This window comes from Triturus cristatus, chromosome 6 (assembly GCF_964204655.1).
Source record: "Triturus cristatus chromosome 6, aTriCri1.1, whole genome shotgun sequence".
In the NCBI taxonomy this organism is placed as follows: Eukaryota; Metazoa; Chordata; class Amphibia; order Caudata; family Salamandridae; genus Triturus; species Triturus cristatus.
In genome coordinates this window covers 1129498879-1129643057 of record NC_140589.1, presented here as the reverse complement: position 1 = coordinate 1129643057, position 144179 = coordinate 1129498879, and the positions used below count along the sequence as shown (strand labels likewise).

Here is a 144179-nt window from a genome sequence, read left to right as displayed (position 1 = left end):
AAAAATAAGTTCAAGCCAATATGATTAACACCCCTTTCAATGGAGAGCACCTTTTTAGGAGCACAGTAGACAATACCCTGCAGCAGCTGAAGAAATATAATGGTACGGCAAAATTGAGGGTAGCCCTGTAGTTCATAGGGCAACAAAAACGAGGAAGTACACCTGCTAGACAACCAGTGGGCAGAGGGGGCTTTCAAAGTGCTACTGCACACCAGAGCTTCCAAAGTACAAGCAAGGTGCAGGCACCAACAATGATAGTACCAAGAACCACAGGGACAAACCTTTTGCGGGTGGGAGAGAGGCAAGACACAGCCACCGATAAGGGCGGCTGCACCACTGAGAAAGTGACTTGAGCCAAGTCCCCTGGTGCTGCTTACAGACCCTGTACAAAGGTTGTGATACTCCAGAAAAAGGGATGTCCTAGGCTTGGCAAACAGCAGGCTAAAGCGACAAATAGCAAGTCGCAATTTGCGAGTCTCAAAATCCAATGTACAACAGTGTCTCAAACACTGCTTGCGATTTCCAATAGGGTCGTAAATTGCATGCCTCATGAATATCAATGAGGCTGTTGCAATTTGCGACCCCCATTGGGAATGGCTGGCAGTCCCAGGAATGGTGGCCTGCCGGGGTCAGCAGACCACCATGTCTGGGACTGCTTCGTCAATAAAGCAGTTTTTCTAAATAAAGTCCATTTTCCTTAAAGGAAAAAGGGATACATTTAAAAAATAAAATGAAACATTTCAGTGTCATTTTTTAGGAGCAGGGAGTCCCTGGGACCACTGCCTGCTCTTAAAAAATATTTGCCAATCCATTCCAGTTTGTGAGTGGTTTACCACCCTTCTGAGAAGTGTGGTAAACAGCGAGTGTTATGCGACCACAATTGCGGTCGCAAAACATACATACATAGACTTTAGAGTCGCTATTAGGAATAGATGCCCTATGGCACGCCCCCTCCTAATAGCAAGTCGCTAACCCTATTTTGCAAGTTGCTAATTGATTAGCGACTCGCAAAATAGGACCCCCAGACATCCCCTTGCAGGCAGATGCAGTCTCTCACTACACCCACCTGCAAGGGGATCGCAAATCCCTTTTAAAAGAGCAGGCAGGTACCCACCGGCACAGAAAAACATGGAGCAGCTTTAAAACAGCTGCTCCGCATTTCTCTTGAATGTGCTGCCCTGGGGGCAGCCCATGTTTGTGGCTGCCCAGAGGGCAGTATGCTTCACATGTTTGCTCCTGGCGCACTTGCTTTAAGGTGCATTGTGGTGAAAACATGGAAATTGTGCCCTATCTGTAATACAGGCCATGGTATTAATTTTAATCTCCCAGAAGAAAACTGGAGCAAATGTTTGGAATATAGTTTTTTCTTTCTTTCTTGAGAACACATGACTTATCCCAGTAACCAACGCACCACTGGATTAACCACTAACCTTTGATCCTGGAGTAGTGTGCTACTTTCCATGAAGCTCTTAAATGCCTCGTCAAGGGTAGTTAGTGCTATAGAAATGCAATTACAATTAAAATCCGCCTGAACTACACCCCTGTGCAAAAGAGGAATCACCACATTGAGATCATGCAGATACAAAACACGTTCTTGAGTTTTTGGTATTACAGAAGGGACCGCACCAACATCTATGGCCCCTTTTTGATATATTGTAGCTCCTCAGAAGCTCCAGCAATACCACTAAGCACACGTCCTACCTTCATGCAACATTCACAACTTGTCCTGTTGTCATGCAGATGAATTATGACGGTCCAGTAATCGACCACTAAATTGAAAAACCAGCAGGGTTGCTGTTCTTGAGGGTTGTGCCACAGCCAGAAGACTATCAATAAAATGGGTCTGTTTATAAAGGTGCACCGCCTAGGAGCACTAGATAGGTATGCAGGACGTTGTCAGTACCTTTATACTCTAATGGTTTTGGGGTAGCTGTTGGCCTCCCAGGTGGGAGGCCAGAGTAGGCTTTCACCGGATTTGGCAGTGGGGACAGGAAAATGCCCTTGGGTAATAAGCTACTTTCCTGGATAGGTGTAAAGAGAGAATAGAAGTGCCAGTCCACTACCTGTGGTAACAATACTACTGGCATGTCTTTCATGGTATTCGATTCTAAGTTGGTAAAAAGGGCTGCATAAATATTTTGTTGCAGATGCAGGAGCAAAGGAATTTTCTATTTCTGTTCTACAGGATCCTGCAGTTGCTGTGTTGCATTTAGGAACTCTGCCATGGTTGTTTACACACCATATTTATTGGGGATCATGTGGTAATAGACTGAAAGGGAATACTGGGTGTATGGCTCATGGCCTATGCCTAAATGAAGACCGAAGAACAGAGGAATGTGCTGTCAGACGTCTTTGAGGACATGAGTTAGCTCTAACCCACCCCAAGGGCTATAAAGAAAAGCAATGTCCCACAATGCCACAGGTGAGAGGAACAGTGCTCTAGGGAAAGAAAATGGCTGGGCCATTCCATTTCAGTTTAATTAGTCTTTAACAGTTAAGTCCTCAATCGTTTTCAGTGACTTAAATCAGGAGGAATTTTCATTATTCGGTTACATGAGATTGTGGTCTGCCTTCCAATCTCTACAGGAGGGCTTTGTTTGCTCAGTTTATCACTCCCCTTATCCCTTTCCCTTGACTTTTGGATACAGTTTATTGCTACACAGGACACACTTATTTTATCCCACTCAAAAGGTATAGATGAGCTGGTTCCACATTTCTGAAACTGCCTCCTGTCAAAAGTGTGTTGAGGATCTCTCTTCCCATGCTAGCCTTCATCATCAACCCAGTAAGCATTGTGTGAAAGTTGGTCAAGTCTTAGGGCCCTGATACAATGCCGGTTGGAAGAGTGTCTGACTAGGCCAGTAGCAGAAGCGGAATCGCCCAACAAGGAATCGGCAGTCCCACTTCCATTATTTGGATGCGACCACCTTTATGGCGGTCAGAAAGTGTATACTTTTTATTGGTGCTTGTGTTGCGACCCACAGCACAAGCCGCAATAGAAAATAAGCACTTAGGAAACATCCATACACTGTGTGGCTGCCACCATGTGGTGCCTAACACACGATGTATGGATGTTTAGGGGGGCACCAGAGGAGCCTCCCAGGGCCCATAGCGGAGGGCTACGAAGGACAGGGGCTCTGCTAGGGACCTCAAAAGACCCTTTCCACCAGCCATATCATGTCGGAAGAACCGACATGAAAAGGCTGGCTGACAAGTGGATCATAATCCCAACAGTGGTGCCTGTGAAGGCACCGCCTCCATTGTGGGGACTGTGATTCAACCAACTGCCTGACGGCTCCAGGAGCCTGCCGGAAGCTTTTGGTCGGTCCCTCCACCAATAAGGTCTGACTGACCGTATCGTAATGCGGTGGTCTGACCACGGCCTCACATGTCAGTGGGACCGACACTGATGTGCTGTCGGTGTCGGTCCTACCGACATTGTAATGAGGCCCTTAGTTTCCTATTTAGAGTTTAGCATACATGATATTCCTCACAAACATGGCAGATGTCCTATCCTCTATGTTACAAGTGCATTATAGCCTATTTAAATTGTGATACGACGGAGGGGTTATCGGTCAAGAGTCCCTTCCACCAAATTCTAAGTAAGCCCCTTAGTTTTGCATACATAAATGAAAGTTTTCTTTTCATTCAGTGGAGTTTGATATTTTTGAGTGTGATGTGCAGTGTGCTGTTTTAGTGAAGGATTACTAGAAGACAGATGGTAGTTTACCTCTTTGCTTATTGTGTTTATCTCTCAGAAACCTGCAATCACTGTTCTGAATAACTCACGATATGAGAGCAATTCCATGTATTTCTGAAATACATGCTTGTTTTTATTCTTTTGCCTTGTGTGTGAGATAACTTCCTTGCCTCTGATGACACTGAGTACATTTTAAAAAATGTACACTCAGAGCAATACAGCCTCCATGCTCTCTGGTGTTCCAGGTAGCTGTCCCTCAAACATCATTGTGGTGTCCATCTTAGAGGTATATAGGCCTTTATGAGTAACTTGGTTTACTTTCCTCCTGTATCGATATGAAGGCTGTCCTCTTGGGTATGCCGACAGCGTCTTCTTAGGCCCTGTTATAGTCTTGTCTAATTTCACTGGCTCTTGGGCATACATCAGAGCCAAGGGCGGCATTTTATTTTACATTGTAGGATGGATCGGTCTGGATGGGTCTGTGAGCAGTGCTCTTGAACGCTCAGCAACAGCGGCTGACTTTACCCTGGCTGTTGTAAAGCGAGGTTCCTTTCCAAGCATCTACCTTATCCCAAAGATTGGTACTTTAAGCAAGGTTGAAGTCCGATTCAAATTGAAAGAAAAATGTAAATATATCTCTTGCCATCAGAGAACTTGGAAACAGGAAGATGTATGTTGTTAGTTTTTGTTGAGGTGAAAGAGGGTGAACATCGGAATCAGGTAGAAGTAGAGAATGAGCTGCACAAACTATTGCCACCTTCCCAGATAAAAATACCGGCCATCGGTCGCTTTTAGACTCTACAAAGGCCTGCACGTGATTCTTAGATAGAAATTTATATGAAATTGTCTGTATTAGTTTTTAACATGCCCATTCTGTCTTTGTTAACTTTAATCATCCGCCAGAGATTATTAGGGCAGCTGTGAAACAGTTTTTAAAGTGTTTTCTTCTAAAATGTACTGTTTAAAATATGTACTGATAAGCAGAAAAAATACAGTCTTAGGTGATTTTTCTAATTTTTATGCCACATAAAGCCAACCTGGTGGCAACCCTAGCTGCACATGCCCATTTGTATGTTCAGATTGTGCTGTCTCAATTGGGGTGACTTATTTATGTATTAGTTATCTGATTTGTAAAGCGCTCAGCTACAGTGTCCCAGCACTAAAAGCTTAAAGCATGATAATGCCGCACCTATATGTTACATTTAGCTGTCATCATCACTAGGCCGTAGTCCACCATCTTTTTACAAATATTTTCTATTGCTCCTTAACGTTTGATCCTTAATCTATATATTTTATGTTTTGCAATGGCTTTCTAACGTTGACCATATGGGTGTGAAGTTATCGGTCAGTTGTAAGCAGTTCATCAACCTGGTGGAATTCACTACTAGCCCAAGTGAATTGGGAAGCAACTGATGAAATGCGAAATACAAGATATCATGAACTAGGTCTCTTGTGAACTCTAAAGTTGCTTTTGTGAACTCCTCCAAAATAAAGAACACCGATTTTGTCTTTTCTGTGTAAAAATTAGGACCCCATAAAACACTATTCTACGAATCCAAATCCACAATTGACGCTACTCATCAGATCAATACATTTAAATAACGTCAAGCACAGTGGGCTCCACAAGAAGACAGAGATTGGTTAAGGTTTCAACCATAAAGAGTATTAAAGGTTAAAAAGATGTACAAACTCAAAATCATCAAATAAGTGTCAATCAATAATCAATACATGAATGTATTTACAAATTATGAAGTTCAAATCAATCAAAGTCATATATGTAAGAGAACAAATTAATATAAAGTTGTCTCAAAGGAAAAAGATTAAGTAAATCAGTTCTCCTATAAAGAGAGTACCACACTGCTTTAAATTGTGTAGAAAAGTGTCCTGCATTCTCGTCTGAATAGCACTAGCTTAAATCACACAATTCTAATATTTGCTACACCTACACATGGTTCCCATAAAACACATGAGATCAAGTTAAAGCTTACGGATACTATCTTTGCTCATTAGTTTCTCGATATACTAAGCAAAACGATTTCTCTAAATGCCCTTCAAACTCACAGTTATCTGCAAAAACACTATATGCATTGGACCAGCCTGTACTCTGCAGGTGTACATAACAACTAATTAAGACATTCCGCAGTTATCATGTAAAAGAAAATTCACATGAGAAAGAAAGTAAAGCCACATCACATTTGTTAATTGTGAATTCAGCTTCTTCTAGAAATTAAAATACCCATGTGATATCAAACCAGATGGCGCCAGTGGCCCCACTGCTTTTAACCCTTGTGCGCTCATGACGGAACCACGCCATCATGAGCCACGGGCGGCGTGTGCTCATGACGGCGTGGTTTCGTCATGCTGCGGCCGTTGGTGGCCGCTCCTCCCACGCGGCTCTAATTCCCCGCCTGTGCGGGCGAATTAGAGAGTGGGCGGAGTCGTGACGGAACCACGCCGCCATGAGCACAGCTCGCCCGTGACTCATGACGGCGTGGTTCCGTCATGAGCATGGCGGCGCCGCGCTCACCCCTCACCCCCCCAGCGCTGCGGCGGAATTCGCGCCGCAGCGAAGGGGTTAAACAGTGTAAAGAAAGGAAACATAAAATGATAATAACTCAATGTTATTATCATTTTAGTGCTTCCAGCTGCTTTGCTGGAGGGCGGGCAGGTGGGGCTGCTCTGCTCTCAGAGCAGGGCAGAGGAGGAGTGGTTTGCCTACTCCAAGTGTGTATGAATGCTTCGCTGGCCCTTTGGGGCCGGTCAAACAGTCATGCGCACTTTGCATGTTCAGCCTGTGTGGAGAACATAACCAGGCCCCCAGTCCCTGTCTGAGTGACGAACTACGGTACTTAGACCAATCACAATACTGCATTGCAGCGTTATGATTGGTCAGGGGAGCCTGGGTGTGCTTCCTGGTTCCTGACCCTGTTCCTGGCCCAAGTACGACGGAGAAGAGATGGCGCAGAGACGCAGGGTGTGGCAATAAGGTATGTGTTTTTTTTTATTTTTACATTCCCCTTCCTCCTACACCCCCCTTTGCCCAGCCACACCTGATCCGTGCCAGTCGCCACTGGTTGGCACAGGCTTTTTGTGCGGCCATGGTGAGGAGAGTCTTGGTGTTGTGTGTTAAGTACAGAGCAGTGTTGTTATTGGGCCACACATAGCTGTGCTTAAGTGTGGATCTGATCGAAAATGAGTAACAGATAAAGTCCCTTACTAATATACGTACCGTAATTTTGTCTCGTTACTAGAGGTTTTATAGCCTGATGTTTTTAGGTAATGTTTCGTTGTTATGTGTAATGACTAGTGGGGTGTTCTTATTTGCTGTGGCAAGTTTTTAGCTGCACGTTGGCATGGTGGCAAGCAAATAGGAGTGAGAGGTGTATTTGCAAATGCTCATACTAGTCGCATGTATTTATTTTGGAGCTTTATATAATTGTAATGTGTCAATTTTCCAGAGTTGGTGACTGATTCTACTTTTTGGAATAGATAGGGTCTGGTACTGTTTTATGGTAGGGGTACCACTTGTTGGGTAATGACCAGGTGTTTATTGTATTCCTAATTCCAGGTGATCTCAGATGTTTCTTATATGTGCCGGAAACGAGATCCAGAATTTCACAGCCTGAACAGAGACATTAGTTCCCCCTCTGAGCACCTTCTTGAAGCCGCCTACACTTGATATGGTCATTCTAATGTTAATTCATTTGCATGTTCACATGTTAATGATAACATGCAATACTTTTAATATTTAAAAAAACGCCATCAATTGCCATGCTAATTTAAAGAGAGTTTACAGCATGGACGTACCAGCATCCACGGATTTAAAACTAGGAATATTTTCTCTTTTTCCTCCTTCTCTAATATCTCTTGTTTTTCTTTAGCATTTCCATTACTTCTTTATTTTTTCACTATGAAGACAGCAAGTCTTGCTATCATTTGAATACTTACTATATTACCAACTGAATGTCCAGTTCCGCAATGCACCCATAGAACTCAGCCATTCTCTCTGCTGGTACTTAAGTGACTTATGCATTTGTTGGATTGGTATGCATGATTGATTGTACAGTAATCCGGAGACTGTGCTTGTATCTTGCTTTCAAGCGCTGTATGTGTGTTTTTAGCTGAAAGACTCATTCACAAGGTTTTTCACAAACGTGTTGTACTCAAGTGTTTGAATAAAATTATCTACTCTTGCAAACTGTCGGTTTCAGACTCACAGAATCAGGATCTGCGATAATTGATGGCTATGGAAGAAGCTTTGGGCCGCATGTATATAACACTCTTGATGTCGCATTTTACACATAGGGCAATGGCAGAAGTGTGTTTCCAGGAAAAGGGGACTCTGACAACATTATGGAAGTACTAGGTAAGGACTTTTCCACCGTAAACAATTAAAGGAAAAAAACCTTTGTGAGTAAATACAAAAATTGATTGAAAATAAGAGGTTTGTTCGAATGGTGAAATATCTGCATGATTAGGTGCAGGGGAGGTAAACTAAGCATACAAATTTACTGTTTGCACGTCTTTCAGACGTTTGAAGTCAATGCAAATCTACAATTCATAAATTTGCACCTTTCTACAAAATGTAAGAGAGTAGGGCTTTCTGCAAAATGTTAGTAAATCGGTCCTGAGTTTCGTAACCTTTTTTTCGCTGTAATACATAGTCCAGCAACGTGATTGTTTAGCAACCTGTTGACGCCAACCACAAAACATTGTGCAAAAAATAACTACGCCCTGTAGAACACCATGTTAGTTTTTTTCTCTTTATGGAGTGTGACTACCTCAACCCGTGCCCTCAATGACCCAAAACCTGGGTTGACGCTATGAGAAAGACAGGCTTGCCATGCAAACACTTCATCTCCTCTCCCCGCCCTCTTTATCTATACAGCATGTTTTCTCTGCTTCTGGTATATATGCTTTTAGGTTCATTCTGTATCACTAACACAGTGTGATTAGAATTAATGCATTAAGCAAATTTTACTGCAGTTATATTAAACAAATGTATTGACACAGCTCCTGTGTAGCGCTTTGTATTCTTGCATAATTCATCCTGTGAATATGGCCCTGTCTGTGACAAAATGAGAACTAAAATGAAACTAGAGAATTTACAGATACATTGATCTATGTCATTGACATTAGAAATGGTTTACTTTTCTTCCAAATCCTTTACGTAATACACCCTGACCAGCACTGGTCTGCTTTGGGTATCGCTACTGACGGAAAGTGTATGTCTGCAATTTTCAGCCACTTTCTCCCAAATATTTCTTTTTAGGTCATATAGCTTTGATTGTCTGCAGTTGCTGCCCTGGTTCTGGGATCCTCTTTTAGCAAATTGGTCACTCATGAATTAAATTCTGCATTGTTGTAACAGGTGCAGTTGTGTAGTTGTTACCCTTTTTTTGGGCAGACCACACCGCACTATGCCTGCCTAGAGATGCTTTTTGCAGTTTCTGCTGGAAACAATGATTGCAAATGTGTGGTTGGACACAAACAATTCTTGCTACTGTTATTTGGTGTGGTGCCAGAAAGTTGTATAATGTAGTTTGACATAAACATTGTATCCTAAATATTGTTTACAAACCATCGCCTCATTAGAGTTAATATTAGAAACTCTACAACCAGTGGGGCAACAATTTATAAAAGTTATTTAGAATACAATATGTTTGACAGATTATATTTTTATTTACTATAGTCTGCTATACAACCCTATTCAGTTGCACTCTATAGAAGGCACTGGCTATTTAAAACAGTTTGATGTCTAAATATAGTTGAGAGTGATTCCAAACGTGAGTCACTAATTCTTTTTATCTTTCACATCTCTACAAAAAGCATATTCCTTACCCCATAATTTGCTTATAATGATCACGTGTAATTTCACTAAAGGTCTAATTTTAACAGAAATTAACTCACAGGGACTTTTAAGCAATGGATGACAACACAGGAAGTAATTTCACTTTCACCATAACCAGGGGTTGCTGCTAACATTTAAGAGTGGTGAGGCAAATATTTTAACCCATTGACAGACAATGTGAGAAACCAGCAATGCCCTTTGGCTTAACTCCAAGGCTCTCAATCTTGGTTGGTTATAAACAGTTTTCATAACGGACAATAACGGAGAGCTCTGGAGTTGAGGCTGAAGGCAGTGTGAGTTTCTCGCAGTGGCTGTCAGTGAGTCAAAAAGCATTTTTAATAAAAAATAAAAAGTTTACTTACCTACTGCCTCAGTGTTCTTACCCAATAATGGCAGTTCATGGCCCCAAGATCGAGGTCCCAGAGTCAACCCCACTAACCAATCCAGACACTGCTCTCATTATGTTAATAATATTAACCATCATGAGAGAAGCACCAGGATTTGTTGGAGCAGGCTGGCTCGGTGCCCAGACACTGAGGGCCTGTGTCTGCTCTACACCCAGCTGTCTAGCACAACTCAGGTGGAAGAGGTTTAAAAGTGTTCATGTCATGCTGGCTGTCGCAGACAGCTGGCTAAACTGACATGCGCACTTGGAGTGGTCACTAATCCTTTACTGCCAGGCCTTTTCCCTGCCCTGTGCTAAACCCTTTTTTTTATGTTTGGGGTATTTTGCGCTTAGGCCCCCATAACTTTATTGTCCACGTAAGGTATCCATACACAATTTGTGTCCATTTTTTCCAACATCCTGGGGATTTGAAAAGTACCCAGGGTTTGTGGATTCCCCCAGAGGGAACCAAGGAATTAGCCAAAAAACAGGTACTTGTGGGTTTTATTTAGGAAACAAGTGCTGCAGAAGAAAGTGTCTGTTTTTTCCCAGTAAATGGCTTCAACAAAGGGTTTGTGGTGCTAAAAGCACCATCTTCCCAGCTTTCAGTTTTGGCATTTTAATGGGACATAGCCCATTTCTCCTAATCTTTTGTGTGTTCAACCTCCTTCCAGTTAGTGGTAGAATTGGGTGTAAAACCCATGGTGGATCCCAAAAAGCTATACATTTCTGAAAAGTAGACAAAATTCAGAATTCAGCAAGGGTTCATATGTGTAGATCCTTCAAGGTATTACCGGGCACTTGGCAGGACGGGGGCTCCCACTCCAGGACCCGCCGTAGTCCTAGCCCCATTACGTGTTTCTGAATCCAGCCAAACAGGAAAAGCCTCCCCGGGCCAGCAGGACCCCAGTCACATGCCCTTTACTACACAGCAGGCTGGACGAGGGAGCCCTGGACTAGGGTGCACCCCTCATGGCCCACCAGGGGGCTGGGGCCCGTCCTGATCATCTAAAACCGGCCACACAGGGGCAGCATCCACTTTACAACTAAGCGGGCTGGAGCTCCTGAGCCCGAATGCGCATGGAAGGCTGGCGTACTGGCGACGACTATGGAGCACTCCTGAACTTGCCATCTTCCAGGAAGAATTGAAATCCATCCTATTGCTACCAAGGGTAGGTGCTATCCCTTGGCTAGCTCATGTTAGGAAATCATTAAGAGATATAGGGAGAGAAGACCTCTGGCTTTCACCTGAGGACACTTGTCCCTCATTGCCAAAAAAAACATTGGCAAAAACACTGCAGGAATTTAAACTAACTCAGATCATTCAATCAGTCAATACTTCGAATCTGACCTTGGCTTTTCTCGAGGCCAAAATTAGTTATAGCTTTGAGTCTGCAATCGACTTGATCCGACCTGTATTGGCTAAAAAATTATACTTACAATTCAGGCATGGGTCTCTCCCCCTGTTTTCAAGAACAAATAAATGGGCTGGCTTACCAAGGCAATCCTGTCCTGGGTGTGGTGCTACTGATGAAACTGAGGTTCATGTTGTAATCTTCTGTTTGGCATATAAAATATCCCGTAGGAAATGGATAATTCAACTTGCTAAGAACATAGGGGTTACGAACCATAGAGATCTCTTCAGGCTGCTGAAATATGATCCTTCCCCCCTTTACGTCACTGTGATTGCTAAATTTCTCTTTTCTATGTGGCTAACCAGAAGACAACTACTACCCCACTAAATCAATCACATTGGCACCAATCCTTGTTATTAATCTGTTTTAATCTGTGAATTGTTCTATTGTATTGTTCTTTTCAATCATGTTTTAAATTTGTAAATATTATACCATGATATTTTATCACTTTTATGGCTTGTAGCCGAAATAAAGTTTTTCTGACTGACTGACTGGCTTACCTGTGCCTGCGGGATCCTGTCCTGGGTGCATTGCCACATGGTAAACTGGAGGACCAAGCGTAGGATGGGGGTACCCACACTGGGGCCCAGGTTGGAGTTCCTGTACCCAGCCTAGCAGGGGAAGCCTTCTGGGCCCGCAGAACCCTGTGCCGGGTGCTCTGGCATGGAAGGTGCCCAAGGACATAGCCCATGAGGGAGGTGGGCCGGTCCTTGGACAGCTGATCACTGGCTGAGAACCAACAGAACCCAAGGAGGTCCAAAGTACCCTGCCCCTCATAATCTGGAGGAAGGCTACCCACCTTTCTTGTAATCCGAAACACACGAAGGGACATAAGGGAACACAGGCACAAACTTCCAGGACAGCTGGGATGGCAGCTTCATGTCCCTGCCTGCTCTCAGGGAAGGCCGGCTCAGTGGAAATACCCATTGGGCATGGTCTGGGAGGTAGGCATCAACCTGGGTCCCTGGGGGCCCCAGAGGCCCAGGCCCGGGTAGCACCGGCTCAAAACCGCATGACCACAAGAGGGTCTGGAGAAACCTGTCCCTAAAAATCCAGACGGAGGCTACGACCCTTACTTGAATTCCAAGCGCACAGAGGGCAGAGGGAACCACCAGCACAAATGCACTCAAACCCCTAGAGCCCTGGCTGGGCCTATGGAAGCAACTGAGCCCTCATCAGGACTTCCAAGGCATCTGGGATGTCCACTTCATGTCCCTGCCTGCTCTCGGGGAAGGCAGGCTTGGAGGAAAGGCCCATCAGGTACTGCTGGGAGGCAGGAGCAGAAGCGGTCCTTTGGGGGCACCGGCAGGTGGGCCCGGTCCCTGGCTTCGCCCAGCTCAGAATTGTTGGAACTCAGGAGGGTCTGAGGTACCCTCTCCCGAGTAATCCGGAGGACAAATAACCCCCTTTCTTGCAATCCATATGCAACGAGTGACAGAGGGGACCAAAGGAGCGAATGCACCTTGCCTCCTGGAGCCCTGGCTGGGATCATGGAAGCAAATGACCACCCATTTGGACTTCCAGGACAGCCAGGCCATCTGGTAGTGCCAATCAAAAACATTGTGTGCAACCAGATGGTGAATGGGCTCCACATAACCAGATGGCCAGGTCGAAGAATAGCCATCTGGTCACGCTGTACCTCAACAAAAGGGCTTCCACTTGTTCCTGGAGGGGACAGGGACTCTGCTGCCTGGGGGCTCAGAGCCCCACCTGGGCCTCAGGCACAGGGCTGTGAGGGGGCCCATGACGGAGCTCCGACCCGGGCCCGCAGGCATCTTAACATGCAGGTGAAGCCAGGGGACATCTCTCCTGACCCAATGGACCCCCATCCCAGGCCCTTGTCAGTGCAGCAGGTGGGAGCTCAGGGCGGGAGCGCCGGTCCAAGGTCCCGGCGGGCCCAGGGGCCCTGTCAGAGCTCCTGAACTCAGCCGAGCAGGGGAAGCCTCCCTGGGCCCAGAGGGTCCTATCCCGGGCACTTTGCCACATGGCGGGCCTGACGACGGAGCCCAGGATGGGGAGCCCCGATCGGAGATTCTGAACCCAGCCAAGCAGAGGAAGGCTCCATATTCCAGATGGACCCACGTCCCGGGCCCTTGGCGGGGCACCAGGCTAGAGGATGGAGCCCAGGTAAAATCTGGGGCACAAGCCCCTCGAGAGAACAGAGGTCTTTAGTTATTTTCATGTCACATTGTCTTTGAATATGCCATGGAAACCCCAAGTGGAAATAATGGCCCTTAAAATCGACAGTTCACTGGTGCCTTAGTTAAGGAGCACAGTAGCTTCTTCTCCAAACCAGTTAGTCCAGTTTTGCAGATTTATGATGCCACGGCCCTGGGCTCAGTCTTATATGGCTCAGAAATCTAGTGGGTTCTCGAATATATCCACCCTCTCTATATCAGAAAGCAAGTTCCTGAGAAATGTGGCACGCACAACATTGAAACCTTTGATGCTTGACTAAGCAGGAAAGCATTAGCCACTAAAGCAAGTCTGTGCCCCATACTATATTGGCAAAGGTTATGGTCTATACCTGTACGGGCTCATTATGCCAAGGCCCTAAGGGATGTCATGGATGGTAAAAGATCCTACAAAATGGAGTGGCTACAGCATGTCAAAAAGATACTGATTGACATAGACATTAGTGACCTATGGGATAACCCAACCTGCTAACCTATACACTCAGCGGTACAACTGAAAAATCATTTTTGGTGATAGATCTCACAATGTGAGTCACGAGTGGTGGAGAGTAAAACCCTCATGAGGTGCTTTCTAGACTTCAAATCCTACAGTCCCTTGGAAGCCTATTGGGATATTATATCTGTGCCACTTGACAAAAAACTCTACTTCCAATTTAGGGTTGACTTTCTCTGTCATTAAAATCTTTTACAACTAAATGGGCCCCTGGAGTGGATGTGATCTGCCCTGTCTCTATTGATTTTGTGGAAACTGATGCCTATGATTTGTTTGCCTGCCCCAGTTGTGTAGACCCACGTATGAAATGGATCAACCCCCTTTGTAAGTCTCTGGGGACATTCAGGCACATGCATCAAGCTAAAATGTGCTCGCAAAATTAGCGAATTGCTATTTGCGAGCACATTTCAGCATTTTCCAATGCATCAACCAAATTTTACAAAATCGCAATTTTACAAAATCGCTAATAACGGGAAACAAGATATAGCGATTCCTTATTAGCGATTTAAGAAAAGCGGGAGCAAATAAAGATGCGCTAAAATAAATCGCAATGCTATGCATGTAAAATCGCAAATAGCAATTTCATGAAAATCGCAAATTAGCATGTGCAGATTAAGGGGAATCAAAAGCAGGTGGTAAAAAAAATTAATAATAATTCCCTACAGCTGCAAACCATCAGAAGGCTATTTAAACTGACCAATGAAGCCATAGAGGCTTTTCACAATGGTGGCGCTCTACGTGTTTGCGAGGAGGATGAGGATCCATGCTGCAGGCCAGGCCAGAAGGAGGATCCAGGAGAGGATATTCCGCCTGCGCATCACTCTGTTGGGACAAACTACTGAGGACATATGTGATAAGTACCGGCTGAACGCTGCTATGATACCTTACCTAATAGCAGCGCCAGACACTTAGGACCCATGCAATCCCTACCCATGTCCAGGTGCTATGTTGCCTGCACCTACTTGCGTCAGGAAGTTTCCAGGGGGAGTAGCTGGAGGGATATCACAAAGCTCCCTTTCACGTTTCTTCAAATCCTTCCTGGCTGCCATGGTTACTATGATCCACAACCACATCACCTTCCCCACAACCCAACAGGAATTGAACCAAACAAAACTTGACTTCTATTGAGTAGTCCAGTTCCCTCATGTGATTGGATGCATAGATTACACCCACGTAGCCATATGTCCCCCAGCAATCAATGAGTATATCTACCGTAACAGGAAATCGTATCACTCAATCAATGTCCAAGCAGTGTGCAATGGGAAAAACATCATAACCGACATTGTAGCACAATACCCTGGGAGCACCCATGATTCATACATCTTCCGACACAGTGGCATTCACACTCGTCTGCTCAGGGGGGAATTTGGCGAAGGACACCTGCTAGGTAAGACAGCATACTCATTCACACGAATAAAGTATGATATGGCAATGCATACCTGACACTAACACCTTGCTTACTACCCTGTAGGTGACAGTGCATATGCCATGAGGAACTATATCATGACTCCATACTTGAACCCAGCCTCCCCACAAGAGCAGAGGTACAACGCAGTACACATCAGGACACGTAATGTGATCGAATGGACATTTGAATTGCTCAAAAGTCGCTTCCGCATCCTGCACAAAACTGGCGGAGCAATGCTGTACCAGCCGGAAACCTGCTGTAGAATAGTGGCGGTACAAAAGGGGGTGGTGATGGACGGAGCATCAGAACCAATCAAACACTCACACCCAGTCAACAGATCTGGGTTTGATCCATCACCGTTCTTTAGCCCACTCTGCCACCCCAGTTCAGACATGGCCATATGCAAATCAGTCTGACCCTGTGCCTCATGGGAACAGCCCAGCCCGAACTGCCAAGCCATGCCTTCCCTGGACCGGAAACAAGCTTTCTAGGACCGGTTTCTGGCATTTCAGCCGTCTTCAGCCAGGCTTGCTTGAATCCAGTGGCAAAGTGAGCAAGGGACTCACGTCTGAGCATACCCTGCCAACTTATGGCGAACAAAGCGGTACAAAAGGGGGTGGTGATGGACGGAGCATCAGAACCAATCAAACACTCACACCCAGTCAACAGATCTGGGTTTGATCCATCACCGTTCTTTAGCCCACTCTGCCACCCCAGTTCAGACATGGTATTCCCAGACGTGGGACCCGTGCTCACTACGCCACTGAAGTCAAGCTATCCTGGCTGATGACGGCTGATAGCCAGAAACCGGTTGTAAGGATGCTTGATTCCAGTCCAGGGAATACATGGCTTGGCAGTTCGGGCTGGACTGTTCCCATGAGGCACAGGGTCAAGACTGATTTGCATATGGCCATGTCTAAACTGGGGTGGTGTAGTGGGCAAAAGAACGATGGATTTAACCCAGATCTCTTGACTGGGGGAGAATGTATGCATTGTCAGCATTCCGTCCATCATTTGTTTGTTGTAACGCTTTTCGCTCTAAGTGGGATGGGTATTCATAGACGTGGGACCCGTGCTCACTACGCCACTGGAGTCAAGCTATCCTGGCTGATGACGGCTGATCGCCAGAAACCGGTCCTAGGATGCTTGATTCCATTCCAGGGAAGACATGGCTTGACAGTTCGGGCTGGACTGTTCCCATGAGGCACAGGGTCAAGACTGATTTGCATATGGCCATGTCCAAACTGGGGTGGTGTAGTGGGCAAAAGAACGATGGATTTAACCCAGATCTCTTGACTGGGGGAGAATGTATGCATTGTCAGCATTCCGTCCATCATTTGTTTGTTGTAACGCTTTTCGCCCTAAGTGGGATGGGTATTCCCAGACGTGGGACCCGTGCTCACTACGCCACTGGAGTCAAGCTATCCTGGCTGATGACGGCTGATAGCCAGAAACCGGTCCTAGGATGCTTGATTCCGGTCCAGGGAAGACATGGCTTGGCAGTTCGGGCTGGACTGTTCCCATGAGGCACAGGGTCAAGACTGATTTGCATATGGCCATGTCTAAACTGGGGTGGTGTAGTGGGCAAAAGAACGATGGATTTAACCCAGATCTCTTGACTGGGGGAGAATGTATGCATTGTCAGCATTCCGTCCATCATTAGTTTGTTGTAACGCTTTTCGCCCTAAGTGGGATGGGTATTCCCAGACGTGGGACCCGTGCTCACTACGCCACTGGAGTCAAGCTATCCTGGCTGATGACGGCTGATAGCCAGAAACCGGTCCTAGTCCTAGAATGCTTGATTCCGGTCCAGGGAAGACATGGCTTGGCAGTTCGGGCTGGACTGTTCCCATGAGGCACAGGGTCAAGACTGATTTGCATATGGCCATGTCTAAACTGGGGTGGTGTAGTGGGCAAAAGAACGATGGATTTAAGCCAGATCTCTTGACTGGGGGAGAATGTATGCATTGTCAGCATTCCGTCCATCATTTGTTTGTTGTAACGCTTTTCGCCCTAAGTGGGATGGGTATTCCCAGACGTGGGACCCGTGCTCACTACGCCACTGGAGTCAAGCTATCCTGGCTGATGACGGCTGATAGCCAGAAACCGGTCCTAGGATGCTTGATTCCGGTCCAGGGAAGACATGGCTTGGCAGTTCGGGCTGGACTGTTCCCATGAGGCACAGGGTCAAGACTGATTTGCATATGGCCATGTCTAAACTGGGGTGGTGTAGTGGGCAAAAGAACGATGGATTTAACCCAGATCTCTTGACTGGGGGAGAATGTATGCATTGTCAGCATTCCGTCCATCATTAGTTTGTTGTAACGCTTTTCGCCCTAAGTGGGATGGGTATTCCCAGACGTGGGACCCGTGCTCACTACGCCACTGGAGTCAAGCTATCCTGGCTGATGACGGCTGATAGCCAGAAACCGGTCCTAGGATGCTTGATTCCATTCCAGGGAAGACATGGCTTGACAGTTCGGGCTGGACTGTTCCCATGAGGCACAGGGTCAAGACTGATTTGCATATGGCCATGTCCAAACTGGGGTGGTGTAGTGGGCAAAAGAACGATGGATTTAACCCAGATCTCTTGACTGGGGGAGAATGTATGCATTGTCAGCATTCCGTCCATCATTTGTTTGTTGTAACGCTTTTCGCCCTAAGTGGGATGGGTATTCCCAGACGTGGGACCCGTGCTCACTACGCCACTGGAGTCAAGCTATCCTGGCTGATGACGGCTGATAGCCAGAAACCGGTCCTAGGATGCTTGATTCCGGTCCAGGGAAGACATGGCTTGGCAGTTCGGGCTGGACTGTTCCCATGAGGCACAGGGTCAAGACTGATTTGCATATGGCCATGTCTAAACTGGGGTGGTGTAGTGGGCAAAAGAACGATGGATTTAACCCAGATCTCTTGACTGGGGGAGAATGTATGCATTGTCAGCATTCCGTCCATCATTAGTTTGTTGTAACGCTTTTCGCCCTAAGTGGGATGGGTATTCCCAGACGTGGGACCCGTGCTCACTACGCCACTGGAGTCAAGCTATCCTGGCTGATGACGGCTGATAGCCAGAAACCGGTCCTAGTCCTAGAATGCTTGATTCCGGTCCAGGGAAGACATGGCTTGGCAGTTCGGGCTGGACTGTTCCCATGAGGCACAGGGTCAAGACTGATTTGCATATGGCCATGTCTAAACTGGGGTGGTGTAGTGGGCAAAAGAACGATGGATTTAAGCCAGATCTCTTGACTGGGGGAGAATGTATGCATTGTCAGCATTCCGTCCATCATTTGTTTGTTGTAACGCTTTTCGCCCTAAGTGGGATGGGTATTCCCAGACGTGGGACCCGTGCTCACTACGCCACTGGAGTCAAGCTATCCTGGCTGATGACGGCTGATAGCCAGAAACCGGTCCTAGGATGCTTGATTCCGGTCCAGGGAAGACATGGCTTGGCAGTTCGGGCTGGACTGTTCCCATGAGGCACAGGGTCAAGACTGATTTGCATATGGCCATGTCTAAACTGGGGTGGTGTAGTGGGCAAAAGAATGATGGATTTAACCCAGATCTCTTGACTGGGGGAGAATGTATGCATTGTCAGCATTCCGTCCATCATTTGTTTGTTGTAACGCTTTTCGCCCTAAGTGGGATGGGTATTCCCAGACATGGGACCCGTGCTCACTACGCCACTGGAGTCAAGCTATCCTGGCTGTTGACGACTGATAGCCAGAAACCGGTCCTAGGATGCTTGATTCCGGTCCAGGGAAGACATGGCTTGGCAGTTCGGGCTGGACTGTTCCCATGAGGCACAGGGTCAAGACTGATTTGCATATGGCCATGTCTAAACTGGGGTGGTGTAGTGGGCAAAAGAACGATGGATTTAACCCAGATCTCTTGACTGGGGGAGAATGTATGCATTGTCAGCATTCCGTCCATCATTTGTTTGTTGTAACGCTTTTCGCCCTAAGTGGGATGGGTATTCCCAGGCGTGGGACCCGTGCTCACTACGCCACTGGAGTCAAGCTATCCTGGCTGATGACGGCTGATAGCCAGAAACCGGTCCTAGGATGCTTGATTCCGGTCCAGGGAAGACATGGCTTGGCAGTTCGGGCTGGACTGTTCCCATGAGGCACAGGGTCAAGACTGATTTGCATATGGCCATGTCTAAACTGGGGTGGTGTAGTGGGCAAAAGAACGATGGATTTGACCCAGATCTCTTGACTGGGGGAGAATGTATGCATTGTCAGCATTCCGTCCATCGTTTGTTTGTTGTAGAATAGTGGCAGCATGTGTAATGTTGCATAATATAGCTACAAGGAGAGGCATACCCATAGAGGTGTCCGACACTGAGGACAACCAGCCCCCTGTACACCCACGACAGCCGCATTTGGCAAGCTCAGCAAAAGGGCAGAGGAAGCGTGCAGACATCACCCAACATTACTTCTGAGGTACGTAATTATGAGACAAAACACTCGCATTCTTGAACTGTAAAGTATTTACTTGCACGTGAACAGGTAGCGGTGTGTAGCTAAACATAGATGGTGCTTAATAGCACATTAACTGCATGCACCAAAGCACAAATTAAATGCATGTTGGACTTCATACTCAGTCACTATGAATGTCTTGGACATGGTTACGCCACCATGGAAGATAGTCCGGAGGTATGTTTGTGTTTAGCGCTTCCTCCCACGCACACCGAGACGTCTTTCGCCTGCATCTGCATCCTCACTCATGGGTGCAACTATAGGTGTTGTTCTATGTGTACTGCACCTCCTGCCTGTGCTGATTGGCGCAGACATGCTGCTAAGGCTGGATGCCCCCTCACTACCCTCATCTCCTGTGACATTGCTGAGCCCACCAGTACCAACCTGGAGCTGTTCAACGGCAGTGGTTACTTGGTCAAGTGCCCTGGCCACATCCCCACAACAATGGCCGATGTCTATTTGCATTGCCACCGACCTCATTGACAGCAGTGCAGTGGCTTTGCATAACTTGTTGTTCGAACTGGTATAGCCAGCCAAGCACACCATAAATTGATGATGCCTCCTCCTCTCTGTGTGTGTCTCTCCAGCATCACACGAGCCAGCTCCTGCATTGTTGCGTTAGTCTGCCTGTTGCCATCCACAACCGCTTGAGTTAGTTCACTCACGCGATCTGCCATGACTGATATGTTCTTATTCATCTTTGTCATTTATAGATTGATGGCTCCCATATGTCGTGCTTGCAGGCGCTGCACCCTCATCATCTGGGACTCCACGCTGCCCCACACATTTGGAGTCGATGCCGCCTGTGCTTCTATGAGGGCCCTTGACCTGCGTCTTCGTCTCATCCGGACCTGTGCCTGAGGTGAGTGGTGTGCCTCACACTAGGCTGGCTTGCCGCAGGAGCTCTTTCAGGATCCTGATCGGTCGCCATTGTCTGAAGAGTAGTGACTGTGGCCCTGCATCTTGGGGGTGCCTGGGATGTGCTCGGTGACAGGTGTCGCAACGGCAGTCTCTGCAGTAGCCTGTGTGCTCTCTCCACATTCACTGTCATCAGTGTCTACTTCTTCAGCATCTGTGGTGTGAAACAGTGCAATATTAATTTGTGTTGGTGCTAATGTTTTGCCACATTAAAATTACTTTACTCTTAAGATCTCACTGTCTGTGATCACTGACTGCAATGCAGTTTTGGAACTATGGGCTCACAATGTGGAATTTGACTACCAAATTGGCTCAGAAGCCTACAACTCCCATAATGCATTTGGATCTCTATGTGAAATGTGGACTGGAGTTGATTACAGAAAATTGGGTTTTAATTACAGAATGTGCACAATTAGTATGTACATTGATGTGTATATTTTTGTGCCTCCTACCTTGTGTACTACTGGCCGCCCCGGATGTATCCAACTGCGTTACTCCCACAGCAGCTTCTGGCAGGATTGTGCCCTCAACCAGGTCCTCCAGGGCTGTGTTGTCTGGGACTGTTGAGGTTCCTCCTCCAGTACTCTTCGCCTCCTTCAGCCTCTGTGCTATTCTCTCCTTGGCTCGGCGACGCAGGTCATGCCACCTTTTCTTTAAATCTTCTATACTGCGGTGTGTCACCCCCACAGCATTAACTTTGTTTTTAATCCTGTTCCAGATTATTCTTTTTTCTGCCTCGGTACTTTAAGTGAGAGCTTCCCAAAGAGCTTATCATGGCTCTTTACCACCTCTTCAATGAAGTACTCTAGTTCCCTTCCACTGAATTTTAACTTTCGCTTCCTGGCCACTGCCCCCTCTTCTGCTGATGTTTGGGCCATTTTTGGTCTCTGCAGGTGTCAGCAAAACACTGATTTTCTTTTCACAGCTCTCACTTCCTCTGGGCACAGACTGCAGCATGGGCTGAGTGACTTCCTGGTTGTGAGGTCATCAGCCTGCTCCCAATGCGACTCGGTAAAATTGCGATCTCGCTATTTGCGATCTTGCAATTTGCAATCTCGCTAATAGCGATCTCGCAAATTAGCGATTAGCGATTCTTTATGGTGTTATCGCTAATATATTTAGCGATTTTTAGCGATTCTTTATTTTATCACTAGTTGCATCGTGCATAGGTAATAGCGATTCCTTATTTGCGAGTCCCTAAAAATCGCAAATAAGGAATCTCTATTTTTCTGCTTGATGCATGTGCCTGTAAAAGTAGCATCACAGCAGTGAATATACCAAGGTTGGATTCCCGGCCATTGTTTACATGTTCTGTTTCAAAGTTCCTGGCCTGGACGTGGGAATTAAGATCAAGGAAGCTACGTGTGCCCAACAGAAACTGCTGAAACATAACCCTTTTCTGGTTGATTTACTGTTGGTCATAATTAGTTTTTATCTCTTTTTACTATCAAAAGCTTTTATAAATATCAATTTTATCATGTAAGCTGTAAATACTGATTTTTTGTATCAGTAAATCTTTTGATGAAAATAAATGATGGATTAAGTTGAATTAACTTGCTAATAAGTTATGTATGCAGTGATGCCTAGGCTCTCCCACAAAGAAGAATTCCATGTTTACTGTATATTTATAACAATCTATATTTTTATATCGAATGTATTTATTGTAAACACTTTTATGACGAGATTCTCGAAATAAAGTTTAGCAAAACGAAATATTTGATTTGGAACCCACCATCACTAAATCAACCAAGAGTATCATGCGAAAGAGTTCTTTGTAGGGAGGAAGGAGAAAAAAGAATTTTAAAATAGGGTGAAATATAGTCTAAAAGTTGGCACTGAGAACATTGGAGTACAGCCAGTGTGATAAAACATCAAAGCTATAGGAAAGTCTGCCACTGCTTGTGCTGCGAAAGGCGAAATATTTATTCATGAGGTATTCTTTCATCTGTATTCTTTCTGACCAAGTCATAGGAACAGGATGCTCTTTCATTTACCATGCATCAAAAAACAGAGATCCTCTGGGTGCTAGAAATGCAGAAAACGTATTTCCTGGCAAGAAATAGAAAAATAAACCGAATTGGGAAAACAATAAAAGAGTTCTGATGGATTCTGGGGAGCACCCAACATCTTCTTATCATGCTAACTGGAAGATTAAAATATAGGTTATTTTAGAAAGATACTAATTTTCATCCAAGAACTTTATTTTGTTCTCCACGTCTACCAAGATTTCTGCATGTAACGAGCTGAAATTCTTGCATGTTAGACTTATGTAAAAACATAAATTATCACAGCTTTTATTATAAATATTGCTATTAATAATAATATTTCATTATCATCATCTTCACCTCATGTATTGCATTTTCAAAAGGCAAACTGATTTGAGAAATATTGTCTGCACGAACTGGAATATTCTGAGATCACATCTGAAATACATCTCTTTTGTAATATAGTAATAAGTCTTCTCACTGACCAAGTCAAAGCTTCATGTGTGGGTTTGTGTTTGAGATGTAACACCCCCCTAATAAATGCTTTCTTAGCCCGGTAGTTGGGTCTGGGGTCCCTGAACGGAGTCTTCCCTACTCTGTTGGTTTTTCTCATGATCCTAATTTCACTAAAAGGTTTTAATGTTTTTATTTTTGTATCATGAACTTAAATATATAAAGCCACTGCTTACCACAAAAAGTAGCAAACCTGTACAAATATAAATACTTCTTGAATGGTTGCAAGTTTACTACTTTTTAGAATTCACAAACATTGGCAGTAGTTGTTTTGGAAAGGTGCACCAGTCTCAGATTTCCCGGCTTTTGGTGATGCCAAAACGAATGATGGAACGAACGCTTGAAAATAGTATAACAACTGACAATCCCTGGGGTAGCATTCCAAACCATTGTTTTTGCCCACTGTACCACTCTAGGCAGAGGGCCTGTTAGGGTTTGGCAGACGGAGTTAAGGCAGACAGATGGTTGAGGACGTTACGTCTGCCACCCTGCCTTTGCTCCACCCACCAAAGTAGAGATGTTTGCCAGCCCTGCGGACATCTCTATAAATTTGAAGTAACAGCTGTCATGATGGCTCTTTTCAATATAGGAAAGGATGGGTGGCTGCCTAAAATACGAATGCTGACCATTAAACTTTTCCAAAGTATTTTATTTTTCAAAACCAAATACCCAAAGTGGGAGTTTGTTTTTGAAAAACAAAAACAAAGGAACACACAAAGTATGAGAGGCTACTCTCAGAGTGCGGGAGTAATTTTTCTTTTTTCCTGTCCCTCACTAACAGGTTATACCTCGCAGTAAGGGACTGTAAAATTTAGGCCATCTAACCATCCACCCTACTTTGAGTGGACGGTAAGGTGGTTTACCGCCAACAGTGCCCCCTCCATCAGGCCATCAGAGGATGATTTCCACCAGTGGAGTAAATTTTACTCATTCTGCGTAAAACCTGGGGTCCACCCAACTCTAAATTGGGTGCGTATCCCTTCAATCAATCAATGAATCAGGGATTTGTAAATCACACAACTACTCCAATAGTGTCCCGGCACTTGGCAGAACAGTTGACCACAAGAACAAAAGCCAGCCTACTGATAAGCAGATTGAAAACAACCAGGTTTTAAGGTTGCATTTGAAACAGTGTTCATCCTTCATTGCCCATAAAGTCAAGGGGAGGGCATTCCAAGTTGTGGCAGCAAAAAAAGAGAAAGAAGTGCCACCCCATCTTTTTCTCTTGAAACGTGGGACCCTGCCAACACAGCACCAGAGGAGTGGAGCATTCTAAGAGGACGATATGGAGTAAGCCTATTGGCCAAATACAGAGGGCCAGCCTGATAGAAAGCTCTATGAGCCAGTGTTAGACCATTAAAGCGTATCCTCTCTTTGATCAGCAGCGAACAAAGCTTCTTAAGGTGTTGGCAGATGTAAGCCCCTCTGGGGACTTTTAATAAAAGTCATGCAGCAGCATTCTGCACCAACTGAAGTCTCTTCAGCTGGTATGCGGGAAGACCCAAGTACAGAGTATTGGCATAATCAAGCCGCCAAGCAATCAGGTTATGAATAACCATCTTCTGACACTGCATCAGAAGTAGATACAGAAATTTCTTTAGTCGCTTTAAAAGTCCAAAGCATGAACCCAGCACTCCCACCACCTGGGGGCCAAAGGTAGTTTGATTATCAAACTTAACCCCTAAATTTCGCACTATAGTAGCCTGAGCCGATGGGGGCGGAACATATCTGGGCCAACATTCGCCATCTCATGTAGGGGCAGGAGAGCCAAATTAAAGGATCTCTGTTTTGCTAGCATTACACTGTAAATTACTGTACTGCAACCAATTGAAAATGGCAGTCAAACATGTCTTAAACCTGCTGAGAGCATTGGGCGATTTCCTATCGAGAGTAAGAAGGATCTGAGTATCATCAGCATAAGACACAATCTGGATGCTGAAAGACTCCACCAACGAGGCCAATGGAGTTATATGTAGATTAAACAGCATCAAGGTCAGGGTGGATCTGTGAGGAACACCGAACTTCAGTGGTTTAGGACTGAAACCAATTGGCTTCTATAAGACCGAAAATAATTAATCCAAGCCAAAGCAGACCCACCCACGCCTATATGTTCCATACATTGCAAGTGAATGGGGTAATCCACTGTATTGAAAGCTGTGGATAAGTCAAGGAGTATCAATGCAACCTGTTTCCCTAGCTCTACAGCCAGGTTAATGGTGTCGGTAATGTCCACTAGGGTGGACTCCGTACTGAAACTAGGTGGAACCTGACTGAGACTGGTGCAACAGCTGGCCTTATTCTAGGTAATTAGACAATTGGCAATTGTTAAGTGTCTTAAATATCTTAGAGATGGCACGCAGTAAAGAGATAGGCCTAAAGTTAGTCAAAAGGGATCTATCTGCTTTTTGATTTTTTAGTAAAGGTATCAGTTTAGCTTGTTTCCAGCAACTTGGTACATTAGCCAACTGAATGGGATTATTTAGGAGAAGGTATAAGAAAGGATTGATGGCCATCTGACAGGCAGTGAGAAAACGAGGTGGACAAGGATCATCTGGTGAGCCCAACTTACATGCTATCAAGGTTTGTTTAGACTCCTCCATCGAAGTAGGAGCAATCTCAAGAAGAGGTCATTCAGAACTTTTTTATAGTGATGTTTGTCTGGAAACAGACAATTCTTTCTCCAGACTCTTTCAGGTGTTTTACACTGCTTACACAAAGCCCTAAGTTCCTCATTCAACCAAGGGGCATAAAAGAGTATTCTAGTGAAATTTGCAGACGTGTACTCCTTGATAGGAACTACGGTGTTCGCAATGTGCCACAAGCAAGAGTTGCCGGCATTAGAGCCAGCCTGGGTATCTCCACTCATGTTCGGGGTAGTGTTAGCCAAGTTATACACGAAATAAGAGCTAGAGGCTTTCGAGCAGTCCCTATAAGGTAAAGAAGGTGTACCCCTTTTACCTAAAGAAACCAGGGCAACCAGCTAGGTAATCTGAATCAAAACGAGGTCAGACAACTCAATCTTTTTCATATCAGTAACAGTCACCTAACAATATGACAAAAACAGGAGCCTTGTTGGTCAGAAACATTATCCAGGTGTAAATTCATGTCACCTAAGACTGCAAAATTTGAGATTTTCTGAAGGTATTTAGATAAACACGAATCCAGTGAGGAGAACAACTTTCCAGCATAGCCTGGGGATGATAAATGAAAGCTCCTGCCAAGGATTTATCAGCAGATAAAGAAAAACAGAAGCCAAGAGATTCTGCCCCATCTACATCCATCAACTCAACTGCAACACATGTGAAAATCTGTTTAAAAGCAATGGCTGCACCCCCACCTCTTTTTCCTACTCTGGTGTGATGAAGCATGGTGTATCCCCTTGGTACAGCAAATGCTACACCTGGGGCCGAGCTATCTGACATCCATGTCTCAGTAAGGAAGAGAATGTCAATCTCTTCCTCTCTAAGTAGGTCGAAAATATTCAGAGCATTTTTGTGAAGAGAGCGCACATTGACCAGGGCTGCTTGAATTTCTAAAGACCCCCTTATTGTCTAATATGAGGAGAAGAAATATAAAAGGGACCGTCTGCCATTTCCGGCCTCTGCAGGGAACCAGCATAATAAGCACACACAGAAGACATACATTTGCAAGGTGTTGAGCATATACCTCTACAGTGGTATTCTGAGTGTAAAAAAAATAAGTTCAGTGGAATAGTAAGAAGCATGCGAAACGCTAGTTGAATTAAACGGGCAGCATTGCTGGGCCGGGCGCAGACGGGTGCAGATTGGCAGGCCTTAGGCATGCCTTTGGCGTGTCAACCTGGGTGTCCGTGCATTTGATCGCCTTATATGAGGTAGGGACATCCCCTAGCCAACAACCAGACCACTGGCTGTCTCCAAAAGTGGTGGCTAGATTGGCACCTTGGAAAGTCTCCGACTAGCTCACAGGGAGTAGCTGAACAGAGCAGAACTGGTGTTTAAACACCGCCCACCCCCTCAAATGAAATAAAGTGTCAAGTGCAAACCTTAAAAAGAGACCCCCACCACATCAAACTAATACAACAACAACAAAAAGAAAACGAAAAATGTGCACATTCGGGAACAACAAAACGCTTAGAAATTCATAACTCGGTTCATTCAAAAAATACAATATGGTGTATACAACTTTAAAACAGGTCAAGTTACAGTAATCAGCAATTTTAGAACAAAGTCAGATTCACGTATACAGCCTAGCCGCAAACAGAGTTAGCATAAGTAGGCAGCTAATCTAAGCCTTGAGTATAGCGGACAGGGTACTTTGTTTCATTGCTAGGGAGTAGCTGTCAGCCAAACTCTAGATAAGCCCCAGAGGTTCACCTAATGCTAATCGGTATTAACCCTGCTCCTCAGGAGAACAGTCCATCCCAAACCTTGGTCGATCAAACGCATTCACCCTGCGGCACACTGCTTTTTTAGTTGCAAACTTTGAGATTCAGATACTCCAAATGTCAATGACTAAGCTACGCCTGTCACTGATGCTGGAAGTATATAAGGCATAATCAATTCAATTTAAATGGGCTATGGAATAATAAAAAAAAAAGTAGCACAACCGGAGCCTCTTCTATGCTAAAATAGATGAAATCCAAGCTATGCATTGAGCTTATTTTTCAGTGTTCAGTGCAAACCATGAGAGAAGTAGGATCTCCAGTCCATACTTTTCTGGCAGTTGCGGACACCATTTTGGTGGAATACTGTTCCATAAATGGCCATCTGAGCTTTGATGAGACCTTTGAAGGAAAACTATCTGGTGATAGGTAGACACTGTGATGCTTGTAAAGCTGGTAAGATGTGTGCTCACGAGGTGCAAATGCAGGAGCAACCTTGTGGCTTCATTACATTCATTGTGGTTCGTTTAAGTAACATGCAGGTGTCCGTTGTTAGAATCCATTGTCAAAGTTCAGTGTAGAAGGAGTGATGGTCACCTGTGCACATCCTAGAAATCCAAGGAAATTGAATATCAACTTAACAGTCTCAACATGTGGCAAGAGGAATTGGCAACTGCTCTTAAATTTGCTAAGGAAAGGTGTTGTCATATACAATTCCAGATTTCTTACAGGGCTGCCTGGTCCCTGTGCATTGAAATTTCCTGAGGCCAACAGAAAGATTTCAGTATTGAGGTCCATTCTCACTTCTCACAATTTATGCTTTACAATGGTTAACTTTTAGGCGGTTTTATCTCATGCAGTTTTCAGTTATCAAGAGGCAAGGCCCGAGCATGTTGCTGGTAGCATGTGCCTGTTTTTCCAGTTTCAGTACGACTTGGATGTCAATCAACGTATTTGCAGCAATTAACATTTAAAGAGTTGAAAATGTCCTCAGTTGATATGAAGTTGTATTATTTAGCTTCCCAAGCTCAAACCTTTGCATGGCTGTTCCTGAGATCCCACAATGTGTCCCTTGAAATAGAGATGGATAAGTAGAAACTTGTAGATAAACTATGCAAAAAAATTATTTTATAAGTCCCTCCTGTTTAAATCCTGTTGGAAAAATTTTAAGTAGCAGCAATATAATTACAATGACATAGGGCCCTTTTTAAAGAAAATGTATTAAAGATTTATTTGGCAACAATTATAGGAGCACAGGAAACTACCAAACATGCTACATTAGCAAAGTATTTTTCAGTGATTACCTCTCTTGAGGTATAGTGTAGAAGCCAAAATATATAAAAGGCCCACCTAGTATTAATTTCCACTAAGGTGCTATTTAGCACCAAGGACAGATGTACAAAGCCTTTTGCCGTTGCGCACCCTGTGATTCACATAATCATGGGGTTTGGGGCCTCAGAAGGCCTTCTTACAATCTCCAAAAGCCATTTACGAGTTGGATGTCTTTTAAACTCATTAAAGGGTTTTTGAGTCCCTTTCCAACTTGCAAATATGAGTGTGAGGGAAAAAGTCATAACCCGCCTTTTTAGGTCGAGCCTAGCAGCACTCGTGCGTTGCTCTGTGAGGCATGCTGTATCCAGTCTGGGGGCATACAACACACCCACCGCTTTCCATTTGTTCCTTCCTGTGCCTGTCAAAATTGCTTTTTTTACATTTGTGAAACACTGTTCATTGTCCCGCCTTTGGGTGTGTTTTGATTTTCAGGGAGACTGCCCCTGCCACAAGTCCCCTTACTCCTGGCTTTATTTATTGTGTGTTTGGCGCACTCTTTTTTTTCCATTGAATGGTCCCGGGCCTTTTCTTTCTTGCCCATGAACGCTCATGGCTTCAGCTTAGCCGGTCACTTTTTTTTTCTTTCTGTGCTTTATCTTTAAAAATGGCAGCCGCAAGCCTTTCTTTTGATCTGAGCGGCTCGCCCAACTCAACTTTTAAAACAATCTATTTATTTTTTTGCAGCATGTAGCACTTTATCTTAAAGTATGCTAGCTGAGCCTTTCTTTTGCTTAGCATGGTGTGGCACGCACACCTCTGCTTAAAAACGCACGTACACTTTGCTGTTCCTGTCAACTAATAGTCATAGGTGTAGCTGGCTTGCTCTGCAGCACTCCACCTGTGTCGCTTTCTAAATCCAGCACCCTGTCCTTCACATGCCTTGAGCTCAAGCACTCACCTCAGCGCCACAATTGCCCACGTCGGCACAGTCTATATGATAAATATGGGACCTGGGGGTTTAGGAGAAACAAAAACGTATATGCTGGGGCGGAGATATGCTGTTGACCACAATGCGGTATTTACACAATCAAATGATACATTTCTTTTCCCACTGCAGGGTGGTTTTATGTTTCTCAAAGGAAAACCAATCAAAGCAGCTAGTGCCTTAGCAGTTACAGCTCTGGACAGAAGTGTAGATTCAGAGATCTCTCATAAGACCTTTCAGGCAAGCACGAGCCATGAAACAGTATATCTGGTCTGCCCTAGAGATGAATTTTTATTTCCTCATGTTATCCCAAATCTGAGCTTTCGCTTAGTTGCCCTGCTGGCATTCCGCACTCCAAGACATCATTTTAACAAGGCATAACAATTTCTGCAATCACACCTAACGCATCTTTTTTACCACACATGCTATAGCCCCGCTCCCAAACGTCTTGTATGCTTTTGCACCTAATAACAGAGGGGAGAAGGGGGAGGTTTTCCGCATTCGTTGTTTAAAACAGGCAGAAAGTTCATTATTAAGTGCAGCTTTGTTTTTAGAAGACTGTAACACCTCACACACTTAACTGTTAGAGCCACCCCGCCCATTCCATAATTTCACATCCTTTCCCCAGCGGCCTAAAAACACGGCAGAGTAAAAGCAGTTAGGGGCATATTATCAAGGGGTAGCGATATTTTTATAGCTGCGTTTGTGACCATTTTCGGACGAAATGCGACGATAAAAATATCGCTTTATTTACAAGAGCACGATAACGCGTGTTTAATGGGATTAGCTCTGGCTTCAACATCGCATCGCCTTGCATCGCTAATGAGATGCAGGGGAGGCGTGTCCCGTGAAACAACATGGGATATTATCGCTAACCCAGCTTCTCTCTATTTACAAGTGTATCGCTAACACGCAAAGCGATATTAAAATCAGCGCTAACCGGGTATTTCGCCGGTTTGTAACGCCTGCTATTTTTCTTACTAAGCTATATCTATAATGGGAGGTGGATTGTTATGCTGAGTCCACGTCACCCTATCTACAAGGTTTTCCCTAACGCGGTTTTCTATCGCTGGAATTCTGGCGATTTTGACTCTTTCCGCCGCTTTTGCCTGGATTTCTATCGCCTCGGTGATGTGCGTTGGTAATAGTGCGCTAACCGGGCGAAAGATTTCGGCGATAGTCGGCGTTAAAATTTTACACGCTAATTGCGGGCAGCGATAAATATCGCTGCCGCTTGATGATATGCCCCTTAGTTTTGGAAGCAATGGTAAATGAAGCCTTGCTCCCTCATTGGTCCCAGCGTTGTGACATGACCAGTATTATGGTCAGCATGCCGCACACTGTGGCGCTGAGCCTCAGCTCTGGTTCCCTCACCAGGTTGTTTTTGTTAGCAATTGTTCTTCCCCAACTGTGCTTAGCTCCGTCAACTGTTCGTTACGAGATTTCCCTCGGAACAAAGTTGGGCTTCATAAATCACAGAGTGAGCGGGCTTGCCACACTCTGCTTGGCAGGTCGGGGAATACCAGGGAACATACCAGGTGTTATCATTTGTACTAATAAGCTACTTTTAAAGCACCTCTGGTATCCTGGAGTGCCTATATCCTTGCTGCTTTTGCCAGTCGGGGACGAATTAAGCAATTTTTGGTGACACACTTTGAGGAACTAGAGTCAATTACGCTTCAGTGTTGTTCCCTGGAGTAGTAACCAAGGAATAACACTGGCGTGAAATTGGCTCAAGGTTCTCAAAGTGTGCCGCTAAAAATTGCTTCGTTCGTCCCCCGACTGTCAGAAGCAGCAAGAACATATTTCACATCCAGGCTGACTTAACCCCTTCGCTGCGGCGGAAATTCCGCCGCAGCGCTGGGGGGTGCGGGGGGGCAGCGCGGTGGCGCGGTGCTCATGACGGAGCCACTCCGTCATGAGCCACGGTTGGGCTGTGCTCATGACGGAGTGGTTCCGTCATGACTCCGCCCACAGCGCTAATCGCCCGCACAGGCGGGGAATTAGCGCCACGTGGGCAGCGCGGCCGCCAACGGCCGCAGCATGACGGAACCACTCCGTCATGAGCACACGGCAACCGTGGCTCATGACGGCGTGGTTCCGTCATGAGCACGGAACGAGTTAATCACTGCATTAAGGGTTTGTGGGAGAGCCGGGGTCTTATTACCAAAGTTAAACTGTCTGCTAGGTAGTCTCCACTGCTTTTGAAGATGAAGAGTGCTGACAGTTCTCTTAAAGACAATCGTGCGACTCCAGTGATATTAATTACATATCTTTCTGTCTTTTTGAAAGAATGTCTGCCGCACTCTTCAACATTTAAAGCCACTCCACAGAAAACAATAAGAGCCTGAATCTGTACGATGGCTCACTACTGCAAAAATTTGAATTTCTCTGCATTGATCCAAGATTAACAATTTGTTTTGTGTTTATCTTGCTTATAGGGTAGGAAGGTACAAACAGCTCAGTTTACCTTGTTAGCTCCATCTATGACCACTGCATAAAACAGCACCGGTAATTTTGCAGTTCACTAGGTGCACATTCATCATAATGGAGGGCCAAGGATGGCAATAGGAATGTTTCCTTTCATCAGGCAGCTAAGCGAGCATACATTGTAGTTGAATGAAAGACTAAAAGCACTCATACATTGATGCTTCAAAGCCTGATCTCCGTTTTACCTTTTCACAAATATAAAACATGTATAAAACTTTTTTTTCCTAAATATTAATTGCAGTTGTAAGTCACACTGCGTCACCCAGTGTGTACTAATTGTATAGCTATTCAATCCCTGGTGGCACAACACCCAGGATAATGTGCTGAATGTCTAAATACTTATAAGGTCCCAAAGGCGAGACCGATTGTTTTACAAATGCTTCTTAAAAGTTGCAAAGGTATATATCAATGATTTGCGACCACAACTATGATCGCAAACGTTGATCAGTTACCGACCTCCAAGATGAGGTTGTAACTGGTTCATAAAGAAAGAGGAAGCTGGCAGCAGGGGACATCTTTCCCTTTGGGAATCATGTCAGGATAGAATTCCATTGGCTCCCTTGTTGGCCCACACGACCTTCAAAACCAACTGAATAATTTATAAAACAAGTCACAACCAACACTCACACATTTCTTGCAGGCAAGCTCACTGTTTCTGGTGGTTCTTGGAACACCTGCATCCAGGAAACTATCAAACTGTAGGAATAAGATGTGTAAAAAAGAAAAAACAAGGCAGCAGTCCTTTTCCATTTATGCATCCAGGATCTGGAACAACATAAGTATCCATAAGTGTCACCTCAATGCTGCTTCAATTTAGGAAAGAGTTCCCTTTAAAGGCCACTACCTCACTATGCATTAACCGTCCCCAACCAAGCTACCTCATTTAACACTTATTGTCCCCGATTCACAAAAGTAATCTGAGACAAAATCCTAACTTTACGACTTTCGGTATTCACAGAAGGCATTTAGGAGTACTAAAGTTAGGATTTTGTCTCAGTCAATATTAAGTTTTGGTCTTAAGTTAAACTTAAGACAAACTTAAGTTTAACTGAGACAAAATCCTAACTTTACAACTAGGATTTTGTCTCAGTTAAACTTAAGTTTGTCTTAAGTTTAACTTAAGACCAAAACTTAAGATTGACTGAGACAAAATGCTAATTTAACTACTCCTAAATGTCTTCTGTGAATACCAAAAGTCATAAAGTTAGAATTTTGTCTCAGATTACTTTTGTGAATCAGACCCATTGACTTTATGCTTGTGTTTGACTTTGGCCAGTGCTCTGCTCACTTTTAGCTAGCTTCACGCTATAAATACTATTTACATGTATACATATATTAATATATCATCTGGCCTCAAAGAGAACAGGGTAACAATAGGGAACATTGCATGCTCCCACATATGTGCTATTATTAAAAACAAAACTGTTCCTGTTTGGGAATGCAAATCCAGGATGGAGGTTTGATCTCCCTTGATCTGTAGCCAATTAATGTGGGCCACAAAAACATCCCCCTAATTCATATAAATTAGGTCATTCTGCGACTAATTGTAAATGGGCATTATGTTATGCAACCTTCAAGTGTACCAACCCAGGAAATGCCTCAAACCTGTACCTAGAGGTAAACTGCAAATCTGTAAATGTCACCAATCTGTCAGAGTTATGGACTTGCAAATACAGATCGCGCATGGAAAATTCCACCAATACTAATACTGGGATACAGGATTGGAAAATGCTGCTCGCAAATTTAGGATTTTGTACAGCTACCTGAATTTGGGTGCCCACGATTGTTATTGAATAAGCCCAAATGTTTTAACACTACAACTTTTGATTAGCAGGGGTTTCTACGTTGAACAAGACATACTAAGAAATGCACTAAAAAGATATTATGAGAACCAACACTTTACCCGTTGTGGAGGCATAAGAAAAACATGCCACTATAAAATCTTTCATTCTCTCATTTGGACCAAATATAGACTCCAAAACCCTGGTCTAATGGACAAAGGTAGGTTCAGAAAATGCATGTAGAGTACAGGGAATACAAATGATATAAATCCTTATTCTATATTGTGTACAAGACTACATTAAAACCTCCCCGGTTAATAATTATAAACATTTTACAGTTTTTCCGTGGAATGATAATACTGCGCACTTCCAAGTTGAAGAGGTCAAAATAAGGGCAAATGTGACGATTTAGAATTACAGTACTCTCGTTCTCCACAATTTTCCCTCGTTCTAACCTCTGGTTCTTGTGAATATTTCACCAGAATTTATCTGATGGAATGCGCACAATGAAATTCTGCAAAGTTTGAAGTTAGTGCACATCTCTCAGTACTGGGATGATGCAGAGTCATTCCCCACAACTTAGAATTATATTATATTATGGTACTAGTGAAAAGACAGTATTTTCTGGTACTAAGCACCGTGATTACTCAAAAGACTGATTAGATACTTCACACAAAATATTTAAGGTAGTTCTTCATACCATGCTTCTGACCTTTATTACTGTCCTTCATACCAGATGTGACTATGTTCAACTTTATTGTAATCATGTAGTGACCTCAGAAGGATGGAAGGCTGGGTTGGCATTGATACAGCGTGGAATTTCAAATCCTCCCTTCGTCACAGAGCAGATATCACGCTAACACTTTCACTCCATACATTCATTGGTGGGGCCCATAACACCAACACTCACACTTCATTGGTCTGCTCTTACGAGAGAGATAAGTGTTCCAAATGCTGACGTAAAAAGAATACCTTATAACCTAAAGGAAATTTATTTACATAAACATATACAATATCCTTAATCCAGCACATCTTAATCCTAAACCTCGAGATATTCCTTCCACTTAGCCGATGGATCAAATTAGCTGAGTTGGAAAAAGTGATTTTAATCCTCTTTCATTTATATTCAAATCTTAATCTATTCCTTCTCAATAATAATCCATGCAATTTTTAATAAAACGTTAATCAAACCACAGAACACCATATTTACCTAATCTGTCTATTAGTCGTCCTCTAAGTCAATCAAGTCGTCATGCAGCATGCTACAGTCCCAAAGATTGGGTCTGGACCATAAGCGTGTACGCATCAATCAATGCCCATCAGTTTGAGAGTCCTCAGTTCAGCAGGAAAATGGGCAGCAATTTAGTCTGTCAAAGATTCAGGAAAACAGCTGTCCTGCAGTGTCACCGTCCTCTCTGTCAGCATAACATCAGGAAATAGAAAAAGGTCAGCGCAACTCACTATTCTACCATCTTTTTATAATGAAAGTAATGACAAAATGTAACGAAAGTCAGTTTTGGGCACTTCTGATTGGTTGGTTAAGATCATCCGTTTCGGTCTCTCAAAGTCTATAATGTCACTCCGTCAGATATGATCCATCCGGTTGTCAAAAGTTGTCCATTGTTAAAGCTCTTGGCAAAAGTCCAGTCGTGACCTTGTTTGGGTACAGGCTGTGTAGGTCATCTTGAGGCCACTTGTTCAGGAGCCGGTGACATGCGCACTTGGTCTGAAACCTCGTGGAATGGTAGCTGTCTCGTTGCGTACGTTGGTCGGCCATTTTGTCATAGGCCCAATCGGTCAACTTAAGTGAAACAAACACAAAATAGTAATTAAAACATGGAAATAACGAATAAAATGTTTAACCCTTACTTATTCCCCTAAGTGTGTGTAATCTAGCATAATGGCGACATTTAAAGCATTTATATTCACCCAATGATGTCATCTGGTGCAACTTACATTTAAGTCACAAAAGCAACATATATCATGCAATATTCTATCTTTCTAGTATTAGTATGCGTTCGTATATTAGTTTACAAATTATTTTAGCCATGCAAAATGCAAATCCCACGTGTAATTCATACATTAGTAAGGTTAGTTAGGTACCACTCAAAACACATTAATATTATTACAATTAATAGATTATTCTAATTAGTATGAACATGCAGAAATGGGGGAGGTATACAAAATGTTGTACTACCCGCTCCATCAGCATTACCAGGATTCAAACTTGCAATATGCAGGTCATAGCCCTGAGTTCTTAACTCACTGATGCATCTCACTGAGTTAAGTCAAGATTTTGAGAAAACGCCTAAAACAAATGGATGGTACACTAGTTGACAGATGTATCATTCTGCATGTGGTGGGACAAGAGTGTACACGTGGAAAGTGGAAATCAAATCCGGCGAACTTTAAAAAGCCCCCAGCTCATATTAATGTCTTCCCTGGATTTTGGAGATGTTTTTCAAGAGTTCGGCTAACTTTTCGAATCAGTGTTTATCAGTGTTTATCAGTGCCTATACGACTTCGGCCAGAAACAAAAAACAAGAAAACTGTACTTTTCTAGAACTTGCAAAACAATTTTCCTTTCTTTATTTGCAGAAACAACATACACATTGCATTTAAAGGAAGAACATTGCAGAATGTGTACTGTAACCTATTGGCACATTCTTTCTGTGTTTTGCATTAATCTACCTACTTCACTCACTCATACTCTGTTGTTCTTCGTCATGGCTCCTGCCTGTCATTCTTTATTGCATCCTATCTCTCACTCTGTCATGGGTGTCTATTAGGTTTAGATAGCTTTCAGTGGCTCAAGATTTTGCTACATTCTAATATTGTGTTTTTACCCAATGCCTGTGCACAGTAGGGACTAATTGCACCTAGCCCTGTGCCTCCAAACCCACTGACAACAGCCATTAACAATACAACATTGCTGTTCGCTACAAGCTTGTTAGTTTTTCTCCTCCACTTACTACTAACAGTAGCCCGTTCCAGTGTACTGTTAGTCATAGGCATAGTAAAAAGACCTGTGAGTCAACCACAACAGGCATATAGTAGTCTTTCTATTATGTCGAATGTTAACAGAGCACCAAGACAAATGAGAGCTGCCCACTTCTCCCTATCTCGCCAAATGAAATTGGAAAATGAGTGTCAGTGCATTTGGCCCCTTCGGCTGTGTTCCATTTCACTGGAGCAGCTCACGACTTTGCATTCTCGAGACTGGAGTTGCTGCCATGGTCCAGTCTCCAGAAGACTGGGGCAGCTGATAGCTTGTCTGGTTTCTCAAGGCCATGGCTGTCATGCTCTGGACTTGAGGGTCCTGTGGGTGGGGGTTTGGAAGAGAGGTACGTTTTGCTACCCAGCCAAAGAGCAAAGCAGGGTGTGTGGGGTTTCCTCACCCTCGTCACCTCTTTCAACAAGGCTGCAGAGAGGAAGTTGTGGCTGATCATACAACCCTCTTTGACCCATGAGCAAGGCTAGAAATTATGTCTGAATGTTTCTCTGTGGCCAAATGGATTAGGGTGGTGAGATGTCCATCCCATCCCTGAGATAGGCATGGTTGTGGTTTTTTTTTATCTCTTCTTCCCCACCTCTACCCGTTAGTTACCAGGCAAGCTACAAGGTTTAGGAGTAAATCTCTTTCTTGACATAGTCTACAACTGCCACTCAAAGCCTGGGAGGGTTGCTGTAAAAGTGGGCATGCTTTTCCTGACAACGTTTTCGCAATGCAACAGTGGTGCATTATATGTTGCGCACGTTTATTCCCCTCCTGAGTTCTGCACTTATAGCGATGATTTTTTAATACAAGGTGTCCTTTCATTAAAAAAACACAAACGTTGCCCCATGTGCAGCATTTTTGAATGTGTGTCTTATTGTGTTAGATCAAATGCAAGGGAAAGAAAACAGCGATCCCAAAATGGTTTCTGATGCACCCAGACAGTCATTTTGCTTTGCTCAAATTCAGCCCAAAGTGCTTTTTAAATTTTCAGGATCTTGATGCGTTCCAGTCATCCATACATATGTAACTGCTCGTGCGCATTGGACAGATAAATGTTGCGTTTCTCTAAAAAAACATGCCTGGACCAAAATCCCTACAACTGAAAGAGGAAACAAGACCAAGAAAATCGGTTGCATTTTCATTCAGCAATTTTCATGGAGAAAGTTTCCTATGGTGAGTTTCTATGCACAATGGTCCTTTTGGGACCTAAATAAAAATCCCCTCTTCTGACTTTTCTGCACCAAATTTGACTAAATCAAAGTGAGGGTATTGTATGATTTTTTTCACAGCTTGGTGTTGATTAGCCATAGAGGCAAAATTATTAGGGATGTGTAATGAGTTTTCCTATCTAGTGTTGTGTTAACCTTATTAACTACACACATATCTATACAGAAGATGAAGAGTCACATAAAATGAAATAGATAACTTCTTAAAGTGCAGACTTGGTCAACATTTGTGTAGTAAAACATGTTTATGTAACATATTGTACAGCATATTCAATTCGATACGAAGTCATAACAAATATGGTTTAACTTTTTCAAAAGTAGTACAACAGTAAAGGTTAAAGAAAGTAACCTTAGAAAAGTAAAAGAGAGACAGCAAAGATGCCTTGACTTATGAGGGTTTATATGTCCATAGGATTTTGCCACTTTACTGAAGCTATGTTCAGAATTAAGTCTTTGTTGAGTTCATAAATGTTGAGATCAAAAGGATAATACATATTTTTATTGTTGATGTCGTACAAGATGTTACTAGCATAGGAAAAAAATTAAGGGGTATTTTTTTTTAAGCTACGTTTATTAAGTGTGGTCCGGTATCAGAAAACAATATACAACCAAATACCTCTGTCCGTCCCCGGTTGCCTTCATTGGGCAGACAGGTCCACGCCGCATTGCTCTTTGCTTCTTTCTCCCTGGCCCACCGTGGTTACTCCTGTGTCCCCAGTGTATTGAGTGTTCTACCCTTCAGCCCCTTGACTCACTCTGATACTTCTTACACATACCTGCAGGGGCTCCATATCGACGTGTCTTCTTCAACCAAATAATTTTTTTCTAGCTGGTTTTGGCTTTCTTGATCGGGAAACACCACTGAAAAATAAATAAAAAGGAAGCGAAATAAAGAAAGTTGATAAATTACTTTACATGACTGTTTTAATTCAATATTCAAAATGGAGAAGTTGGAGTTGTTATATTCGAGCAATTACATTTACATTAATCATTTTGGAGTGCCTTGCCACCGACTTTTAGGAAGAGTGGGTGGAACATCTCGTTGCAAATATAAACATTTTCTCCCTGCCTGTTAATTAATTCTTCTACCTCGCATTTTAGCTGTATTATATCATATGAAGATATTTTCAAACGTCGAAACTTTTGAGTCAAAACTCAGCACTACTTCAGTATTAGATATTAATGCTATGTGTTTGGTGTCTCTGTGTTGTGGTTGTGGTAGTAGTTTAAAGAAAAAAATACACATATTGGCTGGAATGTTGTAAACACATTTGTAAGGCGCATGTGTTTGGAAAAGCCTCATGGCACATAGAATGGCCGCAAAGCAGATTGGGGAGAGTCAACCAAAGCTTTCTATCCCTGAGATAGAAACGCCTCCAATTGTTGTAGGGGTGGAAGTAGTTTTTTTTCCCCTCCAATATCTCAAAGAGCCTCATTTAGAGGTAGGTGGATGTGGGTAGTTGCCAAAAAATGGCAGATACCGGTCCACCAACCTTGCATTACCACATCGAATTAAAAGGTGGTGGAAACACAGGGTGGCTGGTGGTGGAGCCTCAGCGTGGATCTGCCATCGGAACTCTTGACCTGACAGCCTGTCAAGCACAGGGCCATCAAGATAAAAATTACGACGTGCCTGTGCAGGCACTGAGGCCCTTGACGGTTGCTTGGCGGCCCTCTCTTCCACCCCTAACTATTTTCTCTACTGAGGAGGGAAGTTATCCCGAAACCCGAGCCATGTCTCGGGCGATATTTAAAAACCCGGGACATGTATCGTTTCTAGAGATCATCAGTTCAACAAGTACTTACTTGCACCCACTGGGGTGAACCATTCAAGAACTTCATGTACCAGCTTCCCTTGGGGCGACCCGGAGGAGGAGCTAGCGCAGTGCGGTCCATTGCGGTTGTTTATAAAGATAAAAATTACAGTCAAAGGTTTCCCCTGTTCCGTGTCTGCCACATAGGCAGGAAAAACAACTAATGGCCTCACCCACTGGGAGAAATCACTCTGCATAGCAGGACCTTTGATAGTTCTCTTCCCATAAATAAATCCCCATCTTTAGGGATTGTTTTTGGAGCAGAAATAACTGCAGAGCCCGCCAAACAAAAAAAAAAGTAAATGGCATCTGCTCACCATTTAACAGTGAGGAAAGTTTATTTGCAGCACCAGCGAATTGTATCTTCACCACAGAGGTCCCTGCCAGGTAGGCACAGATTTTTAAGTATGATTGGAAGTAATCTGCCAAGGGGGTGCAGGTCTGAACTCCGCCTACCAGGGTCTGACGTAATTTCCATGAACTACAGTTTTAAATTGCTACAGCTAAATTCAATCGCTTTAGGCCATCCTCATGTCAATGAGCGTTTTACGTCACCAAAAATGCCTTCGATAAACATCATCACGCTGCAGCATTTTAAAGGGTTCTGAACAGTTTAGCAGGGCCTATTTTTGGACAAAACGCCCCATTTTTGCAGCATAAAGCACCACGAGGTTGAATGCAACCTCAAGCAATACTTCTGAAGAGTAGGAGAATGTTAAATACCAGCATCACATGAAGCAGTTAGTTATGTTGTATTGTCTTGCTGTATTTCATAGCCTGCTATTTTGTTTGTAGTGTCATTCATTTGTGATGCTATGTCACACTGTTATGTAATTTCACAATATGTTATGCCATGTTAAGCTATTTTATGTTGATGTCATGCCACACGTAATTATATATAGTATGTGTATCTGCCAATGCTATGGCCTCGACATACACGTGTAATTTAAAAACAAATGCACCAACCCAATCTCCTGTTAGGAGTACCACTTCAACGATGAGCATATTAACATTAAATACAACCTCTGTACATTGTTTTAAGGTTTGTCATGCAGATGTGTGAGATAACCGTTTGCAGGCCTTTCCCTTCTCTTTCTGTTTTCAACGCCCGTTAGCCCTGTGAATAGACTTACATTTTAAACATGGGCACCCAGTGGACGCCATTTTCTTGAAGAGTAATGCCTGGCATAAAGCAGGGCGACCATTGGAAGCCGAGGGCCCCGGGTGTCTGAGATTACTCCTGCTTCCGAAGAGGAGCCGGATTTGGAACTGAAAGCCTCCCCTGCTGGGAAGAAAGTGTTTATAGATCAGGATTGCAGAGAGCAAAGCATAGCTTACAAATAATGGATTGCTTCTGGGTGAAGGAACAGAGCTGGAGCGCTGAGGTAAGTGTTTAAATCAAGACGCAGCTCGGTAATCTGGCCATTGTGCGTCACGCGGCCTGTTCACTCTTGAGAGAAGAACAATGTTAATTGATGAATTCCTCTAAAAGGTAAAGGCGCGAAGTTTGACAGAAGAGGTATGAAACCACAATCAGAGAAAGGCCGTGACTCCAGAGGGAGTGGGAGATTTCCCGGCTAATGACACGGCTTCATTCACCAATGGCACGTATTAATTGGAAATTTGTCAATGAAGAAGAAAAGCTTCTGCACAATGGGGCCTGGACAGCAATGGCCAGCTAGAGTTAATTGGCTCCTGGACACTGAAAGGTGGAACAAAAGCACTTCCTATCTGCTGAGGGGAAAAGGGTTAATCAGACATAAATAGAGGCTGACAGTCAAGCGTCCAAATCTTTATCTACTACTCCTATCTTTTTGGGGGGAAAACTTCGGGGTGCCCGGAAAGTTATTCGCTTTCCATTCCACTCCTTTAAAGTAGTACATCCAAATCAGCATCCCGGATTCCGCTTTAAGAAAATGATACTCGTAAGATTATATTTTAGTTTATCTGAGGGAGCTGCATGATCCCAGCGATGGATTCTATCAAATGCGCAAACATCACTTCAATATATGGACTGTCCTACCTGGGTCTAGACCCCATCCACTATCATTCCATCAAAACATTTGCACACAAAGGACTGTGATTTTATTGTGTAGGTAATTTTTGGTAGAAATGATCCTCAAATACACAAACACTGATAGAGGGAATGATTGTAAATAGTCTAACCACTGGAATTCGCTTGGAATAGCTCTCAAGACCAATATTTTTCACCTCCTGAACCACTATAGACCAAGGTTCACCTTATTCAATTCTCCTCTTAATTAAGTTATTACAAGTGCGTTATTTCATATTACTCTATTCACATTGTATAACACTGTTCTGAGGACATCATAACACATTCTCTATTTCGGTGCAATTTTTTGTGGCTCTAGGAAGGCGATTAATCGATTCTTTTTGCAATTTGAAGGTGGGAGGTTGTGAGAGGGTAGTAAAGGGTTTGCTCAATGTTTAGAACCGATTTGTGTGGAAGTAATTTCCATTCAAGTTACGGGGATCTTTGCAGTGGCTGATGTGTCTGGGTGGGTGAGCGGAAGGACATATCCATTTTATTCTCTGGGTTGGTTGGTTAATTGTCGTTTGCGAGTGCACAGTAGGTAGATACTTGTAATGTGATTTTGTACGCATAAGAAGTGCTTAATTTGCACCAAAGGTGGTGGGAACATGCAGTCATTTTTAGAAATTTGGGAATTATTGTTCATCATTAGTCTTTGATCTAAAGTAAAAGAGCGAAATCCAGGGAAGGAAGATTCATGCATCTCTGGTAGTGTGGAATTGGTATTGATACCCGTTGAACCACGAGCTTGACCAGAGAACTGAGTTCAGGTATACAGGTTTTTTGCTCATTCTGCTACATAAAAGCAATTCACATTCTAGTGCTATTGATAGATGTGGCCATTGCTATAGTCTAGAGAGGTGCAAAAACAACAATTGATGGACAGAACGCAGAACAATGTCATACATTCACCCCAGTACAGAGATCTGGGCCTAAATCCATCGTTTTTTTGCTCACCATGCCGTTCCAGTTTGAACCCAGCCATATGCAAATCAGTCTTGACCCTGTGCCTCATGGGAACAGTCCAGCCCGAACTGCCAAGCCAGGTTCTCCCTGGACTGGAAACAAGCATCCTAGGACCGGTTTCTGGCATTTCAGCCGTCTTTAGCCAGGCTTGCTTGATTTCCAGTGGCATGGAGAGCAAGGGACCCACGTCTGGGTATACCCTTCCCACTCGGGGTGACAAATGCAAAAACAACAATTGATGGACAGAATGCAGAACAATGTCATACATTCACCCCAGTACAGAGATCTGGGCCTAAATCCATCGTTTTTTTGCTCACCATGCCGTTCCAGTTTGAACCCAGCCATATTCAAATCAGTCTTGACCCTGTGCCTCATGGGAACAGTAGTGGGTAAAAGAACGATGGATTTAACCCAGATCTCTTGACTGGGGGAGAATGTATGCATTGTCCGCATTCCGTCCATCATTTGTTTGTTGTAACGCTAGTCTAGAGAGGGGCAATAGAAAAACCTCCAGAAAGGAAGAGCAGTCAAGGGGTTTGCGTTGTACTTTCCAGTACTCAAAAGAGACCTATACTATTCTTGAGACTTCTACATTCATGTCAAGACAATAAAATTAGGACGGCCATATTGAGGTAGGCCATTCTATTGTTGGTAGACAACTAGCAATGATAGATCTTAAGGATGCATATCTCCACATTCCAAACAACACACACACTTGAGGTTTACATCAGTGGCATACATCCTTTACTCCTGGCCATCTGGACTAATATTGGCAACAAGAGTGTTCACAAAATATTCAGCAGTGGGGCAGCATATCTGAGATTGAAAGCCGCACACAAACTTGTAGATGATGTTATTTATTCTTGGGCGATGGACTAATAAAAGAGGATTGGGTTCAACAATTACTATTCTATTTGGACTTCTGTCAGTTTACTAAAATCTTCTGACTTCAGCTTAAAGGATTTCTATGAGGGTGGAGATAATTGATGTGAAAGCAAAGTGATTTATGTTTTTACAGGGTAGTGGCAATCCAGAGCAATGTTCTCCTTTACCAGAAGTCTCAGTCTTTTTGACCATGAAAACAACAAATACATTATTAGGAATGGGGCATCATGTATTCATCTCATGCCTCATGCTTTTTTACACAAGAGAGCGATGAAGAAAGTGTTCAAAAATCAGTCGCAACAGTCATTTGAGGAATTGGGGGATCTTATGGATATCAATTAAAAGAAGATAAAATAAATTACACTGGTGGAGTGCAGAGAATTCCATGGGTACATCTTTCGCCTAACCATTCCCAAATTGCGATTATAACCTTGGATGCTTACCATGCAGGTGGGCAGACTCATCTTAAAAACCTATTCTACTGACTCCATAGCTGACTTTAACTCATGCAATGACAAAGTATTGACTCCACTGTTCCTAAAGTACATGCCAATTTAGCCGATCTTTCAGTGGGGTGAAATGTATAAAGATTCTGTGATGTTAGAGAAACAAAAATTGACTTTTGTTCCAGTCATTTCTATATGATAGAGTAAGCAGTGCAGATCAGTGGGGACTGCTTTTAAGAAGCTAGCATTACAGCTCTACTTGACTGCTAAAATCAATTCTCAAGGAAGTCTATTTAGTGATTCTCAGAACACCTACCTAGGGAATAAGGAAAGACATTCAGGAAGCTCTTATTGTGAGATACTTGCTGTGCTGGACATGAAATTATCAGCATAACAGTTCATTCTGTAGTTATTATCAGTATGGTACTTAACCTTAGGTCTGATATGCATTAGAAAGACTTGCATCTGACATTGTCTAGACCGTTTCTGTACATGCTCCTCATGCACATAAATAGACAGGATCTAGTTAGAGGCTGAGACAGTGGAGCTAGACAAGGAATACAAATTCTTCAAACATTACATGTATCATACAAAAGGACTTACTAATATCGACAAAAAGTTGTCCTCTGAAGTGCTGAAGGTTTTCTGTATCTGTAACAACATTTTCAGGATCTCTGCAAAGGATGGCTCCCAACTCATAGTGCGACTCCACCCTTCCACATCATCAACATAATGTTTTCCTCTACTGGTGCAGCTAGGTGAGGGGAACCTAAGCAAATGGAGGTTTAGAGGGAGGACATTGTTATATTCCAAATAGGTTCCCCAATAAAGGCTCAGGTAACATCCTAACCCTTCACCTATATTCTTCCTTACATTACATACATAACTGTTCTTATGGACTGACCTTTTACCTAGATACGACACTGCACACAGAACGCAGGATTTTCTCTGGAAACTCAGCAGGACTACCATCTCCTGTATAATAACTATGTATAAAGTTAATTCCCAATGTCATCCTACGTTCGACAAGTGGCACAGCAAGGTAGAACCTCCGGGAGACCTTTGGGTATATAAATATCACATCTTGCTGAGACAAGGAGAGGAGATCAGGATTTCCCTGCCGACACACTGACTCGAGACGCTGAGGTTCCTGCATGCAGATACTCCAGCTCGCAGTGGTCTAGCATTCCCATGGGGTGTCTAACTCGAGACCAAGACGGGGTTCAACAGTCTCTCACTTCAGTTAATGGGGTTGACTTTATCCTAGAGGGATTCTTGCCTTAACACCTACATACATGCTAGGTACATTCAGGTACATCTAGTTAGGGTAGTATCGTAGGAGTACGCATTTTTATTGTCATGTATTTTATATACTTGCCTGTATTCATGGTTATAGCAAAATGGTAGAAATCTACCATCCTTTTACTTTCCTAGTGCTTCTAATCATTTATATCTGTTATTGTCTAATGGTTGTTTCAGCGCACCAATTTTACACTAGAATGACGCTAGTTCAATAAAAACTTATTACAAAACTTCCCCACCGTTTATTCTGTGTATCTCTCTGAGACAAGGTGAGCATGAGTGACTGAGCGAAAAGTAGTACATTGCTACACGGTTCTGAGGGATCAGGGTTGTCCTGTTCGATAGTTGCCGGGAACTATTCTCTCCTTTGTAAGAGGAGCTTCTAGTTGCACTGTGAGCTAGCTGGTACACGGGCCAACATACCCAGTTGGGGTGTCTAGAATCAGTCAAAGACCAATCCTATAGTGTATGTTGTCTAAACACGCAGATCCTATATAGGCTTTATAGGAACTACACGACAACATGAGGTATTCATCATCGGATGTATGAATTGTGGCACAGGTGGCACCCTTGGAGAGATTGCCTAATGGACTCTGTGCAGGATGTAATAGGTTATGGTTTCAAATGAGCTGATCTAGCCAATCCACTCCATTTGAAGATCTATTTGTATGTAGTTCAGAAGCTTTAAGTTGACCACTGTACAGTGTCAATAGCGGGGGATACTATTCTGCAATTTGCAGTCAGTTAAACCAGCCAGCTTTTGCCACTACAAGTAGGTGGTATGCAATGTCTGCATACAGTGAGAATTCTTCCTGTTTTCCACAATGTCCTGTGGATACTATGGGTGTCAGTCACCTCATGAGAATGTATCCTTCAGTGAGGTGAGGCAGTTTAGTCACGCTAAAACTGTATATTTTATTTATACCTGTGAATCAATGTAATTTATTTAAAGAGCTTTTATAGTATATTACAAGAATACAAAGTTCTTAATATTGTGCTACAAAAATGTTGTAGAAAGAATATCAGCAACAAAAATATCGTTAATGTAAGTATAAGTGGGCATTTATATATTACTATTCCTAAATTGTGTTTTTTTTCTTCTCCACATTTACTCCCCGACAAGCAATGAGCGAGACAGGCATTATTAGGTGTGCAAAAATATAGCCTTGTTTATTCTACCTTTACCCTCTACACACCCACACATTTCCTCTCTTTATCTCTTATTTTTTTCATTCTTTCTCTGCCTGTTATCCCCTTATTTTCCTCCCACTTCCACTGTCACCTGTCAAAATGATATGCAGTCCAGTGGTAGTTCCTGAACTGTGTCTTCAGGGCATAGCCCTGCCACCTGTGAGCTGCTACACACTACCCCTTCACTGTGCCCACACTTTTATTTATTTTAATTAGCAGTGTTCATGAAAACACAACTCATGTTTTCAGAAACACTGCCTTTTTTCATGAACAGTGCCAGTGCATATTTCAGCCCTTTCAGCCGCTCCAGGCTCTAGATACAGGGTGGGGGATGAGGGGCAGTTGGGATGAGGTACGATCCAGCTACAGAATGTGTTGCTTAAAAACACATCACTCTGTAGGTGGCCCTATAGATTGCACATGTCTGAAGAGCGTACTGTAACTACATGTTTGAGAGTATCATTGAGAGTGAAAGTGAGGATCAGGGACGACACGCTCCGCCACTTGGGAAACGCAAGGCTGCACCATATTTACAAGAATGTAGTGCAGCCTTGTGTTTCCCCCTGCGATGGCACTAAGTTTAACAACTTAGCGCCAACACAGGCACCCATGCACCAGAGTGCATGAGTGTCTGTGTGCAAGGGAGGATTGGTTATGTGTAGGAAGGTGTCCTTTTATGCCCATAAACAATCCTAAAATGATATTTTGTAACTTTCATGTGTGCTGCATCATGAGGCACACATGAAAGTTACAAAATTGATTTATTTTTTAAAGGTTTGTTTATGTACAGGAAGGGGCAGATTGGGTGTCGCAGACAGTCACTGTCTTGCCGTGAAGAGCCCATTGTCATTGGAGCTTTGCGTTGGCACTTGACATGGGCTGTTGCTGTTGGTGCAAAGTCCAAGTCTTACAGGAGCTTCCAGTTGGTGGTGGTAGCAGACGGTCGTTGGCAGCGAGGAGAGCTGGTTCTGCTGGAGCTTTGCGTGGCGTCCGTCACAGGTGATCTTTTCTTTGTGCCAAGAGCCCCTTCATGGTAGCAAGGGGCCTAAAACATCTGCATCTTGCCCTTTGATTTCAGGAGGAGTACACTCTGATGCCAGCCCAATGTCCAGAACCTGGGAGCACCTCTTGGGGACCAAGACTCACTCCAGCAGTAGGGCTCAGACAGGTCCAGTTTCAGGGAGGCCTCTGGAAGCTTGTTGTGTCCCTGTAGATCAAACAGGAGGTCACTCAACGGACCTGTGCTGTCACTTTTGGGGAGTCTGGCCTTAAGAAAGGCAGGTCCAGTCTACCTTCTACAGACAGCAGAGAAGTCCTTTTTTCTGAATCTTCCACATGGCTAGAAGTGTTCTGATGAGGAGTGAAGGTGCCACTTTTATCTCCAGTGCCAGCTGTTGGTGGGGAATTTCCCCTTTGTCTAACCTTCCCCCTTTCGTGGGTTTGGCTCCACACTACCTAGGGCAGTGGTCTTTAAACTGGGGGGTGGGCCCCCCTAGGGCGGTCTAAGGTGTTCTCAGGGTCAGCTTCAGGCCCTGGCCAAAAGGAGCATTATGCTTTTTAATGGGCCATCTCTAACATCTTTTGACATTTATATGCTAGCTGGGAGTATGTGTCAAAAGGGAAGGGACTCCAAATATTCATTAAAACCAGGGGGGGGGTGGGCTCGGCATTTAAAAGTTTGAAGACCACTGGTCTAGGGCAACAAAAGGCAGGTATGCCTAGGTGTGAGCTGTATTTGTAAATGGTAGGGCAGGCAGCCATTAGAAGTCAGGAAGGGGTGGGTCATCCCTTACGTTGGAGAAATACCCTGCCATACACCCAAAGTCTTTTTGTGTCCATGTCTAGAAGGAATACACAAAACACCACAGGAGAGCCATTCACAATCATGTGACCTTAGACACTGACAGAAAGGCCCTTTTTGTTTGGGCAGAAAAAGCCAACTTTCTAAAAATGATATTTTCAAAATAGTAACTTAAAATCTTACTTTGCCATTGAAGAAGAGTGTAAATAACACTTAATTTGAATGGAAACAGCCTAGTCTACCTGGTCTCAAACTGAAGTTATCACTAATTAGGTGTAATAACGTAACCATGCGTTATTCTATGGGAGAGATAACCTTATAGCAGTAAAAAAGGATTTAGGAGTTTTTCACTGCCAGGACATGTAAACTTAAATACACATGTCCTACTTTTTACATATGATGCATTCTGTCCTATGAGCCTTGAAGGCAGACGTATCCAACGACTAGCTCGTAAGCTACTGGTAGCTTTCCAGTTGCCTCTTACTAGCTCTTCTGCATACAGCAGAACCTAGTGAATTTGAAGCTTTTGCTTGATTGAATTAATATATGTATGCTAAAATTGAAAGTGTGAATTCAAGACAAGAATGTGTGTCTTTCCAGAACTCATAATCTGATGTATGGGAAAAAATTGTTGAATTTCTAAAACATATATCATGCTGATATTTGAGCGATAAATCATGTATCATGGGAAGGACTTATTACTAATACAATTACCTTGGTGCCAGGGGCATTGCAGCTATGCTAGTATTACCCATGCAGTGACATATCAAATTGATATAGCCTTTTTTAGATTTCTGCTGGCAATCCTTTCTGATGCACTGAGGAGATCACTGTTGGCAATCTTGCATGAGGTGGTCTCTATTGGAATTGTGTCTGATGTTGGCACTATTACAACACTAATAATATTTATTAGTAATTCGAGATGATTTTCCTTGAAGATAAGTGCTTGTGGTAAAGAAAAGTTTGGAAACCCCTGCTTTAGGACCTACCTTAGTGGTGGCTAACCAGTATTAAAAAGGAAGGTTTAGGCCTGGTTTTATTTGCCATGTCGAAATGGCAGTGTAAAACTGCACTACAAATTGCAGTAGCAGGCCTAAAACTTATTTTACAGTGCTACTTTTAGTGGGTGGCACAATTTAATTTACAGGCCTTGAGAACACATAGTACCATTTACTAGGGACTTATAACTAAATTAAATATGCCAAATTGTGTGAATGCCAATTTTACCATGTTTAAGGAGCGAGCACAAGCTCTTTACCACAGGATAGCAGGGGTAAAGTGCACAGAGTCCTAATACTAACAAAAACGAGTTCAGCATAGCAAGGGGGAGAAGGCAAAAAAGACTTGGCGGAATACCACACCAGGGATGTTCGGTCTAACAGAGAACCCAAGGCAAATTTTGTAAAAAAACAGGGTGAACTCATGACAAGGGTTCCGCACTACCACTTTCAGAGATCACCCCCCCCCCCCCCCATCACTGACAGGGTCCTTAGTACACTGTAGTCCATAATTGATGATTTAACAGTGCCTCCAATGGTTTGACCCTCTAATCAAAGGTGGTTTCTACATTTGATAGCGCCCACTCCAAAAGATGATAATTACCTCCATCCACGGCTTCATCTAATCTCACACTATCTGCAATTTTATTTATTTTATTTTTATTTTTATTTAAAGAGTTTTATATTGAGCGAACGTGACCCTTGGGTATCAGAGCGCTTCCCAATTACATGAGGTAGGTTAAAGATACAACTTGTATAGCAGAACGTTTTACAATGATATGACGTAGGTTAGGTATGCAGCTATACAGTATTAGCATAAATATATACAGTGACACGATTTAGGTTACTGTATGATGTCAGCAATCACATATATATGTATTTCCTATACATGTTTATCTTAAATGCTCCAAATAAAGTTATTGGAACTGCTTATTGTACAAGGTGTACTGGGACTTCCAATACAAATGGTTCTGAGTGTCTTTTTCCGTGCATTCTACATTCACGAGTCTCGAGTAGTATAGTACCGTGAAAGGTTATCCCCAGTATAACTGGTGACTTTATCTTTACTTACTTCGAAGGTCTGTTTTGAGAACATCTATATCACAGTGCTAGTGATGTAATGTCTTGCCTACGGAAGGAACTTACTCATTAGGAAGATCTTTGCTTCCCTCTGGAATACTCGTTCAGCTCACTGTGCACCTACGTCATCAAAGGTGATGCACCGCATCTACATGTTCTATATTGGTCACATCACAAGGCGCTCAAGAACTCCAAGCACTATATAAATAATGCAAACAGACCATGCAGTAAAGAGCTTTTGGCTTCACAAGTGGTGTGAAAAATGCTTTATAGATACCAATACAATTAACCTGGGCGTAGTTTGCGCAGTAGCGCTACGAGTAGCTACGCGAAGTGCACTTCGCACTACACGAGCTATGCGAGCTGCGTAGTAAATGCTGTTTGCACTAATTGCACAGTGCCGGATGCTTGTCCGCACTGTGCAATCATTGCAAACGGCATCTTGCACAGTGCAAGCGATCGTTTTCTGCCGCTCAAGTAGATTTGTACTCGAGCAGCAGTTTTCTCAACGCGGACTGGTAGTTTCTCATCGCAAGCGGTCGCGAGCATACGCGACCACTCGCAATGAGAAACCTGACCTCCCCGCGTTGAGAATCTCGCTGGGAGGTTTATTTTCCACGCTCGCGATCGGCAACTTGATGTTGCTGATCGCGAACGAGGAAAAAGTCTTGCCGGGATGTCATTTTGCTCGCTCGCGGTCGCCAACTTGACGTTGAGGTCCTACGTCCAGGGTTAAATACAATACAATATGCTTGAGCTACAAAAAATGCATGACTTTTTTTCCCTAAATCATAGATTTGCTGTGGATTCAGGTAAAATGTTGTACTGTATCTTTAAATATTCATATTTCTCTGACTAAATGCTATATCCTAATTACTCTCTATAACAAATTTATATTCCACAATAAAAACATGAAAAGTGTCCATGACTGTCTTGAAAGTGCACTATTCATATGTATGTTTACAAACAGCATGACAATCCATTATTCATACGCACACAAATGTTAGTACTGGTATGAAGCAACCTACTAACACAAGTACATGGTAGTGACCTGCCTAAGTGAAATCCGTTCTTGTACCTTTCCTGCTATATTCTGACGATGCAGTACTAATATCTCGCATGACTAATGGTCTTAAGGAACTTGTCGACCTTTTTGTCAAGTTTATGTATGAATTAGAGCGGCACACTAACATTTCAAAAACACACTACATGGCATGTGGTATGCAGTACTTGAAAACCAGACCCATTACCATCAAAGGGAAGGTGATCTCTAGGGTGGCTGCCTTCCCATATTTGGGGGTTACTTTTGACCAACAGAATAAATGGACACCTTGCCTGGATAATCGCTGTACGTGATTCAACCAAGCATGTGGAACAAACGCATGTCAGGTAACATTGCAGATAACATATCCACCAGTGGAGCATTGGCTGAATGGCAGTCCACTACAACCACTGGTTCTGTATATTTCTTTTTTCCTCTCTATGGTTGAGTATTTTTGTGATATGAGCAATACTACTCATATTTCACCCTGGTCCGGAAAAAAGCTGTCACACCTCTACGGAGGGTATGAAGCTGAAATATGTCGACCATCACTGCTCTATAACAGATTGAACACCCTCCTATCATAGTACTGCTTTTAACCCTGACCTTCGGACACCCCAAATAAAGTGTCTGGCATACCATCGAGTTAGTTTAACATTTCTTTTCTGTTCCTCACCACACCCTGCTCATCTACAGATTTTAGGATACCTCCTTCTAATATTGAAAACCTCCCTGAGCTTCTCCCTCTCAGAGAGAGGGATGTAGCCTACATTACTACTAGGTTTGCAATGCGAGGACATTACCCTATGAGGAAGCATGCCACCTACGTGGGTGAGGAAAACCATCCTGTAAAAAGGATACTCCAGTACTCCTCCACCACCATCCAGACCCAGGGGCCTATTTGCGGTTTTTGCTTTTGATAAAGGGGAGTCATCCCTTGTTGGTCTTTAAATCTTCTCAGGCCCTCTTTTTGGGTTTTAGTATTAATGTACTGCCACCGCTTTTATCTCAGGCTAGTCTGATGTCATCAAAGGCAGCAAAGAAGTCAATCTCTGTGCCATGAGCCAGAAGAAACTTGAAATGGGCTGGATCAAGGACGTCTGTCTCTCCAGGAAATGAGACAGTTGATTGTTGCCTTGTTTTTTCAAGGCTTTTGGCTTGTAGGGTGAAAAGAAAAATGTGACAGTAGTTTTTAAGTCCACCAGAATTTTCTACAAGGGTATGCAGTCTCTTTATGAGACAAATGGGATTCAATTGCGGCTGGCATGGCTCACAGGTGGGGAGGCGGGAGATCACATGGGGAGGTCGTGCGGTGGGGTAAAAAAAATTAAATGTACCTTTCCACCGGCCGGGTCCCGCGTCTTCACTGCTCCTGCTCACCTGCTTTCCTGCCTCTGGCAGGAACAGGAAGAAGGCAGCCAGGTTCCCTTGCCTAGGCCAATCACAACGCCGCAAGCAGCATTGTGATTGGTTGGAGCGCCGCCCAGCCAGCGGCATATGGTGAGGCCATCTTCTCCATGCAGGCTGCAATGCAGCCTATATGGAAAAGAGCAGAGTGCGCATGACAGGTTTGGGCAGCCCCAGGGGGCCGACCAAACAGTCTTAGCGCACTCAGGAGTGGGCAGGGACACTACTCCTCCCCTTTCCTTGTTGCAGAGCAACAAGCCCACTCTCCCACCCGGAACCAAACATAAAATGGTAATCACTGGAAGAAATGGTAATAACTGTGAGAAAGCAGTGATGCGAAGCTCCTCTACCCTATTGGAGGAGCCGCCCCTGATGGGAATGCATGCAGTCGATAATGAAGCAATTGAGGTTGAAGGAGAAGATCAGTATCAAAATATATGAGACTTTATTGGATGAGCCTGGAGCAAGGATCGTGTGGAAACCAAATTTAATGGAGGTAGATTCTTGATCATATCCACTAAAGAGAGTGGATAGAAGGAATCTTTGGAGTCAAGGAAGAGATTAAGGTGAAAGAGGATCAGTGATGCAGCAGGGGGAGAAGGGCTTGTGTATATATTTTCAGGGCTGAAGTAAAAGAAGAGGGAAAGCACTTTGCAGCGAAGGGGAAGTAGCTCATTTTTTACTGATAGGGTCACTTGAATTATGTGTGATATAAAAGATGAATTTGGGATTATTAGGAGCTTCGCACTCTTTTTAACACAGGCTATGTAGCACAAAATATGTTTTTTTATAGATTGACTCTTCACTCAGACAGATATATTGCTTTAGCTGAGAAAGTCGTACTTTCAATAGTCTGATTTCATACTGCCTAGACTGGGGCAGAAGTGAATGATCTTTAAAAATTGATGTGTTAATGGAAGGAATGACATCCATGGCCATTTGTCAGAAGAGTAAGGGTGGGGGATTATTTTCTAGCATGGATACCAATAATATGGACCATCACTAAAAGGTAGTGCCATTGGTTGAAGGAGAGTTGGTGTCAGAGTCGTAGCAATAGCTAGGAGAATGGTACAGTGAACATATGTGATGCTTTGGCAAACCAACAGTAACAATGACAATATCTGCTGCATAGTGGTTGACAACAAGCACATGACAGAAGTTACTGTATGCCCAGATGGGGAATTTGTCTGGGCATACAACGGCTATTCCTGCAATGCACCATGACTACACAATGTGCAATCGTATCTCCAGGTATTCGAAAGGCAGCATGAGGGTGTATAATAGCTGGGCAGGCCATCTAGTGGGTGATTGCATCTATGGGTCAGATATTGCCATTATATGCCCAGGGAATATGGCTGTAAATTGTGAAGTATTTCCCAACCCTTGAACTCTACCTTTAATGCCTTCAATGTTCATTTGAATTTTAGAAGGTTTGAAGAGATCGGGCTAAATATACAGAGGGAACCTAAGCCCATAGTCAAAAAGCAGCACTATACATGCTCCTCATGGGTATTTTTTTCACTTTATTTCAATGATATAACATTGCCACCTCCATGCTCAGGGTCAGAGTCAAGTAACAGGGTCCACTTTGGCAAGCATCCACAGGAATGAAGATCTACATTGCCCACACTCCACAAAATACAAAAGGACAATGCTTGCATTTATATTGAACTCATCTCTAATTGAGGCCACCTTTATTGGTTAGATTTGCGGTGTCTCCGTCCATTGCCCAGAACGGTGCATGCCCTCTCAAGGAAGAGAAGATGCTTATGCTCCTATGCCAGATGGAACTCCTGGCTTCAATCGGGGAGTTAAAAATCTGAGGAGGACGGAATTGATGAAAGGGGATAGAGGACGGACACCTTGTAAGAAGCAACTTACAGTGAATGAGAATAAGGAAGTCACAAGAGGGTGGACTGATGCTCACCTCGCTGTAGAACCAAATGCAGACTTCTGAGAAGGAAAGAAGTGAAGAAGATTACAGAGAAGAAGCAGGGATGCAGAAAGGGAGGGGAGTGATAAATGTTGCAGGAAACAGGGTTGGGGGTTAAGGTAGAGTAAAATTGAGAGAAGAAAGTCCCTGTATTCAATTTTGACCCTGTTAGGACACATGCCTCCCACTGTATGACCCCTTGATTTGACATTTTGGTATTTTGGGTTGGAACGTCAGGGAAAATTGATTACCCTTCTTTTAAAAGCCCTTGAGGCAATGAGACATTTGTGGTTTGGTCTCCAGAGTACTTGCACTGAGATTCTGCTTTATTTTATCTTACAGTTCGAGGTTTCAGAGACAAAGGAAAACAGCACGATCCCTTAATGCAGCTAAAGCTATTAGGCATCTACCACGACCGTTTCTAAATTCACCGGTGGTGTCATCTGTTCAGTACTACATTAGACCTTCAACTGTGTTTCAGACATCATGATCCCCTGTTTGTCTCTCATTTAGTGATGCTGAGTATGTGTTTACCACAGCCCCTCCTGTCCACTGTCAACAAAGACCCCCCCATGGCCTGCCTCTCTCAAAGCAGAAGAGATCCTACATACCCTTCCTGGAGAGTCCTATAAGACTGCAGAGTCTCCAAAGGGTCTATAAATTGGGGCACGGGTGAAAAAAAAGATAAAGGGTGGAGTGGAGTGGAGTATTCAAGGCAGCAGGAAGGGAGGGTAGAAGAAGAGAGTTGATGTTGGGTTTCGGAGACAAGTGGGCTCCAAAGTCTTACATTGTTGGCCTCTGAAAGGGCTCTTGGTTGTAACCGGCAGCTAGCCCTTCATAGTGGTCGCCACTCATTGTGTTCATCAGATCCCATTGTTGAGACTATCATTTAATTGTCTTGGTAAAGACCAGGTTCACAGACTTGCCATTAATTTTAACTAGGCGCAAAGGAGTGATGAGTTGTTAGAGCCATGAGGGTTCGGACTTGCATAATGGAGAAAAGTACCTGCCACATGGGTGAAATATGAGAGTAGAGCACTTAAGCGGGAGTAGAGGCAATGATTACGACAGCATCCAAAAAGCACAGAACTGGGACACGATCATTAAATCCTGTCCAGTTATAGATGGGTCTGGACAGTTGATTCTGCCTCTGGTTACAGTGGAGGATTCATCTTGATGAATATATGGAAGTCTGAGTTGGAGACACATTGAACCATAGGGATTGTGTCATCCCCCTTCACCACCACCCCAATGCATACATAAAATTTCTCAATTTAAAGAGATGGTACAGTTTTGATACTGCTGGTTTATATGATACCTGAATGTGCCTGTTGCTTTCACTCCAAACGTTATGGTCGGTGGATGTGCTGCATTTGCTGGACTGGTAATGGAGTGCACCGAGGAAAATTGATCATTATTCCAGAACACTTTGTCACAGGGATATGGTCGGAAACTAAAAATATATTCATTAACATGGATACCTACCATTGAACCTGCATTTTTGATACACCATATGCCAATGGTTGGAATCTCACGTGTATTAAGAACTTAATATTACACAGTTTTACATGTTTGTTACAATAATAAAAATTGTTCCACCCAAAAAAAGGTTAGTTGCCTTGGTGTTTTACAAGTGGTTGGCATCTCTCTATAATTGTCTTATAAAAGAGTGGATGCTGGCCAATTCTGGGGGACGGGGGGGGGGGTCTAATCCTGTGGAGTGAATCAAGAATTTTTCGGACATCCATTGTACTCCAGAACATGTACCGCTTACCATTATTAATGACATAGAGCTTAAAGGGTTGAAATATTTTGGCCTGAACTCCTCGCTTCAAGCCTGGTACAAGCTAGAAAGTCAGACAGGCAGACAGGCAGACAGGCAGACAGGCAGGCAGGCAGGCAGGCAGGCAGGCAGGCAGACAGGCAGACAGGCAGGCAGGCAGGCAGACAGACAGACAGACAGACGGACGGACGGACGGACGGACGGATGGATGGATGGATGGATGGATGGGTGGGTGGGTGGGTGGGTGGGTGGGTGGATGGATGGATGGATGGATGGATTCGAGTGCAAGCTATAGTGACTTTGGTTTTGTTGGCAGTCTAGTGCATTGGAATAAGCCGTGACAAAATAAAGGGCACTTAAGGAAAAAAGTGAAGCATAATTCTAGGGATGTATACTGAGTGCCGTCACATGTACCATATGGTGGACATATATGCCTTTTTTCAGCTTTTCTATATTTTTGCTGATTTGCAAACATCGTACATCTAGGTTGCACAGAGGCAGCTCCGGCAGCAAGAGTGTGTTCCTTGTTAAAAAAAATGTAATCATGCTACTTGGATAGCTTATATCACTCGTGTTGGCCAAAGGCCTTTATTATCTAAACAAAAACTCTGTAAGCCAATCAGAGATGAAGGAAGGAAGAAAGCGTCCTGACGGGGTGAGGTGGGAGGAGGGGCGGCGAATATAAATATATTTGTAAATAGACAAGGGAGTGTGAATGGGGTCGAGCTTGGAAGTAAAACACAACCCAAAACTGGTCAACGTGATGCTGCAGTGGCGTCCTGAACTCCCAGTCCCCAAAGGGAACGGGTGATTAATGCTGAAACCAAATGCATACCCCCCGTACCTGACCCTAATCTCATCAAATCCTGCTGCCACCATCTGCTGTTTTTAATTCCTCAGCAATATTTGTGCTCGCCGCCCCCTCCGCCCCCACCGCCGCCACCTCTACAAAGAGAGGGAGAAAAATGCCCCCTCTTTATGAATGGTGTGATCTGGTTGTGCGAGCTGAACACTGGCCAGGAGGCATCTGTTGCTTATAGTCCTCGGAGCATCTGCTGCTATTTCTCACTTTTCCCAGCATGCTGTGAGATATGGTTTCTCCCAAATGTGGCCTTTGTGCGCGCATTGTCAATTCCATCATTGTCTCTGACAGCCCGTTCCCACGATGCGGGGGCAGTTACTTGCCACACTGCCGAACCTGCCTGCTGCCTGTTGGTAATCTAAGAAATAATGCGATTGCGTTATGTGCCTAATGCTTTCTTAAGCATAGGGCTAGAGGGCTTCCAGTGTAAGAGATACACTCAAAATCTATTTATGTGTTCTCCATCTCACGCACGCACACACTTTCGCTCATATTTATTTGCTTTAGACCCTCTCCTCCACCTCTTTTAAGAATCTCCGGGTCTCACAACCGTGTGCCTTCACTGTCGTCCTTTCTTTCTTCATTTGTCCCTCTCGCTCTTTCACTCTAACCACTCCCCTCCTCCTTTTCTTTCCCCCTTTCCTTCTGTGGCGCTTTTCACCCCCTGCCTGAATCTGCCCCCTCCCTATTTTTCTTCTCTTAGTCTATCATCTTTGTTTGTTTATTTATTTATTTACTTTTTCTTATTCCTTCTTTCTTTCTTTCTTTCTTTCTTTCTTTCTTTCTTTCTTTCTTTCTTTCTTTCTTTCTTTCTTTCTTTCTTTCTTTCTTTTCTTTCCATTTCCCCACACAGTGGTTTATTTAATACTCTGCGCCGTTTATTCTCCTACTGCCCCCTCTCCTCGTCATCTCTGTACCCTGATCCACCTATTAAATTCACTGGAGTTATTAATTACTGAAAAAATAAGTGCCGAGATGTATTTCTCCTCTTAAACATCCCACCCAGTGCCAATGGGAGGACGCAGAATTGATTCGTTGTTTATCAACTGGTTCCTGTCAAGACTGTCGAGCGCCGTCCCGGCAGTTTATGTGTGTGTGTGTGTGAATGTGTGAGTGATGTTCACACCCTCTGCTAGTGGCGTACAGAGGGAGGCGGCTCCCGGGCACCCTGTAGGCGTCCCAAGCTGTCACCAGTCCTTGTCCCTGTGTCAGCCGGTTCAGTACTCCTCGTTGAAGCCTCAGGGCTGAGAGAGGCTGGCCGAGGGCAAGTCCCCAGAGAGCCAGGGTGGGCCCCAGCCGCTACAGCTTCCCCATCACGGATCTCCGAGAAGCGCAACATATGAAGCGAATAAAACACATGTATTGACCTTGCAGCCAGTAGGGTCTTGTGGGTGCAATGGGCACTAACGCTGGCAAGGAAAATGCAGCCCCCTCTAGCCTTAGATGGGCTGGGTGTTAAAAAGCAGCCATAGCGGTCTGGGGTGCACTTGGCCACATACTCCATTGATCCTGGTGTCACTGCACCTCCTGCACTGATGATTGAAGCGTTCCTGTCTGCAGCTCAGCTCAGCGCACCCGCACCCTAAACTGTTAGTGAGGTCTGGGGGCCCAACTAGCTAAAAAAGGATCAAATTACCCTGATTGAAACATGAATCTTTTTGAACAGGCAGGAAATTGTAGAAATACGATTTTCTCAAAGTTTACATATTTAATATTAGCCTCAGTCAGCGAGCTTTGTTTTGTTCATGCATATGTAACTGGTTGTGGCTAGTGCCTCGAACTCTCATTAGAGTTGGGGATTGGAACAAACGTCAATTCGCCAAATTGCCAGGGGTAATGGAATCCCTCCTGACTCAATGACATCATAGGAAGTGACATCATACGATCTCCCAGGAAGTGATTTCACATGACCTTAATCCTGAAGACACCACAATAATAGACACTGCTGACATTAAGAACTCTCTTCTGCAAACAATCATTAACATATCATATTCCTTATCACAATTAATGCATTTTCGTTATGATCACTTGTAATGCATTATCACCCATTCAAAGCATGGAGGTTGAGATTTTATTCAAACACATTTTACATGTTTTACAGTAATGAAACATTAGAAACATGTTGTTTATATTTTAAGTCATATTTAAATTTAATCAAAAGAGTGCATTCCACTGCTGAATGTATTTGTTTATTGAACTCAAGTTTAAAGTTCCAGGTCCCAGTGGGAGCTGCAGAATGTGAACTGTGCTCACCAGGACACCTTTTACTTTCTGTACTTGACATTGCCTTTGCAATCATTGAAGCCAAAGGCAGTGCCAAGGGTCGCAAAGGGCAAGCCAGGAGTCTCAGATGTTCTCCAGATTTTTTGATTTCTCCACATCAGCTCTTGGGGTGTTTTGTGTAATGTGTGCTAAGCCGAGCCACACAAGTGGGATACCATATTTACCGGGAGATGGGTGGAAGTGCTGAGTGGCAGGACATTTGTGAATCCCCTGCACATTCTGGATCTTTCTGTGGGAAATGTGTGTGTTTTTGCCTACGTTTCAGATTTGAAGGGCACAGTGGGTAACATCATGTTGTGGGATCCATGTAACCCAGACCACCCCGTACTCCAGTGGGTATCTCATTTTCAGAAATGCACGTGTTTGGTTGGTTTCACTAGGTGCTAGACAAGTTTGGGCTCAAATTCTGCAGCTTCCCATTGTAAAAAAAAAGATAAATTTTGATTGGTGAAATGGGATGTCTCCATGTCTCGTTTTGGGGTGTTTTGAATCACAGGTGCTAGTACCAGCCACACAAATGGGGTACATTTTTTTCAGGACAAGTTTAGGAATACTAGCTGGTATGAGGTTTGTGGATCCCCATAGATTCCGGAACTATGTCTGACAGAAATGTGAAGAGAATGTGCGTTTTAGTCAAAGGTTGCAATTTGCAAGCCCTTATGGGTAAGAAAACTTCATGGGATCCACACAAGCCAGACCACCCTGGACTACCCTGTGTGTCTAGTTTTCAGAAATCTCTAGGGTTGTAGTTTTCCTGGGTGGCAACAGAGCTCAGGTCCAAGTTCCACAGCTACCTGCATTGCCAAACCAGGTAATTTTTCTCTCATATTTTTTAATTTCTCCACATCAAGCCTGGGGACATTTTGTGATGCATGGCTTAGGCCCCACTGCACAAGCTGGGTACCATTTCTACCAGGAGGGATGTGGGAACATTTGGGGATGTCCACAGAATCTAGAACCTTCTCACTGAAATTTGAGGAAAAGGCATTTTTTTGCCTAAGCTTGTGATTTGAAATGCCTTATGGTATGAAACCTACATGGGAGTGACACAAGTCATATCACCCTGGACACACCTGGGTGTCTAGTTTTCAGTAATATCTGAGTTTGGTAGGTTTCTCTGTGTGTCTCCAAATCCACATCTACACACTTCACTAAAAAAGGGTTGGTTTTAAGTGGAAAAATTTGATCTATTCATGTTAAGTTTTGGGGCTTTTCTTGCTGTAGGTTGTGGGAGGGATGGGCGTAAAAAGAAGCGGGGAGGCTGAATGTGTTTAATCTTGACGGATTATCATTGAGTATAGTCAATGATGTTCTTAACAAGGCTAGTGATTTTCTGCTTGGAACCTTCAGATTTTCCTTCTTCTTTCCTTTAGGTTGTTGTCTTCTTCTTCCAGGAGGGGATTACTCCAGAGGCTCGGGAAAAAGAAGAGGTGGTGGTAAGTATGAAGGTTATGTAGGGTATTTTCAGGATAGAATTTTTCATCAAGTGGGATTTGAGAGATGATAAAGAAAAATGGGGTCTCAGGGTAGGTATTCTCACCAGTTCTGACTTTATAAATATAACCCCTTGGTTTCAAGACCAAGAGGGGATGTGATTGAAATTATAGATGTTCAAAAAGAAGGAACAAAAAAAATGTGATTCTACCACATGCCCCTCTCTTACTCTCCCTCTTGGTGCTCTAACCCAGGCGATATGCATTTGATTCCTTTCAATAGAACGGCTTGTACTGGGTTAAGATGATCTTGCGGTACACCTATTTGGCCTTTGTTTTGACCGACTGACGTACATCCGGATTCTTGATTTTCCTTATAACCCATCTGTTCACTTTCTTTTGGGTGTCCCACCCCACCCCTTCAGGGCATGTACTGTAACTACTGTGTTCTTTTACTCACACAAACAAAAAAAAGCCAAAACCAACAACAGAAAAAAGAGGAACCCGACCTCTAGGTAACCCAACCCTCCCCTTTAGTGCACTTCCCTGTTTTGGGTACGTACCGCGGATGCTGCAACACTCCTGAGTTGCGGCGGCATATAGGCATTCTCCGGGGTGTCCACCACTCTTCACTCCAGCTCTTGAGGTCTTCTTCGTCTTCGTTCCTTTTTGGTAGGCTCCCTCAGTCTGTCCACCTTCAGCGTCCGACCACATCTTCCTGAGCTCGGTGTTCCTGGTGTCTTCTGAGTTCCTCGGGCTCCAACCTTCACCTTCTCTCTCGCCTTGTGGTAGGGTGGTGTCCTTTTCACCCTGGGCTGGGCCTTCTAATTGGTTCCCCATCCGGGGTGGTCTTTTCACGTCCTGGGTAGAGCAAGGAAAGTCAGTTTTAAAATTTTTAAACCTTTCTTTGTTTTCTTTCCAGGTGCGGCGTTGCCGGCTATCACAGGAGGGGCACAGTAACTGCGGAAAATCCGGCAACATTTTCTCTGGGGTAGTCTTCTCTTCCTCACATTCCCCTCCCCTAACTTTCTTGATTGCAAGAATGGATTCTAGAGGATATCTGGAAAGATAGTCAGCAATACCCTGATCTTTTCCTTTCCTATGATAGGTGGTAAATCGGAAAGGTTGCAATGCATTGAAAACATCGTAATATTTTGTCATTGTGTCCCTTATTAAGTGAGAGCCATTCCAGAGGATCATGATCGGTATACTGGGTAAATTCCCTACCATCAAGGTAATACCTTAGTGATTTGATGGCCCACTTGATGGCTAAGGCTTCCTTTTCCACCACTGCGTTTTCTTTTTCCAGTGGAAATATCTTTTGGCTGATGTAAATAATGGGTCTCTCCTGTTCCTGGTAGTCCAACTGGGATAATATTCCCCCTAAACCATTCCCAGAAGCATCAGTTTGTAGGATAAACGGTTTGGTATATTCGGGACTGAGCAGGATGGATTTTGAAGAAAGGGCCCGCTTTCGGAGTTGGAAAGAATGGAGAAGCATGAAAGAAGGTTGCCACAGTTATTTTTCTGTCTGTACATTCTTTTTTAACAGGTCTGTTAAGGGGGCAGCCACTTGGGCAACATTGGGGATAAATCTCCTATAGTATCCTAAGATACCCAAAAAAGCTCTAAGATCTTTTCTGGGTTTTTTGGAAAGGTAGTCCTGAGATAGCCGCCACTTTCTCTTCTTGAGGTTTAATGTATCCTTCACCCAAAAGGTATCCTAGGCACTTTACCGATCGGGCAGCCAAGCGGCATTTGGCTGGATTTATGGTTAGGCCACCTTCTTTCAAAACTTGAAGAACCTTTGATTGAAGAGTCAAGTATTGTTCCCAAGAGGAACTATGGATAATTAAATCATCGATATAAGCTGTTGCGAAGGCCTCGCAGGGTTTTAGAACTATATTCATTAGCCACTGAAAAGTGTCAGGTGCTCCATGCAGTCTGAAAGGAAGCAGGGTAAAATTATACATTCCACCGGGAGTGTAAAAGGTCGCTTTTTCCCTGTCCTGTTTCCGTGAGGGTACCTGCCAATCACCCTTGCACAAGTCTAATGTGCTGATGTATTGAGCTTCTCCTAGCCTTTCAATCATCTCGTCCACACAAGGGAGGAAGGTATGAGTAGAACCAGGATATTTTATTGATTTCTCTAAAGTCAATGCAAAATCTAATGGATCTGGATCCATCAGGTTGGGGAACAGTCCCAATGGGGGGAATTCCACTCACTCTTAGATGGTTCTGTTATCCCCATTTTTAGCATTTGTTGTATTTCATTTTCAATAGATTCCCTGCGGGATTCAGGAATACGATAGGGGTGGATACGCACTCTTTTTCAGGGGGGGAGGGGGAATTGCATGTCCTAGTAACGATGTTTTCCCAGAGGTCAAAGAAAACACATTCTGATAAGTGTCCCTCCAATTCTATCCTTTGATGGACAGATAACTCTGGGTCCATGCTTTATTTGTACAGTTGGGTGGGTTTTTCTACTTTTCCTACTAGAACAGGTCTAGCACCTTCCAAATTTCTGCAACAGATTATTATGTAAAATTTGGGTGCTAGTTTTTTTCTCAGGGTCCATTTCAAGGCGGTAAGTAAAAAGACTCACTTTTTCTATGACCCGAAAAGGACCCTGTCATTGTCCTAACAATTTATGGTCATGGATAGGCATCATTAGTAGAGCCAAGTCGTCTATCTCTAAGGATCGCCCTTTACCTCTTTTGTCATATTGGATCTTTTGTGAAGCTTGCACCTGTTCTATATGGGTTTTTACGATATTTCGAATATGATTTGAGTGGGACTTTAAGCTAACCACAAATTTAGGAAGGGGTTTGGACCGATCTGGTTCCCCTTCCCATTCTTCCCATGCCCTATCCAATAGAGTACGGGGCTGCCTACCATATAACAGTTTACAGAGGGAATATCCGGTACTCTTCTGTTGTTTACAACGGATGGCAATTAGAGCCAGGGGTAGCATATCCTCTCATTTTCATGGTTCTAAATCCAACAACTTTTCAGGGTAGTTTTAAGGGTGGTGTTATAGAGCTCCACTAATTCCTCTGTTTGAAGATGATACACAGCAGTGTGTATTTATTTAATTTTGAGCTGCATCTTAGTTTAGAAGTAAAGGGTGTCCCTTGGTCAGTTATGATTTCCTGAGGTAACCCCACCTGGGTGAAGATGCAAATCTTAGCTTTAGCTACCTGGATGGCATTTGGTTGTTTTAAGGCAACAGCCTTGGAAAACAGGTGGGATAATCTACCAAAACCAATCGGTAACGTCATCCACTATGGGAGGGAAGAAGAAGTCCAATTATATCTATTCCCACACTGGAGAAGGGCTCTTCAATCACAGGTAAGTGTCTCAAGGGAACTCGCATGGGCATGGTTCTGCTGATTTTTTGTCATATAGGGCAATCCTTACAATTCCTATGAACTTGCTCATAAACCCCAGGCTAGTAAAACCTCTCAAGTATTAATGTTTCTGTTTTCTCCCCCCCAAAGGGTCCCCTAGCAGATGACTATGGGCAAGAAATAAGACTTTCTCTCTAAACATTTGGGTACTAACAACTGTGGGTTAGCCCCCCCCCCCACTTGATATAGTAAATCTTGTTAATAAAGAACTGGGGATCTACTTGATTGGGGTCTTCTGTAAGGTTGGCTTGGTTCCATGCTTCACATAGGGCAGGATCTTCCTTTTGAGCACTGCAAAAACTTTGGTCATGCTCCCAAATACCGCCTTCATCATTCTTGATTAAAGCTACTCATTTCCAGTTCTTCTTTTCTTTTTTCTGCTTTTTACTCTTTCAAGTTTTTCTTTGAGGCCATTCATAATCTGCCATGTGGAAAAAATGAGCTGTTTCCCTCCATTCTTCTCCATCTCTCCATGTTTCGTGAAGTAAACTATCCATATGAGGATAGTCATTGCCTATAACTAAGGGTTCAGGCAGCTTGGGAATAAGTCCCACTAGTGGGGAAATTGGTGGGACCGAAGGTTTGTGTTGTACACTAACTAGGGTGGTAGGATACTGTTTACTGTCCTCAATTAAGCACTGGATGTTGACAAACCCAGAAGTGGTTTTTACTCTGTTAGCACCCAGTATCTACTAGTGCTTTTCTGGCCTATCCATTGATTGACACTTGTCTATGACAAGGAGGGCTATCCCCTATTTGGGCACAATAAAGGGACCTTGTGAATCCCACTTCCATGGGCTCCTCCTTCTGGGGGCACTCTCATGCGAAATGCCAGAACATTCCTCACTGAAAACACTGGGGTCTGGGATTAGGGGGAAGTCGGGGGGGGGGGGGGTACAGGCAAGGCCCAGGCATTAGTGTTACTGTTTCTGTTTTCCTTGAGGGAGTGACCTTCTGAGATCTCAGTGGGACTCCTCCCGGTTGTTTCCATTGATGCTCTTCTCGCCCTGTTTGAATCACTTGAGCTCGATGAAAGGCACTGGCTATTTCCACAGCTCGGTCTAAATTGAGCTGAGCATGTTGGCAAACCCATCTCTGTATGGGTGGGTGCAATGACGAGAGATATTGTTCCAAATACACCTTTTCCAATGTCTCTTCTTTGGTGGAGGTTATGAGTTTTAGCCATCTGCCGGCCATGTCCTTTACACGATAATATTGAGCCTTGGAGTTTCTTGGGGCCCTTCTTTAATTTGCCATGGTCGAATCCTATATGTTTCTTCATCCACCCCCATTCTTTCTAGAATACGTTTCTTGATGTCCTCAAAGGGGGTTGTACCAAGAGGACTGGCTGCCTGGTAGGCAGCCTGGAGGTCACCAGCGAGAAGTGGTCCATGACATTGCCCCCATTTATCCATAGGCCACACCGCCACCTGGGCCATCCTTTCAAAGTTGGAGAAAAAAAAATCAAGGTCTTTCCTGTAACATATTTTTGCATGACCATGGAGGGTAGGGGGGTGCGACTTCTCTGCTGACCGAGGGCTTCTGCCAATTTCCCAATTACGGTTTCTTGAGTTTGGCTCTGCTCGATTACATTTTTGTGTATTTTTTCTCTATTTGCCTCCGTCACAGCTAGGAATTTCTCCATATTTTTTTCAAATTTGCCTTGACTTTCCACCATTTTACTCACAGACATCAACTGTGGGAGAGATGACCAGAAAAAGAAGCGAGGAGGCGAATGTGTCTAATCTTGCCGGATTTTTATTGAGTATAGTTAATTGTGGTCTTAACAAGGCTATTGATTTTCTCCTTGGAACCATCAGTTTTTCCTTCTTCTTTCCTTTACGTTGTCGTCTTCTTCTTCTAGGAGGAGGTTACCCCTGAGGCTCGGGAAAAAGAAGAGGTGGTGGTAATTGTGAGAGTTATGTAGGGTGTTTTCAGGATAGAATCCTTCACCACACCCAAGTGGGGTTTGAGAGATGATAAGGAAAATGGGGTCTCAGGGAAGGTATTCTCACCAGTTCTGACTTTATAAATATAGTCCCTTGGCTTCAGGACCAAATAGAGGTGTGAGGGAAATTACAGAGGTTCAAAAAGAAGGAACGAAAAAAATGTGATTCTACCACTTGCCCCTTTCTCACTCTCCCTCTTGGTGTTCTAACTCAGGCAATATGGATTTGATTTCTTTTATTAGACTGGCCTGTACTGGGTTAATAGGATCTCTTAGTACACTTAGTTTGCCTATGGTTTGACCGACTGATGTACATCTGGATTCTTGATTTACCTTATAACTCAACTGTTCTCTTTCTTTTGGGCGTCCTACCCCACTCCCTCATGGCACGTACTGTTACTACTGCATTCTTTTAGTCACACAAAGAAAAAAAGAATAAAAAAAAACACAACAACAGAAAAAAGAGGTCCTGACCTCTAGGTAACCCAACCCTCCCCTTCAATGCGCTTCCTCATTTTGGGTACAAACCGCTGATGCAGCAACTTGCCTATATGGGGTGGCATATAGGCGTCCTCTGTGGGTGTCCACCACTCCTCACTCCAACTCTTGAGGTCTTCTTTATCTTTGTTCCTTTCGGGTATGCTCCCTCAGTCTGTGCCCCTACGGCATCTGACCGCATCTTCCTCGGCTCGGCTTTCCTGGCATTTTCCGCATTCCTTGGGCTCCACCCTTCAGCTTCTTCTCTTTTTGCTTTGTAGTTGGGTGGTGTCCTTTTCACCACGGTCGGGCCTTCTGATTGGTTCCCCATCCCGGAAGGTCCTTACATGCCTTGAGTAGGGCAAGGGAACTCAGTTTTTAATTTTTAAACCCTTTCTTTGTTTTCTTTCCAGGTGCGGTGTTGCCGGCTATCACAAGAAGGGCACGGTAACCAAGGAAAAGAAGGTAAGTCCGGGGTTATTTTCTCTGGGGTATTCTTCTCTTCTACACAAAAAAAGAGGTCCACGGGTCCAGAGAAAGAGGAGGGATAATAAAACTATGGAAAACTGTATGGTAAAACACACCAGGACCACTGTCTATATAGAAAGTCCTCTTAAAGAGGACCTAATCCCATCACCCAATGAAGTGGCATGCTTCATCATATGGGAGCTCCTCTTAACCGCAACTTGGTGCGATTAAGGAGCTACAACTCCCAGCAGTTGTCAAAGGAGGAGCTTGCGGATGTTTTAAACTATACAGGGAGGACTAGATCTCCTAAAGATCGACGAGGCTAGCCTTAGTGTGGTGAAGAATATATGTTGCAGTGTCAGATAAGGGTGAAGTTAAAATTGACTACGAGGAGAAAAAAATTATTTAATAGGAATCTCCAGGTGCCAACATTAAAATAACAGCAGAAGCGCGATCTGAACAAATTGGCGAACGCGCAAATAGCAAATCAAAAAACGGTCTACATATTTCAGCCACCTTCGATCAAAACTGTGATCGTGGCTTTCTTCAGGACCAAAAAATATAACTACTGCAGCTAATTAATGTGACTAGACCACGAGTATGTGAGAGTCACAAAGACAAAGAGTAAATAACAGTGGAACGATACAACCAACTGTGTACCTGTGTGTTGTCTTGTTTTTTTATATAAAAAACACTACAGGAATACTGGACAGACTCCTGTTGAAAAACAGACAGATAAAAAGGAAAATTATTATCAATCCAAGTATATGAACCAAACAGTATTACATCCATCGCAAAAGACCAAAATTATGAACAAGGCCACATTTGGCCATTCTTACCCGTATCGAATTGGGAATATCACCCACCGCTCCTGGTAACAACTCAGGGCGTGAGGGAACGCTCTCTGAAAGATAAAAGAAAACTAATATACTTTGGGTATCTAGTTGCACAGTGGAAGTACTCAGCAAAAGTACAACCACTTGAAAAAACAAAAGTCCAACAGGTAGTCACTCCTTAGAAATAACCAGAACAACTGTATGTGGCTATTGTCTTAGAGGCACCCAAGTAGCGTCAACAAACATTAATGAATAATGCCATGGACACCGGGGCACTAAAACAAAAAGGTATTGTTTTGTCCTTACTAACAATACAAAATGGTATGGTGAGAGGAGTATCATTAAAAAATACTTCACAAGGTATAAAATAATAATCTAGTACTCGCCATAGAAAACAAGGACAGGCACAAGTCCATTGGAGTCCACCAACGTCTCCAAGAAGTCTCTTCAGCATGACGAAGGGTCCATCAGCAGCAGGACCCAGCAGCAGTTAATAGTCCATCTGCACTGACTACCATGGAAGAGAAAGTCCTTAACAGAGGTTTAGGCTTTGTGCCTACTAATCCAGGCGATCCCTTTTCTGTACAATGTGAACTGGCGTTTTTTTTTCGAAAGATTAGACTTCACTTTTTCTTTAAAGATAAAACTCAGGATGATATCGCATTAAGAGATGAGACTGTTGATAGCGGTTTGAGAACCAAATCCACTTTCCATCCACCTGCTCACTCTATACCAGCACACGTCCTTGTTTTCGAAACTGCAGTCACTTTTGAAGTATCTAAACTTGACATGCCCTCCAAGAAACATTACCAGAATCTACCTAACTTAGAAAGACAGGCCCTCGATTCTTTATCTAAAAATTCGGCTATCACCATTAAGCCTGCAGATAAAGGGGGCGCCATTGTTATTCTCAACACTACAGACTATCGTGAGGAATGTCTCAGACAACTAAACGATGCACGCTCCTATAGATTGTTGAGAACAGACCCCACAGCCAGACTTCAAAAAGAGATTGGAGAATTGGTGGAAGAAGCCAAAATTGAAGGGTGGATTTCCGCTTCTGAGGCGAATTACTTGGTTACTACACATCCGGTAACACCATATTTTTATACATTACCCAAGGTGCACAAAGCACGTCGCCCTCCTCCAGGTAGACCCATTATCTCGGAATTAGGTTAATTACTTGAACCGCTGTCCACATTTGGGGATTTTTTCTTGAGACCACTAGTTAAGACTATGCCAACATATCTCTAGGACACGAAGGACGTTTTAAATATTCTTCCTGGGATTGATTTTAACAATGAGACGGACTATTTAGTCAGTTTCGACGTGGAATCCCTTTATACCTGAATCCCACAGGTAGAGACTCTTGAAGCAATCAGATCATTACTGGACAATAGTACAGAAGTTCTGAGTACCCCAGTTCCTTTCATCATGGATTGTGCCAGGCTGGCAATGACCGAAAACTTCTTTAAGTTTGAGGTCCGGATTTATCTTCAAATCTCCGGTACTTCTATGGGCAGTGTTTTTGCCCCCAGCCTGGCCAATCTCTATGTTCATCTGTTTGAACAGAACTGCATACTCACTGCAGCAAATCCATTCCGCAGCAGCATTATTGAATGGAAACCATATATTGATGACATTTTTGTCATCTGGAGAGGATACATCACTACACTCAATGCCTTCCATGGTTGGTTTAATGTCCAGAATGACTTCTTGAACTTCACTATGGAATTCAGCAAATTGAGTTTGCCATTCCTAGATCTCCGAATATTCCCGTCAGCTGGGGGTCTGGAAAGTGAACTCTACACCAAACCCATGTCAAGGAACTCTCTGCTCATGTATGATAGTTTTCATCCTAAGGCACTCAGGGCAGGTCTGCCGTTTGGACAGTTCCTCAGGTTGAGGAGAAACTGTTCAACAAATGAGAACTTCAAGAAACATGCCGATGTTTTGTCTTATAATCTCTGTTCCAGACACTATCCCCAAAGATTGATACGACAATCATACAAACGGGCAGCTAATAACAACCGTGAAGCCTTACTAGAAGCCACTGCACCCAAAGCTCCACTCGAGAGGTTGACTTTTGTCAATACTTTTAGTACCTCCTCCAATCATATTCAAAAGATCATACGAAAACACTGGCGCATTTTAAATGTAGGCAATGATAAACTAGCTCCACCTTTGTTTTCTTTTAAGAGAGGTACCAACTTACGTGACTCTTTAGTACACACTAGACCTAGGAATGTAACAACTGTCAAACCCAACACCTTGTGGAATCTTCCGCCCGTTCAGGGACATTTTCCATGTGGGAGTTGTGCTGTATGTCCCCAAACAAAACACACTACTGAGATTGATATAGGCATGGTCAGACCATGGAAACAACCTTGGCACACTAATTGTAACAGCGAGAAAGTGATTTATTTAATCACATGTCCATGCCAGAAGCAATACGTGGGAATGACAACTAGAAAGATCAAACAAAGAATCATGGAACATAAGAGCACCATTCGGTGCAAATAATCATCGACTCGTTTGACCAACAATTTCTTGGAGATGAATCATAGCCCTGAACAAATTGTATGGACTATTCTCGAGCAACCATACATTCCTTCACACGTTACCGACGTGTTTAAATTTCTTTTTAAAAAAGAACAGCGTTGGGTTTTTAGGTTACGCAGTGATCAAGATGGGCTTAATGATGCCATTCCGTGGACTCTTGTACTATAGGACTGCAGATGTACATCCTCATAACGATATAGAATTCTTTCATGTCGTTAGCCCACTGTGGTATTGTTATCTATATTTCAATAGATCGAGATTCTTGTCGTGAGCAATACAGTATTTACAAGTTGCTCACTATAGGATTTGATTATAAAACATTCATACATGATGATACTATTGGACATATGTATAGTAATTCTATGAATTTTGCACCCTAGAGTTGTTTAACATATTAGGCAGCTATTACCTATTTTTTTATGTAGAACATTTAGTTCTGACTATGTGGACAAATTATAGCTTTGGATCGGAGCTGTTATGCTATATGTATCTTTTAGCACAATAAGCTATGCCTTCTATACGATAACATCTCTAGAGACAAATTAGTTTCATTATCATAATGTGCTTATAATAACAAATATATTTGTGGTCCTTAGATAGATCCATATAGTAATTGTGTTTACCACTTGTCCTATGACCAAAAATATTAATCGAAAAATGTATACGATCGTTCACAATCCATCATTCACATGAATTATGGTGCTGGAAGATGTGAAGTCACGAATAGTGGTTACTGCTTTGACCCACCATCGTTTTTGATTCATTCACATTTTTGGTATATAATCCTCTTGACCATCTGTTTTCAACATCAAGTGTCTTTAGGCATCATATACTTTTTTGCCGTGCGGTTTCCATTGTTTTGAAGCAGGAGGGCCTTTTTTACTACATTTCCCATGAGGCCGTTCTAGATGGCCGCGTCATTATTACCTTCCATATTTCCTATTGGTTAAGAGACGGCACGTGCTGGTGTAGCAGCGTCAGCTCACAGGTGATTACAATCTGTCTACCAATACATAATGCCGCGGTCCAACCGTGTCCGGTTACCGCTCGGAGCAACCAGGAAGGAAGTCCGGGGTAATGACGGACAGGTAGGTTGTGGCGCCACGTCTACAACTGCTTCTGTGCTGTATATTGTGCTTGCCGCTTTGTTAAGTTAGGACGAGGTGCTTTAATGAACTCTATCGAGCATGAGTAATTTTTCTAGCTAGGTTGTGAGCCCCGGGGGGAGATGCTATTGCTCTCTCTTTGGTTTTCTATGGCGAGACCTAGATTATTATTCTATACCTTGTGAAGTATTTTTTAATGATACTCCTTTCACCATACCATTTTGTATTGTTAGTAAGGACATAACAATACCTTTTTGTTTTAGTGCCCCGGTGTCCATGGCATTATTCATTAATGTTTGTTGACATTACTTGGGTGCCTCTAAGACCATAGCCACATACTGTTTTTCTGGTTATTTCTAACAGGTGACTACCTGTTGGACTTTTATTTTTTCAAGTGGTTGTACTTTTGCTGAGTACTTCCACTGTGCAACTAGATACCCAAAGTATATTATTTTTCTTTTATCTTTCACAGAGCGTTGCCTCACGCCCTGAGTTGTTACCAGGAGCGGTGGGTGATATTCCCAATTCGATACGGGTAAGAATGGCCAATTGTGGCCTTGTTCATAATTTTGGTCTTTTGCGATGGATGTAATACTGTTTGGTTCATATACTTGGATTGAGAATAATTTTCCTTTTTATCTGTCTTTTTTCAACAGGAGTCTGTCCATTAATTAGCTGCAGTAGTTATATTTTTTGGTCCTGAAGAAAGCCACGACCACAGTTTTGATCGAAGGTGGCTGAAACATGTAGACCGTTTTTTGATTTGCTATTTGCGCATTCGCCAATTTGTTGAGATCGCGCTTCTGCTGTTATTTTAATGTTGGCACCTGGAGATGCCTATAAAATAATTTTTTTCTCCTCGTAGTCAATTTTAACTTCACCCTTATCTGACACTGCAACATATATTCTTCACCACACTAAGGCTAGCCTCATCGATCTTTAGGAGATCTAGTCCTCCCTGTATAGTTTAAAACATTTGTGAGCTCCTCCTTTGACAACTGCTGGGAGTTGTAACTCCTGAATCGCAGCAGGTTGCGGTTAAGAGGAGATCCCATATGATGAAGCATGCCACTTCGGTGGGTGATGGGATTAGGTCCTCTTTAAGATGACTTTCTATATAGACAGTGGTCCTGGTGTGTTTTACCATACAGTTTTCCACAGTTTTATTATTCCTCCTCTTTCTCTGGACCCGTGGACCTCTTTGTTTGTGTAGATATAGTAGGGGGACTTGTCCACGCCGGTCGGTTAACTTTCCCTCAGACCCTATTACCTACCCTTTTTTTGTGTATTCTTCTCTTCCTCATACAGGTGCTCAAAGCACCCACACAAGGGGGGTACTGTTATTATAGGGACAATTTTGGAACATTCAGTTGAGGAATTTGTTGATCCCTGCATCTTCCAGCTCTTTGCCTAGCAGTAATGTGAAGAAATTGCATGTTTTTGCCAAAGTTTGAGGTGTGCAAGGCCTTATGTGTAAGAAAAAGTCACACGATTCACCCAAGTCACACCACCATAGACTCTCCTGGGTGCTTAGTTTACAGAAATGTTTGTATTTGGTTGGTTTACCTCTGAGGCAGCAGAACCCTGGCCCAAAACCCACAGCTACCCGCATTGTTTCAAGTGGAAAATTTTGATCTGTCCATGTTCGGTTCTGGCACTTTTCGGTGCGGGCCCGGGGCCCACCCACACATGTACGCTACAGTTTTTATTGCAACAAGTGTGGGAATGCTGAAAGGGTAGGAAATGTGGTACACCCATATATCTAGAACCTTCTGTCACAGGAATGTGAAGAAAATGCATGTTTTTTTGCCAAAGTTTGAGATTTGTAAGGCATCATGGGTAAGAAAACATTTTTGGATCCACGCAAGTCACACTACCCTGGACTTTTTTAAGTGTCTAGTTTTCAGAAATGTTTGGATTTGGTTGGTTTTCCTGGTTGGCAGAGGAGCCCGGACCCAAAATCCACAGCTACCCACATTGCAATAAAAGGATCAGTTTTGAGTGGAAAAAATTGACCTGTCCATGTTGTGTTTTGAGGCCTTTCCTATCGCAGGCGCTGATCTCACCCAAACAAGTACGGTACTGTTTTTAAGGAGACAAGTGTGGGAACACTGGGTGGTCGGACGTTTATAGAAATTCCGTAGATTCTGGAACTTACTCTGACCGAGATGTGAAGGAAATGCATATTTTTACTCAAAGTTTGAGGTTTGCAAGTCCTTCTAAGTAATTAAACATCTCAAGCTCCCCCCAAGTTACACTACCCTGGATTCCCCTTTGTGTCTAGTGTTCTGCAATGTCTGGGATTGGTCAGTTTTCATGAGTGGCGGCGGAGCCTGGGCCCACAATCCACAGCTACCCACACTGCACTAAAAGGATCAGTTTTGAGTGGGAACATTTGACCTGTCCATGTTGTGTTTTGAGGCCTTTCCTATCGCAGGTGCTGAACTCACCCACACAAGTACAGTACTGTTTTTAAGGAGACAAGTGTGGGACACTGGGTGGTAGGACGTTTATGGAAGTTCCGTAGATTCTGGAACTTACTCTGACCGAGATGTGAAGGAAATGCATGTTTTTACTCAAAGTTTGAGGTTTGCAAGGCCTTATAAGTAAGAAAACATCACAAGCGCCCCCCAAGTCACAAAACCCTGGACTCCCCTTGGTGTCTAGTGTTCTGCAATGTCTGGGATTGGTCGGTTTCTATGAGTAGCGGCGGAGCCTGGGCCCAAAATCCTCAGCTACCCACATAGCAAATAAAGGGTCTGTTTAGAGTGGAAAAATAAATTTGATCTGTGCATTTACGTTTTTGGGTCTTCCCTGTCACAGGTGCTGGGCCAACCCACACAAGTGTGTCCCCATTTTTATTGGGACAGTGGGTGGCAGGAAATTTGTGGATGCCTGTTAATTACATAACTTTCTCTTGAAGAAATATGAAGAAAATGCTTGTTTTTATCCAAAATATGAAGTTTTTTAGGCCATTTGGTAAAGAAAACATGATTTTATTCATGCAAGTCATATCTCTCGGGACTTTGATGGTTGTCTGGTTGTCAGAAATGTTTGGTCTGGTAGGTTTCCCTGGGTTGCAGTGGACCCGGATGTCAGAACCCCATTCAGAGGGCCACTGGGCAAGCAGGAGTCATTGAGCCCAACCGTAAGGATTGAGGCCTTTTGCTCCTGAAGTTTTGTGGGCACGATCTACTATGGATCCTGAGCAACTGGGCCAAGTACCCACTCAGCACTTGACTCTCAGTGTTTTCGCAGGTTGAGCAGTCAAAGGCTTCTCGGGAGGGTGGAGGAGAGGTAGACACAGGGGTGTGAACACAGGTTCACAACTCAAAATATGTGTAGTGGCAGCAATAAGTTAGTGTCCAGTCAAATACTTGCTTCTGTAAATAAAGGAGTATTTAGATACCAACACAAAGTAAAATTCGGCATTTACAAACAATACACACAGTTCCTTGAGGTCAGAGCTTGTTCCTGAGTCCCATTCCCCTCTAACTAGTGGTGGTGGTTATTCCACATTAACTATAGGTGACATTCAGAAAAAGCCCCACTAGCTGTCCGAGTCTCAGGAATCCCACTCCAACTCTTTTTAAAGTCAAAAGTGTTCCAGGGCCAAAGATAGTGTTTTTAACAGGCTTGTTCCTGAGTCCCACTCCCCTCTAACTAGTGGTGGTGGTTATTCCACATTAACTATAGGTGACATTCAGAATAAGCTGCACTAGCTGTCTGAGTCTCAGGAATCCCACTCCAACTCTTATTAAAGTCAAAATTGTTCCAGCGCCAAAGATAGTGTTTTTAACAGGCTTGTTCCTGAGTCCCACTCCCCTCTAACTAGTGGCGGTGGTTATACCACATTAACTATAGGTGACATTCAGAATAAGCCCCACCAGCTGTCCGAGTCTCAGAAATCCCACTCCAACTCTTATTAAAGTCAAAAGTGTTACAGCGCCAAAGAGCTATATAGCAGACAAGGTCCCCCATGGCTGTCTGGCCCGTAAATCAGTCTGACCCATACCAGCAAAACCTGCAGAACCAGAGTCTCCAAGCATTCTCCCTTCATAGGCATTGAAGCTGCAGAGGCTGTCTCCAGTGAGTTCTTCACACACAGACTTGGAGGGGCAGCAGTTGGGTTTCTTCGAGTTTCCTACATTCGTTATCCATGTTCACCCACGACAACAAAAATCCGCATCAGGCTTTCAGACATCCTTATAGTTGGGTAACTCGGGGCAGGGGTGCATGTCCATCACCATGCGAGGAACTTTTCTGTCCGAACACCAGACCCAAAATTCACACCCAGCTACCCAAATTGCGAAAAGGGAGCTGTTTGTGGTTGAAACATTTGATCTCTCCGTGTTGCGATTTTGGGGCCTTCCCATTGCAGATGCAAGGCTCACCCACACAGGTGGGGTACTGTTTTTATCAGGACAAGTGTGGAATCACTAGGTGGTAAGAAATGTGTGGAGTCACAGAAATTCCAGATCTTTCTTTAACAGATATATGAATAGAATGCATGTGTTTAACCAAAGTTTGAGGTTTGCAAGACCTTATGGGTACAAAATATCATGGGATCCACACAAGTCACACCACCCTGTACCCCCTTGGGTATTCAATTTTCAGAAATGTTCTGGGGTTTGTAGGTTTATCTGGGTTATGGCTGAACTAGGCCCCAAATTCAGCAGCTACCCCCATTACAAAGAAAAACCTTTATTTTATTGGTGAAATGTGATGTCATTAGGCCGCATTTTGGGGTGTTTTGTGTCACAGGTGTTAGGCCCAGACACTCAATTGTGGTACCATTTGTACTGGGAGTTGTGTAGATGAGGATAATAGTAGAACATTTGTTACTGCCAATTAGATCTCTTTCTACTTTTGGCTTCTAAATGTTAACCAGTTTGAAAGACAGACCACATTTTACAAAATGTCCTCTGAATCAAATGATAGTAGCCCTACGCTCAGAAGTGTACAAATAACCAATGTTCCTCAACTCAGTATCTTGTACACACTGCAGAAATTCTTTATACACATTTTTCATTCATTAGATTTTATCATATGAATTGCTGCATGGTCAGTCCACATGAAAAGTCATTAAATGGTACAGCTCAGCTGTTGACTATGGGTATCGCAATTTTTTTTGCAAAACCTTCAAATCATATATATCTTTGTGGCCAGTAGGTCTTGATGGACATAAAGATAAAATTGCATTGTAAATCGGCCACTGTGATAAAACAATTACAGAAGAAAATATTGGCACCAATTGCTATTTTTTTTACTTAATTTCATTATTTACTATTTCAACAATTAGTTTCTCCGCCAAATTTCAGGTACTCACACAAATAACCCGTTGCTGAATTCAGAAATTTCTCTACTTTTCAGAAATGTATAGCTTTCTGGGATCACCCATAGGTTTCTGAAACTGCAAGTAGGTTGAAATTAGGAAAAAGGGACTACTCCTTACAAAACTTCAAAACTGTAATAATTTTTGTATACAACTCTGTTTTTTCATGAAAGCTTGAAAGATGCTGATCTGAGCACAGTAAATCTTTTATTGATGGCATTTACACAAAAAACATATGCTTTCTTGTACAGCACATATTACATACTTTCTCTCCAAAAACGAAAATGTAGCTATATTTTGGGTATTTTCTCACTGCCCTCCGGTGGAATCCTCAAAAACCTTGGGTACCTTTAGAAACCCCAATATGTTGTTTAAAAAAGAACACAAATTTGACATGGATACATTATATGGGAAAAAGTATGAAGGAGTAAGTGAGAATTACCCTAAATATCGAAAAAGGACTCAGCCGGAGTTGGAAAAGCAGTTAACAGGGTTCAGCTATACATAATACATATTCAAATGTGAATGGATAATTGTAAACTTCAAATAGCATCTATCTGTTATTTTCTTACAAGTTGCAACTCTCTAACATGGTCAGAAAGCATTAATTGTTTCAAAGGAGGTTCAAAGGAAAAAAAACTTTGTCGAATATTCACAAATGAAAATTGAGATTTGTGCATTAGCTGAATGGAAAAAGCAAGTTTTTTGCAGAAAATAGTAGCTGTCCAGAACGCAATATTTGCATTGGTAGTGACCGGCTTCTCGCTTTGTAGAGTGAGGGAAGCTCAATGGTCTCACACCGCAAAGGAACCTTTTTCAAAGAGCCACAGACCATCTGCATCAGCAGTATTAATAAAGTAGCAACTTGTCTGTTACTCCATGCGAAAGGTAGTGAACAATGGCTGAAGCATCCATACAGCAGCAGACCTCCATCCGATCAATCACATTTGCAATACACCTCCATTGCGACCTCTGTTCCTAAAAAGATAGGGTTCACAATAGCATAACATAACATGTGTATTTGTAAAGCGCACATTCACCCAAGGGTATCTTGGCTCTGATCAATAAATGTTTATTGTTACCCAACTCATTGTTACTCAATGCCACAAGTAATATCAAATTCTGAATTCACAATCAGGGACTGCAAGAGGTGGCCTGTGAGACATCAGTCTATACTTCTGTTGGCCTCCAGCCTTCTGAAGTAAAGTGAAAGCTTCAAATTTAGACTGTCTACACTTTGCAAATGGTCAAAATTGGACACGAGATGGCAGTGGTAATAACAAGAAGTCAGCACCTTCGTTGAGTTTGTAGGGACAATATGGAAGCGGAAATAGCATGCTTAGATGAATAAACACTACACAATCATAGTAGTGTTTGTCAATATATGGAAACTCAATTTTACATATAAATCAAAAATGTATATTCAATTCAGAGCACAGCAATAAAGTAGTTTCTTTTGATCCAACACTGTGGCAGATCTAAATTTAATTAGAATAACACTCCAAAACAGCAAAAGTTGAACAGCACAAAATAGTCCATATATACACAGTATTTATATATAGCTGGTTGATCCATTGACACGTAGCTAGATAGAAGGTGCAGACAGCCGACACGTGTTTCGTCGTGTTGATGACTTTTCAAGGCTTAAAATGTTGTAACCCTGTTTGGTCCTTTCAAAACGAGGGAAGAAACCTGGAGCCCCCTTTGTATAATGGGGTAGTATATGGTAAAGATAATTCTAAATAAACAACAAGAGGACACAATTCCTATAGCAGGGTGCAAAAAGTCACCCATGCAACGGGGTGCAATCAGCACAGGTGCACAGCCCAGCAAACACCACTTCCAGGGAGCAGCCCGGCCCCTCGGACCCTCTGCCAGCACCGCGCTTCATATTTGCCTACCTAGTGATACTGGAGACAGTATTGAGATTGGAACGTCGTGACTGGCAGTGTAGTGTAGCCATGGATTAACCATTCTGTGGAAGGTGACTCAGAAATGGTGAAAGCCACCCCTAGTCCGATGTAAGCTCGCCAGCTACGGTATCAGACGTGGTTCCGCCGGACATAATCACATTGCACCTACCGGGCATGGTCAGGAGCAGTCCCTACCACACAGCTGTAGCCACAATGAGGGTACACAGACTTTTGCTCTGCCCTGACTGAAGAAAAGAGGGCATGGTCAGGAGCAGTCCCTACCACACAGCTGTAGCCACAATGACGGTACACAGACATTTGCTCTGCCCTGACTGCTGAAAAGAGGGTATTTTAATGCTACGTATTTTGGTTTATTGTGCACTTCACTTGTTTGGTGATTTTGGTCCTGAAGAAGCGCCACCGACCTTTTTGGCGATTTAGGCGCGAAACATGTTGACCTGACCTATGACCTCTGACACCTAGGCACAGTGTGCCTCTGGGGCGATGTTTTTACTGCAAAGGGTAAAATGTTTACAACTACGCTGCAGATTTACCCTTGATTATTATTTCCCTATCACTTTGCACGCACCTCTCTTACCCTCAGTAGACCCTCCCTTCACACACCCTCATGCACCATCCGGCAGTCCTAAAAAGATCTCCGACAAAGTGACTCTTCGGGAGACCCGTAGGGAATTGCAGCGCCGGCCCTACGAGGAGCAATGCCCGATGATGAAGCATGACATCCCTTGGGGTGTGTGAGGGCACTAAAGGACAAAGATTGATCTTTCTTTCTCCTTCTTTATGGGCTCTCGTTCCTAGGATTCTTTCTCCTTTTTTCTTTTTTCTTTTTTACATGGGTGACTTTTGCACCCCGTTGCATGGGTGACTTTTTGCACCCTGCTACAGGAACTGTGTCCTCTTGTTGTTTATTTAGGCATTAGGAGCATGGACACAGGACCTTTATTAGCTCCTAGGTCCCCCCCTCTCTTCTTTGATATAAAGATAATTCTAAGGCATTGAGGATTGGGTAGATACATTGTCAAATTCAGATACGGCGTCCCATAAAGAAGATTATAACTTACAAATATATTGTAATTAGCCTCTTCGTTTGGTATGAAGAGAATATCACAAGTCAGCATCGGGCATGTGTTAGCCCATTGCCCAAGGAGGGAGGCCCGTAGTAGCAATGCTCCCCATTCTTCGGCGTCAGTCTTAGCAAATGGTTAACACATCCTCTGGGCAGGAGATAACCATTAAAAGCTCCTCAAGTGATGAAACTGTTGCAAACTATTTGTGCATGCAATTGTGAGTTTTAGGGGTGATGGCATCTCTTGGCTGCCCCTCCCCTGGAGACTCCGAAGAGCTTCAGAGTCGTAATGTCCACTCAAATTTGTAAAGGACATTTGTGCACTGCAAATTGTGGCTGTCTTTGCAAGTCAGTTGCAAATGCGCAGTCTTTTGTGTTTGAGGCCCAAAAAGTCACACTCATCCCTTCAAAAGTACAGGTCCAAAAAGAGGAAGAAGAGGTCTTCCATTCCTTTGTTCTCCATAAACATATTAGTTGATCTGGCTCCACTCACTCTGTGAACATATAAAGTGTCTCTCAAGCCTCGAAAAATGGAAACATTTGTTGTTCCTGCGAAGAAACGGATGTGTACATCCAATTAGAGAGATCTTTGCCTCTGCCAACTTTTTATTGCAAAATGGTTTTATTGGAGTACCAGGAAGAATTCAATTGAATTTACTTATATATTGATAGTCCTACTTCCTGTTTAAGCTCAATACTTCTGACGATAACTGCTGTTTCTAAAGTTGATGTTTGGGATGCTGCTTATTTCTAGTACCCAGCCCCACCTCGTCCTCTCTCCGTTTCACATAAGTTCCTCTTCTTTGAAAGGATTCTCTCACAATGTCATCATGTTGTTTTTTGAAGATGTTCTGCCAGCAAAAATGTTTCACCGGAATATTTTCCCTATTTTATGCATCAGGGAGATCTTCAGCATACTTTGTACTTCGCATATTTTCCCAATTGCCTCAGCATCTTTTTTAGGGCCACCGGAAGAATTTCCAACCCATTAATTTGCACTGCTTACTTACCTGCTGGATATTTTTCTTCACTTACGATGTCTTTTTCAAATTTAGCATCTTCAAAAGGGACTCGAACGGGAGCTTCATGCACCACTGTGAAGATCCATCAATGAAAGCGACACGAGTGCTAACTACAGAAAGCTATTTCCCTTACTTTATGTCTAGGAGTACTTGTCTTTTTGTTAACTTCTTCCACTTTAATGTAAAGAACTGCCCATTTGTTCACATTGTTTCATACACTGACAGTGGTGGCTGGCAAGTACCGAGGTGATAGTTTAAGGTAATCCATGTCAGCAATTTAGTTTTGGTTGTATTTCACATGTTTAACTTAATTTTGCATTGTTAGCTGTTTCAAAGATATTGTTTCTCTGTATTTTTTCCTTGAAGCATATTACTCTTGAATAGTACATATTTTGAACTCAGTTGCCTTCAGGTGTTTTTAGCCACTCTAGGGAGCTGTGGAGCTGAGGCTAAAGAACGTGCGAGTTTCTCACAGTGCTAGTCATTGGGTCAAAAAGGTGATTAGAATACATGGTCATCCAGTCCTTAATATCTCTGAGCAGTGGTCATTTATTTCAGTTCCAATTGTGATTCTGTCAAATGTGTATGATGGAAGTACACAGTTGTCGAAATATTGACAAGGGGAAAATTAAAGAAATTCAGTGGTTACAGGTGACAGAGTACATTGTGTATAGGCGAGGGGAAGTGAAGGTTATGTGAGGAAGTGCATTCAGGACAGTGTGCTGAAGAGGAAAGAGATGTGGTGTAAGATATGCAGAAGGAGACGATGTGGGCAGTAAAAGGGATTGAATGTCTGACATAGAGTAAACATAAGCGGAGTGATTAAGACACTCTGAAGACCACCAACCCACTCACCATTAACTACATGTTCACAAAATTTCAGAATTGAAATATTTTCACTATTTAATATTTATAACAAATTCATTGCTGTTATTCATTTATCTTAAACAGCTAACAGATACTGACAAAGCCAATAGTCCTTGCATGTCTATTGTTGTGTTGAATCTATAGATGCAATAACAGAAAGCTTAAAGAGGAACCAAGAGTAACTCGCACTGGCTTCAGACTCAGCTCGAACACCTAATGGGTGTTTCGTCTGTGACTGCGTAACGCAAGTGCATCATTGTAATGCTGTCTACGCTGTCCATGTTGTGCGCTGTGAGAAGAAGGAGGTGCTACAAGCTGCGGGCCGCGGACTGTGGTTTGCGGCCACTGCTGGCGGATGGTGTCACCAGTGCCATCGTTGGTTGTTCGTGTGGCAGCAAAGGAGCAGCAGAGAATTGAGGATTGGGCTGGACTGAGGCATTACTGGCAATACCGGGTGGCCGGTGGTTCCCGCACTGATTACCTGTTTGCTTAGCGAGTTATTGGGAGGCGCTGAGGACTCTATGAGTGGGAGCGAGAGATGCGGACGCTCGCTCTTCTGCTCTTTCACGCTCCCGCCTTCTCTGATCCCCTGCCTGACCCCTGTGCTGGCGCTCTCCCCAGGTGCATTGTGTATCTCTTCTGAAACACCAGTGGGCCAGTGGAGCATGTCTGTAAAGTTGGTAGAATTATATGGATGAGAGCCACGAGGTAAGGAGTCTCTTGACTAAGCAGCTGGATTAAGTCATGCCCAAGTCTCTGCGAGTATTCTGTTAATATTCCATTGTGAGTGCATTCATATGTATTCATGTTTATGTTATGTTATGTTATGTTAATCTGATTTATAAAGCACGCAGATACTTGGCAGAGTGTCCCGGAACACAGGCAGAGGGCAACAGATCAAGACAACTAGATTGACTGTTTGAAGAGTGAAGTCTTTAGTTTCCTCTTGAAGATATCAAGGTTATTTACTAAGTGGAGGTCTAAGTGAAATTTGTTCCAGTTGAGTGGCCCCAAGTAGAAAAAGGATCTCTCACCTATTTTAAGGCAATTGATGTGGGGCACTCTTGCAAGGCGTGCAGAGGAAGAGCGCAGGGTGCTTGCTGGAATGTATTCGCTGATCCTCTCTCTGAGATAGACCACGCCCGTATCATGCATGTCCTTATGCATTAGGACCATAGCCATAAAGACAACCCTCTTTTTATAAGGGAGCCAGTGGAGGGCCCTCAACTGAGAGAAGAGGTGAGACCTAGGTGGAATTCTGAGTAGCAGTCTAGCCGCCGAGTTCTGCAACACCTGAAGTCTATTGAGAGTGAAGAGTAGCTGCATGTCATCTGCTTCAGAGATGACTTTTGCACGCAGGGACTCAGCTCGTGTAGCCAAGGACGTGAGATAAATATTAAACAGGGTGGGTCTGAAAGCCAAGCCCTACGTTACACCCAGAGTCAGGATACTGACTTTTGAGGTGTAAGGAGGCTATCCATACTTCCTGAGTACGATTATCCAGAAATGATGATAGCTAGTTTAAGGCAGAGTGTCTGATCCCTATCTCTAGAAGGCACTCAAGCAACTTAGATTGGGACACAGTATCAAAAGCTGCAGTGAGGTCCAGCAGTATCAGATGGCTTTGCCTCCCTTGTCTAGGGTGTTCCTTAACATGTTCAACCACTTCCAGAAGCGCAGTCTACATGCTGAAATGAGGTCGAAAACCGGATTGGCTGGGGTGTAATATTTTATTGTCTTCCAAGTAGTGGGAAAGTTGTCAGTTGACTTCCATTTCCAGAACCTTCGAGAGAGCAGCGAGAATGGAGATGGGCCTATAATTCGCCACTTGCTTGGGATCAGCTGTTGTTTTTTTAGCAACAGGAGCACTTTCGCCTTTTTCCAGACCAGAGGAATCACACCAATTGGCAATGAGGTATTAAATGTGTTGCTCACTGTAGAATTGATAGATTGAGTCGCCATCATTAGCACAGTAGTCGGGCAGGGGTCGAAGGGGGAGCCGGACTTCAGGCCCTTTAATGCTGAGAGTGACCAATCGAGAGAAAGGGGGAGTGAATTTGTCTAGGGAGAGGGATGTGGAGAGGAAAGCTTATTTCTTTCGAGTAGGGGCCTGTGCTTGGAAAATGTGTGCACTATTCTGTAAGTTGTTCTGAATGGTCTTGATTTTTTCATAGAAAAAAGTGTCTAGTTCATCAGACCACTCGGCCATAGGTGTGCGTACTCTAGATGTAACGACGGGGCATAAAAAAGGAGTTGACAATGTTAAAAATTTGCTTTGCTGTTTTATCAACTTCCTTGATCCAAATAGGATAGAAGGTGTTTTTATCTATGGACAGCTTCCCATGGTATTTCTTCAGTGCGATCTTATATTTAGCTTTATCTTCTGGATGGAGCATGCATCTCAGTACCCTTTTGAGCTGTTTACAAAGTTTCTTGCATTCTCTAAGCTCATCATTGAACCAGGAGGGAGATGGGTTCAACCTAGATTGAGATTTCTTTATAATGGGGGATAATGCATTAACAGTCCCCCAGATCCAACTGTCCAGGCGTGTGGTGTCCTCTTCAACACAGCTGGTCATGGCTGGAATATTCACTGTAAGAGCACGATTCAGGTCGTCAGGCTGTATCATCTGATCGGCATGATAGGAAGAAAGAATTGTCCTTCAAGGGTGGCCTGTTGCTCGCCTGAGGCCAAGCAAATGGAATGAGGTAGTGGTCAGACCATGGAAGGGGGATGGGTTGAGACAAAGCCATGTCCAAGTTGGAAACAACCTGGTCAAGAGTATGGCTGACTTGGTGCGTAAGGCTGAAGACCTGCTGTTTCATGGATAGGGAGCGCATGATTTGCTGAGAGTGCAGTGGCTGTGGACCCAGAGGCATTGTCCAAGTGGACATTAAAATCGCCGTAGCCAGTGTGGGGTTGGCCAATGCCAAGAGCCAGGTTTCAGTGAGGAATAGAACATCCAGTTCTTCGTCGTTTAATAAGTCGAAAACCTGGAGCTCATGTTTCTGGAGTGATCTAGTGTTGAGCAAGGCAACCTGGAACAGTTTTTGAGGTTTTTCTGCAATCTCTGGGATGTTTGGGGCCCGGAAGGGATTAGGCCTTGTAGGGATCCAGGCACAGCTAGGACATATAAGTTCTTCCCATGACTCACCCGAGGACCAATGGAAAGAGCATTTCCTAGAGGGGGCCATGCAGAGTAAAGAGGCACTGTCAAAAGTGATTAAATGATTGTCTGCTGATAGGTAAATGGCATGTAGGCTGATGCTGGGTGCTTCCGGGATGCTGACATGTGCAGACCGGCTTGCCTTTGGCAGCATAAGGGTGGCATAGAGTGCACTAACCAACATGGCACCTCTAGAACGTCCCAGCCTGGAGGAGGAGAAAGTTACAGCCCACACGTCCCTGCTGAGAACTGACCCCCCGTTGTTAAGTGTGACCAAGAAAGACTTAAACCATAATTTAAAGGACCTCTCTGGCCCGTGAGTAAAGTGCGGCGTGCAGCAAAATTAAAATTGATCACAGTCACATACAGTTGAAATTCAAATTTAGACTTGCCAAGTTGCATCCAAAGATACACTACTCATTTTCCAGTGTTAAATCCATAACATATTTTGTAAAACATTGACCAGCATCAAAATTTGATCAACCTTGGGGAAAGATGGGATAAGCCTCAGCCACAACCTCAAAACTATTCAGACGGATGAAGTATTCCCCCCTGAAGCTACAGAAACAGCTCGGTTTGGTCCAGATGCAGATTGCAATCACTGAGGGGGGCTGATATCAGTTACATTACCTAAACAGCGTGTCTCACCAAACGCCATGTTGCTTCTTGGTTCTACAGCACCGCTGTAGGCATAAGAAAGGGGTTTTTCCTGCTGAAGCGGTCAGCCTAGGGGTGGGTGTGACTTGCAGTTCCCCTACCCCTCTTGCCTAATGATCTTGTTCCTAACCCCTCCTGACAAGATTTGAAGTGGCGTATTGGTGGTTATATCCTCGGCTGATTTGTGGCCAGTGATTCAGTGTAAAAGAGCCCAAGTGGAAATAATGTCCTGCATTAATGCACATAACTCATGCTGTCATCTACCTCTTGAAGAAGCTCAGGAGTAAGAAGATTTTATTTGTGAAGCTAGGTTACCTCCTTCCTATACGTTCTTCCTCTATATTTTATTGCATACAGCCTGACAGCAAAAAGGTTAAGATCGGGGATAGATTAATCTCCTCAACAAGTTCCCAAAAAACCGAAGTAAATCCATTAAGGAACAAGGCACAGGGTATTTTTAAGGAGAAATCAATGATTCAGAATTATTTGTTTGAGGTCTGGCAAAGAGCACCGTAAGTCAGAAGCTAACCCACTACCTATAGAAGATGGTTTGGAAATAAAATCACAAAGTAAACCTCTATTGGGTGCTCCATCGGTGAACCTGAACGATAATCTTCATGCCTCCTCACGTAGTAGTAAAAGACCTTTCGATACTTCTTTGCTCCTCATCAATAACAACTCAGGGCCAATTGTTAAACAGCACCGAATCCAAAACTCTTTGATCTTAGTTGAATCAGAGTCTCTACTTGAGAGAAGCAAGTTAGTTCAATAGGTGGTCTATCACAGAGATTCCTCTTTAATAGTGGAGTATAGTCTTTCAGAGATATTGTCGTTTAAGGAGGTGCTAAGCAAAAGCAGATCAGAACTAGTTGTTCTGTTAACACAGAGAAAGAGACAGTCACTGGAATTTTTCTGTTGTACTCATAGCATTACCATCACAACAGGTTTAAACCTCTCTGAAGCATTAGAACTACAGCTGCATCCTTCAGCAAATCCCCCTGGCGACTACATATGAGAATACTGTCATGCATCTTGCAATAGTTGGAATAAAACACTGATAGCTCGGCTTTATATGTTGGACATTTTTTTTTAGTAATCCTGAAAGAGCTCCCAATGAAATATAAGGGAGGTGAAGTATCAGCTGGTAAGCAGTCTACACAAGGTAATTCCACAAAAACACAACGATATTGGTCTTCATGTAGGTTGCACCAGATTGAAACTACTGACAATTCTACTAAAAACGAAGCTGGAATTAGACCTATCTTCATTGGATCTTCTCTGTACCGAGAAGGATCCCTCTTCCCAAGCCTCTCCTAAGTCTTCTTCATGCAATTATAATCCCTCTGTAGTTCAATCTATGGGACCCAAAGTTTTTCCAATTTTTTCATCGAAGTGAAAAAGGATAGGGGCTAATGTAAGGCCACCATCCCCAGCTGATATTCCCAAAAAAACAGAAAGACCAGAAAAAAGCTCAAAGAAAGCTAAGAAGACTAAGTAAAAGAGGGGTTATAAAAATCGAATTCCCTGAAGACATTTTTCCCACTCCGTATGCAACGGACTACAAGTGGAAAGTGTGAATCCCACCCTAGGGTCTGAGAATACACAGCGGCTGTTCTGGGAATTCATATGGTTCAAGCAGTTTAAATCATCAATGGATGCAGAGCTATTAAATAAAAAAGATATTAGTTTAGACAATAAAGTGGAAAGGATGGCAATTAATTCCAAGTTTTTGGTTTCATCTACTTTTTCACACTGGGATTCGAAAGACTCAATAAACGAATTAGCAGCCCCATCAATTTCTCCAAATTCATGTTTAATGTCATCTGTGCTTCGTATATTTTCTGGAGAAGTGGAAAATGGACCTCAAGATATCCATATTTTCCATCCTAAATAGCAAAAGAGAATGTAAGAAATTACTATATTGTCTTATTTGAGAATAATTTTCCCTTTCTGAACCTCTCCTTTTGTTGATACTCGTAGCTCAGGCTGACCAACTTACGGTGGTAAGGAGCAGTGATCTGGATCTGGTGGAATTGTTAGACACTCGATGGGAGAAGAAAACGAGGGTCACATTTAAATCACCAATTATTGTCAACTAGATCTTGAATAGCAGTGATTTTTTTATGTCTCAAGGAATCAACATCATTCCTTCTTCTCATAATAATAAGGTTTTACCAGTGAGTGGTACAAAATGATCTGTCTTTGTTATGGCCCATTCTTCTTGCTACCCTCAATGTTAAACCTGAAGATGTGGATTCATGGCAGATCCCTGAGAACAATGAGACGTTACTTACCATAGCAAATGGGAAGTTCTTATGGAACAAGAAAAATAAGCAATCACAATCAATAGAATTAAAGAAAATTACTCGAAATCTGAGTCCAGATGGTTGGATACCGGCTGATGTATTTGAGGAAGATATGGGAAAACTAGTGAAACCGACTAAGAATATGGTAGGTAGTCCTTGTAAAAAACCTACAAGGCAACTTAATAAACTGTTTTTGTTTTAACAAGCTCATTAATCACTTGCAAAGAAGACAATTCACCTTTTATTTAACGGAACAAAATAATTGCATTTTTTCATTTAAAAAGAAGAAGAACTTGGTGGGTAAGAATTCAAAAGAGATGTAGTGCTGATAACATCTGGATGAAAATAACAGAAGCACCCTCTCCAAACCTAAGATAAATAATATCACTAGAAGGTTTGGCAAGAATATATTATTTCCATCTATGGTTTGAACACACAGACCCCTAGTAACCTTGTCAAAGAGTCCTTAAATGAGGGACTAGCTGGTAGCTGTAGCCCCCTTCCCCCCTACTAGACAGGAATTGCTGCATTACCTTAAAGCTGCTAGGAATACAGGGGCGAGAGGTCCAGACCAACTGCCTATTTATAGTATAAAATTAGTTCTGGACTTATAGGTCACTTAATTAGCAGTACTCTTTCATTATTGTTACTTTACAGGGGTGGTTCTGAGCTCACGGAGAGGCAGTATTATCTTGCCGTTACATAAAAAGTCCCTCCTAATTTACCTTGTAATTATAGGCAGATTAACCTGTTGGATGCCACATCGAAGATTTTTTCCAAATGTGTTTTAGCTAATTTACTAGAATGGGTGGAGGAAAATAATATTATTCCATTGGAGAGGGCAGGGCTAAAAGCTTGTCACTTGTCATAGGATAATATAACGGTGATCCATCTCATATTGGAAAAATAAGTGAAAAAAAGATGGGTACCGGTCTACACTGCCTTTATAGATTTTCCAACTGCTTTTACCCGCATGGGCAGGACGATTTTGTGGGAAAAGTTGACTGTTTTGGGAAGAGTGTCTCCTAAAACTCATCACTGCTCTCCACACAGCTACTCGATGTCATGTCATGCTATGAGGCAGGCGGGTATGACTCCAAAAACTCCGACTAGGAATGGTTTGAAGTAGGAATGCCTATTGGCACCTTTGCTTTTTTCTCTTTGTATGGCAGGTATGCCTGATGTGCTGAGCAATGCTGCCGGTGAGGCCCCAAAACTTGACTCCTATCCTGTAGGGACTCTCCTTTATAAGGGCAATATCGTCCTGCTAGACCTGACTCCTAAAGGCCTCCAGAAACTTCTCAATATCTTATCCTCATATTCAGATGCTCAGTTCTTGGAGGTTAATTCAAATAAAACCAAGATCAAGAGGTTCCGCTCAAAAAGGGTGTCTGGCCATCACAAAGTATAAGTGGTTTTTATAACAATTCGATTATTGAAGTAGCAAAATCTTACCCTTATCTTGGAAGAATTATATCTGTAAATTTGACTGATACTGAACATTTAGCACACCTATGAAATAAGAATTATACTCATGGAAATACACTTTATGGTTCAACAGGTCACAGACATTTTAATCATCTCTTAACAGTATACAAAATGAAGATCCCATTGACTCTTATATGCTATAGAGACAATAAATATTAGGAAGGGTCCTTTATGCATAAGGCGGAGGGGAACATTCTTCACACTATTTGCACTTTAAATTCCATGGTCTCTATAGAAGTGTTAAAGCTAGAATAAGGATTGGTGAGCCCTTACATCAGATGACTTGGTGCCATGCTACGATGGTATCATTGCATTCTACATGCAAAGGAAAAGTCCTGAAGGAATTTTATTTCCATGAAATGCCTCTCCCGCACTATAAAGGCGCTTCGTTAAATAATGTTTTATCTGTACATCAGTACTTTTCCCTGACTAGTTCTGATGTTCACACTATGAGCTATGTCCATCTAAAAAAAATGTAAAGCCCGCCATGGCAACATTTTCATTTGAGAATGATATGATTGTATGTAGTACGAAACCTCTCTTTCAGTGTGTTATTCTATCATGTCAGGCATGAGTTCCTCGAGTGTATTTGAATTGGAACCTAGAGTGCAGGGTGCGAAAGTGTATAATGCTCTGCACGTTGAAATGTTTACTGCTAAAAACTGTGGCGGCCACATGGCAGAATGTAATTTGGGAGGAAAGAATTTGCACTTTATGTTATAACAGTGTCCAGACTATCAGACATGTTAAATTTGTCTGTCCGTTTTTTAAGGGTCTACCAACTGAGATTTTTAAAACCATTGTTTTTTTAAAACATTGAATTACAACTGCTAAAGCTGTTATGGAGCTGATATGACCTGTCAATTAATAAATGTGGTGTAACATTTTTACATGTTTTGTCTCTTTTTTACAGCTGTACTAATTGATGTATTTGATATATTGTATATCTCATTGTTAGATCAAAATCTCTAATAAAAAAAACCTTGAAACCTTGAACCTTAGAGAGGAACCAAAATACTGATCTGGTGGCATGCTATGGGGATTGCACAAATTTACTTTACATGTTTCATTCATCCAAGCTTTCATTACATTGGCTACGCCCCTTACGTAGACCACCCACTTTTTTCATTCCGCTTAACGTCCTGCCAGTATCCCCTGTTTTCGTAACTCCATGGAGAGGAGCAACCATGAGGATTGATGGGGCACTCATAATAAGACCCTAAAGAAGGCTGCCCTTTCATAAATAGTGGACTTCCATCATCCAACCTGGATGCAATGGTGTCAGAGACTACAGGTCAGATTAGGAGGAATGAGTAAGGAATGGAGTGATCTTTCTGGGCGATGGGCGAAGTAAGAAGGCAAACACACTGTTTGAAGAATCCGTGTATTCTCTATTGCCATCGGATCTCACACTGCCTCCAGTATTTATGACACTGAGACACTATTAGTTTGAAAGTTTACAGCACTATTCTTGCCAAACATTCACATTACCACTAGTGAAAAAAGATGCCCATTCCTCAAATATGTACGTGTACAACATATGCTACTATTGTATCAATCAAGGGTTTAATGTAAGGCTGTTTCAGGAAACAAAGAATACCACATTAAACTTTCGTATCCTGTATTTGAAAAGGCATGTGTCATTCACACAGATCGCTCCCCCAGGCTGCTATCCTTGTGGAGTGCATATGTAATAGCTACAGGCCATGACTGGCCTGCAGCTGTAGCCAGAGCAGCAGGACCCACGTAATGAATTCATATCAAGGTCTGGGGCAAACATCCATGTTTGTAACATGTCAGATGAACCGATAGCACATCTAGAAATCATGCCTGGAAAACGTGTGTACTCAACAAAGGCCATGGCTTGTGGCCACAGTCCTTGATGAAAGTGTTAGTTGGATATTATAAATTAATATCGAAATAACGAAATAAATAAATCGATATACAGTTCTCCAGCATAAAGATTGTAAATTGTGGCTGCTGCCAGCATTTCAAGGGTTCAGTGCGGTGAACAACGTTGTGCAGTAGTTGGTAGTTTATAAAACAGAGTTGTGGGTGGATGTTATATGCTGAGTATTTGGCATTTTGATGGTGGGCTTGTGGGGTCTTTTGTTGATAGTTGTATGGGTGTCAAGTGGTGGGTGTTTAATTCTGTGGGTGTGTGGCAGTACGATTGCTGAACGATGTCTGTGACTGGGATGTTTGAGAGCACTTCGTGGTGTGTTTAGGTGTCTGCCTCTGCACAGTTGTCTGACAATGTGAATGGTTTGTTTTATGGCATGCTTGGGTGTCTGATTGTGTTCTGTGTTTAACAGTGCATGTGGGCATCAGATGTTTGTGCGGGATGTCTGATTAGTGTCTCTGAGCTATTGATGATGGGTATGTGTTAGTGCCTGATGGTGGGTGTAGAGGTGTCTGGTGGTGGCATGAGTGTCTGATGTGTGGGTGTGTGATGTATGAGTGGGTGTTTTTCATTTTTTGGGTATCTGATAGATTGTATAGGTGTGTGATGGTTTGTGAGTGTCTGATGGTGTGTGTCTGACTGTGAGCCTATGGGCCTCTGAGAATATGTGTCTCATGAGTGTGTGGGTATCAGATATTGTATAGGGATTAGATGGTATTTTTATTTTGGTGTTTGATAATGTGCGTATGGACATTTGATGATGAGCATGTGTAAATGCCTTATGGTGGGGACATCTGCCAGTAGGTGTGTGGCCACTTGTGGGTATGCCCAAGGGTGTGCGATGGTAGGAGAATGGTTGTCTAATTTATTTGGTAATATGATGTGTATGTGGGTGTCTGATGGTGTGTGAGCATCTTAGTGTTTGTGGTTTTTTGATAGTTCATGTGGGCATCTGATGGTGTATGGATACGTTCGGATGCAACGCTGTATGTTAGTATCTGATGGTGTGTGGTGTCTAACCTTTGGCACAGATGTCTGACTATTTGCATGTGTGTGTGCTTGAACGCCTAAGCGCTGACAATATCCATAGGTGTTAATACTGTTAATGAGAGTCTAAATCTGTTTCTGAGAGTATGTCAGTGTGATGGCATGCCTCGGTGTCTGATGACATAAACTAATATACAAGGCCATGCATATTTGTTGGACAGTGTGGTGGGGTGTGATGCATTGCATGGGGGTCTGATGGTTTGCTTGGGTGTCTGATGATGAGTGTGAGCATATGTTGATGTGAGGGCATCAGTGGTGTTTTAGGTGTATTTGTACGTTGTTGGCTGATGGCGTGCAGGGGTGTTTAACGCTATGCATGGGTGTCTAAGCATGTATGGCTGTTCCACAATCTCCATGGGTGCAGATTGTGCATGACTGGTAGGTGCGTGGGTGTGAGGGGCTGAATTCGAAGGAACATCCTCAAAGCATTTGATGACTAAAATCCCTCGTCTAGCACAAGGGTGGGTGCTGTTTCCTTCCCCCTACATCTTGTCAGGGAAAGGAAAGACAATAGAGACCTTAAACTTCTTCACCTTGACCAGAGCTAGGAACTGGTTCCTAACACTGCATTTCATAAGGGCAGGAGAAGATTTATTAATTTTTTTATCTCACCCAATGCTCGGGAACACTGGGAGAGATTTTTTTAAACTGTCATGGGTTGGTATTTTTATACATCTGCCGATTTGCTGAATGTTGGGCGGGCATAAGGTGCTTTAATCCCCGCCTCCTTGCCCACGGGAAGAAAGATCTCATATTTCTACTCGACCTTCCCCAAGGGAAGTGCATGTGGAGTAGTGTGAGCATTTCTCCCAGGCTTATGTGTTACTCAATGGCAGAGAGGGCGGTATAACATTTTAGAACACAAAAGCCTTAGCATAGGGTCAGGTGGGGATTTACTCCCTTGTCTTGCGCAAGGGTGTTGGGGGATATTCCTCCGCCTTGCCCAAGGGCATGGTTTGTTGTACACACCCTGTCTTGCCCAAGAATGGCGGTTGGCAAATTTTACATTCATGCCTAGCACATTATTTTGTTAGAATTATTTTGTTAGGGACAGCAATGACCTACCAAACACCATCCATGTGTTTCATAGCATTTGTCAAAACACAGAGGAGTGGGGACAGTTCAAAGCTGTCCTGTTTTTGGGAAGAGTGGATCAACTCACAGGTGGTCCTGGTCTGTTGGAAAACCACACTCCCACTCTGAAAGGGTGGTGGTGGTCTTCCGGACACACTGTGGTAGCTTGGCTCGAGTGGTCAGGAATCAGGCTCCGTGCTAAGCATACGACATACCCATACAATAACCATGCGTGCATCCGTTCCAAAAACGACTCTACACCGTAAAAATTATGAAAATATCTTTCTTTATCTTCTTTTTCTCTTAGTTGCTGATTGGATAAAATAAATAACAATCACAATATACAAACTTTTTAAATAGTGCAGGTCAAATAAATACTGGCTTAATGATTCAATAAATAGGGGTGATCATAAATACTGAAGGCATAAATAACAGTGCAATACATACAGGCAATTAAATATTCTGAGGCAATAAATACTGTAAACCAATAAATATTGTGCATCAATAAATACTGTGGACCAATAAATACAGTGAAGCAATAATAGGTTAAATACAATAAATACAGTGCCCCTAATAAATACTTAAAAGCTGACAGTGACACTCATAGAATCAGATCACTTTTGAATTCCTAAGGGCTGATTTGGCCCAGGCACAGCTTGTGGGGATGTGGAAGGCTTGGGGGTGTCTACTCCCTGGCTTGGACAAGGCTGAGGCCTAAACTGAGGTAGATCAAGGGGGGAAAACCAGAGACCTGGCTCTCTCCCTCCACACAACTTCTCTAGATTAGTCCCAGCTCACCCCTGGCACAGTCAGGTTGGTTCCAGCACCTCCCTAGCCCCTTAGAGCAGTCTCTCAGGTCTCCACAGGGCCTTAGGCGCCCTCTACTCCACTTACTGCCCTTTTTCTGATGCTCCGACGCCGCTGGAGTCGTGTCGACGCCGTGAGGCGGTTCCAGTTCGATGTCGGCAGCCTCGGCACAATGTCAGTTCTTTGACGACGACGGTAGGCGGCTCCGGTCTCGATGTTAGCGGCCTCGGTTCGATCTCGACCTCCGATTCGATGGCGTCGGGCAGTCTTTACTCGATGTCGACCTCGGGCGGCTCCGGTCCGATGGCGACCTCGGATTCGATGACGTCGGCCGGCCTTGGCTCGATGTCGACTTCCGGCGGCTCCGGAGTGCGATCTCCACTCCCGACCTCCGGTGCTCCTCTCCTTAGGTTTCCGGCGACTCCGGAGTGCGACCTCCACTCCCGACCTCCGGCACGATTCTCACAGGTTCCGGCGACTCCGGAGTGCGATCCTCACTCCCGACCTCCGGTACACCTCACCTCGGTCTCCGACGACTCCGGAGGGCGGACTTCACTCCTCCGATGACGCCGCTCACTCGACCTCGGGTGACTTCCTCCTCGACCTCTGGTACTCCTCACGACCTCTGACGGCGCCCTCTCTCGACCTCTGGCGGCTTCGGGCACGACGTCCGCTTTCCAGTCGGCGCCGCTTCTCCACCTCGGGCTCCGGGTCTCAGGCTACTCGACGTCGGACTCCAGGGAAACCAGTTTCCAGGTCAGGATCTTGCTGTTCTCTGTTTCTAAGGCCTGTTCCTGCTGTCCAGGTCCTTAGGATGGTTTTTCTTGCTTCTTCCCACACAGGGCTCCAGGCTGGGCTCAGTCAGTAGGGACTAGTATCAAGGGTGGGTTTATGGACCCCACTCCAGGCACAAGTTTCCACCCCTGCTGCCTCACTCCTTCCTCCTTCAAGTTTCTGCTGCTCACACCTCACCAGTCAGGTGCCAACTGCCAGCTCCAACTGCCAACTCTCTGTCTTAGCTTCCCAACATTCTAAACCGCCTCCAACTGTCACAGGGTTCTGGAATGTTCTGGAAGGTGCTAGTAGGTTCCAGTGGATGCTGGTGATGTCACAGGTGGCCACCATTTTGTGCTCCAGGCCCTCAGACAGAAGTTTCAGGGGTAGCTAAAATGGCTCCCTGAATCTGCAGCAACACTAAAAAGTCTGGTGGTTCCCAAAAAGGAAAAATTCAAACAGGGTTTGAGGCAAAAGTGGGACAAAATAAATAATGATGAGGAGGGACCACCCAAAGGGCTGACAGGTCTAACACGCGTCCCCCCCAGCTGAAAGTGGGGAGAGCTACCCAACCCCTTGGGAGTTCTCATCACTAAGGCGGAAATACCTTGAGAGACCGTCTGCATTGGCGTGGTCCACTCCAGGCCGATGTTCCACCTGAAAGTCCATTCCCTGTAGGGAAATAGACCACCTCAACAACTTGGGATTCTCCCCCTTCATTTGCATCAGCCAACGAAGGGGTCTGTGGTCGGTCTGAACCAGGAAGTGCGAGCCAAACAGGTATGGCCGCAACTTCTTCAGAGCCCATACCACTGCCAAGGCTTCACGCTCTATTGCACTCCACTTCTGTTCCCTGGGAAGTAGTCTCCGGGATAGGAAGACCACGGGTTGATCCAGACCCTCTTCGTTGAGTTGCGATAACACTGCCCCAATGCCATGTTCTGATGCATCTGTCTGGACAATGAACTCCTTGGAAAAGTCTGGGGCCCTTAAGACCGGGGCCTCGCACATGGCTTTCTTCAATCTCTCAAAGGCTTGCTGACAAGCCTCCGTCCAGACTACCCGTCGAGGTTGTTTCTTGGACGTGAGCTCCGTGAGGGGGGCTACGATGGTACCGTACCCCTTCACGAAGCGGCGGTAGTATCCCGTGAGGCCCAAAAATGCTCGGACCCCAGTCTGTGTCTTGGGGGGTTCCCAGGCCATGATGGCCTCGATCTTCGCCTGGAGGGGTTGCACCGCTCCCCTACCCACCAAGTGTCCAAGGTACACTACCGACCCCTGCCCGATCTGGCACTTGCTGGCCTTGATCGTCAATCCAGCTTGTCTCAGGGCCTGGAGAACAGCTTGCAGGTGACGCAAGTGATCCTCCCAGCTGTTACTGAAGACGGCTATGTCATCCAGATAAGCAGCAGAGAAACTCTCCATTCCGGTGAGGATCTGGTTTACCAGGCGCTGAAACGTGGCAGGTGCGTTCTTGAGCCCAAAGGGCATCACACAGAACTGGTAGTGGCCATTGGGCGTGGAGAAGGCTGACCTTTCCCTTGCTCCATCAGTCAAAGAGATCTGCCAGTACCCTGAAGTAAGGTCAAAGGTACTTAGATATTGGGCAGCTCCCAGCCGGTCAATCAATTCATCCGCCCTAGGGATCGGATGAGCATCAGTTTTGGTCACTGAATTCAGTCCCCGATAGTCCACACAGAACCTCAGTTCTGGTTGGGCACCCGGTGGTGCAGCTTTTGGTACTAACACCACCGGACTGGACCAGGGGCTGCTAGAAGGTTCGATCACTCCTAGCTCCAGCATCTTAGTGACTTCACTATGAATGCTGGCCTTCACCTTGTCTGACATCCGGTAGATCTTGGACTTCACAGGTGGGCTGTCTCCTGTGTCCACGTCATGGACGCACAGGTGAGTCCTACCCGGGACAAGGGAGAACAACGAGGAGTACTGCCCCAGGACCTGGCGACAGTCCTCCTGCTGTTCAGGAGTTAGAGATGGGGAGAGAATCACTCCCTCCACCGACCCATCCTTCTCTTGAGACGCAAACAGATCAGGGAGAGGCTCGCTTTCCACGTCCTCTCCTCCGTCAGTCACCATCATCAAGATGACTTCGGGCCTCTCGTGGTGGGGTTTGAGGCGGTTGGCATGCAGCACCCGCAGGGGCTGACGAGGGGTCTTCAGGTCCACCAAGTAGGTAGCCTTACCCTTCTTCTCCAACACCTCAAAGGGTCCTGACCAGCGATCCTGGAGGGCACTAAGCTCTCCCGGTTCGATCACCCACACCTTCTGGCCAGGCTCCAACTCCACTGGGTGAGCATTGTGGTCATACCACGCCTTCATCACTGCTTGGCTGGCTTCCAAGTTGTCAGAAGCTTGCTTCCACAACTTAGCCATTTGGCTCCGGAAGGCCAGCATGTAGCTCACCACATCCTGGGGAAGCTTTCTGGGAGTTCTTTCCCATCCGTCTCTCACCAGGTTGAGAGGTCCACGTACAGGGTGCCCATACAGAAGCTCGAAGGGGCTGAAGCCTACTCCCTTCTGTGGCACTTCCCTGTAGGAAAAAAGTAAACAGGGTAGGAGGACGTCCCATTTCCTCCGCAGGCTTTCAGGCAGACTTCTGATCATGCCCTTCAAGGTTTTGTTAAACCTCTCCACCAGACCATTTGTCTGGGGGTGGTAAGGAGTGGTGAACCGGTATGTCACTCCACACTCCTTCCACATGGCCCGCATGTACGCTGACCTGAAGTTGGTCCCCCTGTCGGACACAACTTCCTTGGGAAAACCCACTCGGGTAAAGATTCCCATCAGGGCCCTAGCCACAACAGGTGCGGTTATGGTCCTCAGAGGTATTGCCTCTGGGTACCGTGTGGCATGATCCACCAGAACCAGGATAAACCTGTGACCAGCTGTAGTCGGTGGATCTAACGGACCCACAATGTCGATGCCCACCCTTTCAAAGGGGGTGCTAACGACAGGAAGTGGTTCCAGGGGAGCTTTCAGCTTCACCCCTGTTTTCCCACTGGCTTGGCAAGACACACATGTCCGGCAGTAGGTATCGGACGACACTTTCATCTGAGGCCAATAAAAGTGTGGGACAAGACGGGCGAAGGTCTTGTCTTGCCCCAGGTGTCCTGCCAATGGTATCTCGTGAGCCAACTCCAGAAGGAAGGCTCGATAACGTTGAGGGACTACCAAGGCTCGTGACGATCCGTGTAGGGGTGCCTTGGGTTCACTGTAGAGGAGGCCATCCTCCCAGTAAACACTGTAGTTCCCTTCAATGTTCCCTGCTGCCTGGGCTTCGGCCTGTCGCCTCAGCCCCTCAAGGGTAGGGCACTCCCTCTGGCCCTGGCAGAATTCCTCCCTGGACGGGCCTCCCTCCACGTGCCACTCGGCCGGGATGGGTAGGTCCTCCAGGTTGGTAACGTCCCCCACCGCAGACTCCTGGTCCACCACCTCCGGTGGCCTATCCGTCCTACGGGGTGGGGACGCCGAGGCAGGCTCCTCCTGTCCTCGGTTCTTCCCTTGACTGGCAGCTGGCTGGGCCTTTGTTCCAGGCTCCAGCCGAAATGAACTCCCTCTTCGGGTAGTCGCGGACCTTGTGCTAACACAGGCCCAATCAGGTGTACCCAGCATCTCGGTGTGAGTCCGGTATTCCACCTCCTTCCAAGCGTTGTGCTCCATGTCATTCCCCAGCAGACAATCGACTGGCACGGCAGGGCTTACGGCAACTCGAAGTGAACCTGCAAACCTCCCCCATTCAAAGGGAACCTCGGCCACTGGATAGTGGCCTGTTCTGCCGTCAGCCATCGCGGCTGGGTGGAGTACATCGGGAATTACCTGCTCTGGAGACACCAGTTGGCTACGCACCATAGTCATACTGGCTCCTGTGTCTCTCAGAGCCTCCCCTCTTTGGCCGTTGATGGTGACCCACTGCCCATACTTTGCGGTATTTGCGGGCACCTGGATCTTAGGAACCATCTCCCGTTCTCCCAGGGACACTAAAGTGACACCCGCCCACTCCCTTCCCTTAGTTAAGGGCATCTCCTCCCCGAGCACTACACTAGCTACTCCGGGGGTCTTTCCTCCAGTGGGAGGGGGTGGTCATTTCAAGCACTTCGGATCTCCTTTATAGTGTCCAACGCCACCGCACTCATAGCAATGGACAACCCTTGGCTGCTGACTCTGGCCAGGATTAGGGTTTCTGGGTGGGTTAGCCCTAGGGGTGAATTCTGTTCCCTTCCCTTGAAAGTTATTTTGGGGGCCTTTGGAGAACTCCTTTTTCTTTTCCCCCCCCTCTTTCTTCTGAGGGGCGCCCTGTCCGGCCTTTTGAGTATCCCCTCCAGTCCCCCTTGTGGACACCCGGGTACTAGCCCAAACGTCCGCCTCCTCAGCAAGCTTCCGGGGACTGGTCATCTTGCTATCCACCAGGTGTTGCCGCAGTTCAGGGAAACATTTCTCGAGCAGGTGTTCCTTCAGTACTAGGTCAAAACACCCCTCGTAGTTCCTCACTTCACTGCCCTGAATCCAACCTTCCAGTGCCTTCTTTGCATAGTCCAGGAAGTCCACCCAATTCTGTGTGCCCAGTTTGTGACTACCCCTGAACTTCTGTCTGTACTTTTCGGGTGTTAGTCCAAACTTCCTTATGAGCGCCAGTCTCATGGTGGGGTAGTGGGTCTGCTCATCCTCTTCGAGGGCCAATAAAGCATCCCTACCAGCTGGAGGCATGTACTTGTACAATCCCCCTCCCCAGTACTTCTCTGGAATCCCATGGGCCCTCAACGAGACCTCATAGGCCGCTAGCCACTTGGCGATATCGTCGCCCACTCCATAGCTAGCTACTATGTCCTTTGGCAGGTATGGTTTAGGTTCCCTGGTGATCTCTTGGGTTTGGCTGCCACCATTAGGAACAGGTTGTGCCCCGATTCTCAGGATCTGAAGATCTATTTCTTTCAGTCGTAATTCATGGGCCATCCTCTGCTCCTCCTTCTCCTTCTCCAGCCTTGCTAAGTCCCATGTGAGCTGTCTTTTCTCCCTCCGGTCTGTTAACTCCACTTCAGACAAGCCACCGCTAGAGGCACTGCTGCCCTTCCTAGAAATGGTTCTGGGCCCCGCTGACAGGTTCCCCACCTCAGGTTGGTACATCTCAGCCCCCTCGGTGTCAGGCTCTCTATCCCTGTCCTCCTCCTCAGCCTTGCTTTCTCGGCGTGCCTCCCCCCAAGCCCTTAAGCTGGTTTGGAGTGCACCCTTCTTTGCTCCTGGGGGACAGTACACCCCCTCCCGCTGGCAAAACTCCCTGAGTTGGGCCACAGTGTACGTTTCTAGATTTTCTAGTACAAATTCCATCTCGCCCACTCAGGTTAGAGGACAGTTATTTGCAGTAACAATGCAGGGGGGTACCTTTAATAATACCTCCTCCCACCACCAGAGTAAATTTGGAAAAAACAAAAACCCACAATTAGGAAGGCCGCTTTGAGAAAACTCCCGGTGTAGGCCTATGGACTACCCACAGTTATTGTTGAGTATACGTAGGCACAGCTCAATCCCACCACTGAACACCAATTTATGTTGGAAAACCACACTCCCACTCTGAAAGGGTGGTGGTGGTCTTCCGGACACACTGTGGTAGCTTGGCTCGAGTGGTCAGGAATCAGGCTCCGTGCTAAGCATACGACATACCCATACAATAACCATGCGTGCATCCGTTCCAAAAACGACTCTACACCGTAAAAATTATGAAAATATCTTTCTTTATCTTCTTTTTCTCTTAGTTGCTGATTGGATAAAATAAATAACAATCACAATATACAAACTTTTTAAATAGTGCAGGTCAAATAAATACTGGCTTAATGATTCAATAAATAGGGGTGATCATAAATACTGAAGGCATAAATAACAGTGCAATACATACAGGCAATTAAATATTCTGAGGCAATAAATACTGTAAACCAATAAATATTGTGCATCAATAAATACTGTGGACCAATAAATACAGTGAAGCAATAATAGGTTAAATACAATAAATACAGTGCCCCTAATAAATACTTAAAAGCTGACAGTGACACTCATAGAATCAGATCACTTTTGAATTCCTAAGGGCTGATTTGGCCCAGGCACAGCTTGTGGGGATGTGGAAGGCTTGGGGGTGTCTACTCCCTGGCTTGGACAAGGCTGAGGCCTAAACTGAGGTAGATCAAGGGGGGAAAACCAGAGACCTGGCTCTCTCCCTCCACACAACTTCTCTAGATTAGTCCCAGCTCACCCCTGGCACAGTCAGGTTGGTTCCAGCACCTCCCTAGCCCCTTAGAGCAGTCTCTCAGGTCTCCACAGGGCCTTAGGCGCCCTCTACTCCACTTACTGCCCTTTTTCTGATGCTCCGACGCCGCTGGAGTCGTGTCGACGCCGTGAGGCGGTTCCAGTTCGATGTCGGCGGCCTCGGCACAATGTCAGTTCTTTGACGACGCCGGTAGGCGGCTCCAGTCTCGATGTTAGCGGCCTCGGTTCGATCTCGACCTCCGATTCGATGGCGTCGGGCAGTCTTTACTCGATGTCGACCTCGGGCGGCTCCGGTCCGATGGCGACCTCGGATTCGATGACGTCGGCCGGCCTTGGCTCGATGTCGACTTCCGGCGGCTCCGGAGTGCGATCTCCACTCCCGACCTCCGGTGCTCCTCTCCTTAGGTTTCCGGCGACTCCGGAGTGCGACCTCCACTCCCGACCTCCGGCACGATTCTCACAGGTTCCGGCGACTCCGGAGTGCGATCCTCACTCCCGACCTCCGGTACACCTCACCTCGGTCTCCGACGACTCCGGAGGGCGGACTTCACTCCTCCGATGACGCCGCTCACTCGACCTCGGGTGACTTCCTCCTCAACCTCTGGTACTCCTCACGACCTCTGACGGCGCCCTCTCTCGACCTCTGGCGGCTCCGGGCACGACGTCCGCTTTCCAGTCGGCGCCGCTTCTCCACCTCGGGCTCCGGGTCTCAGGCTACTCGACGTCGGACTCCAGGGAAACCAGTTTCCAGGTCAGGATCTTGCTGTTCTCTGTTTCTAAGGCCTGTTCCTGCTGTCCAGGTCCTTAGGACGGTTTTTCTTGCTTCTTCCCACACAGGGCTCCAGGCTGGGCTCAGTCAGTAGGGACTAGTATCAAGGGTGGGTTTATGGACCCCACTCCAGGCACAAGTTTCCACCCCTGCTGCCTCACTCCTTCCTCCTTCAAGTTTCTGCTGCTCACTCCTCACCAGTCAGGTGCCAACTGCCAGCTCCAACTGCCAACTCTCTGTCTTAGCTTCCCAACATTCTAAACCGCCTCCAACTGTCACAGGGTTCTGGAATGTTCTGGAAGGTGCTAGTAGGTTCCAGTGGATGCTGGTGATGTCACAGGTGGCCACCATTTTGTGCTCCAGGCCCTCAGACAGAAGTTTCAGGGGTAGCTAAAATGGCTCCCTGAATCTGCAGCAACACTAAAAAGTCTGGTGGTTCCCAAAAAGGAAAAATTCAAACAGGGTTTGAGGCAAAAGTGGGACAAAATAAATAATGATGAGGAGGGACCACCCAAAGGGCTGACAGGTCTAACATGGTCCAATTGCAGAAAGGCTGCAGGGGCATTTCAGAGCTTCTGTACTCGGCCATGTCTACATAATATTTGACGGAATATGGAAATTAACCCTCTGTTTTTAAATGCCTTTTGTTGTCCCAGGGGGTGAATGGGTGCAAATGCTCCCTCGCTTGGCAATGTGGAGGAAAGTTGGATAGCAACCTCTTCTTGGACATGGACAAGGCAGGGAATGGAGGGCAAATGCTAAACCCCGTCTGTCAATTAAAGGGCAGCTTGTAAACCACCTCTGCCATAGACAAGTAATGGACCCACCGTATTTGGCAATGTGGAGGTAGTTTGCACCCAGCCCTTAGATGACATAGGCGGGATTTGCAGGAAGTACCCTTGCTATATTTAGACAACTCGGAGAAAGGGACACTGGCACAATAGGGCAGTTGGCAGATTACCCTAATGCAACAAAAATCTTGCCATCCCAATCAAGGGCAAAGCCCAGGGTGGAGACACCATTAACCCTTAAATGGTCACTCTGCAAGGGCTTGGAATGTTTTAAGTCCCCGCTTACTTGTAACTCCCGAGTCATAGGCCTGACGATGTGGGGTGGGGAGTGACAGCTGTTTTCATCAGTCCGGCTGGGGAGACCGTGTTTTTTTTTTTAAATCTCCCCAAATATATGCGAACATTGTGTAAGATTAAAAATGCCTTGTGGGGAGGTATCATGCAAGCCCCAGCCTTGTACAATGGTGGTTGGTCGGTGATTTAAGCTCCGACTTGCCCGAAGGTGAGTGTTAAATCATTTTTCTACCATATGGGCATGTGTAGTGTGTACATTTTCCCACATGCCTTTTCCAAGGCCATGGGGTATATTTCTCTCCCCCTCCACCTAGTCCAGGGTGATGGGGAATACATTTTAATAATGTTTGACCACCTTGCCCAAGCGTTGGGAGGTGGATATTTCCCCTCATCATGTTGCATCTTGCCTTGCCTGGCCAAAGTCAGGGGGATATTTTTCCCACACCTGTCTTGATTGCGGGCATATAGAGGAGTGAGACAGCTCATGCTCATGCAACAAGGGTGCAGAACTATCTGTGAGCTGCCCAGATCTTCAGTGTACTGCAAAATGCTTTTGGGAATGAAGAAGCAGGACAGTTCACATCTTTCCCGGTGCCATATTTACAACTATCAGTAATCAGGGACAGACAGAAATTCAGGCCTCCTCACTGTAGTGTCTGACCCTCCATCCTCCAGCAACAGGAATGCAAGCAATTTCTGGAGAAGCTTCAGACAGTGCTAGACCATGCATCTTGTGCCATACTAAGCCAGGTGCATTCAAAATGGACCCCGCTGTCTTCAGTACTCAGACACACACACACACACGCACACACACACGTGCACACACACACACGCACACACTCGCACACACACACTCGCACACACACACACGCACACACACACACACACACGCACACACACACACACACACACACACACACACAGTTCCACTACCATACATGTAACACAGGTTCACTGTACACACTCACTCCATATTCAGACACCATTTCAGCTCAAGGTGCTAGATCTCACATAATAGCGAACTCTATAAGAGAGAAGTCAGTAGGCTGTACTCTCCTTAACACAGATAAAAATTTCTGGTCAATCTATACAGTACTCTGCCCCGCTGTTTATCTGATACACCCAGAACAGGGACAGTAGTCCACAATACTCAAATGTTCATCATGGGAGAACAATTCATACATCCCTCTAGGTCACAGGAATGATCTTAGACCTCACATTGTCAGGGATACGTCTAGGCCTCTGCTCACATATTCGATTAGCATGACGCCTGGGCCAAAATAAAAGTCAGGATACCAAACACAGAAGAATTCAGGCATTCAGGGTGGGGGAAGATTCCCATACAGGGTTGTATCATGAAATATCGACCACCAAAACATTGTGATACAAAAATACTGTTATCAAAATGTCGACACCCAACTTAACATACATATGTCAATTACAAAATAAAAGCTTGAACCAAAATATATACACTGCATTGGCAAATGTAATTAACATTATTATAATTTAATAAAACATTACTTTTTTATGTAATACATTCAAAAAAACACATAACATAAAATAGATAGTGGTAAACAACCTCAAAATTCCTCATTAAGTAAAAAATAGTAACCTTACATCAATCTAAATACATTCAGAAAACAAATAGAAACAATTCAAATACACTACTCTAACTACAATACTACAAACATTGGAAAAAAGCTACATTTTTTGGGGGGTCAGATTTACTATTCTAACTCTATTTTAAAAAATGATAGGGAAAGTGCATACATGGGGGGGCAGATTTACAATTGTAACTAAGAAACATACGGAAAAGTTCATACATAAGATGGAGAATCAGATTTACTATTCAAAGTTCACTTTAACAAACAATGGGGAATGTGCAGACATAGTGGGTTCAGATTACTATTGTAACTTCAGATGAGCAAACATTAGGGAAAGTGCACTGCTAGGGTGTCAAACGTACTATTCTAACTCCATTCCAACAAACGTTGGGAATAGTGCATACATTAAGGGAATCTGATTTACTATTCTAATGCCAACTAATAGTGGGAAATGTGCATACATTGAGGATGGAGGTGGGACAGATTAACCCTTTTTTGACTCCATTTAACAAACATTGGTGAAAGTCCATATATTTGGGGGGGAGGGATCAGGTTTATTATTGAAATGCCCATCCAACAAATGATGGAGAAAATATGTACAAGGGCCTCATTTACAAGCTCCTTATGCTGCAGTGGCGTAACTTTTTTTGGGACACAGCGGTTACGCAATTAGTGTGCCACACTGCATCATATCTACAAACTGACGCATTGGGTCCAATGCATCAGTTTGTAGAGCCCAGTGTCCCATTATGCCAGGTGTAATGTATGCAGGGTTAGCGTTCCCATGCAAAAAAGCCACTTACAACTGTCACGGAAATTTACATGACACTGCATCACTCTACAACTTCACTGTGTCAAAATCCTTATGCCTGCTAAGACCAGGCATAAGGAATGACATAGGGCTTTTACAATGGGACTCGCCTATGTCTTCTGACTCATTGCTGGAGATGCATTAATTTTACGACCAACTCCAGCTAAGCATCACTTTTGCGGCAACAGATGTGTCAGAATTTCTGCTGCATCTTTTAATCCTTCCACCATGGAGGCCTGTTATGTAAATATAGTGCATCCATGGTGTTGCAAGGACATTTGGAGTAGGCACAAGGAAAGTGACATATCAATGCCGATGCATCAGTTTCTTGTAAATGAGGCCACAGGGTGTATGTGGTGGGGTCAGGTTTACTACTTTAACTCCAGTTTAAGAAGCACGGAGCAAAGTGTATGCATACATATATGGGCATCAAATGTACTATTCTAACTCCAGTCCAATCAACATTGTGGAAAGAGCAGAATTGTTAAAAAAAAAAAATCAAGAACATTTTTCAATTAAAAAAACACTCAAACTCTCACATAACACACACAAACCAAAACCAAATTACATATTTATATTTTAATTACTAATAAATTATTCTCTTCTCAAATAACATATTACTAATAATTAAACAGACAATTAATTAATTTACAATTAATAATGTGCATGGTTAATATATTAACCAATTATTACCAAATAATATGTATATATGCACCTTGCCATCCATGCCAAGCTAGAAAAGAGACAACGCCTTTCACAATTTTTGCAGCAAAGTCTTTAAGCATAGGATTAGCTAGTGCTATTTACGCTGAGCTTAAAAATGACAAAAGCCTTTTACAATTCCAGGCACACTATTGTAACTTAAGAAAGGTGAAATACCATTCAGGCCAAACTGGAATGAAGAAATGCAACTCCTGACACATGTCTTTTGCCCTTATGTATTTATTCCAGGTTGACTTGAATGATAGTTCTAGTTGGAGAAGGTAAGTTTTGACCAGGCACAAAGGATAAATCCAAACAATGTCCTTTAAGGGTTAGCGTGCTACATAAATTACGCAAAAAAGAAGTAGGGAGCACTGGGTAGTTTCCAGGTTTTAGGTGGCGAGCCAATCCTTAATATGAAGAACTCTACAACACCACAGACTCTAAATCTGCTCACCTCAAATATCTGTTTTTCTAGCAGAGTTTTTAATCATTTGATTAGCACAGTGCCATCTATGCTGAACTAGAAAAGTAGCAAAGCCTTTAGCCATTTTTTCTTAATTTTGGAGAATAGGATTTGCTGGGGCTGGTACATGTTTCGCTCTTATTAGAGCTCGTCAGAGAAGCATAGTTTTGTCCACACACAAGAGGGCACCCAGTATAAATCCAAGCATATGGATATATATATACTCCAAGATATGTGGATTATATTATATCATTACATTTGATTTGTAAATCTACTTAGTAAAGTTTAGCTATCAATTCATAGCATTAATTTGCCTCATGCCTTCTGCTTCATAATTCACTCATGATTGGAATAGTACATTCCCCTCTTTATCAAAGGGTTTAATAATGTTGGTATCCATTTGGAGTGATGTCATGAATTGACTTTGTTCATACATAAGATAATGTTTAACAACTTTACTATTGTTTTTCAATTTTGGAAACTTCTTATTGACCTGGTCACAAAATATATCAATGCTATCACTTGCTAATTTGAGTACAAACCATGATTTAGGTTACAAATCACTTTTAGTTACCATGTTCGTGGTAATACCATATTCATTTAACTTTGAGATTACATTAAAATCATACATATAGTCAAGAGGATCACTTGATGTATCATCATCAATGTCATAGGTCATATTGTATGACATTATAAGTATTTCAATGTTATAGATTAGCAAACTGGACAAATGATTTTACCACAGTGCATCCTGGCATATGAAAGTCTCTTTATTTTTTCCATGAGGTATATTGATTAACCACCTTTACTCATTTTTTCAATTCAGGTTATATTGGGTTAGGCCATTTTCAATGCTTATATGTGGTTATGCACTATAGTAACGTCACTTAATCACATGATCAAGGCACACTTCTTGGTTCAAAACATGTTTGTTGTTCATTCCTCTGGAATTACAAATAACTGAAGTTTACTCCACTTTGGAATGGTTTGTGTGCTTCTTGAATCCATGTGAGACATACATTGGATTAGGTAGCAGGGTTCTGGGAGAGGTGCAAGCGAGCCACAAGCAGGAAATCCCACTATCCATAGTTTCTTCAATATAGATATACATTTGACGAATCTCCAAAAACTTTCCAAAAAAGTCCATCCACCTCAACTCCCTCCTGGAAGGTTTTGGTGTGATCCATCAAGCAGGGGTTGAGAAAAAGAGGGCATGCTTTTGCCATGCACATTCCCTCATGAATTTTGAGAAGAATGACACCAAAAATGGCAGAAAGCTAGATCTTTACCCAGAACGCGTTTTTTTGTGATTTGGTGTAAATCTGTTCTGCCGCCTATGTGGAATTAAGCTAAAAAACATAGTAATATATATTATTTTTTGGGGAGTTTTATAGCACGTACTAGACCCGAAAGTATCAGAGTGCTTTTAAATGATCACCAGTTGTGTTACAGACAGACACTTTTATTATTGTTAGGCACAGGGAGATTAAGTGACTTGCCCAAAATCACAGGATGTTCAGCATCCCTGCCTAGACTCGAACCTGGTTCACCAGCTTGAAGGTCGACTGCTTTAGCCATTAGGCCACATCCAAGTATGGATGGTTTGTCCTGTGGTTCTCCAGGTGTACTGTAAATTAAAACTATAGCGTAATCTTATTGGCCAAGAGGAATTTTTTCTTGTCCACCGCTTGGGTACCAAGCAATCTGGTTGACTTTCCAAAACATCAACAGAAGTCTTGCAGCTGCTGTTACAGGACACAGTTACTCTGCCCCCGTGTCTAGAAGTTAAAGAAAAATTAATGCTTAAGCAGGCAGGGCAGGGGTAAAAAAATTATGCAAGTCCTGCAATATTTCTGTAGGACCCAGAGAAGACCGCGTGTGATACCTCGGGACTCATGCAAGTCCCAGTGCGGCCCTCCTGTGTGGTCTAACGGCAGTGCAGGGGCACAATGCAAGCATTAAAAAGTGATGCTTCCATTATCCTTTGTTACCATAGAGCTCTGTGTGTGCAGTGGTACCACAGGAGTAGCACAGTATAGCAAAAGAAAGAACAAATCATTGAAAATGTTGGTGAGTTTCTGTGGGGGTTGCATGACTGTGGGGGGGTTGTCCAGCGACAGGACGTCTGTGATGACATCAATGATGTCATTTAAAATGACATCAATGTAATTTAGTGTTACAAAATATGTAAGAAGCACATGACTAAAACATAATACATTTTTCTATAACATATGTATTAAAAGAAAGTTATAATACAATACAAGAAAACACCATAATAAAAACAGTTTTAAAGTAAGCTACATTTTAAACAATGTTATAGTAAAACAGTTTTAAAAAAAGCAATCTACTCATCTTCGACATTTTGCTCCGCAATATCTTTGTAGTCCAAATATCTTGACACAATATTATTGGCAGGCAGTATTTTTGAGTCAATATTTAAGTGGAATACCCCAGTATACCATGCACCAGACATTGCTAATCCAAAACTACTCTTAAATTCTGTGAACAAATTTAGCTTTGAGCCTGGACTCGGATGGAGCAATTCATTTATGTGTGCTAGCATTTGCTTCCTTTTTTAGGAGCAAAGGGTTTACTGTTTTCAAGATCCTTGATTTCAGTTGTTGGGTCAGAGAGGTGGGGTTATGTGAAACAATTTTTTGGGATCACCATCTTTTTAGTATTTCTGTCAGGCTTTCATCTTAGAGCGACTGCAAGGCCTGGAAAATGATCATGTCCACTGAGCAATAAACAGATCTGTCCCCAGGCAGCCGTGAGAAGACTGATCTACAGACCTACCAACCCGCACAGTGCCATTGTGTGTCACATGATCTTAGCTTATTTCACATTATCACACAGTAAAGAGTCGAAATCACATGGTGGAACACAAGATGAGCTGGAAAACTCTGTAGAAAGTGGGTGTCAGACAAGTGGCGTTGTAAAGGGTGCCATGACCCCTTATGCAAGCAAGGGAAATGGGCTCCCATACACTGGTTTGGCAGTAAACAAAACAGAGGCAATTTGGGTGTAGTGGATCCCTTAGACCTCTGGATCCTGGTACCACTGCACCTGCTGCCCTAATGATAGCTTTAGCCCTGTTCCAGCTCGTGTTTGGAGACTCAGTACAGCCGATGTCCATTAAGGGATTGAAACTTCTGTAAGATATCAGTTGTAGCCTCAGAAGCTATTTTTGCAGCATCAGGTCGAAGGATAGATGTGCCTCTTATGCAGCACCAGGCACAAAACCTCATCCCCTCCAAGGCCTTGCCTCTCCCCTCACATGGTGAAACGTTTTTAGGCGTTGGTGGGTCTGGAACTGCCGTGGGGTGTCTGAGGTGCAGAGATGCTAGTGGTCTGTTTATTTGCTGCATTGCATTAGAAGTGCTTCATGACTGCTGCTCACAGCCAGTGCCACTCCTTTGGGCAGCACATTCCTTTTTGCTCAGTATCCTGCAATCAAGGTAAGCTCACAGCATCGCCCAACAACAGGAAACACTGGGCAGTAATGCTGTTCTTTTTTTTGTCCTCACCCCATCATCTCTTTCTTGCTAGTGTGAGTTTCCCCCTCCAAGCAGACAGGGGGGGTGGCGAGGACCGCCCACACACGATTATTGCAGTTCCAATAATAGCCTGCCCAGGCTAAAAGGTATAGCAAGCATGGCTTAATCATCGGGCCCCCGTGTTATTTGCCAATCGGTGTATTGTTTCCAGACCCTCTTGCGGCTCCAGGGATCGCACATTATGTCTGCCTGATTTATCAACTTGATGGTTTTAGAGAGATCTTCAAAGAACAGTGCATTTGATGATTTCCATAGCTTACATATCCCTCGTCTTGCCAACATTATCATAAAAACAGCAAATTTTGTTTTAGCAGAGTTCAAACTAACATATCTATCAGGACTGATCCCCAAAAATACAAGTTGAGGGCTTACCTCTACATGATGCTCTATTATATCACTGATTAAATTGCATATGGTGTCCCAGTAGGAGGCCAGTGCTGGACATTGCATGAACATGTATATATCATCCGCCTTTACTGCCTTATATTTTGGATATCCGACATCCTGCCCAGCCATTCTTGACATCTTACTTGGAGTCCAAGAGGCCCCATGAGTCGTAAACAGATGATTGCTCTGAAGTGAGGCAGGTTTCACCGCTGCATATAAAATAGTATAGGATACTTACCAGATCTGGCTCATATCTCTCTCTATGGTTCCCTCTTCCAATATGGAGCATCAATTGGGGTATTTCTTATCATCAGCCTTCAAGAGGTCCCAATACCATACCAATACTTCCTTCTTTAATGGGGCCTGTCTTCATCACCGACATGCCTCCTCCTCTTCCTCTACCCACTCTTGAGTTACTCACCATGATTGTAGCTGATAATATTTGAATCTTGTTAGCTGGCCATTAGTACATGCACTTGAAACGTGCCACTCCGCCATCCCAGTTCCTGCTCTCAAATCTGCCCAACAATTTAGGCCAGCTCGTTTTAAGGGGCAACTTAACTGATCTACCAAACATTCTGGTGTACCTGGGAATCCCAGATTGAGGCAGAAGATTTACATTATGGGATACTAAAGCTCTTTCTAAAGTATCCTCAAGTTCTTAAGTTCTTATCAGACCTTTCAGCCTAACTTAAAGTATTTCGGATCCCCATATTTGAACAAGAAATGGCTCTGCCCCAATCCACTAAGCATTGCCTCGTATAGTTTTCCCATTGAAGATAGATCTGGTTCATTGGCCAACATCCGAAGTTCTTGAAATGGAATGCATGACAATAGATCTGGAGATTGGGAAAAGCCGGCCCTCCAACCACCAGCTTCCTCCTACGTTTTTTCCAAGCAATGCTGATCCCCCTAGAGGCCCAGATAAAAAGTCCTATTTTTCCCTGCAGTTTAGCGATGGACTCCTTGGGAAATTTAAGATGTATAGAGTTAAACGGAAAAGTAATTTTTGGGAGAACAATCATCTTAACCAGGTTGACTCTACCATTAATGTTTAGTGGCAAATTGGGCAATCTCTCTAAAAGCATCTCTATCTCTTGACAAACCTTTTTCCGAATTTACCCTTGGGATGTCCTCAAGTTTCTGAGTTATTAAAACACCTAATGTATTGCTTCTGCATTTCACCCCCTGATTAATTGTATCCAAGTTCCAAGCCATCACCTCGGTTTTATCTGCATTGACCAGGTAATCTGGGTATTGCAAATTGCGGTTTTGTTGTATACAATGGTATATCATCTGCATACAGAGCTAATTTAAACTCCAACTCAGTCGACTTGAATGGAACAATAGAAAAATCTGCTTTAATCTGGCAAACAAAAGGTTTGAAATAGAGATTAAAGAGGAACGGGGATAGAGGACAACTATGCCCTGTACCTCTAGTGATATGGATAGAATCTGACAGCTCTCCATTTAGCAAGACTATGGCAGTTGGGACGGTAAACAACCTTCACCCCGCATCCGTAGCCCCGCATGTTGTTACAATGTGGTCGTAACAACGACTGCGTTGTGACAACGCATACCATTACCCCGCAAGTCGTTACAACGACTTTTCGGAGGAGGGAGAAGGTGTTGGATTTAAAATCCAACACCTTCTCTACAGTCCACACAGACTGGAGTTGGAATAGTAAATTTTACTATTCCAACATACAGCACCCCCCTCCGCAAGTCGTTGTTAAGACTTGCGGGGTAATGGTATGAGTTCTTACAATGCATTTGTAACAACATGCGGGGAAATGGTATGCGGGAAAAAGAGGTATATTCAGTTGGGACACTATACAAATTCTGTATTGTACTTATAAGATTTGGAGGAAATCCAAAGCTCCTAAGTGCTTCCCTTAGATACTCCCAATGCACCCTATGGAAAGCTTTAGCCGCATCGGCGGGCACTACCGTTAAGGGAGATTTTTGGGCGACTGCGATATCAATGGAACCTATCAGCAAATACGTAAGCTCATTTAGTTGACGCCCAGGAATAAACCCCCTCTGATCCGGGTGGATGATACTCTTTACCGCTCCGGCCAACCTAGAGGCCAATATCCCTGAAAAGATCTTATAATCAATATTTAATAGGGATATTGGTCTATGAGATTCTATTTTAGCTGGATCTTTTTCTGGTTTTAGCACTAGAACTATTGAGGCCTCTGACCATGAAGCTGGGACTTCTTCCCCTTTTATATGTATTGCATTAAAGAGCGCCTTTAATATGGGAATTTGTTTCTTGCAAATTGTCTTATATATATAGAATGGAAAACCATCTGGGCCCGCTGCCTTGCCACCTTTTATTCTTGTGCACTGGTTATTTATCTCTTCTTCTGTAATCTCTGACCTCAATATATCCCCTTGTGCCCTTGTTAATCAAGGTAGATCATTATCCATTAACCATGACTCTATTATCTCCCTTTCCGGCTGTATGTCCTCTTTCTATAACCTACTCACATACTTAAGAGCTTCTCCTCTGATCTCAGTATTTGTAGCTAGAGGCAGCCCTGATTCTGAATCCATCAAATACGTATCATATTCCTGGTTTTAGCTGCTCTAACTTTCCAAGCCAAGAGCGAACTACATCTCTCACCATAAGAGAAGTGTTGCAACTTACTAGCTTTCCCTCTATCCTGGATTTTCTTTGCCAGCAGCCTGCATTTCCTCCAATTCTCCTCGCAGGATAGATGTCGTAGCTGAACCCTCCAATGCAACATCCTGTAGCTCCGTCTCTTTCATCTTTATTTTAGCTTGAAGTGTCTCTTCTTTGTTTAAAATTTCTCACCTCCTTCTAATCATTATAGAGCTGATTTTGGCTCATAAGTATGCCTTTTAGGTGTCCCATACTATTGGTAGGCTAGCAGAATCTTTATTAATTGCAAAAATCTCAGCTGTCTTGTTTCCTAGGTGTGCAACAACCATCTCATCCAACAATATGGCTCTATCTAAAGTCCATCTTCAATGTCTCTGCTGTTAATGAGGTCTTAGAGACAGGGTTACAGGAGACTGATCTGAAAGTAGGGCAGGGCCATGGACCACTGACTCTACTTCATCACATAGGGAGTAGTCAACCAAAAACTAATCTATCCTTTCATGGTGCCCATATTTTTTGCTATAAAAAGTGAAGCCCTTAGTGGGACCCATCTTCCTAAGCCAAGCATCTACCAAGTTTAGTTCTACCATCATATCTTTTAACTTGTGCAAATTCTCAGGTATACTAGTATATTTGGCTCACGATGTTCTATCTAGGTCCTATTTAATACAATGTTAAAATCTCCCCCTAAAACAATGGGGACAGGCAGCTCCAAAAGATGGCATTGCACCCTATCTAGCGCTTTTCGATCGTCACTAATTGGACTATAATACGTTGAACAAACTATCTGCATATCCCTGACCAAAAGGTTTGCCACCAACCATCTACCCAAGCTGTCTGTATCATACTTTAGTACTTTTATTCCAGAGTTTTTCCAAATAACTAAAACCACTCCTCTACTGCTACCCCATTGGTCTGAGCGGACTATTTCTTGAACCCACCGTAACTTACAAAAACAAGTTCTACTCTCTTTCCTTTCTAGATTGGTCTCTTGAAGCATTATGACATGTGCTCCGCTGTCCATAAGAAATTCTGCCACCATCGCTGGCTTTTTCCTGGCCCTCAAACTATTGACATTCCAAGTTGTTATTTTAATCTTCCTATCCATACTCTATTTCTTGGTACGCCAGTGCCCCTCCTTGTACACTATCCTACTTGACAATTATACAATGAAATTTCCCCAGAACTTGCTGTGTTCCTTATTATTACTAAATTATGAGATGAGGACTTTTTATTTAATTTTTTCCCTCTATGCTCCCAACTCCCTGTGCACCCCAACCCCCAAGGAATCCCCCCTCCTATCCTTAGGCGATTTGTCTGCCCTTCGCGAGCTCCCTCCCGAAAAGAAAGGTGCGTATTTACCTCACATGTGCTTTACATACTCATTTCTATTTCTCCCCCACTATCTCAGAGTGACATCTACATTTTTGAGGTAACATCAGAAGCCACTTCCATCTGAGCTATCAGTATATCGACCTCCTCAGGATCCCAGAGGTTCTGCATCATGTTTCTCCACATAATCCTTAACATCGCAGGAAATGTCATCTGTACCTTGGCCCACATCTTCTGAAGATCATTTATCCTAGAACATAGCTCCCAATTTCTCTGCGCTGTCCTTTTTCCAATGTTATTAGAAACAAGGGAGCCCAATTGCTTTGGTCAGGGACCTTGGGTAACAGTACATTTTAAACACAGTGGTCCCAGACAAGGACAATAAGAGCAGGGAATAATGAATATAAACTAGGAATCAGTACTATTTTTCTTCTGTCCAGCCGGACAGGATCAATATAATATTTCAAATTATTAGCAACAGATAATGTCATAAAAATAGAAAGAGATGAGGCACCGGAAAGCGATGATAATCTGAAACCAGACTATGAAGAATAAGGATCAAAGATCAGAAATACCTGCACAGGCTGAAATTGGTGATTTGATGGGGTCACTTTTCAAAGAACTGAAACTTAGTTTTGCGAAGTCTGAAAAAAATCAAGAAAAAAATCAGGCAACGTGTGAAGCCCTGGACTCTAAGGTTAATGCCTTTGTCGACAGAGTTGTGGCTATTGAGAACTCACTGGAGCAGGCCAGGGAGGATTTGAAACTCTGCCAAAACGATATTGACAAGCTTAGACTAACTGAAAAAGAACTCAGGGATAAAGTTGAGACCTTGGAAAATAACTCAAGGAGGAACAATTTACGATTGCTGAATATTCCGGAAGGCTTGGAAGGGCATAACATAAGGAGTTTTATAGTCAAATTACTAAAAGAATTTACCCCAGAGTTGGACAAAATTTTTTGGGATGAAAACATACAACGGATACATAGGGACCCTTTTAGGCCAAATAAAACAAGGAAAAATCCATGGAGAGTGCTTGTTAATTTTAAGACTTACACTTCAAAGGAAAGTATTTTGAATAAGGCTTTGAAATCAGGTACTCTCTCCAAAGATGACTATAGTTATAAAATTTGTTCCGACATCTCTAAGGCAACGGCAGACAGACAGTGGGCCCTAGGAAATTACATGCAAGATTTGAGAGCTGAAGGGGAAACAGTTCAAATGAAATTTCCAGCCCTTTTGAAGATAATGTGGAATAACCAGACTTACAATATCAGGGAGCCAAAAGAAGTGGAATTGCTTTTAGAGTGAATGAAAACAAAAAGGAATAAGCAATGACTAAGTGCAAGAGCCAACATAGTTCAATTAACTCTCACAATAGCAGATCTTAAACAGGGCAACTAGGTTTGTCCAATGACTGTAGGGAGGGTTCTCCGGGGTGGGGTTAGTGTTAAGGATTTCTTCATTCTCTTTAAGCACAATTTAAATATATTTCTTTTGGGTGGGGAGCATTGGGGAAAAAAGACAAAAAAATATTGTCCGATATGCAAAATATACAGCAAACAGGGTCATGGTAAAATGCAGAATAATACATTTTTATCAAGATAGGCGATTTCAAAATCTTGACTTGGAATGTGAACGGGGTAAGAACAAGGAGAAGGCAACAATTTTTTTTTTAATATCTTAAATTAATAAAGAGCGGTATAATGATACTGCAAGAAACCCACCTTCTTAAAGAAGAGTGGCTTGAAATCATAAAACGTGAAAAATGGGTTGGGAACAGTGTTTGTACAAATCAATCTTATAGTATCAAGGGAGTATCAATTATCATTAAAAAACTCATCAAATTTAACACTATTAGAGGGAAGCGCAGATTCAAGAGGTAGATGGGCTTTAGCGAAGATCAAGTTGGGAGATAGATTTTCTCTGTGGTTGGGTACTATGGCCCAAACACAGACAATCCCGCACCACTCCAGTCCCTTTATGCGAAGCTAATTACAACGTCCACACCTCTCATATTAGGTGGTTACTTTAACATCTTATTAGATCCTAAAAAGGATAGGCACCCGCCAGGCAGAGCTTTGAATCTCCATAAAATGAGAGAGTGGTTAAACAGACTCAAAGACGATTTGGGGTTGATTGATATTTGGAAACCCAAAGGGGATCATAGTAATAGATGTACTTATAGGAATCATAAATATGGCCATGCTTTTAGAATTGATTTCTTTTTAATTGATAAACTCTTAAGTAAAAAGGTAAAAAAATTGTTTCACATGCCTGCCCACCTCTCAGACCATTATTTAGTCCAGCTAGACATATGTTATAATCTCTTGCAGGGTGAGAAAAGGTGGACATTAGATCGTACTCTTTTGCTATACCACCAAGTTATAGACAGGATAAGAGATACAACAGTAAACTACTTTAAAGACAATGTCAATGGAGAAACATCTAGCAATGTAATTTGGGACGCTTATAAGGCTGTGCTTAGAGGGGTCTTAATTGGTTTAGCAATAAGTAGTAACAAGGAGAAAAGACTTGAAATCTCTAAGTTAGAGGCTGACATATTAGAAAAACAGGGGAAGTGGGAAGTCGCAACTTCGGAGGAAGAACAAAACAAAGCAATGGGAGAAATACTAAAAAAGAAATACGATCTAGCACTCTACCTGGAGGATAGGGTAAGGAAGAGGTGGCAGGCCAGTTGTTTATCAAATTACGAGTATGGGGAAAATAGCACAATACTCCTAGCGTGGAAGCTTAAAACTGGCTCCAATAGAAATAAAATCATGGCAATACATAAGGGCAATGAAGGCGAAAAAGTAGTAGACAAGGCAGGCATATTAGAAGCTTTTGTAGATTTCTTTCAATCACTGTATGAGGAAGATCTTTCGCCTTCCGCTTCAGCAGTGGACCTCTACTTAAGAGAATAACAACTTCCTAAGCTGGATGTAGATTCTTGCGAATTATTAAATGTAGCTATTGTGAGAAAGTGCCCTCTTTCTTGCATGGTATGCCCCCACTTTTTGCTGAATTGCTGATGTACTTTGACTGAGTGTGCCCTGGGCTCCTGCCAATCAGGTACCCAGGGCCGGTGTTCCTTCCCTAAAAACTGCATTGAAGTCTAAACCCAATTGGCATCTCTGGCCACATGTCAGCCCCTGGTAAATGGTACCATGGGAACCCAGGGCACTGTCACCAGAGAAGGCCCCTAAGGACTGCAGCACTTATGAGGCCCTGTACCCTGACACACACACACTGCCTTTGAAGGCTGAGTATCTGGGTGCAGAACAAAAGAAAGTGACGACATGGCACACATCCCCGTGTGCCATGCCCACAAACCACTGCCCTGGTATACCTAAGTCACCCCTCTAGCTGGGTGCCCTATGCCAGTGGTGAGGGTACAGGTGCATGAGCCCTGTATCCCTACAGTGCCCAGGTCCATTCCTGGGCCTTTAAGTGCAGTGCTGCCATTAAGACTATATGGTGCTGGAAGGTTGTCATTACGAACTCCACAGAACCATAATGGCTGCCCTGAAGACTGGGAAGTTTGGTTTCAAACTTCTCAGAACATTAAACCCACACTGATGCCAGTGTGGATTTAATGTAAAATGCACGACAGAGGGAATCTTAGAGATGCCCCCTGAAACTCGACCAACTCCCAGTGACTTGACTGAGTGGCTACGCAGGCTGCCACCACCAGACATGTTTCTGGACCCCTGGGTCGAGAGTTTGCTGCTCTCGGGGGCCTGAAACAATGCACATCCTGGGACGAGGTGCCAAGCCTCCTCCCCCAGGATGGGCAGGGTTCACGAAGGAGAAGCTTCAAAGGCATGCCGCCTTTGTGAACTTCTCCAGGCCACTTGCTTTACTCAGCAACTGGTCCCCACTGGTTCTACCCCCCCCTTTGGGCGGGAGACTCGGAGGGAAAACCAAAGTGAGGAAGAGAGGTGTGCCCACCTCTGCCAACTCCACCCCTAAGGTGAGGGAGGTGGGGCGAAGTACAACCTCGAGTCCCCGCCATCTTGAGGATGGGGGGACCCAGCCAACCAGGAACAGGCTCCTGCCCCCCTACCACTGGAGAGTGTCAGAATAGGGGGTGTACCCACCCCAGGGAAGGGACCCATTGGTCCCTACCTTTACCTACCTGTAACGCCCCTAAATTTAGTATTTAGGGGCACCCTGAACCTTCCTTCCTCAGATCTAGCAACCACAAGAAAAGAAGAAGAAGAAGGATGAGAAGCTGTGCAGAGCTAACAAGAGGACGACGCCCACTGACTTGGCCCCAGCCCTAAAGGCCTGTCTCCCCTCGAACCTGCTCTTGCAAAACCCCGGCGTGTCCAGTGGCCAGCAACCTCGAAAACCCCAGAGGACCTGCCTGCATTCACTCTCCAAGCTATTTCTCCTGTGAACACCGGACGTGTTTGAACTGCAGCTTCTGGTGCCAGCCAGAAACTGCGAATCCAGCACACTCTGCAACCGCCGAGCCCGTCCTGTGTTTGAGTGAACAAACACCACGAGAAGGTCCCCCTGGCGATCCTGACCCAAGATCCGGCGACCCCTGACCTGCCTCAAGCCTCCAGACGACGCCTGCAGCCTCAATCCAGGAGACCCCCCCTACTGCGACCAGAGTGGGTAAGAAAATCCGACATCTAAAGGCAACTCTGCACCCGACGCCCCACAACCTTGTGTGCCCAACCCAGTGGTGCCTAACCATCCCTCTACATCCCAACTTACCCCTCGAAGTGGTGGCCACTCCTGAAAGATCTTCGTCCCCCAGCCTGCAGTGTTTCTTTGTCCCGGAGAATCTCCATTGAATTCAACAGGGCACCCGACCTCAAAACTGCCCCCTGCACCCAGCTGCCCTAGCGCCGCTGAGGGTGCCCCTTTGGTGCTAACTTGGTCCCCAATGTGCCCTGAGCTTAACCCTAGGAACTTTGCTCCTACAACCGTGGTGCCAGCAGCCACCAACCGGAGTCCCCCTATCCCCCATAGGATAACATTGGGCCTCAGCACTCTGCACCCAGCCGCCCGAGTGCCGCTGAAGGTGCAACAACAGTGCATCACTGACCCTGGGAGACCCCTGAGTCTAACCCCAGAACCCTAACTCAAAAGACCGGTTACTTACCTTGAAACCGATAACTCATTTTTCCTCATAGGATAACATTGACACTTTTTCTCTCAAAAGGTTTTTTTCTCGACTTTTGAACACTGCAAATATTCCTTAAAAATCAGCCGATTAACCAAAATGCATTTTCTCAACTGTTTTCAGGAAATGTCCCAGTGCTGAATCTAGGGTCCAGCACTGAAAAAAAGAAAAAGTAACGATAACCTAACTTACCTGCTAAGTGAATTTCCTCCCATAGGATAACATTGGTGATTCTATGTGAAAAAGTTTTGAAGTGTCAACTTTTGAAATACAATAATATTCCTTAAAAATTATACCTTTAACCAAAATGCATTTACTCGCCTGTTTTCAGGAAATGTCCCAGGGCTGAATCTAGGATCCAGCCCCGTGGTTAGAAAAGCAATCTGAAAAGTAATTAACTGCATTTTACTTAAAAAGCCCATTGAATGTACTATACCTGTAATGTGTTACTTACAAACTGCTTTCTTAAACCTGTAATCAAAACCAGTACCAGTTATACTGCAATTCTGAACTGTGTTCAAACAAGTCAATTACTTCTGCAAAGTATTTATATGCTTACCTGTACCAGGCATGCTTGGTTCTAGAAATAAAACAACTGTATATATGTTTATACCAAACAATTGGCCTAGAGTTCAGTTCTTGAGTGTGTGAGACCATTTGCTGACTGAGTATGTACATCAAATGCACTGTCCTCTGATTCTGCCTTACTGCTCCCTCAAGCTACCTCTTTAGAGAGTAAGGTTCTATCTAACTTTAACCTCTGCCAAACCTCTGGAGACTCTTGGACTCTATACACACTGTACCTTACTTTGGTGCAGCATATATAGAGCCAGTTTCTTACAGCTATCACAGCGGAAGAGGATATGGAGGCTATAAACAGTCAGAAAAGAGGAAAGGCTGCTGGCCCTGATGTTACCCCAAACGAGCTTTACTTAGCTCTAAAGGAATGTTTAGCCCCCAAACTAGCGGACCTTTTTAACACTATCTATTTAGAAGGTTCCCCGCTTCCAAAAACGTGGAATGACGCGACTATTAGTCTGATCTTAAAACCTGGCAAAGATCCCCCTAATTGCGAGTCGTATACGCCCATATCGCTTCTAAATAACGACTATAACATTTTTAGACAGATTTTAGCAAAAAGACTTGGGTCATTATCAAATAAACTTATCCATAACGACCAGAAGGGTTTCATCAGGGGGAGACAGTTGCATGATCTTACTCACTAACTTATTGGAGCAATCGATATTGCCGTCCAGGAAAAGTCCCTTCTTGCAGTTCTTACTTTCGATGCTGCTAAAGCATTTGACCGCGTGAACTGGTCATTTCTGCAGGAGGCTATTCTTCACTAAGGCCTAGGTGAAAATTTGTCAAGAGCAATAGCGAATATATACTCAGCTCCTGTAGCAAAATTACTTATTAATTATAGCTTATCAAAAGGTTTTCAGATCAAAAGAGGTACTAGACAGGGATGCCCGCTCTCCCCCCACCTTTTTAACCTCTATATAGAACATTTAGCTAACATAATAAGGAGGTCTCATGAAATCACTCCTTTCAATTTCAATGGATGGAATTTGAAAGTGGCATTATATGCCGATGATTTAATGATTTATACAAACAACCTGAATAAATCCCTCAACAGTATAATACTGAGGTCATGCATTGGAGCACGATCACACCAGTGATAGAATCTAAAAACAAAATCAAATATTTGGGGATAGAAGTTCTAAAAAATATTGATGAAATTGCCCAAGTAAATTTGGACTTAAAAGTTAAAGAGATGAGGAAGCTATTAAAATCATGGATCTGTTTATCCCTTACTTTTATGGGGAGAGCCAATGTTATCAAAATGGCTATTCTGCCAAAGTTTACTTTTGTTTTCAATGCTATTCCTTTGGAGTTTAAATGACACTGGATGAAAAAGATTCAGAGCGAAATAAATACCTTTACCTGGGCCCCCAAAGGAGTAAGGATAGCCTGGAAAAAGCTCTGCCAAAAGAAAAATCGAAGGGGGATAACCAGCCCAGATCTTATGATGTACTATAGAGCCTTTCACTTTAAGATCATCAGGAATCTTTTTCGACCATATGAACTTTACTCCGCCTATTGGAAAGCAGTAACTGAACATGACCATTGTCTCTATAACTTTGACCACCCTAAGTATTTTAAAAAAAAATTAAAGGTACCGGGGTCAGAGTACAAGCTATGGCATAGATAAGGAAAATTTTGAAGTTTCCGTACTACAGTTAGTTAGCACCAATATGGAATTCTCCGGGAACATCAGAATGCCTGAAAGACACCCTAGCAGGACCTTTAAAAAGAGCAGAAATAGAGAAATGGGGAGAACTTTTAGAGCATGGCAAATTAAAAAGCTGGGACACATTATAGGAAAGAACTAATGCAGAAATATCAAGGTTCAAATACTACCAGTTGGCTAGCTGGTCCAAAGAACAAGAGACAATGTCAGATCATATTGGGAATCTGGAGGAAGAAATACAAAAAGACCCAGCTCGAAAAGAAATCTCGAAATGGTACTGGTACCTGATTCAGAGGGATGAGGTCGAATTTAACACACCAGGCGATATTTGGAAGAATATCTACTGGCTCAAGACTTGCAACAACTCTGGCAAGTATCCTACACTTTTTTATGGTATATTATAATTTCTGCACCCCTTAGGAAAAATCATCTTTTTACTTTGCACAGGTCCTATTGGACGCCTGAAAGATTAACTAAATTGAACAACCAGGAGATTAAAAAGTGTCAAGATAAAGGCAAACGACATTCTCATGTTCCACTTATGTGCTTACCTTGATACTTATTGGAATGAAATTGGTAAGATTATTGATAAAGCTCTAATCACCAATAGTAAGGTATGCACCTTTACTATTATTTTTGGCATTTTGGACACTAATGAACCTATTATTGTTTTAAATAAAAAACAGAAATATTTATTATTATTTACTTTAATCTTATTAGCTAGACGTGAGGTGTGTATAAATTGGATTCTCTCATCTCCTGCTAAGGTGGAAGACTGGCTTTGTTCAGTTGATAAGTTCAGGAAACTGGATAAATCTAGAGAAGAAAGTAAACGTACGAAGTATTGGGAACTTTGGGACAAGACTATGTGGTAGGGTAGGAAGGGATGTCCAATGGTTCCAACAAACGCGATCAACAAATTCAAGGGAATCATCATGGTGGCTCTGTGGTGGTAAACTCAAAGAATTTGTAGGTCCTTAACACATGGTCCTACCTCACTATCCAAGGGCGGCCTCTTTTCCACTGAACATGAGGTGACCTTGCTTGCTATAACCATGAAGATCGCATAAATGAGGACAAAAAAAACTGGATAAAGTGGGGACACAATTCTGCATACAACGAGGTGTACATAAAACGAAACAAAACAAAACAAAGGCTCAGGCAGAACTAAATGCTTGTACGTGATGCATTAAATAAAACAAGCATAAATGTGAGGAGACACCGTTTAACATTAACAATGACAAATGCAATTGTGTTGCTAATAATTTGAAATATTAAATTGATCCTGTCTGGCTCGACAGCAGAAATATAGTACTGATTCCTAGTTTATATTCATTTTTCCCTGCTTTTATTGTCCTTGTCAGGGACCACTGTGTTTATAATGTCCTTTTTCCAATATCAGACCTCACTTGATAGGTGAAGTCCTCATACTTCAGGGTTTCCTCCTTCAATAAATGGCCTAGGGTCAACTCCTTTACCACATAGGTAAGGATATTTACAAGACTTTTTCTGGGGGATTTCCTATTAGCAGTTAATTTAAATGGATCTCTATGAACACTTTGGATCTCCTTATCTAGGTTCACATCTGGTCTATAGAGCAAGATCTCCTCTCAGTATTCTTCAGACAAACTCTTTTACATCCCTTTTCTCTGAACCTTCTGCAACATTCAATAATCTAAGATTATTGCACCTTGAATGGTTTTCCAACCTTTCAAAGTATTCACACAGGATTTTTATTCTGTTGCTTCAAGACCTCAATGTCCCGAGAATTAGTATTCACAGTCACTGTTATTTTTTTCAGATTCTTCTCTAAAGTAGATGTACATTTCACATGGTCATCTATTTTCTCTTCATGGACCGCACATTTTTCTTTTATGCCTGTCTGATTTACATCTGATCTCTCGAATTTCTTTATTATATCAATTCTCAAATTCAACAATATATTCTCTAAAGGATCTTGTGCTCTAGCTACAGTTTGTGAGTTTCCTTTCAGAGTTTGTTGGCTAGTTTCTTCAGATACTTCTAAAGTATATGTCACCTCTGTTCTTTCCGTTACGCCTTGCTGCACCTTCCCGTCTAGGTCAGCGAGATTACTAGTGGCAATGGGATCCATTTAATCCCTTGTACAATACCCTGATCCCCCCCCCTCCTTATTCACACATGCCTGACTTCCCAGCGTCAGCTGGCGTGTCTTAGCCTGCTCTATGAGTATAAAAAAAGAATTAAGCAAAGCTAAAGGTTTCAACAATGCGGCACCTTCTTTGAAGCTACAGCGCTTTGCCTTACAGGTGCCTATTAATGTTTTTTTGATTGGAAGGGAGAATTTTGGTCCTTGGGCGGCTCCTTATCTTTTTATCTGGCATTGACCTCAACTGATATCTATTTTTTACTTAGCAGTTGAGGGCATTCTCGTGGAGGTGAGATACTTTCTGAAGTAATTACGGGATTTTGCAAAGTAGCACCCTAGCAGTTGCTGTCTTTCCCCACCCCAGTCGTAACCATTCCACTCGAGAAAGTTAAAGGTACCTGGACAAAAGATCTTTGTTCCAGCGACATTTGCTGCATTCACTTACAGCTCTCACTCTTCTTTTCTTGCTTGTGGGAACCATGTTCTGCTTCCAGTGCCCTAAGCTCCTTCTCTTCTGTACGGCCCTCTCCAGCTCTCAATCCTCCACAGAGCTTTCTTCATCCGTCTATGCCCGCGGCTGTGCTGACTTTAACGGAGACAACTCGGAAGCCTGCCCGAGCCGCAGCAGCATGAGTGCGCCATTAGAAAGCCGAAACCACGCTCCACCAAAACTCTCGGCTACACCCGATGTCTCGACCCATCCGCCAGCCCAGATGTCTCCACGAAATAAAAACTGCAATTTTAAGGTAAAATTCCCTTCTACAGTCTCAGTGAACATTCTAACCGGGAAGAAAAACCTCCTCATAACGTGGAAAAACGTGAGCACCCCTCCCCTCGGGACCGAGCTCCCGCGACCAGCGTCAGCCTGCCGCCATGTTCCTCCCCTGTTACAGCAACAGTAATGCTGTCTGTCCCAAGTTCACATGCCAGAATCTAAGAATGGAGGGTGGTAAAGAAATTCTTCATTTAAATTCAAAAGAATGGATTGAAAATAGAAGTGAGGAAGGGGAGAAAGGTCACCCTTGCAGAGTGCCCGGTTCTTGCTTAAAAGAGGAGGAGAGGCATCCCCCTGCTCTAACTGTGGCAGAAGGGTTAAAATACAGTGCCATAACATGCAGATAAAATTGTCCCTGAAATTGAACTTTTAGAGTGATGCTTTAAGGTAGAACCAATCGATTTTGTCAAAAGCCTTTTCTGCATCCAACGTGATCGCCACTGTTGGGGAGTCTGTTATTTTGGCTTTCTCCAGGACGTGACATAAAATACGATTATCATCGCTAGAGAGTCTGTTCTTTAAAAATCCAACTTGCAAGGGGTGAATAAGTTTGGGTAAATGTTTTTGGAGACGTTTAGCAAGGATCATAGCGTAGATTTTGCAGTCTATATTAATCAGTGATATAGGTCTGTAGTTTTTAGGATGTGCTGGGTCCTTTCCTTCCTTCGGTATCACAGCTAGGATAGCCTCTGCAGGTGACCCGTTAATCTGGCCAGATTCACTGAATTTGTTAAACATGTTTAGAAGAGGGGAAATCAAAGCTGAGGAGAATGACTTATAGAATGTAGCGTTAAAACCGTCAGGCCCCGGCGCCTTCCCTACTTTAAGGGCTTTTATCGTGTTTCGATTACATTGGCCATTAATGTCATCTTTGTCTTGTTCTGAAAGGGTAGGTAGATTGCATTTGTTTAGGTAGGCTTGAGCTTTAACGGTTCCCAAGTCTTGGTTTTTTCTATACAATGTACTGTAAAAATCTTTTTAAATGTCTGCTATTTTGTCAGGGTCAGAGTGAGATATTCCCTTCTGGTGTAGTAAGTTCTTAATCGTATTATTTTGTAGTTTGAACATTAAATAGGAAGATAAGCTATTCCCTGCCTTGTTAGACTCACAACGTTTGATGCTTTTTTGCTTATGAATCCAAATCCCTGCGCTGTTACTTAATATTTTATTATACTTTTATTTATTTTTCACTAATTCATTCAAAACAGAGATTTCACTGGATATAATATGCTTTTCTTCCAGAGTAGAAATCTCCTTTTCTAGCTTTTCAAGTTTACTGTTAGTGTCCCTGTTCGTGGCAGATCAAATTTTAATGATCTCACCCCTTAGAGTGCTTTTTAGTGCCTCCCATCTTGTGAGGTCCGATGTGTCTCCTGTTTTGTTTACCGTGAGGTGGTTTTGTATTGCACTCTCAATACTTTTTCTGTTTGATTCCGCCGCTAATACCTCATTATTGAATCTCCAGAGGGATTGTTTTTAAAAGGCTTGGGGCCAGTTATGGACAAACTAATACATGAGTGATCAGAGATCACTCTCGGGTCAATGAAGATTTGGTCTATTCTGGGCAAAACATTGCTCGAAATAAGCAGATAATCAATGCGTGAGTAAGAATCATGTGGAGGTGAATAAAAAGTGAACTCCCTACCTGTGGGATTTTGTATCCTCCAAGTCTCAGACAATTTAAAACGGTTGCATAGATTGATAAGGGCTTTGTGTGACTTGTTGACACGAAAAGGGCAGTGTGAGTCCCTATCTAGGGCTAGGTCCATGGGTAGATTAAAATCGCCTGCTAGTATATGCATGGCTAAATCTGGAATTGTTTCAATTTGCTTACTGAGATTTTCCCAGAATGCCAAGTCATCCTATTGGGGGCATAGATATTTGTGATGTAGAATTCTGTGTTGTCTTTTACTAGCTTCGTTCTGACCCATCTTCCCTATGTGTCGGTAGAGCTTGATACGAGGTCTTTGTTGGCTTTTTTGGCCACGAAAGTAAGGACACCGTTCTTTTTACCTATAGCTTCAGAGCCAGTAACCTCGCTGTAGAATCTGTTTGAGTGAGTTGAATTGTTTGGTGTCGATTTTTGTTTCCTGTAAGATAGAACAGGGCACTAGGCAAGGGTGTCCTCTCTCCCCTTCCTTGTTCCTACTAGCGATGGAACCGTTCCTTTACCAACTTCGGAACAACAACCGGATCACAGGAATACACTTCAACAAATGCACGGACAAAATAACAGCATACGCTGATGACATGTTAATCCTCTCCGAAAACACGGAGAACGCTATAACCACACTTATGCCCTCAATAGAAGATTTCTCTGCGGTGTCTGGTCACAAACTAAATAAAGACAAAACAGAGGTAAAGCTCCTAAACAATCTTGGCGGCAAGGAAATAATCGGTAACTCAGGCCTTTCATGGCAACCAAATGGTATCAAAAAACTAGGATTAGATTTTACAAGAGACCTAATTACCACCCAACAGGCCAATGAGAATGCTCTTTTTTAAAAAATCACAACGTTACTAGATGGATGGTCACCAACATTTTTATCTTGGTGGGGAAGAGCAGAGACACTGAAAATGATGATCACCCCATTAATGAACTATTTAACCAGTATGTTACCAATAACACTCTCTAATGACTACTTGGCCAAGATATCTAAAATGTTCAACTCGTTCCTCTGGCAAGGTAAGAGACCCAGAATTTCTTTGCAAGAACTTCAACTCTCCAAAGATAAAGGAGGTCTGGGCCTACCAAACGTCAGGAACTATCAAACTGCGTATCTCTGCAAGCAAGGAGCTAACTGGCAACTTCCCCCACTCTGACTACATTCCAGTATGGGGGGAAATAGAAAGATCAATCATTAACGAAATTCCACTACCTGCTCTCTTAACCATGGATATCTCTTCCACCCCCCATTCTAAGTATATTATTCAAAACACCAAAAGAGCTCTACTACGCCTGGATCAATTGTCTGCGGTAAAAATTAACAAATCCAACTTAACCGCTCTTTGGAACAACCCTTATCTGAGGCTAGATGGAGGGATGTTTTTCTGGGAAAAATGGTCATAAAATGGCATAAACCTAGTCAAACACCTTTTTACAGGGAAACTCCCTTTGCATTTCTACGAGCTTCAAGCACAAATTGATCTAGACTCCTTAGATTTTTATAAATTTCTTAAGCTGAAGTCACAACTCATGCTACGTTCTATAAAACCTACTGACCCGTCGATCCTCACAAGCAGAGCTTTCCAAACTCTGTCTCATGACACCGTACTGTGTCGCCTGCCATGTGTTGGTGTGTCGCTCTTCGATGCGTGGTCTATTCATCGTTAATGATGCAGTAGTACGTGGAAAAAGGAGAGGGAGACCGTTAGATGAGCGTGTGCATGCAGCCTCGTTCCCTTTGCCACACACGGCACATGCGCAGTCTGCTCCGCAGAGTAAAATAAGTTGGCGCCGGCTTGTTCCATAAGGCAGAGGTAACTTCAGTCAAATGACTGTTCCTTTTCCCAGCGAACTGCACACACAGCCACACTATCACGTAAACACACGCCCCTTTACAGCACTAGGCAATGGAATACACACACCCACGAGAAGGCAGCCTAACAGCGATGAGTGCATTGATCAAAGACTGCCGTTCTCTGATCGCGGCAGGTTGGAAAATGGCGCCACGTTTAGGAAGAACGGTGATGAGCGGGAGGCTAGCGGTAAGAATGGAGTATCACCTCAGATTATCAAAGCAGTGAGAAACGCAGATCCAAGTAACTTATTTCAGTATATTTACCCAATAAAAAATATTTTAAATGTGAGCACGGTCAAGATGATATCATTTAAATACATATGTTTCTGTCGCTCTCAAAAGCACCAATACATTTCTAAGCCACAAAAGCAGTTTAAACTCTACTTTCCCCCATCTTTGTTAACAAGGTTTCAGTCCACTCATGACACCAACGTGCAGCTGCTGCAGTGGACAGAGTAGGTCAGGCCACCAACCTTACATCACTCCATGTCTGATTCCAACAACGGAGCCGGTATTCCAGATTCCTTTGGGGCATGGCCCGCACAGCTTCCTCCGAGACTGCCGCATTGTGCTGGGCTTTCTCTGTCCGTAGCCGGGACTATGGACTTGAGCACTAGGGGGTACACCACCGCCTCAGTCTCTACGTCCCCCAGGGCCCAGGTTGCCTTCAACCACCTCTCAGTCCTCTGCGTCAGGCGAGGCCCACTGCTTTCAAGCCCCAGCAGCACCCGCAATTCCAGGCAGCAGCATACATGAGATCCAACCCCCAGATAATCATTTTTGGGAAGAAAGGTAGATCTTCTTTATTGCCTCTAGTGTAGTCCAAAATATTTGTTTTAGCCATACCCTAGTAGTCAAAGAGGATACAACTGTGGATGTTCTATCTTAAGCACATGTTACATATGGTAAAAATAGAGTGCCAAACAATGTAAAGTAGCGTGCTATTAACATGCAGGGTGCACCGATCTTAGTCCTAGTAGGTAAAAAAAAAAAAGAAGTAAAAGAGTGTAATACGATGAGTGTTCAAACGGCAGCGTGCTCGCTGACATTATGCAAGTGGGTATAAACGAAAATAAGAATAGAAGATTTGTAAATGTGTCAACTACTGAAAAGTTAAATTGAGCGGGCATGCTCACTATGCACTGCCTTCTAGATCATTATGAAGTATTACCAAAGGATGTCTTACCAATCTTATTTGTAAAGTTAGTGCGCCGAGCCTCAAAGCTCCAAAGACATTACACCCAAAAGAAAATGCTTGTGCCATATAGTCATGTGAAAGCAGTCAGTACTCATTGAAATGTGTGTGACGCAAATGTGCCCAATGGTGTAAAGGACAACATGGTTTGGAAATGTATGTGTGTTATCTTAGAAACCATATATTTTTAAAAATATGAATGAAAGGTTTGTGTGAGATGTTGTGTCCCATACATACATTTTGTTATTTACAATTTCTATGACATACGTATTTGTCCTTATCTCTTATATGCAGTTAATTTAACGTCCGGTTTGCTAGTTAAACTGAATTACCGTGTCGCGAAATGATGCATGTCTAAAAATACAGTTAATTTAACCTCCCCTGCCTTGGTAGTAACTTCAAAGAGACTCGTTATAGTTCTGTCAGTCTCATAATTTCAGATGGAAGCATTTTCAATATTATATACAACGAAGCCATAGTTGTTGCCTATTTATCTTGTGCAACTAACAACCATTGGCAAAGCCAATAGTCCTGGCTTGTTGTAGGTGTAATGTTACTTGTTGAATAATATAAATGGATTGACAGAAGCAGCAAAGTACCAGATGGGCGGCACACTATGCTAAGCGCAGATTTCTAGCCACACCCTTAATTACATTGGCCACGGTCCTTTGAGAGACCCCTCGGTTTTTGAATCCCACTTAAAGCCCTGGATTCAGGTAACACAATAGTCAATCATGGCAATATTGAAATAGAAGAAGGTCCTCGAGACAGATTAAGTCATTTCCCATGAGTGTCTCAGCCTTTCCAATTTGGGGCAGACTTATGAGCAAACTTCACAACATGCAGGGATCATTGGCCGAGCTGTCTTTGATGCATTTTTGCACACGGACCTCCTCACGTACCTTAGGTCCTTTTTTGCGTGACATAATATATTAAACTTCAGTGGTCCCAGGCAAATATCTACATAATCAAACGAGGTTGTCACTTTAAACGTGGCCTTGTAAGCGAGTACATTACAATGAGAGAAACGTGCTAACATCTGTTAAACGACAAAAAAAGTTCCGCGCGGGAGACAGGAACCCACGGGGACATGGGAGAACATTATAAAAGAAATGGCCACTGCAGATTAGCTGGAAAGTGTCAGTCTATTTAAATCCCAAATACGATTGTTCGACCTGCTTGTTGGAGGTGGGCGGGGCGGGGGGCTCACTGGTGCCAGTTAGTCACAGCTTTGGAAATTGGTGGGACGGCAGGCTTTGAAGTTCCCACTGGAGCTTTAAGAGAGGTGTTAACTAATCGGAGGTGCATGACAAAGAGCCCTTCTGGGGAGGATTTTCAGTGATGCGAGCTTCTTGCGGCGAATGACATGCTTATCCAATCAGAAGGGTGAACGAATGCTTTCTGGGCAAATGAAGCAGGCCTCCGCCATGCTGAGGGCTTCCGATGCAACCCTGGAAGATTTAGACTGTACTGGTGCTGGGGCCCGGGGGGCGTAGCTTAAGTGGGGTGTTACACCCCCGAATAAATATATGTATTTAAAATAGTCGGGTACAGGTTCTTTGAGTTCAATATGATGAGGTGTGTGTCGGATTTCACAGGGAATATTTACATAAACACAGACTAAAACGCACACACACACTGTGCTTTGAAAGTCTTCAAAAATGTTACTCATTTTACACAATATTGTGTTTTCTCTGACTTAGTACTCCTACCAATACACATTCATCTCACTTTTCACTGCTCCCCCCCCCCCCCCTCATGTGCCCTGCTTGTCGTATAATGTTTATTGGCGTTATACGACAGCGTGATTGTTGGAAAATCAGGGGCTCTTATGTTATAAGAGCGAACCCGCCATGTGTAATGTGTTTATCTTGACAGAGTAACTCAGGGCCAAATATGAAGGCAGCAACCAGTGAATGTTGAAAACACGGTCTGAAAATGCTATTAGGAAATCATCAAAGGAAATTTCTGGAATCCTTAATATTGGTGGCTTCTTCAATGCGTGTATCATAAATTAAAATTCACGCATTAAAATCTGCCTCTTTACTCATTTAAAAACTAATAGGATAATTCAGCGATATTATAATTTTAATGGCCATATATCACTAGTTATCATAGCCTTATCTTAGAGTTATTCTGTAATAATTGTATGTATGCATCTTAATGTAAGTTATCATAATTTCATTTTAACTTGCCTGTGGTAACTGGAAACTAGTTTTAATGTGCAAATCTTAACGGAGTAATACAGGGCATTCGTTAAAACATCTAACTCAAGGGACCGTACCTTCACAAAATAACTTATGGACCAGTTGAACAGACGTGCTGAAAGACTAACTCAAGGCCAGTATTTATGTACATACCTTGAGAGAGTAACTTGTGGACTATTTTAATGGGCATGATAAAAGAGTAACTCAAGGCCGATTTCAAATTGCATACTATAGCAAATGCACGTTGTGACAATTCACACTGCCATGAGTTAAAAGATGTATTCAGGATCAATATTTGACTGGTGAGGCAGGGATGCCTGGTATGTGTAAGGAAGGGAGGCAAGGGATGGACGAGGCGGTATTGGGAGTGCTGTAACAGAGTAAGTTGGCCAATATAAGCTCAGGTCCAGAATTAATGTGCGTACTTTAACAGAGTAACTCATGGCCATTATTAATGTGTGTTTTCTAAAAGACTAAAGGCCTCATTTATAAAAAAAAATGATGCGGCGCGCTGGAAGCCATTTTGCTGCGCCGTGCTGCGTCATTTTAAAAGCACAAGTATACGTGGTATTAACAACAATATGACACATCCATGTTCTTTCCCCTCTGCTGGCGCAGAATTGGCTACCATGAGCCAGTGCAGGCACCCTTGTGTCATGTTGCAAGGGTGACTGCATTGCAGGGATGATTGTTTTTGTGCAATAAGGAGCACCTTCCTGCCCATAAACAATCATTGATGACATTTTCCTCTTTCTATGCATGCTGGAGAATTCAGCACCCATAGAAAAAGGAAACAAGCATTGGCATAGCCAATAGGTCTCGCCTTTGTGACCTTATAAGTGTTTAGCCATGCAACAGTTGCATAACTAAATACTTATAAGGTCCCAAAAGCGAGACGTATTGGCTATGCCGAGCGCCCGTGCGGCCGCGAAAGTGATCGCAATCGCGATCAAACATCAAAGCGGCCGCGAAAGTGAAAGTAATCGCGGTAAAGCGCGGCGCATGCGCCCGCGCACATGCACTGTAGCTCTAGGCTGGCCTGGTAGCACTTTTTGGAGCCCTCTCAATAAGTCTCGCCAGACCAGCGCATGCTGGGTCAGGCGAGACCTAAAAACGAGGAGAAATTAAAGTATTTCTCCTCGTTGCGCCAATCGTATGCCTCCCTTGGGGAGGCGTAGGAATCTGACGCATTCCAAGCTTTACAAAAATGTGTAAACCTGGTAATGTGTCAGGTTCCATGGATGTTGCGTGGGAACACCACAGCAACACCCATGGAACGCCCCTTTCATGCAGAGTAATGTGTGAAAGGGGGCCATATTTTCAAGGCCATGAAAAGTTACACAGGGTGACTTAACGTGGCCTTGTAAATATAGGCAGGCACACTGCGCCGCCAGTGTCTCAAATAAAAGTGACACACCGGCGGTGTACTGGCCTTGTAAATTAGATCCTTTCTCAGGGCAAATATTAATATGCTTTACCTAACAGAGTAACCCCCGGCCAACATCAATGTGCATCCCATGACAGAATATTTGGCCAATATTAATTCAGGGCAAATATTAATCTGTATCTTAATAGAGTTGCCCATGGCTATTCTTACTCTGCATTCACTAACAGGGTAACTCTGAAACAATGTGCATGTGTGTCTCTTGAGAAGTCACTAAAGGCAACACCCTCAGTGCCAGTTGTAATGTGTGTTTCTTACCCGAGCAACTCAGGGCACTTAAGCTGTATATTTTGAGTAAATTAGTAATAAGGAAAAGTTTTTTTAGTTTTTTTAATGTATATAGGTTTTTGTAACACTGTTCTAAACACACTCCAATAACCTCTGACTCTTTATGTTGGGGTGAGAGTGCATAAACAGAATAGAAGAAAGCAGCTTAGTAAGTCCAAGGGATGAAGATGAGGTGTACCTTGACGCCCACCTTCCAATATGTGCCGAAAGATGTCAAGTATTTTATTAAGACCATATAATCGGAGTAACTCAGGACTAATTTTAATATGCAGAGTAAGTTAGGGACAAATTTAATATGTGCTCTCACAGACATATCTGTGGAGTGAAAATTTAAATCTGTACCATGAGAAATCATCTTAAAGCACTAACTTGCCCCCTTGACCTAATTAGAAGCAGCTGGCTAGTCACAATCCGTAGTCCGGATAGGATAAAGCTACAGCTGAACTCCTGGAGATATATCTAGCTTCCATAGCACAAGGATTGGCAACAGAGCATGGACTGTGGCCTGACTCTGTGCCCAAACCACTGTGGGCTCCCATCCCTGCTGCGCATGTCATTTGTTTGTGAGCAGTGGTGGTAGGTCACAGGCTATGTACTGCGGGGATGTTCTGCAGGCCGTGCGCAGAGGCGTGGGCAGTGGGGTCTGGACTCCAGTGGCCATTCCCTGTGCCCAAACCACAACGAGCACCCAATCCGTGCAGGGCACACTTTCCGCTGCACATCGTCTTTGGCTCTTCCCTTCACTGATATTTTTCTCTGTCTGTCTCTTTCTATCTATCGCTCGGCCTCATGATCATTCTGTCTGGTTTTTTTACACTTTGTGAAGGCCAAGAATTGAATCGGATATGAAAATGGCAACAGATTCCACTGTTTCAAATGTTTGCTTGCTTGAGCGTGTCTTAGCTTGCAAATAACGTGCTGCCTTCAGAATTTTTTGCTCTTGTGGTACTCGAGTATTCCATGCCTTTGAGTCTTCCCCCAGCATTCACAGGGCCAGACACCTCTCATAGTGCCCCCCATGAAGTGTATTATTTCCCCAGCATGAAAATCGCGATCTGGAATCAATTTTCAATTTTCAAGATGGCAAAAAAAAATTCCACAGAGCCCTTCACCAGGCAAAAAAAATTGTCAAAAAAAATCAAATATGATTGACAGTATTCATCATTCCCTGAATCACGGTTTTAAACCACAAACATATACAAAAGTATTAACACTTTCAAGCTCGCCCAACATATATACCAAAGCAACAAAAGTTGGCTCTATGAGTTAAGTTCATCATTGACGGCGTTTTTTTTGCTATCACTCCAAGCAAAATTTCCTATGGAGCCTAAAATAGGAAAACACAACTTTATTAACAATCTATTTTTTCCCTTTCACTGAAGTGTCTGAAATTTGCAGTGCCCGGTCCCAGCTGATTACACTTTTAGTTTACATGTCAAAATAAGACTGACATGCCCTACTTTGTAAAGAAGAATGATTTACCTCTGTATGAGTCCATCTAGCACCAGCTGGTGCTGGAACTTCCCATGATGATGCAGGCCTCCTAGTGTGTCTGAGGGGTTGTGTCCTTTTTAAATATTTTTTTTTCTAAACAGAAATACCATTAATCTTTCTAAGGGAAACATCAGCGGCCTGCGAAAGGTAAAGAAATATTTTTCTGCCCGAATTAGAGCCTGTCAGTCTTACTTTGTGTTGTAGGGAGGTGGCACTCACACTGGCTCTTAAAAACTCCCCTCTCTCACTCTCCGCACCCTGTTTAGATAAATATTTTTTTGACAAATTTCGTACAGATCCCTCCTAAGAAGGCAAAGTTGTATGCAAATAAAAAATGCCTACACAATAGAAAGTTCGTCTGAACATAACTACAACGCCAGACTGCCACTGCATAATGGGTTGTCTATGAGTGCATCATTATCACGTAGGAGCACTAAAAGGCAACTTTACTATAAGCTCCAAAATAAGACACGGGTTGCCCTCTGTATGACGCAGGTAGGCCGGCAGCCAATAAAAGGGTCCTTGCTCTCTGTTCCTAGATGCCCAAGGCATTTATGCCCACCGGGCGCTACCGACTCAAAAAAGTGGATCGGTTTAAATCAATTGCCAGTTCAATAGAGAAAGGACAGAATTTCGTCTAATCTGTATTAGCATAACAACGGGCAGGCAGGGACAGTTGTTAATAACACCAAAGGGATTGTTTAAGCTGAGCATGTGTTTGAGCTCCACGGGCTGATTCATCTTGTCAACTTTTTAGGGGGGGGGGCGTTGGAAGGGAGTCTAAAAACCTTCCCACTGGAAGGATGAGCTACAAAGCAGAAGGAAAGCGCTACAAAGGGTAAAGGACAAATGGAATTCGCCCTACCTCCCATCCTGCCGCTTTGTGTACCCTTACTTCTGCCTGGGTTAGTCGACATAAAGCTTCAATGGCAGGTTCTCTACAGACAGCTTGAGAGGAGTGGAGTACACGGGCCCGCGAAAAAGGGCGCGCTCGAGCCCTGACCCGCGCTTTGTTCTGGAGGAGTGGTCACCTGCCACAGAGCACAATGCGTGAGTGGGCCTGACCCTCGCGCTCCCTCCCCGCTGTCCTTCGACGAGACCGTTGCTCATTGGTGGAAGCCTTGCGCGAGGTGCTGTTGCTTGGGTGAGTGGAAGGGAAGTCAGTAGGGAACAACACCTTGACAGCACTCTACCCTAACAAAAGAATGCGATAACATACTATTTGTGAATTAAATATCAACACAAGCCCTGAACTGGTGTCTGTCCTGACATAACCGCAATGAATATTGCTTATTTTTATAAAGCAGTCATAGAGTTCGCAGTTTCTATGTGCTTAAAATAACAGGTTTGGTTATACTTAATGATTTAACTCCAAACTGATCTGACTCGTTACAGCAGCCCCAAAGTCTGAATTCTCCCTGCCACGGCTTAAATTGCAACCTGCGGATCGTTGTTTCAACGAGAGGCTTTAATTCAATGAGCATCCTTTTGGAAAAACGACTTAGGTGGTATAATACCAATGTAACACAACCTCACTATAATTTATTGCTTGTGCTATTTTTATAAAAGATGGAGGCCTGCAATGACAGCATACAAATTTCTATTCCCTTTGATCAGGAAATTGCAGTCGTGACATCACTTGTGAATTGTAATATTAAAATAGCATCACTACTCTACTGCAATTACAGTTTACACTTTGTGACCTTATTAGTAATTTCTAGTAAGAAAACGATACTGTTCCTCGGCTGCCTACTGTAATATGAAAATTACACCACACCACTACTCCAATATAATATTATTTCACACTTGAATTGTGACCTCACTAGCCGTCCGCAGTAAGAATATGATACTGCTTCTCTACTTTAATTGGTTTAATGGCAGCTTATTTATTCAATGCTTCAGTTCATTACAAGAAAGCAGAGTTCTTTTTGGGAGGTTAATATATATTCTAACACATAAGCCAATTTTTAATGCCTTTCATTACACTGCTCAACATGTGTGTTTGCAACGTATTACAAACTGCACATCATTGTATTTATTTGATGGTACTGATTTCACATTTATTTCACAATGCTAAGCCTCAAAGATGTAAAATAGGATTACATGTAGGGCAATGGTATGTGTGATCATACATTATAATTAATAAAATAGCACTTACCATACAAAAAAATAGGGCAAGTCAAATTGGAGTTCCATGACCATCTAAAGGAATGCAACCGCAGCACTTGGTATTCTAATTGGTCACGGAATCTTTTGGCGACTTGCAATATTCTCAGTAAGTGAGGTAAAGCGATTAATTGCCCCATGTATAATTCTCTGGTTGAGACATGAAGACAGCCTAGGATAAATATCGGATTGTGGTGCCAGAACCGAAGCTAATGAGGAGATGCCGAAAGCTCTTAGATGCCAATCAACCATATGAAGTAAAGCTACGAAGGTACATTTTCTGGCAAACATCTGTACTTTTCAAAATCAAAAATCTGCAATTCCAAACATTGAAGTATTTTCTATATAATAATAATAATTCATGTTAGATATTCTTAGTCTCTTATACAAGTGGTCAAATTACGGTATTGCAGCGTTTTGTGGATACCCTCATATATTCCACCTTCCTCCGAAGGAATTTCCCCTCTTTACTTCTGACTAGTGTTTCCATGAGAATATTTTAATGTGGAGTGCATGCTACCCCTTCAACAGAAAGACGCTTTCCACATAGCACAATGGTTAGAGAATAGTTTCCAACCATTCACATGAGTTCTTTAAATTCTTTTTGACCAAGGCGCATCCTTTAAAATGTCCCTCCAAACAGCAATTAATGAGAGATCCTTGCTCCAAATTTGCTTTCAAAGACAGAGGCTTCTAGACGAGGATTCATTTCATAAGTCAAACCTCTGATTCACTTGATGAGTATCACATATTGTCTGCTTTTTAACCCTTCAGGTAAACCATGCAGTGGAAAAACGAATCTTCACAGGGGCACTTGAATCACGTGATTTCCAAGCTGTGGTATTGTACGCAGTTTTTCCTTTGCCTTAGTACCACATATCCCACACTATCCTGCATAAATTTCAGGTTCCACCCAAAAAGTTTCTTGCTTAAATAGTTCAATATTACCAAAATAGTATCACACTTGATACAATGGAGTGGCAACCACTTTACAAAATGTAACTGGTCACCTTTCTGTAGGGCCGGTCTTTAGCATGTGCGAACTGGGCCCAAGCTGGAGTTCCCTGCAACAGTCTCCCTACGACCGAAGAAAAGTATGGGAGAGGGTGAGAAATGTTGTTTCACAGAAGGCACTCTGTGCAAAAGACAACAGGTCCTGATAGGGTGAAACCTCTGCATGAACCCTGTAATGTCCTTTGTTGACAGAATGGGGAAGGATTTTTTTCTACAACATGAATAACATCCTTAAAAATGTAAATGCAATTCAAACGGTGTGGTAATAAGAATCCTTATAATGAAATATTGTGTTGCCCTCTTCTTGCACACTCAACCACACACAATGTTTTCAAACCACTCAACCTCTTGTAGTGTTTTAAAGGCTTTACCCAAGGCCACACAAATCTCCCAACATGTTCAAATCTTTTTAAGATCTGATGACTTGGTTCTTAAAATACATGCTAGAGAGATACTTATACATATGTAATCTGAAACAATGTGATACCATGCAGTTTTTTTTATGGTAAGCTGAGTCCCAGAATACCAGTTCTAAGACTTACAGGGATATACGGAATACATCTTTTTATCATAAGAAGTGATTATGTTTGGGCATGTTTTCTTCTGAGTTTTACACAACTACTTTACTCTAGGAGTTAGAAGAAATAGGTTTAATAAAATGGTGTGCCTGTAGTCTGCCCTTGTTTCTGAACAGCACATGCATGGTGGTGTTGGCTGTTCTGCAGATTGCTGCATACACTGTCACCTTCACAGAGTAGACTGAGGAAATAGTAGTGACTGGTGAGTTCCAGCATGTAGTAATAGTAGGAAGCAAGAAAGAGAGTAGGCACTGTAGGGGGCTGGATTCAATTTACAATGACCACAAAGAGGATCCCAACAGAGGCCTTTTAATTGCATTTTGAATGACAATGTGGCCTGTAGGTATACCTGTAGGTTCAGTGTCTTATATTAATTGCAGAAAGAGTCAGCGCGCAAACGAGACACACCTATAAAGCCTTTCCTGTACTTTTGAGAGGCAGGACACAATTCACCATCTAATTATCCATTCATAAAATGGACTGTGAAGGAACCGTGGCCTGACTTTTTAATTTGACACAATATACAACATGGTACTCCAGATACCTTATGAATTAGACATTGTCAAAGTCTTGATACATATGGACCAGAATGATTTTGAGGACAGTGCTCAAAAGGTGTCTGAAAACAGGTTTCATAGTGCTAGAAGGAGAATTCTTATGATGACGATTGTCACACTATGTGGGTGAGTGTATGCATCCCGGGATTAGACCAACACCAAATCCCTGACTTAGGACAAATGGAGACACAAAGGTGTCCCAGAAATTTGTAAACTAGCTCCCATATTCCTAATTCTTGTTTATTGGTGCCATATTCACTTGATTTTTATATATTGTGTAGTCCCATGATATGGTACAAAGTCACAGAGACCTGACTTGTTTAATGTTGTGGATTTTAGTAGCATTTGATCACAGTACGAGGGCACCCCAACAGCTGCAGTTTTCCCCAGAAGCAGAAATATCTTTCCCAATGAGCCCCCTTCTCCATTGGTTCTCCTATCACTCCTTTCTGTGGACTTATTAGTGCCAGCTTTGGCCTTAAATGTAAGGGCATGCAAAAATGGCCCCATTTTGCCTTTCAAGTATCCACAAGAGTATACCTAGCAGGTGTAAATTATTTTACTACTGCATAGTTGTACACCACTAATACGTATAATTACACAACTGTAAACCCCACTCAAGGGCTGGGCATATCAAGGCGTGGATTGGATAGAGAGTTTATGAATGTCAACAAACCAAACCAGTGAGCTTGTGGACATTCAAAAACTCCTCTCCGAGTCTTTTACGCCCTGGATAACATCTAAATCCAGGGTGCCACAGGGAAATGATAGCCTCAAGCCTCATCAGAGTGCAGGGGAAGGAGTTTCTCAACAGGAAAAAGTGTTTTGCTGTGAAGAGAAAAACAGAATGTGAAAAATAAGGTGCATTGCTCAGTGGGCTGCCATTCCTCATTGCATAATTGGGAAATGTTATGCTATGTTATGTTGATTTGCATAGCGCAGTAAACATCCGAGCGGGTATCCAGGCACTTCGTCAGGTGTAGAGGTCGCCAAGGAGTTTATAGGAAGAGCCAGGGCTTCAGCTTCTTGCAGATCTCAAGAAGTGAGGAGGAGGCTCTGATAAGTTGAGGGAGGTCGTTCCATGTCTTGGACATGGACTACTAGGGGACAGAATTAACAATAAAAACGTCATTAAATAACATGTATCCGAACAAAGAAATTATACAGTGTCTATTTATTTGACAATGTCAATGTTAAGGTGATATGTAATGTCACCAGTGATGTAATCAAATCAATGTCATTTCTGATAGCATCTGTCACATCATGTGTGAGTTCATGATCATGCTTTTAGTTTTTATATAGCTCGTTATTGGGTTTTTCAAGCAACACAAATTATTCATATAATGAAAAAGGTTCACCAATATCACTGTTTAAGAGCAGATAATCGTGACAGCAACAACAAGAGGACATAAAGGAAGAAAAAAAATTATGAAATCATAACAACTGTTATTATTGCATCTAACCAATATGTTTGCACTCGGAAGAGCCAAAAAGCAAACCAGAACAATGACAACAAACCAGTGGTCCCTTGCTTCCTAGCCCATTGTTACCTCTATCCAGTAAACAAATCTCATAAAACCCATCTAACAGAGAATCATGGCATATCCTCACTCATTAGATATCTGTATTCATTCCGGAAACCAGAAATGTCGCTGTATCACTTTGTCTTGGGAACCAAGCTGAATCCAACTGACGAGCCCCAACTAAGGGGAAACTGGTCTTGGGTTGCTTCTGTGCCCATTCACAGAGGACTTGGTGTGGCAGGTCAGGATGGACTGTCCCTATTGGAGCAGGATCAAGATGGATTTGCATATAGCTAGGTCTAATTTAAGGTGACATTGTGGGCAAACAAACAATGGAGTGGGATGCGGCATCAAGTAATTACAAGTGGCAGAGATATCAGTGGTTGTGATTAATTCAAGGAACCCTCCCATCCTTTTTTTGTATACTTGATTGATGTGCCCTAAGTGCAATGGATATGGCCAGATCTGGGTCCCATACTCACTCTGTCACTAGAACCAACCTACACCCGAATTACGAGCCCCAAGTAGGGCAAAATCAGTCTTGGATTGCTTGTGTGCAAGTTCAGAGAGGAACTGGCTTGGCAGTTCAGGCTGGACTGTTCCTCTGGGAGCAAGATAAAGACTAATTTGCATATGGCTGTGTTTAATCTGAGGTTGTTTTGTGGGTGAAAAAAGGATAGACTTGATTCCGATCTGGAGTAATTATCAGAGGCTGAGATTATTTCAAGCATTTTTTGGTATACTTCCCTAAATATATTGACAGTATAAAGTGTGCTTCTTTCAGTTATATTGCCTTCAAATCTTGGGGCAATCTGAGAATATCCTGCAAGGATTCAAATGGTGGCTAGACTTATTTCCAATAAAGAGGGTGCAAATATCTGATACAATTAGTTTTGTGGCAAACAAAAACTTTCTAAAAACGAAAAATGGATGATTTGTCCAGCAAAAACGTATTCTTTTCAGTGAGGAATCTCTTGTAAAAAAACAATTTCGGCGGACAATGTTGCTCTTAGCTACCGTTGGGTATACTAGAACATTTTTGCAACTTTGCAAATTGAAAAGGTTGTGTACTTTGCGTGCAAATGTTTAAATATATGTAATCCCAACAATTAGCACATACCTCCAAGCTATTTTTTGAGCACTTTCACCCAGCTGTCATTTCAGACTGTGACACTGCCACATATTTTAAGGATCACATGGACTGACACAATCTTAGAAAATATAACCTTGGGTGAGAAACAAAAAACTTGCTATTATTAAGTCACCCCTCTCTCTTGCTGCTCGTGTCAATATAATTTCCCTTTAAGAGTAACTTTTTTCTAAAAGCATCCAGTATCCACTAAATTTCAGATTTTTAACACCAGAAATCTAGTATCTAATTAAATGGCGACCAGGAATTTTCATTCTGTTTCTTCTAACCTGGCCCACCAATGCTCATTGAAGAATTGAGGTAGGTCTTTGGTGTTTCTGGGTGTGAGACCTAGGAACACCTTGAGCCCAAAAATCCAAGCTAAAACCATTAACCTCCATTTCAGGGAACTCCTGAAAACTATGGGGTCAATTAGGATGGCGGTCGGAAAACCATAACGACCGCCATGGTAGCGGGAAAATACCGCCCGCCGGACCAGCGGGAAAAACGCCGGTCAGATTATGATAAACTGCCAAAATATTCCGACCACGGTGGTAGGAGGCATCGAAAATCCATCCGTAACCGGCAGAGCGGGTGAAAATCTGTCCGCGACGGTCAGCTTCGCAGCGAAAAAGAAACAAACCGCCGCCAGGAATGCGGAGTAACTGCCCGTGACATTATGATATCCCCGATTCCACAGCGGTACGTTCCGCTGTATCCAACAGCCGTGGTCGCGAACAGCAATGAATGTGATATCCGTCCGATGGGCTGCAGCACAGCCATTGCTGGGGAGGCTCTGTGAAAAAAATGGCGTCAGATGACAAAAACACACAATAAGGCCACCAAATGCACACAGTAAAGTATCCCTGCCCCCAAAGTAACTTTAAACCTCACAATGACACACCCCCATGGCAAATTCAAATCAACAAATCTCAGGACAACCCACACAACCCACCTGACAGCAACACACTAGCTTGCCACACCCATATAGCTGAGCATAAAACCTGCCCCTTCCCTGACCACAATCCTTTGCAAAACTACACAACTGAAGGGCCCAACAGCAGAGCAAAAATTAGAGGCAAAGCTGCACACATCACACCACAAACACAACACACACACACACCACCTTCACCACCCACACCACCCTCACAACTG

At 43.5% G+C, this 144179-nt stretch overlaps 1 long non-coding RNA gene across 1 annotated transcript; it reads right to left on the bottom strand.

Moving 5' to 3' along the window:
- Positions 1-41502: 41502 nt before the first annotated feature.
- Positions 41503-136958, bottom strand: LOC146821085 (uncharacterized). The gene is made up of 3 exons (XR_014962660.1): positions 136923-136958; positions 45224-45389; positions 41503-41555 (listed from the first exon to the last, which is right to left on the bottom strand). It is a non-coding gene; the product is annotated as an uncharacterized LOC146821085 (long non-coding RNA).
- Between the last annotated feature and the right edge of the window lie 7221 nt (positions 136959-144179).